At 42.6% G+C, this 144179-nt stretch overlaps 2 protein-coding genes across 7 annotated transcripts; one reads left to right on the top strand and one right to left on the bottom strand.

Annotated features, from left to right (window-relative positions):
* The first annotated feature begins 39899 nt into the window (after positions 1 to 39899).
* Positions 39900 to 55088, top strand: LOC112103186 (histone PARylation factor 1). Its single transcript, XM_024194820.3, has 8 exons — positions 39900 to 39970; positions 40543 to 40702; positions 42586 to 42772; positions 43559 to 43657; positions 48633 to 48783; positions 52331 to 52418; positions 53114 to 53286; positions 54814 to 55088. Exons 1-8 carry the CDS (start codon positions 39929 to 39931, stop codon positions 54943 to 54945), a joined length of 1032 nt encoding a protein of 343 aa, XP_024050588.1. The 5' UTR covers positions 39900 to 39928; the 3' UTR covers positions 54946 to 55088.
* A 6323-nt stretch (positions 55089 to 61411) lies between these two features.
* Positions 61412 to 142151, bottom strand: CLCN3 (chloride voltage-gated channel 3). Of its 6 annotated transcripts, none has more exons than XM_026647885.2 (13): positions 141983 to 142151; positions 96412 to 96569; positions 92536 to 92635; positions 89503 to 89690; positions 88124 to 88246; positions 86519 to 86725; positions 84370 to 84450; positions 81690 to 82232; positions 75628 to 75814; positions 71462 to 71860; positions 67787 to 68003; positions 64030 to 64105; positions 61412 to 62281 (listed from the first exon to the last, which is right to left on the bottom strand). In XM_026647885.2, the coding sequence occupies exons 1-13, from the start codon at positions 142140 to 142142 to the stop codon at positions 62123 to 62125; spliced, it is 2598 nt and encodes an 865-aa protein (XP_026503670.1). In that variant the 5' UTR covers positions 142143 to 142151; the 3' UTR covers positions 61412 to 62122. The 6 variants fall into 6 exon arrangements, with proteins under 6 accessions (XP_026503670.1, XP_024050608.1, XP_024050634.1 ...); XM_024194840.1 differs by lacking the exon at positions 141983 to 142151 and adding an exon at positions 110747 to 110923; XM_024194866.1 differs by lacking the exon at positions 141983 to 142151 and adding an exon at positions 110731 to 110798.
* Positions 142152 to 144179: the final 2028 nt, after the last annotated feature.

The raw sequence follows: 144179 nt of genomic DNA, 5'->3' as shown, positions 1-144179 counted from the left end.
TGACCTCCTTCAATATCACATCCAGAAAAAATGGTCAGAATCCAAGCTAGGGTTTTGTTCCTTGCCCAGGTGCCCAGCAAATGGCATGGCATGGGCCAAAGACAAATTTCTCTATGGTGAGGTCAGGGAACCAGGAGTTGGGTTTGGACCTCCCCTGTTTGGCAGTCTCTCCCTAAATAGTACCACCACTTGCCCTGAATTTCAAAATAGGCGAGTACCTCAGCTTGATGGCTGTCCAGTATCTCTCCATTAATAACAGAGCACAGGCCCAGCTCAAAATCTCATCTTTCTTTTGCTCTTCAATTGGAGAACCTAGCCAGGATTTTCAATTAGGGTACGGGGGTGATCCTCAACAATGGATGGGACTGGGGTTCTAATGGATGGGACTGGGGTTCTAAAGATGCATCTCGCTGCTTAGAACTCCATTCATCCAGCTTGGTGATGTCTCCTAAACCTGAAAGGCTTCCCAAGCAGTCAGCTGAGAGAACCCAGGTGGTGGGGCTTCCTGTTCTAGGAGAATCACAAGAATTCTCTCAGGAGGTCCCCAAAATATTCCTAGTCTCAGACAATGATGAGGCAAGAGATGCAGCCAGGCTGACCATAAGGGGTCTTGTATGTTCCCCCACAGTGAGCTGAATTTGGGTGTGAGGATATGGCTTTACATCCCTATGCCCACACTTTAAGTAGATGGTGCCCCAGGGTGGTCCTGGAGTTGGCACCATGGAGTCTCTTACATGGGTTTGGCTACACCTTAAGTCCACAAGACCCGTTACTTCTATCCCATTTACTTTGACTAGGGTGGTTAGTTTAATTGCTCCAGGCCATCATGCTCAAGCATTGGCAGTCCAGACTTGCCCATAACTGCATTCCACAAATGGGTACATAAAAAGCAAACATCCTACAACTGGTTGTTGGTATCGGACCCTCCCCTCAACCTCTGGATAGACCCTTCTCCATGGGTCCTCCTTGTTCCTGACCCCAGGGCTTCCCCTTTTTGAGACCAGGGTGAGTCAGAGGATTATCAACCAGGGACCCAGCCAGGCTGCTCCAGTTGTTTCGTCCAAGTTATCCATGATCTCCCTGGATCTCGCAAATCCTGATGAGGAAGGACCCAGGTGGGGCTCCTCAGAGCACTGGTTATTCAGGCACTTGTGAATCACTGGGGATGTTAACATAGGGTGGTAAGAGAAGGTGCACGACACTGCATCTTTAGGAATACTGGTCTCTTTGAAAAGATGCAAGCAGGGAAATTTTCCCCAGACCTGCACAGTCATGTAGGTGGGGATGATTCTCAGAGACCTCATCTATCCTCTGCTTCATTGGCTCATGAAGCCATACACTGGGCACCTGGACAGCAACAGGGAAAGATTTAGGTTTAGTCTACACTACAAAGTTTTGCTGGCATAGCTATGAGACGTGTGAAAAAAATCAACCCTCTTAGCTATCATAGCTGTCTCCCAACCCCCCTTTTCCTCTACGTAGCCACCACTATGCTGACTGAAGAGTGCTTCTGTCATCTTGGCTAATAATTTTTGGGGAGGTGCTGTGTTACTATGTTGCCAGAAGAATTCCTTCTGTCAGCATATGCTGTCTCCACTAGGAGGGATTGGCAGTATAGCTACACCAGCAAACCCTTCCTAGTGTAGACAAGGCCCTAGTCTTGTGCAGTGGGGATGTGAAGAAAGGATTTACCACAGGCTGACACAGCCTAAACTTTAATAATATTTGAAGTTTGTGATGCTTTTTGAAAGCTTGGCTTTCTGCTCTAATAGGAACTGCAGATCAGTATGGCAATGATTTTCTCAAGTGAGGACTACCCTGGAAACTTTTGCCAGTATCTATTAGGGGTGTGATTGCTTGCTTGTTTGTAACATTTCGATGCTGGCAAATGCCCTACTGTAGAGTTATAACAGCATAAAAGTGCTTTTGCCAATAGAGTTTATTTCCCTTGGGGAACCAGAATAAACTATCCCGGAAAATGCACTTTGCATCTACACAGGGAGGTTTTTCCAGCGTAGGTATAGCAGGAAAACTTTCAAGTATAACCTAGGCCTCAGATGCAAAGGGAAGATGAACATGGGCAATGGGTGAATCCCCACTTTGGGGAGGCTAGCCCACTGGCTGTGCCCATTCCACCTGAGCCACTGCCCCCCCCCCATGCCGGAGCCCCGACCCTACCCTCCCTGTAACAGGAGGAGCCCTGAGGGCGCCCCCCTCCAGAGTACCAGCCATACAGGGCCAAGCCCCCCCAGCCAGCCACGCCAGGCCAAGCCGCCCCCCGGACGGGCCGAGCTGCCCCCCGGATGGGCTGAGCTGGGCCAAGCTGCTGGCCACGCCAAGCCGAGCCACCTCCCAGACATTTCCAATAAGGCCAGGCCGAGCCGCCGGCCCCCCCCGAGTGCCAGGCCAAGCCACCGGCTACAGTCACAGCCACACTGGACTGGGCCGAGCCACCGGTCAGGTGTACCCAACCAGCCTCCCCCCACACCTGGCCAGCCCCAGCACACGGCCAAGCAAGCCGCCAGGCCTCACTCCCCCACCAGACCCTCCCGCCCACCGCTGGTTCACCACATTCCCTCCTCACTCCCCTGCCCCCGAGGAGGAGGGACACAGCTAGCCGCAGCGGACAACAGCAGATGGTGGGGGCTTCGGGAAAGGGGCAGGGCCACCGCGGCCCAGGTGTCTGGCGGCAGGTCAGCGGCAGCTGCGCCAGGGAAGGCTTAGCCCCTGGCCTATTATACCCACCGCCCATGAAGATGAAGCTTGCATCACCACCAAACAGAGCTTCCAAAGAGATTAAGGATCACTGGTATGATTCCTGGAATGCCTTATGCAGCCTTGCCAGCTGCAAGATATTGCTGTGGTGTGCAGCTGCATATGAGAGGACTAGCAATGTTCCTGCTGGATGGATGCTCATGCATTCTCTTTGGTGCAGCACAAGAAAAAGAAAAATACAATCTGATTAGAAATTTAAGACCCGTCCAGAACAAAGGCTCTGATGACTCAGAGCAGTGTGGGCTCATATCCTGAGTCACTGGCTGTGGGAGATAACAATCTGGTGTCTGGGATCTGGAACTGGGAGTGGAGAAACCAAGACATTTTAATGTAACATATTGCACCATGTATTTGCAATCTAAGAATATAGTTTCTTTAAACAAATCACATACCATGTAGCTGCATTAAACTTCAGCATGGTATTAGAGGGAAGTTTGTTGTTTCTGGCTGAACAAATGAAAGTAATGTTTCTAATCTGAATCCTCTGGGGTACTGTTTATAGCCTTCTGCTGAGAGACTGACTTACTGTTGCATTTACTAATATTAATCCAATTTCAAGTGAAACTAAATCCAAAAATATCCTCCCAAGAGCATCAGTACAGCAGAATGACTATAGCTTACAGCATTGCCCATATAAATTCAGCAACAGAATTTCTCACTTTCTTAGAAATTTAGGGAAATAAGAATACTTAGCAGATGGAAAGGAGATTTTGAAGTATTATAAAAAGAGGGAAGCAAAGAAGTAGATCAACAACCAGAGGAGAAAGATGGGAGATAGAAAATCAGGGAAGAATAGAAGAGAGAGAGAGGTGGTGAAGATTTTTGAGACGAGGAGATTAAGAAAGATAAAGGAAAGCAACAGGATAGAGATTAGTTCATTTACTACCGCATTGAAGGAAAAGCTTTATGGTTGCTTGAGTTGATCAGCTCTTTAGATAATGCTGTGAAATTCTTTCCATAGCATTGCTAACAATAAAGCTCTTTCAAAAATAGATTACCTTTAAAATGTGAACTGAATAACTCATATTTTCCATTCAGGATAAATGGAAAACTGACTTGCATTCTCTTTCACCAGAAATTAATACGATGTCCATTGTTCAAGTACAAAAGAATCTTTCTAGTGTCAGGATGTAGTTCATACATAGGACCCAGACTATTTAACAGAGTGAGGTATGTGTTCAAAGAATGAGTAGGTTGGTCATCTCTGTCCACAGAGCTATATGGGTTCTTGTTCCTGGATGTGAAGACATTTATTTCAGGTGTTGAAACCATGCACATATTCTAGGTTCATGCCCATGTAAGTAGGGTCTGAATGAATGCTTCCCTGACAGCTAGCTGGGGGGGAGAGACTTTGGGTGTGTTTATGTAAATGCAGTTTGCTTTTGCTCTGCTTAGATATTCAGCACATAGAGCGATGTCAAAGTAATCAATTTTGGCTGGTGCTGGATCAAATCCACCACCCAGCATGTGCAGTGGGCCCAGTGGGGCTATTCCACCCTTATTTAGCACATCTGAGAGCGAGTCTGAAGAGGAGGACACTACCATGGAGTATCCTAGAATGGAGGCCAGATTCCAGACTCCATCAGCTGAGCCCAAAGAGAGCTCCACTTCTTCAGCTCTAAACCCAATCGCTGAAGCATTTAGGCCTGTTGCTGGCAAACCCCAGTCAACAATGAGACCAGCCTGGGATAATGAGCTTGTCCCACCAACATTCCCAAACCTCCTGGAAGAAAAACAGGCCTGTGATGACACATCTAGGTTGTTGGACAGAGGGGACATACAAGTGGAAAGTGTCCCTGGCGCCCTGGACATCCCAGTACCAGAGCAAGAGATGCAGGGGCCTGTGCCAGTAGAGGGGGGTACTCTTAAGGGAACCTTCACCACCCCTACCCCCAGAAGAAGTCCCCACTGCCCCTGCCATGCCCACTCTCAATAGGTGTGACAGGGTTATAAGGCCAGTAAACAGGTTAACCGATGATGCACCTAGAGTGGCTAGTAAGGAAATGATATATTTAGCTCACAGGCTTGTAGCAGCCATAGTGGGTTTCCTCAGACCCTTTGAGGAGAACTCATGTAGTTGGTATAATATGGATCATGAGTTGCTGGGACGACAAATTCTCAGTTGGGGGGAGGATGTCAATAGGGTCTGAATGAATGCTTCCCTGACAGCTAGCTAGGAGGGGGAGATACTTTGGGTGTGTTTATGTAAATGTAGTTTGCTCCTGCTCTGCTTAGATATTCAGCACATAGAGCGGCATCAAAGTAATCAATTTTGGCTGGTGTTGGGTACAAATCACTTTAGTACTGAATGCAGAGGTAGTGAAATGCTGTTACCAAAATGTTGTAATTAGACCGTGCTTAACCTGTTCCAAATGAGGGGAGTCACCTTCAGCTGAAAGGACCTCGTTAAGCCAGGGGCTCAAATGCCAGAGCCCTGTGACAGTAAGAGGGATGGGTTCAGGTGTCCCAGCTAGGAGGCCGTACACCCTCACCAAGGGTCCTCCCTGGATTGGTTTAACCTATTCCTCCCCACTGTTTAAAGACAGCTAAATGGGCTTCATTAGGAAGCTCTTTATTTTAAATGCCCCATCAGAACTAAAAATCAGTTGTGTGGGAGACTGTGTCCTGCCCAGAGCAGACAATCACTGAGAGTGAAATCACTTGAGATGGGGCAGTATTTCTGTCCAGTCTGAAAAGACCTGAAAATCACAAAGAGACTGATGTGCAGAGGTTACAGCAGAGAGGCAGGTGGCAGCAGAAGGTGATTGACAGTCAGCTGGCAAACAAGCAGCTGGTGAGGCGGCGAGCAGGATGAGCAGCTGGCAGGGCAACTAGGTGGCACAGCAAACAAGCAGCTGGCAGAGTGAGCGGTCGGCGAGGGGCCGCGGGGCGAGTAAGGTGCCTCCTTGTCTCCACCAAGGGTGGGAGGTAAACTCTGCAGATGCACCTCTAAACTCTGGGTCTGCACTGACCAAGGACAGTGACTGTGAGTGGGGTATAGAGAAGGGACAGGTATGTTAAAGGGACTTTTGGATTGATGCACTTAAGAACCCGAGGGGAAAAGGACACTGCCCAACTTACTTGGGAGTGGGTCTTTTGCTCCTGGTTTGTGTTTATGAATCCTGTTTGCGGTGTTTTCCCAAATTAACACTGAGTTACTTCCCTCCTTTTACTCAGACTCTGTGCTTGCAAGTGGGGAAGTATTGCCTCTCAGAGGCGCCCAAGGGTGGTGTGTAATTTTCCAGGTTACTGGGTGGGAGCTCAAGCCAGTTCTGTGTTGTATTTATGGAAAGGAACCCCTAGATATTGAACCCGGCCCTGGTTGCTGCTGGCTCTGCCTGGCAGAAGGGTTACACACAGAAGTTGCTTAAATAATAAATTAATGGAAAGTGGAGATCTTTTTTAAGAAGTTGTATTGAGGTATACAGAATTATGGCTTGGTGATAGTAGCTTTATACCATATGGTTGCAATTCAGATTCCATTATAAACTCAATTATTCTGCACCCTTTCCTTCCTCTACTTCCCAACATCTCCCTAAAATCCACAATAAAGTTCCATTGGCCTTGAAATTGGTAGGTGAGATCTAGAGATGAGGGAGAATTTTTCCAGCCCTGTAATTTGAAGTAAATCAAATGAAGGAATTAATGAATTGTGCATCATAAAAATAGAGGCGTTCACCAAAGTCACAAAATATCTAGCTTTTTTACCACTTTGTAGCATACAAATGGAAAGGAGAAAGAGAGAGAGACAGTGCGTGGACTTAGTGGACAAACCTACCTGAGTCTAGTATCCAGGATCAAACTTGCATCAATTCAAGTCTCATTTCAAAAATATTAGCCTCTGGAACAGTAATGTTGCTGTCTCATTCATTCTTAAAGGCTATTTGTGTTTACAGGACAGGATAGTCCAGGCCAGGGAGGAGCAGAAGGCTGCAGGGGAGGGGAGGTGTAATAAGGTCCTCTGAGGGCCAGGTGGTCTAATGGGTAGCTACAGTGAGGCAGAGCAGCCTCACTCCAAGCCTGATGGGGAGGAACCACCCCATGGCCCTAGGTGGGTGGAGCCAAGCCTGCTCACCCCCCACACCAGAAGTGGAGGGGTGAGACAGGAAATCTAAGAGGCGGGCCTCCAGATCAACTGAGCTAGAGTCAGACATCTCTGCCTCACTGAGGAACTCTGGACCAGGGACCAAGCTGTGCAGCATCTTGCCTCCGGAGGAGACTGACTGCAGTGAGGAGTTGCTCGGACTGCCATCTGCTGTTTACCCTGACGAGACTGAGGACTCACAAACTACAGAGCCATGCCAAGGAGGGGTGGTGGGAAGTAGCCCAGGGGAACCAGACATTAGTCCGTTTATATTGCTGAGAGATGAGTCACCGTGTTTCGGGTGGATCCCTGCTGACCCAGTGGCGGGACCACCCACCACTGTCAGGGCCCTAGGCTGGGACCCGGTGGAATAGGGTGGGCCCGGGTCACCCTGCCATCAACTCCATCCCTGGGATGGCAGCCTACTCACCATAGACAGGAAGGCCTGCTCCTTACCTGTTGCTTGCCCCAGCCAGAGGGCTGTGGGCCCCAGACTGTATTGTGAGCAGTCTGCCTTAGCCAGGAGGTTTGGGCTAAAAGCTGCTTCTTGCTCTGCCCTGCCCGGAGGGCCAGAGCACCTGACTATATTTGCTATCTGCCCTAGCCAGCAGGCTTTGGACTAAAGACTGCTCCCTGCTCTGCCCTGCCCAGGGGGTTAGAGCACTAGACTGTGGTCTTGTCTACACTACACACCTTTGTCGACAAAAGTCAGCTTTCATCACCAAACAATGGAGGTGTACACACTGCAATGCTCCTCACACCTATTTAACTCTCCTGCTACGCCAACAAAATAAAACCACCTCAATGAAAGGCAGAAAGCTTTTTTGCAACAAAGTAAGAGCAACACAGTGTCGGTGTAAACACTGTGCTTGCTTATGTTGCCCTAAGTGGCCTCCAGCAGGTGTCCCACAATACCCATCATGACCGCTCTAGTCAGCAATTTCAACTCTGCTGCCCTGCAGCCAGATACCCAGGCATGTGCCCCTCCCACTTTAAATCTCCAGGAATTTTTGCAATTGCACATCCTGTTTGCTCAACATGGAGAGTTCCTATGGCATCTTCCCAGCTGACCATGCTGGCTTTCTACAGCAAATTGCTCCTGCCTGGAGTACAGCAGAGTTATTGGATCTGTGGGGAGAGGAGCCTATGCAGTCGCAGCTCCGATCCAGTCATAGGAACCTTGATATCTACGAGCAGATTGCTCGTGGCATGGAGGAGAAGGGGTATGGAAGGGGCACGCAACAGAGCCATGCTAAAATCAAGGAGCTGAAGCAGGCATACTGAAGCCCTGCACTCGAGGGCCGCTGTATGAACTCTGGCCACTGGGCTGGGTGGCCCTGCACTTGAGGGCAGCCACTTTGATTCTGGTCATTGAGCTGCATGGTCTTGAGTCCCAGAACAGTCTGGTAGACTGTAACCACGGTGTCACCACACCCACAATCCACTCCAAAGGGGGATGGGGTGTGCATACACCACCACAAGGACCAAACAGAGATACTAAGGTCCCTGACTGTGCCGCAGTCGGAACACATCCATGCTCGACACTCTCTGCAGTCCATACAGAATTACATTCCATGCCCTCCCCAAATTCCCCACACACATTCCTCTCATGTTCCCAACCCATTGCAGTACCCCTTGCACTCCACCCCAGTGACATGTTCCATAATGACAGATGGACTTACACACAGCTGTAAGAGCCTCATTTGAGAGAGTACTCCTCAGTTTCATGTCCCTTGTAAGAAATGGAAATCTGTATTGCTGATTAATAAAAAATTACTCTTAGAAATACAATTCTTTATTTGTATCCTCCACAGAGCGATTGCTGCAGAAATTCATTCACAGTGGCAATTGGCACATTTGCAGACTACAATTAATGCTCAGGCAGCAATCATTACAAGGGTCATTCAAGATGGCATGTAAACAATGCCTGCCTGAATGCATTACTGGAGCTCATTGTCAAAATGCTGCTTCAAAGCCTCCCTGATTCAACTAGCACCCCCGCTCCGTTGAGCTCCTCCAATAGCCCTGGTATCTGGCTGCTCAAAATCAGCTGCCAGGTGATCCAGCTCAACGCTCCACCCCTGGGGAAACTTTTCCCCCTTAGCTTCACAAATGTTATGCAGAGCACAGCAGGTTGCTATGACCCTGGAAATATTTTCCTCATTGAAGTCTAACCTGCCAAATCAGCAATGGCAGTGACCCTTTAATCTGCCAAACACACATTCAACAGTCATTCTGCACCTGCTGAGCCTGTTGTTGAAGCACTCCTTGCTCCTGTCAAGGTTTCCGGTGTATGGCTGCATGAGCCACGGGAATAAAGGGTAGGCTGGGTCTCCCAGGAACACTATCGGCATTTCCACATCTTCTATTGGAATCTTCTGCTCTGGAAAGAAAGTCCCTGCTTGCAGCTTTCTATACAGGTCAGTATTCCTGAAGATGCTCACGTAATGCACCTTCCCTGACCACCCCACGTTCATGTCAGTGAAACCACCCTGGTGATCCACCAGCACCTAAAATACCATAGAGAAGTAGCCCTTTTTGTTAATGTACTCACAAAATGGTCTGGGACCAAAATTGGAATATGCATGCCATCTAGCTCCCTGCTGCAGTTAGGGAATCCCATTGCTGCAAAGCCATCCACTATTTCCCGCACATTGCCCAGAATCACAGTCCTTTGTACCAGGAGGCGATTGATGACCCTGCACACTTGCATCACTGACACCCTCACGATTGACTTCCCAAATCCAACATGATTTGCGACTGACTGGTAGTAGTCTGGATTTGCCAGCTTCCACGCAGCAATTGCCACTTGCTTTTCCACCGTGAGCGCAGCTCTCATTTTGGTGTCCTTGTGCCACAGAGCAGGAGCGAGCTCCGTGCACAGCTCCAGAAGGTAGTTTTCCACATCCAAAAGCTCTGCAACCACTACTCATCCTCCTGTCCCTGCATCACGATCCAATCCCACCACTCAGTTCTTGTTTTCCAAGCCCAATAGCAACGGTCCACCGTATGCAGCTGCTGTGTGAATGCCAGCATCAATCTTGAATTGTTTCTTTTCATGGCACACTGCAGGGCAGGCACCACAGATTCATTTTCAGATTTGCAGCTCATTAAATACTGCAGGGTCAGCTGTGTAGTGTTCATAATGCTCATCACAAGATTGGAGAGCAGTGCAGGATCAGGCAGAGATGGCGGGCGCACAGTTTATGGGGAAGTTGGAAAACTGTGCAAAATGTAGTTGGAAGCCCATGGAATGATGGGACAGAGAAAACTGCATCATGGAAGGGTGAGCCCACCCCCATGATGCACTATGATCCATTCCCAGAACTCCTAGCTGCAGAAAGTGGCAATTTGCACAGTAGGATAGCTACCCACAGTGCACTGCTCTCTCTGTCAATTCTAGAGCACCAACTGTGGATGTGCTTCGCTGACACAAGGAGCATTGTGTGAACATATACAAGCAATGTAATTACAGCAGTTTATGATAGTCGACATAACTTAAGTCGACTTAATTCTGTAGTGTAGACATGGCCTATGTTTGCTGTCTGCCCTAGTCAGGAAGTTAGGCTAAAGACTGATTGTTGCTTGGGCCCACCCAAAGGTCCAGGGCTACAGACTGGCAATTGTAGCTAGGAGCTGCTAATTCCCCAGCTAACTGACTTTTGATCACTGTACCATAGTGAGACAGAGTTACCTCCCTTCAATTCTGATGGGGAGGGATGACCACCCACCCATTACAGTAGCACACCCAATATCTAGCCTTGCGCCCCAGCAGAATGGCTTTTCAGTCCAATTCCTCACCCATGTATGGGCTTAGCTCCACCTCATGTTTTCAATGTCCTTGCCATCTCCTTTCCACCGGGGGAGTGGGGTGGGAATGAAGCTTATGCCCCTCCTGTAGCAAGGACAGTGGGTAGGGAGCCTGGGCCCTCCCATTCCACTGGGCTCCAGCCCAGGGCCCTATGAGAGCCAGAGTCCTGCACACTGGAATGCCCTTGGTGTTACCCTCCCTTCCTACCAGAGTCACTTCCTACCATCCATCTCTCCAAGTCCAATATAAGCTTCTAAGCTTCCTCTCCAGTTAGAACATGCTCTGTACGTCTGGAAGGGCGGAGCTACCTGGGCCCAATATTGTCCTTTAATCTTTGGGCTCAAATGGTTTAATCTTCTCCCAAATGGTGCAGCAGTCCAGAGGCTGAAGATCACAGTCAGGCTCACAGGTAGTGAGGGTTAGGAGAGCTGAGAAGGAAACCTTCACTTCTTTTTGCTTTATTTTCAGTAAAACATATGCGGCTGTTACATAAATGATTTGTCATTGGGGGTTTTTCAGCATCTGTGCAAATGGTTGTGCAAAGCCACTCCACAAGACCACTCTAGCTATTGTTTGGCCAGCACATCTTTTTCAATCTTTACAAACAGTAACATGTGGCTATATTCAAAGGGAAAAGAGGCTAGAATTACTCAGAGTCAATTTCCTATACAGAGCCATTTGCCAACCTGCTGTAACATTGTTACAAAAGAAGGTCAAACAGATATAACCATTTCAGTTATGTGAGAAAGTGTGTGTGTGGTATGTGTGTGTGTAGTTATGTTACATTCACACACACAGAGCATAATGTTTTTATGGATATGAAACTGGTTTGGTCTAATTACACACGTTATATTGGTGCTATTTTTGGTATATTGCTGCCTTAGTACTATGAGTCCATGTGTCCAGACCTTAGAGGGAGAGAGAAAATCTAAAAAAGACCTAAAATCTCTTTTCCATTCATTATGTTGTAATGTTAAGGTCTTATCTCAGAACATTCCAGGTCTAGAAGCAATTGTTGTGTAATCCCATTGGAAAGCTGGGAATATCCTCATTCCAGTGGTATAAGTCTTTCATTTCTATCCTTTATGGGTCATGAGAGATTGGACCCTAAACCTGTCACCTGTCCAGGATTTAATGTCTATCCTGGACCTTAGACCCACCTAATCTGGGGAGAATTTCCATATCGGAGGGGCAACAAAAGTACTTTTTTGCTTTATTTTAAAGAAAATGACTCCTGGACTGTTACTGTGAAGTATCATTAAAATGGCAACTCTCTCTGAGTGTTACAAGAACCCCATTCACTAATTAGAGAGAGTGCACAGTGACAGGAATTGCTAAAAACTACATTATGTTGCTGATCTAACAAGAAGGAAGTAAATTTAGACAATTTTCTCATTGCTATGTTGGCTCTGCGAGGCTAAAAGCAGTAACAAGGAATGCAAACATTCTTGTCACAGAACTAAACAGACATGATGAAATACACATCGAGAGCAGGTCTGGTGAGAAAGGTGTCACTTTTCAGAGTGGAACTGTGCTTTAAGTAGATACAGTAATAAAGTGAAGGGAAAATAAAGTTGGGAATCTAAATTGAGCACTTGAACTGTATAAACACAGAGGTACTGGACACTAGCCATATCATGCAATAACAATGAGCTACAGCTATATCTTTCCATATTGAGAACAGGAGCATTTATGAAAAATCTATTTGTACCATGGCTGATATTGAAAGGATAAATAGGTGAGCTAGGAATTGAAAGGGAAGTGGAGGACAGAAGAAGAACATGAATCCTAATTCCTATCAAGCTAACAAATCACTCAATCCTACAGCCAGATGCAAATATTGCTTAAGCCAGAAAAGGTGACTTTACCTATTATTGTCATTATAACCATAAAGCTTCCCATCACATTTATTTCCCAGATGAAAAATGCAACAGATTCACAGCAAGAGCAGACAAGCTCCCATTGAGAAGAGGATTTGACTGCTAGAGTATGAGACAGATGTCAGGCAAGACCATTTCATGGGGACAGGAGCTGACCAGTTATTTGTACAATTTGGAATAGTGAAGAATTAATGCAGAGTAGTAGAAAACAGAATAGAGGGATGTATTTACTTCTGTCATTTTACCTTTGGGGAACAATTTAGGTCAACAATTCATGGGCCTTCATTAAGGCTTTTGATCTCAGCTGTTCCCCAGAATATTGATGTCCTGTCTCAGAATAGGATACCTTCACTTGCTAGTTAAAAGTCTGTTAGCATTTCCATTATAAATGTCTATTTCCAGGGCTTACCTTAAAGTTAATAGTGTAACTCATCATTTTAAGATTTTATCAATGCATTGTTCAAGGAGTTGGTGAAGGAATACTGGGCCTTTCACCTGTAGGCCACTGACTCAAATCCAGACCAGTAGCACAAATGCTGATTAGTAACAACTAGCAGAAAGTCATTGCCCTCTCATGGCTGTTCATCAGCCTACCTATGTGAGATGCGTTTGCTATCAATGAAGTTCCTAATGAACAAGTATCCACATCACAAAAATTGCCATCACAGTTGGCCCTAATTAGCATCACTATTTATAAAGAAGCTAAGGACTTAAATGGACATAGAAAGTAAGCTATGCTCTCTCATTCCTTGAGAAGTGGTCTCTCCAGGATGAACTTGCAGAACATTGGCAATGCAGTGCAGGGAAGCCTGAGCTACTGCTGTCTTTGTTGTACTTACCTTTGTGGATCAGCAGGAGACAGCTTTCTCTAGGACTGTCAGTCCAGAAGGAAACACTTTCCAAACCTTAAAAAAAGAATAAAAAATAAAGACATTAACAATTATTTTAAATATAATAATGTATGGATCTATTGAAATACTATTAATACTGTTATGGCACCACTGACGTACATGACACTTTACAAACTGATAAAGCTGAATCCACAGTCAAAAAGAGATTCAATTTTCCTGAATAATGACATAAAGGACATTTGTGGGGGAGGGTTTTAACCCTCCCATCAAGGTGTTCTGATACATAGTTTATTCAGGAATGTCACAAGATTAAAATCTAATAAGTGCTATCAATATGGAGACTTTCTTCTTGTCAGTAACAATGTTTAGAAGTCATTCTAGTCCAGTCTGCTAATTGATGTGAAATTATATCTAGCTCATCTTTTTGTATGGTGGTTATTGAGAGTCAAATTGAAATATTCAACACACCCCTGGTAGTTCTTTGAACAGGTTAACAACAACAAAACTGTAGAACTTGAACAGTCACAGTCCAATTACTAAATGCTGCTGTTGAACAGTCATCCACTAACTGCAACTGTTTACTGAAGATATCTGCCCACCCCCACAGCCCTTAGCACAGTTTATATAACACAGATACATATTTTGTCGCCATTCGAATAGCACTGCAATCTGTTAAATAGTTTTATTAATCTAATTATTTAACAAAAGCATTCATTCTCAAACGCCACTCCTGTGTATTCAAAAGAAAAGCTGAAATCGGTAGAATGATATTTTAGTGACTAGAGGAGCAATAAGCTACTATGTCACAAAGTCTGGCAACTGCTTTGCTTTCTTTTGAGTATGCATTCTTCTTTTGTATGGAAACAACATTTACAAATTAACAGAAAGATCTGGGATCCATTCAAGGGCTTCACGAGAGGCAGAGGACACTTTTGCTATACCTCCTGGAAATGACATATGGGGCATTTGTTCAACATGTGTTCAACCGTTTGGAAGTCTCCACATTCACACTCAGGCAAATTCTTGATTCTCCATTTGTACATCAGGTGCACTCATTTTCCAGATAGTTTCCTAATATGGTTGATGGTCATCCACTGTCTTTGGTGGAGCAAGAAACCATGTAGCATGAGACAGAATAAGAACTTCCTCTTCCTTATAATTTAAGGACAAAAGGGGCAGATGCCCAATCCAGCTCCTGGTGAAGTCAAGGGCTATACTTCCATCAGATTCCATAGCTCTACAGGGATCCTACAGATACATTTACTTTAGGTGGCTCCACCATATATAGGCCAATTATACCCCCGTGGTTTGCACACAGAAGAATTTGTCTACATGGAGATCACACTTTCCTCAAAAGACAGAAGGGACAGCTGACTTTGTGGTAGCATTCCCACCTTTGACCAGCATCCATACAGGGAGCTTCACAGGTCAGTTCCAGCCCCGACCCTACCTCTTGCATGATTCCTTAGGAAGGTTAAAATAGTTCCCTTCTTCACTCTGGTCAAATGCTTATGTTGGGGGATGCTGAGCTCCACCCTTTCACAAAATTTACACCTGCATAAATGAAAGGCAAGTCAGAGTATTTCACCTCCAGTTACTGAATTCCTGCTTCCCACAGATAGTAAGGGGTTCAGGTAGCCTAATATATCCCCCCCCAGTTGAGTAGTAGGCACTTACTTGGCAGATACAAAAGGGAAGCTGTCCATTTGAAAATATGAGTCTAGATAAAGCTACACTTGCATTTTTTCAGTGTAGTGGGGCAGTTACCCCGCTCCTAGGGAAAAAGGTAGGCTGATTGGAAGAGGCAGCCACAGTTGTGGCCACACCCAATCAGGCCACAGCTGGCCCTGACAGAAGGGCTAAAGGAGGAGCTGGGTCAGTCTCACTCTCGCCTTAGAGTGGGAGGGACCTAGCTGCCTGCAGGAGCACAGGGTACCTGAAGCAGAGCAGAGCAGAGCAGAGCAGTGCTGGGGAAGGGCAGGCAGAGCTGGGGAGCTCTGGTCTGGTGAGTCCCCAGGCTGAGGCCTTGCTGAAGGCCAAAGAAGGTACTAGAGCTGCAGGGAGACAGTGGGGCCTAGAAAGGCAGCAGGTCCAACCCCCTTGCCAATGATGACTGGCCATCACAGACTGCAGTTTGCCCCAGAGAAAGGGGGCTATATGACAACTGGAAGTAGCCACTGAGGCAAGGTAGGAATAGGGGGAGGGGGTTCCCCTGGAAAGGAAGACCCAGAGTGGGGGGCACTGCTGTGGGCAGCACCCCAAGGGAAAGGGGCACTGGGGTCCAGGAGGGATATGGGGCCTGAGGCAGGAGAAACACCGGCCATCAGAGAGTGCTCTGAGGCTGGAAAGAGCTAATTCCCAGATGACCGGTAGGAGGTGCTGTGCTGGTGAGTCAGTGCTCTGCTACATTCCTCCAAAAACCTGTGAACTGTGTCATATATGGCAAATAACATGAGAATGGATTGGTTTGAACTTCCAAAGTAACAGCCAGCAATTTTGAAGCTCACCAGGAGATAGGGTAAATTCCCATTTACTAACGATCCAATGATCCAATCTAGTGTCTGATTCATCACTACCTTGCACTTTGTATAGTCATTTACACAATGTGGGTGTAAAACACAACCGGCAGTGTAAATGAGTGGAGAATTCTACATTGTTAGTGATTTACTTTGCACAGGTGTGAAGAACTACACAAGGTGTGAAGCTGTGGCAAATCAGATGCCTAGCGTCCAGTTAGCAAGATCAAAGTTCATTTCTTCTCTACCACCATCTGGTGTCTGCTGGGAGAACAACATGGAAACATGAAGAAATTAGCCAACTGCTCTAAAATTTACATCAAGGAAATTTGTGAGATTCTGGAGTTTTAATGTCTTTGCATAAACAAAATAATCTTTGACTCGGAGGACCATACAAAGTCTCAAGACAACCATCTTGTGACACAGAAAGCATTGATATAACATATTGACATTTTTTAGCCACAGTCAGTTGGTTATTTCAGCACTTTGTACTTTAATTTGAATATTTCACAGTTCAGCAGGGTTACATCATACAACTTGAGGTCTAAATTACTCTGTCAGATAATGGAATGGAAATTATATGATAAGGAGGGAGAATTTATAGCAAGAATACAATATAGAACAAAGCTTTCTCTAACTTCTATAATAGAGCTCCTCTAAAAAGCTTTAGAATGTAGCTTCAATTGTCACAATGGAATAATCCAGTGTATTAAACTGCCAATTGCCTCTGACTGCAAGAGAAAAAAATATATTTATAGCTCATCATAATATCCCCCTACAGCAGCCTTTCTTTAATCAACTGATTCTGCACTTTTTCCACCACAAAGAAAACCAAGTCCTCCTAGGCTAAGCCTAAATGGCTACCTGATTGCACAATCCCCTAGGTATTGTTACTCTGATTGGATGCTAATGATCCAACTGAGGTTTCCATGACAACTTTCTTTGCTCAGGATAGACCCCAAGTAGAGCAGGCCATTTAAAGTGATAGGATACATTACAGCCCAACTTCAAAACTAGGTTTGTGTATCTTTCAGTACACTTTCTACATTCCCTAACTACTCTGACTGTTGATTCCACTGAAGAGAGACTCAAACTTCTTTGCCACATGTGATATCCCCCGGTGAGTTAAGATGTTAACAAACTCTAATTTTCCTTTCACATGTAGAGCAACAAAATGAAAGGCAATTCTATGTTCAAAAAGCTATGGATTAATAAATGGAAGCAGAAAATAAATTTTATATGCAGAAATAAAATTGCATGAATTGACTATCTCTATAACAAGTACCAGATATCAATGTCACACACCACTTATTTATCCAAACAGCACACATCCTCATCAACCAGCTACACTACATCCCATTGGAAACCCATTATTGTTAGTAGTATTGCCATTGTGCCCAGGAGCCCTAGTCCTGGACCAGGACCCCTTTATGCTAGGCATTGTACAGAGAACAGAAAGATGATCCTGCCCCCAAACAATCTATTCTAAGGCACGAAACAACAGATGGATAGAGACAGACAGATGGGGGCTACAAGGAAACAATGAGACAATATTGGTCAGTGTGCTAGGCTCTGTTATTGATCCATACAGCATCAAAAGCCATTTCAGAGAATAATTTCTGAGAAATACATGGCATTAACAATAAGCTAAAAACTGCAAATATTATTACCAAAGAATAAAGCACTTCTATGGAGGAAACCAATTAATCCCAGGGTAATTGACTGACGGAGGAATCACTGTTAGGTATTCATTTACCAAACTTTTCTAGACCAGCTTATTTAATCCAAAACATTGCCAGATAGTGCACTAACAGCCTTGACTGTTCTGCTCCCCCAGAAAACAAGATTAAAATATAAGGGGTTAATACTCAATGTGTTCCACAGAGACTTAGCTGCTATTAACATTAATAGGAGTCATATGGTTAGATCCCTGTGTTCCATGCTGAAAAAAAAATCCACTCTTTAACCACTTCACCTCTGAGTTATTTGATCTCACATGCAAAACTCTCCATTTCATGTTACTTATACACTCATAGAAAGACAAGGTGGATGAGGTAAAAGACAGTTACCTTTTTCCGTAACTGGTGTTCTTTGAGATGTGTTGCTTATGTCCATTCAACTTAGGTGTGTGTGTGCTCGCCACATGCACCGGTGCCAGAAGTTTTTTCCCTCAGCAGTATCCATAGGGGACCAGCTCTGGCACCCCCTGGAGTGGTGCACACATGCCATAGTATGTAGGGTGTCGCTGGCTCCCACCACCCTCAGTTCCTTCTTGCCAGAAATTTGTCTGGAGATTGCCAAGGTGTGCCCCCCCCAGCCGGGGTCCGAGGCGTCCAAAACCAACTCGACTGAGTGAGGAGTGCTGTCGAAGGGGACTCCTTCCAGGACTGTCCCGGGGTCAGTCCACCTTTGCAGTGAGGTAAATATCAACAAGGGGATGGCAATGACCTTTTCCAGATAGTCCCTGGACTGGGAGTAGACAATTGCCACCCATTGTACAGGGGTGACATCTGGAGCCTGGCATGGTGCACCACATATGTGCACGCTGCCATGTGACCTAGTAGGCGCAGGCAAACCCTGGCTGACAGGGGAAACATGGAGACTTCCGCGATGAGCTCCGCCAATGCCCTGAATCTCTCCAGTGGCAGGAACGCCCTGGCGCAGGTCGAGTCAAGCACCACTCCAATGAGCTCTATCCTCCGTACCAAAATTAACATGGATTTTTTGTCATTTACCAACAGGCCAAGGCGACAGCATGTGGCTATCAGCATCACAACATCCCTTTGCACCTGAGACCTAGAGCTGCCTTTGACTAGCCAGTCGTTGAGGTAGGGATAGATCTGGACACCCCGATGTCTGAGGTAAGCAGCCACCACCAACATGTACTTGATAAATACCTGCGGTGCTGTTGCTATGCCAAATGGGAGGACCGCAAACTGATAGTGGTTGGGACCTACCGTAAACTGGAGGAAGCGTCTGTGTCCCTCAAAGATGGCGATGTGAAAGTACGCATCTTTCAGATCGAGGGTGGTGTACCAGTCTCCCAGATTCAGAGAAGGGATGATGGAGTCCAGGGAGACCATTCGGAACTTCAGCTTTGCTAGGAAGCAGTTCAAGTCTTGCAGGTCCAGGATAGGTCGCAGACCGCCCTTGGCCTTAGGGATTAAAAAGTAATGGTAATAGAACCCCTTGTTCCTGTACTCTAAAGGAATGACCTCCACTATACCTAGCTGCAGTAACCCCTCTACCTCCTGCGCGAGGAGACTCTCGTAAGAAGGGTTCCTGAAGGGGGATAGGGAGGGGGAGTAGGAAAGAGGGGTAAAAAGCAACTGAAGGGTGTAACCCCACGCCACCGTACTGAGGACCCATCAGTCCAATGTTATATATGCCCATGCAGGGAGGAAGGCAAAAAGGCGGTTGGCAAAAATAGGGGTGGAAGGATCTTGCGAACAGTCCTCAGGCGTACCCTCAAAATGAATGCTTGCCCACCTGCTTATTACGGGTCAAGCTTGACTGACGAGCCTGAGGAGGCTGGTGGTTAGGACGCCACTTGTAGCCTCTGGATTTCTTATGGGGAGGCTCCCGGCAAGGGTGGCTCCCCTGGCCCTGAGGCTGCTATGATTTGAACCGTCAGGAACGTACAGGCCCAATGTTTTCAGGGTCGTGCAGGAGTCTTTGAGGCCATGGAGCTTGTCTGTCTGTCTGTTCTGTGAACAGAGCTTGCCCGTCAAAGGGGAGGTCTTGCATCGGTTGCTGAGCCTCCATGGACAAACCGGAGAGGAGCAGCCAGGATGCCCAGCGCATAGTGATGGCCGAGGCCATGGTTTGGGCGGCAGTGTCCGCTGCATCCAACACTGCCTGGAGGGTCGCCCTGGCCACAGTCATGCCCTCCTCTATGATCGCCTGGAACTCGTTCCTAGAAGCCTCAGGAAGGGAGACCTCAAACTTGGCCATGGCTTTTCACATGTTAAAGTCACAGCATCCCAGGAGGGCCTGATGGTTGGCCACCCTCAACTGGAGACTAGAGGATGAATAGACTTTATGCTCAAACAAGTCTAGTCTCTTGGAATCTTTATTCTTAGGGGTAGCTCCACGTTGACCCTGTTGCTCCCTGTGGTTAACTGCCTCTACCAACATGGAATTGAGGGCAGGGTGGGTGTACTTAGATGGCACAAAGTACTTGCGCTCAGCCCTCTTGGAGATGGTGGGCAAGGAGGAAGGAGTTTGCCACAGGGCACTGGTGATGTGGAGCGGGACCGGGAATCGGAGCAGGCCCAGTGCCAGGAAGGTGCATCCACACGAGGTGATCCCCTTCTAGGGGATCGGTGATGGTCTGAGGAATGGTAGCATCGATCCCTCGACCGGTCTCTGGAGCAGTACCGGGGTCTTGGAGATACCAGGTGCTGAGACCGGTACTCCTGCCAGGAGACGCGTGCCTCCAGAAGTCTGTACCTGGTCACTGGCGAGCTGCACCTCGAGCCTCTCTGCCCGTGCCCAAGGTCAGGGACCGAATGGGGCTGTGCTGAGTCTGCTTTTCACAGTCAGAGGCATGGTGGCTACGGGAGGGCAAGCGCTTGCAGGACGTCCCCTGCGATGGGGAACAGTGCCACTGAGGCGTGGACCGTGACAGTCCGAATGCAGGTTTACCCTGTGCTGGCTGCAGGGCCTCCAGCATGGATGGTACCCGGAGCTGATGGAGTCCTCTGCTACTATCTGGGGTGGCCAGCAGGGAGCGGGCTGGGCTACAACACTAAACCAGAGCTGGGGCCCGAGTTTCAGACGGGGGTGAAGAGCTGCCCAGCATGGGACCTTGCTTGCCCCCAGTCTTATCCTTTCCCTTGCTAGAGGTTGGAGACCGACCTCATACCGTCTTCTTGGGCTTCTTGGATGGAGCCATGGAAGGGGACCAGTGCTGGCCAGTGGATGGTCCCGGTAGGGCACTGCATACCGAGATCACGGTGCTCGGCGCCGAGTCAGAGCATTGCTCCAATGCCAGGATGAGGTCAGACTCCATAAGGAGTGCCCTTAAGTGAATGTCATGTGCCGCCTTAGTCCTGGGCTTGAAGGACTTGCAAATTTTGCACTTATCATTAATGTGCCCTTCGCCCAAGCAACGTAGACAGCTGCTGTGTGGATCGCTGTGTGCATTGGCCTCTTGCAGCGATCATAGGGCTTAAAGCCTGGGGACTGGGGCATGCCCTGTCCTGAGACAAAGTCCGGTTCGGTACCTCCAAAGTCTCTAACTATTAGCTAAGGGATACTAACACTAACAAGAAAACTATAGACACTATAATACAAAGAATCAATGAGTTCGTACGAATGAGAAAGCAACAGCGCTAGCTGAAACAATAACAGTTCCAGCACCATCACTAGCAGCAAGAAGGAACTGAGGGTGGGGGTGAACCGGTGGCACCTTATATACTGTCGCATGTACGCACCAGTCCAGGGGGGCGCCAGAGCCAGTCCCCTATGGATACTGCTGAGGGGAAAAAAACTTCCGGCACCGGTGCATGTAGCGAGCACACGCACCTAAGTTGAATGGACATGAGCAAGCACTTGAAGAAGAATATCTTTTATTGGACCAACTTCTGTTGAAGAGACAAGCTTTGAAGCTTACACACAACTCTTCTTCAGGTCTGGAAAACTTATTCAGCATGTCACAGCTAAATACAAGGTGGAACAGATTGTTTAGCATAAGAAGTTAACATATATTTCAAGGGACCAGTCATGGTGAAGTGGTCCGTTAACACTCCTCCAGCCATAGCCCTTGTCTACACTACAAACTTATGTCAGTTTGTAGTGTAGACAAGGGCTATGAGTGGCGCAGTTATACTTACCTAACTCCCAGTGTAGACAGTTATGTCAACAGGAGGGATTCTCCTGTCAACATAGCTACTGCCTCTCGGGGAGGTGGAGTACCTACACCGATGGGAGAAGCTCTCCCATCAGCATAGGTGGTGTCTTCAGTAAGCACTACAGTGGCCCAGCTGCACCAGTGCGGCTATGCCACTACTGCACTGTAAGTGTAAACGATCCCATAGACTCATAGTCTATAAGGTCATAAGGACCATTGTGATACTTAGGGGTTATTTCTCTGCACTAAAAGAAACCCTGCAATCTTACAATGTCCTTGATTTTAGCACACAATCCCAGTAAGATGAATGTGAGGTCTGTCACTGATTGAGGGAAACACGTGCCCCTACTATGAACTATACTGAGTATTTTTTTTTAATATGCATCTAAAAGTCTTGATATTAGAGGGTATAATGTCTTGGCCATTTAAAAATGCATCGTGTTGAAATGTGGCTCAGTCAGCTCAGATCATGCACATTTTTAGAAAAATTATGTCACCCAGGACAGCTATTTTATATAGATTAAATATTTACTGAGTCACTGTAAAGTAATGCAATAAAAAGGGAAAGAAAGGAGCAATGGTCAGGCAACAAGGGAAAAACAAGTTAACGGTCAATCCCAGACAGGGAATTTATTATTTAATCAATGGCATAACACAAAAACTAATAGGCTTGTGTACATGCCTCTTATTTCCACAAAGTAAACGCCATACTGACCTGGTTGAGTGAGGGATGTGGGGAGTCTGGCACAATGTGTCACACAAGTGACTCCCCACTTGCTCTGTGGTCTTACAATCAGAGAGTTTAAGGCCAGAAGGGATCACCAGATCATCTAGTCTGACCTCCTGTCTATCACAGGCCACCAATGCCACCCAGCATCCACATGCTAAACCCAACAACCAAAATTGGAGTAAAGTATTGCAGCTCACAGGAGACTAAACTATTATATGCAACAGGGAGAGAATTGATGATCCTAGCACATGACCCATACCCCATGCTGCAGAGCAAGGCAAAAAAACTCCCAAGGTCACTGCCAATCTGACCTGGGGTATATTCTTTCTGGACCCCACATGTGGCAATCAGACATTGAGCATGTGAACAAGAACCAGCCAGCTAAGCACCTGAGAGAGTGAAAGCTGGATACCACTGGCCCACCCCATCCAAGGTCCTGGCTACAGAACTGGTCATCACTGATGCTTTAGAGAAAGGAGACCAAAAAAAACTTGGGGAAGGTGAATCCCTTCCTCAGTGGCTGAAGCCCTGAAGCATGAGATTTTAGGAACATAAGACATAAACTGGAAGGGCCTCCCAGGGCTGCTGAGCCCTGCCCCCTACGATCACAAGCAACCCTATCATACAGTTGCACTCATAAATTTGTCCAGCTCTCTCCTAAAACTAATTGTTTGCCCTCACAACTCCCATTGGGAGGCTGTTCTAGCACCTTCTTCTAATTTCCAGCCTGAATTTGTTCACAGCCAGTTTATCCCCATTTGTTCTTGTGCCAATGTTGTCCCTTAGCTTAAATAACTCTTCCCACTCCCCGGACTGTTTGGCTCTGTGCCCACTTGGTGTTTGTGTCAGAATTTGGGCCCCTATGAAAAGTAAGTATGAGTCAAATACACCAGTGTCAAAAGTCCTTATAACATTAGAACAGGGGTGGGCAAACTATGGCCCGCGGGCCACATCTGGCCCACCAGCCGATTTACTCCGGCCCTCGAGCTCCTGCTGGGGAGCGGGGTCTGGGGCTTGCCACACTCCAGCCAGGACACGGGATCGGGGGATGCGCCGCGTGCACATGCTGTGGCTCTGCGCAGCTCCCGGAAGCAGTGGCGTGTCCCCCCACCTGCTCCTACGCATACGGGCAGCCAGGGGGCCCTGTGCACTGCCCTCGCCCCAAGCGCCATCCCCACAGCTCCTATTGGCCGGGAACTGCGGCCAATGAGAGCTGCAGGGCGGCGCCTGCGTACGGGGCAGCTCGTAGAGCCGCCTGGCCACACCTCCAGGTAGGAGCCAGAGAGCAGACATGCCACTGCTTCCTGGAGCTGCATGAGGTAAGCGCTGCCCGGAGCCTGCACCCCCTCCTGCGCCCCAACCCCCTGCCCCAGCCCTGATCCCCCTCCCAAACTCTGAATCCCTCAGTCCCAGACTTCAACACCCTCCTACACCCCAAACCCCTCATTCCCAGCCCTTACCACCCCCCGCACCCCAACCCCCTGCTCCAGCTCCCTCCTGCACCCTGAACTCCTCATTTCTGGCCCCACCCCAGAGCCCACACCCCCAGCCAGAGCCCTCCCCCTTCCTGGATTCCAACCCCAATTTCGTGAGCATTCATGGCCCACCATACAATTTCCATACCCAGATGTGGCCCTCGGGCAAAAAAGTTTGCCCACCCCTGCATTAGAAGGACTAATCTGTGAGATCTACTAGAAGCAATTCTTTCTGAGGCAGCCAGTACATTCATCCCAACGGCTTATGATTCCATTCAAGGGAATAGGATAGACTTCCAAATGTGCAGGGTGTTTTTTTCTGTATCAAGAACTACACAGATGAGCCATTGCCATTTATTGGTGCCTTTCACTATGTGTTACTCCCATAGAAACACATCATGCAAGAACTGACCCCACCCAAGAAGAGATGACAGTTAAGACTGTTGTAGGCACTTCTACAATAGCCATACAGCTTTGTGCGATATTTGTCAGCCCTCACAGTTAAGTAGGGGCAGGCCAGGGCAGCATTTGTATGGAAGACCTCCCAGGAAGACCTATTATACATCCTGCAGGAAGTGGCAAGTCAGTAGAAGGCACTTTTCTCTTTACTTCATTATGAACCAATGCCTAGAATGGTGCTAGGGAGCACTGTGCTGCTGGATGGGCTATTTTGGGGACGAACAGGAGTGCCGCCAGCTTTTCTGCCGCCCTAGGCGGCGGAAGGTCCCGCCCTGAAATGCCGCCCCCCCCCACAGAGGCGGCGGAAGGTCCCACCGCCGAAATACCACCGCGGTCACGGCCCCCCAAATTGTAGCACCCTAGGCGACTGCCTAGGTCGCCTAATGGGTTGCGCCGGCCCTGGGGACGAATCATAAAACTCAGGGTCTGCCCACACTGCACACCAGGCTCTGACTCAGGTTGAGCCCCAACCACCCTTCCATCCACATGAAAATCAGCCTGACTCAGGTCAGGAAGCACTCAGGACTCAGGTCCTAGGACCCACCAGGGGGGTGGGTCAGAGCCTGAGTCCCACTGTGACTTGGGGCCAAGCCATATTATTTTATAGTGTGAATGCACGTCAAGCTGCAGATCCTAGTCAGAAAGTCTGCGTAGTGCAGTATGGACATGTTAGCACGTCTGTAAGTCCCAGGTCTATTAGGAATTATCTGCCATTTTTGTTCTGTTGTTTGCCATCCTCCATATTGTCTCGCCTTCTTGTTGCTTGGTTTGGCACTCTTTCTTCATTCCTTATTTTTGATTGAGCATGCTTAAAAGAGTTCTGCCTAGTAACAGAAACAAAGGCTGGAAAACTTGAGAAAGGCAGGAAAGGTCATCTGACCATGGGAGAAAATCTGCCTGGCAACAGTAGATTATATATGGGTTCAGCACAATATACTGGTTGCTGTCTGTCCTACAGGCAGCCAGTGCTCATTCGCAGTAACATCAGAAGAAGACGCCTACCTGTTCCTGTCATCAAGAGGTTCCGGAACAATCCCATGGTCACCTGATCCAGTGGTGGCGTGTTCTCCTGAGGCTCCTGGTTCCTGAAAGGTTCCTGGGTTCGCTGATCTTGTCTGGTCTTTGGTTGTCTCCTGCAACAGATTGAGTAATGTAGAAAATTTTATGATATCTGAAACCCATTTATCTTTGGTTGGGACCTGGGCTTAATGCCTATTTGTATGTACCAAACCACCGAGCTATTTTGTTAATAAACCTCAGTTGTTTTATTCCTTAAAATGACTAGTGTAATTCTTAGTATGGCCATAGGTGATGAATACTAATTCAGGATAAACGGGCCTGTCTGGGAGGGGGTCCTTTATAAAGATATCTCACATCCTAAGTTTTCTGGTAACAGGTCCAGTAATTGTAAGGTTTACAGTGTGGATGCTCAAGCACAGGCTTGGAAACACCAGGTCCACAAGTCCAGGTCCCAGAGACCCAGAACAGACAGACCATAATGTGCTCAGTCCTGATCTCATTGAAGGAAATGAGAACTTCCACTGAAGATAGTAAGAGGAGAACCAAGCCCAAGTTTCAGACTATTTGTGGTCCATAGCATTTTTTGCAAGAGGACGAGTGTTCTGGCAAAATTTAACTTCTGTGATAAATTTAACTTTTTACTATATTTGATAAAATAGTAAAAAGATATGAGCATGGGTGAGTATTACACTTTCCAAGTACACACAGTATTTTTGTGTGTATTTTGCTGTGTGCAGAGTGTTTAGTTTTATTTTCAATATACTTCACATACAGTATATTGTTGGTACTATAAAAAAGTGCTGGAGGTCTCGTAAGGGTACCAGTTTGTTCACAAAGAACCTGATCCTGAAAGGTACTGTGTACTGGGAATTCCTCATGAAGTAGTTTGTTTTAAGAGCTCTCCACACCATACAGTATCAGGCTCAAAATGTATTACAAGCTGAAATATATGCATCTTGGAAGAAGTGTTCTGCATTTTGCAGAATTGAGTCCTTAGTGCTTAGGGATTCCAAATAAAAACATAGTAAATTTTAGAATATATTTGAAATATACTGGATTACTTTCATAAGGCATATTATCTATTTAAACACTGAAATCCAGGTATATTAGTTCATAAGCACTTAGCATATGTCATTCAACAACAGAGTTTCTATGATTCCTACATCCTAGCCACATACTATGTTTGTTGTGCTCAATGCTTCCCTCACTTTATTTTCCTTAATTCATTCTTCAGAGCTAGCTGAATCACAGAATCACAGAATCAATAAGAGTTGTGCGTCCAACTTCTGTTAAGCCAGCATTGCCTCTTTTTAGTCATAAAGTAAAGACTCTCTAGCTCTCTGGCCACAACAGATTTTCCATGACTATTATTGTTACACTAGCCCTCTAGTCTGGGAAGGAACCTATCCATAATTGAAGAAATCTCTGTAGAAGCAGTTAAATTCTCTTTCTCTCCTTACTTACAGACAGCATGAAAGAGAACAAGAAAGTGAGAGAGAAAAGGAGAGAGTAAGGGACAGAGATGAAAGTTGGAGAAGGAAAAAAGAGGCCATGGTGGGGTATACTGTCTATCTGGGTACTGGGAAGTCTGTGGGAAGTGGCATCTCAGGTGGATCCAAGTTGCCAAATCTCATTTTTCCCATCACATCTGCTGGGGTTGTGAACCTGACATAAAGGGGTTAAATTACTGGGGAGCAGGTGCAGCTTGGACTCATTAATCTCCCAGCTGCAGCTGACACCCATAACATAGGGAAAACATGAGGCTAAACTGCATTTAGCTCCATCTCTAAGGGGGGAAAGATGTCCTTCTGAGACTGCTGGCCAAGGAGGACTTTTTATGTGGCAGAATGGTGAGATCTTTAAGTTGGAGCTCGTATCCAGGAGATGGGGATGTTTCATTTAGAGTTTATGCCTGGAAAGAGGATGAACCTTCTTGGGCTCTGTTTTGTGGGGGCTACTTGCACAAATGGTGAAATTCAATCCTGTGACAGGAATCAATATAGAGAACATTATTTTCCTCTTTCTGGGAAAGCTGTACCTAAAAAGCCACAAAAGGATATGATGTTTCGGTTATTTTCAGATCAAATGTTGGGGCCTGAATATTTGATTAACTTCCCAGTTATCATTCCTATCTGAGAGAGGGCTAATATTTGGGGGCGAAAGGGAGGTGAGGACCAGGGCAGGCAAAACTAGGAGGAAAGTGGGTCTGGTTTACATAACCAAAACCACAGGCAGTCTGGATCTATGTCTCAGTGTTACCCAACTAGACAAAGCATAAAGGTATCTGATAAATGGGTTCTAGCTTTGGTCCATCTCTAGTAAGAATATCTTGTTTTGAGCTCTGACTCTTCCAATGTGTCCACATTGAAAAATTTTGCCCTCTAATTCTCCATTGGTCTAGTTCAGGTGTTTTTATCCCCACTCAATTAACTACTCTGAGCAAAGATAGGCAAGTGACAAGCTGGTAATAATACCTAAGCGTTGTCTAAACTACTGCTTCCACTGGGTTCTAGTGTAGACAAACCCATAGTGTGCATCTATATTAGCAGATTGTAATCTCTTTGGGGCAAGGTTATGTGTTTGTACAATAACTAGCAAAATAGGGCCCAACCTTGCCTTCAGGTGCTACTGCAATATAAATGTTGATGATTTATCATTATTATTGGTATTTCAGAAACTGCTAGCACTGGTGCAAATGCACAGTTGCTGACACCCACTACTATCTGGAAAAGCTTGCATATTGTTTTACCATCAGGTCACGCAAACCTGCTCAAAATCTGTGCCTCGTCTATGTTAGCATTTACAAAGCTGCTATCCCTGCTGGCAATTGCTGCAAAACAGTTACTGAGCACTTACAAATCCCACTGACTCCAGTAAGAGCTGTGGATTCTCAGCACTTTTGAAAAAACAGGTGATATTGGCACAGACAGTACAGTTTACTTAATAAGACCTTGCTGGTGAACTCTGGATTCCTTCTTCATTGTCTTGAAGAAGTAATACTAGTAAGAGAAGGAAACATTTGTTTTGAAAACTGTAACATTTTTAAAACAAATGTAGAAGAGTGTAAGCAATGTGTGTGTGTTCTAAAACTTCTATTTTTAGATATTTCCATGTAGAAAATTGTGGATTAGGGGAGTTATACCGGGGACAAATTTGGCCTTGGAAGTCTAGCAGACATGTCCTTTCTTCCAGCTTCTAAGGGTGTGCCTTTCAAAAATGTTCACTGACTTCAATGGGACCAGAGTTAAGACAATGTGAGTGTGTTTGTTACTCTGTTAGAAACAATTTAGGGTGGAACTTTGAAAGCATGGTTTCCGTCATCACTTTGCACTTCTGTTCATGTGTAAAGGTAAGATTACACTTTAGTGCTGTGGATGGGAGTTATTTAAAATCCAGCTTAGCATTTCTTTTCCTTGTTACTTTCAATTCACTTTGCACTCCTGGAGGCAGGTAAGAAATGTTGGCAGGAATGTGATTCTTATGGAGGTTACTAAACGTAATTGGATTGCTTACACTAAACTAGATAGTAAATCGGTTGGAATTTAGGGAGCCTTTCAGTCGATAAGTACGTGGACAGTTATTACTGTGAGTGGTTTAACTAAATTGTAGACTTGCTGAATCTTGAAGTTTAGTAAATTCACCTGTGTATTTAAACAAGCTCTTGAATGAGTACAAGGTCACAGAAAATCTCTGGAGCAGTTGATGGCTCAGGGGATTGGTAATGGAGTTCAGACCAATTCCTGCTTCATTTAGTCACTTGACTAGTCCCATGTAGACTGCAGTAGAATTACTTGACTGAATAAAATTAGTGGAATTAGATGCATGTAATCTTTGACCTTTAGGTCACTGGCTCAATCCAGCCCAGGTTGGAAATGACAGCCATGGCCCTTCAATGGATGTTGGGTGATCTCATCTGTGTAAAACAAATCGGCATTTTCAATTCAGTTCCTAGTGGATAGGTGTCTCTCTTGCAATGGGTACTAACTTTCACCCTAACGGGGTGTACCAGGAGAGAGTCCAATGATCTACTGTGCATAGAAACTGAATTATCCCCTCACTCTACAGGTGGTCCCTCCAGAATGTGGTTGAGCCAGGGGCATGACAATGAGAGGAAGCAGGCATTGTTGCTGCCCATGCTACACCTGTTTTATGCAGAGGATTTCAGACTCTAAAGCTGTTAATCCAGCACAAATTGTGCTGGTTTTTGAGGTGAAAGTACTATCAAGTGTCTGAAATATGCTACCTGACAATCCATGAAGTTACGAGAATAGCCCATTAATGGTAAAAATATTCTAGCCAGACGAACTTCTGTGTAAAATGTAGGTTCAATATCTTGGTTTTGTCACTTGCTTTCTTGGCTTGCACCTATGCCTGAGTTATGGTTTATGCATGGAACCACAAAGGCTATATTTCAGTTTGTGCATATATAAAGTGCTTTGTCCAATCTAGTTTTTAAAAGCTGTCATGATGGGGTGCCCACCACTTTGCTTGGAAAACTATTCAACAATCTAAAATCTCACTGATAGGTCACTTTACTACTTGGATTGAAATTACTCTTGTTAATCCATTTGTACCACCCTATATAAGTACTCTTCCTTCTCCAAGTACTTGATCCTCTTGCATGGAGGGAAGAGTGTAAGTTGGGAAGAAGCTAAGGATGAAGAAAGAGGTACAACGCACACAAATGAGCAAAGAACAGTTCATGAATGAAAAATGCATCCTGTGCCAAATTGCCAGGCACAGAGATTTCTAATTATCCCATTAGAAATGAAGATGGGTGAGATTTGCATGTAATTTTTCAAGGGTTACTTTTCTCGGGGGGAGGAGGAGAATGCAGCCTCTGCTTCCATGCCAAAAAACTGGCTACAGAAAAGAAAACTGTCTCAGGAGCAGAATCTTACGCACAGACCTTGATATCCTTCATGTGAGATTTTAGGCCTTGTCTAAACTACTAGAGTAAGTTGACCTAAGTTATGCTACTCCAGCTAGGTGAACATAGCTGAAGTCAACGTATCTTAGGTCAACTTACTGTGCTATCTACACCATGCTGCATCGACAGGTGCTCTCCCGTCGACTTACCTTACTCCTCTCATTCCGATGAAATACCGGAGTTGACCAGAGATCACTGTGCAGTCGATTTAGTGGGTCTTCACTAGATCCGCTAAATGGATCCCCGGGGCATCGATCGCAGCAGCCGATCCCTGGTAAGTGTATACATGGCCCTAGACCAGGGGTCGGCAACGTTTGGCACGCGGCTCGCCAGGGTAAGCACCCTGGCGGGCCGGGCCAGTTTATTTACCTGCTGACGCGGCAGGTTCGGCCGATCGCGGCCCCCACTGGCCGCGGTTCGCCGTCCCGGGCCAATGGGGGCGGCGGGAAGCTGTGGCCAGCACATCCAGCGCCGCTTCTCGCCAACTCCATTGGCCCGGGACGGCGAACCGCGGCCAGTGGGGGCCGCAATCGGCCGAACCTGCCGCGTCAGCAGGTAAATAAACTGGCCCGGCCCGTCAGGGTGCTTACCCTGGCAAGCCACGTGCCAAATGTTGCTGACCCCTGCCCTAGACACATGGCTGAACTGGTCTTGACTAGTGCCTTTAGTGTATTGTATACAGGCCTGCTTTCTAGTAACATTAGTCATATGCATGGTGGTGTGCTGTGTATTAGCATTTGTAACCATCTCCCCCAGCAGCAACTGGTAAATGGCTTCACTTAATGGCAATTCTTCAAAGCCTCAGGAGTCAAAGACCCTTTTAAACAGAGTCATGAATTTAGAAGAACAAAGTAGCTGTAGGAGTAGGCTATTCAGAGACTTATTTTTTTTTGGTGTGATCAAAATGGTATATTTCTCTATTTGGATCAGAGCAGAGGCAAGACTTTGGTTTGGGAGTGGACTTGTACCTTAATATGACTTTCTCCCATCTTAAAATGAGAACCTTCAACATCCTAAAATAATAGGACTTCAGACCACACTTTCCCATATGATTTGGCTTTACTCCAGTACCTTGATTTAAATGACAGCGTAGATCTTTTGGATCAGAATGCTGAACCTATAGGAAATATACAAGTAATTCTGAACTGTGAGTTAACTGCTCTTGAATCATACACTTGGTGCAGACTAGTAATTACAGGAGTTGCCAAAATGTATGCTAAACCTATACCAACTGGTATACATAACTCAGAGCAAAGTATGCAAACCTTCACAATGAAAAATGAACCTATTTCCTCACATCTCCATTTGAGTTCTTCTATTTAAATATTTAAAATAAGGCAATCTGAAATGTCAGCTTGAGTCTTAAATTTTTCCAAGGGCAGATGTCTTGTAGTATCCTGATGAGTCTTCTTTTGGGATGACATCATTTTTATTTTCCTCCCCCTCCTCTGCGCTTGCTTTCTTTATTCAGATGGAATTATACAGTCTGCTGCAGAGGAGGCTGGGCAGAGTTCCAAAATGATAGGTCAGGTCAGTGTGAGAAGCAGTGATGTGGTGACTCAGCAGAAGCCCTGTGCCTTTGCAGTTTCACTGCAGTGCTGTTCACTCACGATCTTCCAGGATACCAGTCTAGTCTCTGACAATGGCTATCTCCAAGTCCCTCCCGTATTCTTATATTGATATCAGACCAGGGCAGTGGAAGGGAGAGGAAGAACTCCATTGAAACTGAAAATATGAAATTGCCCTGCAAAGATAAAAAATATTTTGGTAAATAACAATCCTAGTAGCAGAGTTTGCCTACTTTGTACAGTTTTTGATTACCAGGCAGGTCTTCATTTGAAACAATATTGTATTTCAAGACATCTTATTTCATTTTGCGTGTTTGTAAATATATATTCTGGCAGTACAATGAAAGCTAACTAAACAAATTGTATTTTTAAAAAAAACCTCAATAGCTTTAGTTCTAGTGGCACTTTTTAAAATCTAAGCATATGACTATGAAATGATAGGCAATTTAATCTATTTTGGTTTAAAGGCAATAGGAAACCTACTGAATGCTTCAAATGGAAACCCATCTGTCTGTCTAAACACCTGTCAAAATACATTTTTGTATTCAGGTCTTAAACTTTTTAATTTGCTAATCCCTTACAAGAATTGAAATGGCTCCCTCTTGTGGCAAAAGAAAAGCAGCAAAGGCACTTCATATTTCTTTGAACAGATGTGTTCCTTAGCCATAAAAATCTGATCCAGATTTGAATCGGACACTTCATCCCCGTCCAAGATTCAAGGGTTTGGGGTTTGGCAATGGTAGAGGGACAGGCCACACTCCCTATACCCATGTGCAGAGGGAAGTTCCCTGTTTGGTTCTGTCATTCCCCACATGGAATGTGGGAAGGTTATACCCCTCCATGTTCCTGTCCCCCATGGTCTTCAGTAAGGGTATGTCTACACTACGGGATTAATCCGAATTTACAGAATTCGAATTTTGGAAACAGATTGTATAAAGTCGAATGTATGTGGCCACACTAAGCACATTAATTCGGCAATGTGCGTCCATGTACCGGGACTAGCGTCGATTTCCAGAGCGTTGCACTGTGGGTAGTTATCCCATAGTTCCCGCAGTCTCCCCCACCCATTGGAATTCTGGGTTGAGATCCCAGTGCCTGATGGGGCAAAAAACATTGTCGCAGGTGGTTCTGGGTACAGCCTCACCCCTCCCTCCATGAAAGCAACGGCAGACAACCGTTTCGCGTCTTTTTTCCTGGGTGAATACTGCAGACGCCATACCACGGCAAGCGTGGAGCCCGCTCAGCTCAAGACAGCAGTCATGAACATTGTAAACACCTCGCGCATTCTTGTGCAGTTTATCTGAACCAGGACCAGAAAAACGAGGCGAGGAGGAGGTGGTGATGGCAGCGCAGCGACAAGAGTGATGAAGACATGGACATGGACACAGAATTCTCTCAAACCGCGGGCCCCGGTGCTTTGGAGATCATGTTGTTAATGGAGCAGGTTTTATCCGTGGAATGCCGATTCTGGGCCTGGGAAACACGCACAGACTGGTGGGCCCGCATAGTGTTGCAGGTGTGGGACGATTCCCAGTGGCTGCGAAACTTTCGCATGCGTAAGGGCACTTTCATGGAACTTTGTGACTTGTTGTCCCCTGCCCTGAAGCGCCAGAATACCAAGATGAGAGCAGCCCTCACAGTTGAGAAGCGAGTGGCGATAGCCCTGTGGAAGCTTGCAACGCCAGACAGCTACCGGTCAGTCGGGAATCAATTTGGAGTGGGCAAATCTACTGTGGGGGCTGCTGTGATGCAAGTAGTCAAAGCAATCACTGAGCTGCTGCTACGAAAGGTAGTGACTCTGGGAAATGTGCGGGTCATAGTGGATGGCTTTGCTGCAATGGGATTCCCTAACTGTGGTGGGGTGATAGATGGAACCCATATCCCTATCTTGGCACCGGAGCACCAGGGTACCCAGTACATAAACCACAAGGGGTACTTTTCAATGGTGCTGCAAGCACTGGTGGATCACAAGGGACGTTTCACCAACATCAACGTGGACTGGCCGGGAAGGGTTCATGACGCTCGCGTCTTCAGGAACACTACTCTGTTTAAACGGCTGCAGCAAGGAACTTACTTCCTGGACCAGAAAATAACCGTTGGGGATGTTGAAATGCCAATAGTTATCCTTGGGGACCCAGCCTACCCCTTAATGCCATGGCTCATGAAGCCATACACAGGCAGCCTGGACAGTAGTCAGGAGCTGTTCAACTACAGGTTGAGCAAGTGCAGAATGGTGGTAGAATGTGCATTTGGACGTTTAAAAGGTCACTGGGGATCGTTACTGACTCAGTCAGACCTCAGCCAAACCAATATCCCCATTGTTATTGCTGCTTGCTGTGTGCTCCACAATCTCTGTGAAAGTAAGGGGGAGACCTTTATGGCGGGGTGGGAGGCTGAGGCAAATCGTCTGGCTGCTGATTACGCGCAGCTAGACACTAGGGCGATTAGAAGAGCACACCAGGAAGCGCTGCGCATCAGAGAAGCTTTGAAAACCAGTTTCATGACTGGCCAGGCTACAGTGTGAAATTTCCGTTTGTTTCTCCTTGATGAAAACCCGCCCCCTTTATTGAATCATTCTCTGTAAGGAACCCACCCTCCCCCTTCGATCACAGCTTGCTTTCAAGGGAAATAAAGTCACTATCATTTAAAAATCATTTATTCTTTATTAATTGATTATAAAAAGAGGGAGAGAACCCGGGTGGGGTTTGGGAGGAGGATCGGCGGGAAGGAAAAGGCCACTAAAAAAAAGGTTTAAAAAAATGACAGCCTTTTGCTTGGGCTGTCCACTGGGGTGGAATGGGAGGGTGCACGGAGCCTCCTCCCCCCCCCCCCCGCGTTCTTACACGTCTGGGTGAGGAGGCTATGGAACATGGGGAGGGGGATTATACAGGGGCTGGAGCGCCAGTCTGTGATCCTGCTGCTGTTCCTGAAGCTCCACCAGACGCCGGAGCATGTCTGTTTGCTCATGCAGCAGCCCCAGCGTTGCATCCTGCCGCCTTTGATCTTCCTGCCGCCACCTCTCATCTCGAGCATCTCTCCCCTCCTCACGTTGGTCCCTCCTGTCCTCACGTTCACTGGCATCTTTCCTATACTTTGAAACCGTGTCCTTCCACTCATTCAGATGAGCTCTTTCACTACGGGTGGATTCCATGATTTCTGCGAACATCTCGTCTCGCGTCCTCTTTTTCCGACGCCTTATCTGAGATAGCCTTCGGGACGGAGGAGGGAGGCTTGAAAAATTTGCAGCTGCTGGAGGGAGGGGAAAAAGGAGAGAATTTTGTAAAAAGATACATTTTACAGAACAATGCTTATACTCTTTCACGGTAAAAAACACTATTCACATTACATAGCACATGTGATTTCTGTGCAAGGTTGCATTTTGCCTCTTAATATTGAGTGCCTGTGGCTTTGCTGCTAGAGATCACAGACGCAGGTCCAGGCAACAGAATTTGGCTTGCATGCGGCCATGGTAAGCCACTGTCTTTTGGCTTCTGCACCCTCCTTTCCCACATACCAAGCAAAGCCCGTTGAGTGCTGTGGTTTTCCTGTTAACCTTCAGCAGCAGAAAACAAACTAACCCCCACCCCATCCAATTCTCTGGATGATCGCTTTATCCTGCCCCCCCACCGCATGGCTGGTATCAGGGAAGATCCCTGCTAGCCAAACGCAAAAAGCTCAGGGCCAATTCCCCCTCGCCTCCCCCTCCGCGCTTGGCTAACTGCAGGGAAGGATTTCTTTTCAGCCACAGGCAAACAGCCCAGTAGGAACAGCCACCTCTGTCCCCTTAATTAAATTCCCGTATTTCAACCAGGTTACCATGAGCGATATCACTCTCCTGAGGATTACACAGCGAGATAAAGAACGGATGTTGCTTGAATGCCAGCAAACACCAGGACCATACGCTGCCAGGCTTTGTCATGCAATGATACCAAATTACTTGCTACTAGCATGGCGTGGTCAAGTGTCCTACCATGGAGGACGGAATAAGGCTGCACTGCCCAGAAACCTTGTGGAAAGGCTTTTGGAGTACCTCCAGGAGAGCTTCATGGAGATGTCCCTGGAGGATTTCCGCTCCATCCCCAGACACGTTAACAGACTTTTCCAGTAGCTGTACTGGCTGCGAATGCATCCCAAGTCCTCAGGGCAAAGTAATCATTAAAAAACGCTTGCTTTTAAAACAAGTTTTATATTTTAAAAGGTAAACTCACTTGAGGTCCCTTCCATGGGGTCATGGTCTCGGATACTGGCTTGGGAGGGTACTTCAGTCAGGCTGAGAAAAAGATCCTGCCCGTTGGGGAGAACGGAGTGCTGTGTGCTCTCCGCAAGCTTGTCCTCCTCCTCCTCTTCCCCGTCTGCAGAATCCTCAGGTGTGGCTGATGAGATTACCCCCGCCTCGGAATCCACGGTCAGAGGTGGGGTAGTGGTGGCGGCCCCCCCTAGAATTGCATGCAGCTCGGCGTAGAAGCGGCATGTCTGCGGCTCTGACCCGGAGCGACCGTTTGCCTCCTTTGTTTTTGATAGGCTTGTCTGAGCTCCTTGACTTTCACGCGGCACTGATCTGAGTCCCTATTGTGGCCTCTCTCCATCATGCCCTTGGAGATTTTTTTCAAAAGTTTTGGCACTTCGTCTTTTTGAACGAAGTTCTGATAGCACTGAATCCTCTCCCCATATAGCGATCAGATCCAATACCTCCTGTACGGTCCATGCTGGTGCTCCTTTTCGATTATCGGCCTGCATGGTTACCTGTGCTAATGAGCTCTCTGTGGTCACCTGTGCTCTCCACGCTGGGCAAACAGGAAATGAAATTCAAATGTTCGTGGGGCTTTTTCTGTCTACCTGGCCAGTGCATCCGAGTTCAGATTGCTGTCCAGAGCGATCACAATGGTGCACTGTGGGATAGCTCCCGGAGGCCAATACCATCGAATTGCGGCCACACTAACCCTAATTCGAAATGGCAATATCGATTTAGGCGCTACTCCACTCGTCGGGGAGGAGTACAGAAATCGATTTTAAGAGCCCTTTATTTCGAAATAAATGGCTTCGTTGTGTGGACAGGTGCAGGGTTAATTCGATTTAACACTGCTAAATTCGAATTAAACTCATAGTGTAGACCAGGCCCAAGTCTGGAGGCCTGCATGTTGGGAGGAAGAGGGATAGAGGATACCAAAAGTGTTCGGGTTTCATTATGTGTAAGTCCACCCAAGAGCTAATGAAGCTCTGGTTCTACTACATCTTGTAGAGAGCCCACTCTACATTGGGGAACCTCCTCTTAAATGTGTGTCCCTGGGACAGGCCACAAGTACAGAACTTCCTGGCAGTATAACTACAGTTGAGTTATGATGCCAGGGAGCCATGTGATTTGGTGCTTCTTCCCAACCTACACTCAAACATGGCCGAAGAGTTCAGAGGAAACTTGGTGAAAGAAATCTGAGGTTGTGGATGATCCAAGTCAAAGATAGTAGGCAGATACACAATTCAGACCAGAGTTTGGATTACAACTCCTGCCCCCACTACCCCAGATCTACCAAATTCAGTTAACAGCCATAGGCAAAGGTTTGATTCAGGCCCCTCTCAACTCTTGAAAGGTTTCTCCAGAGAACCTGCTGTAATGATCTTCAGGGAAAGGCAGAATTGTAGCATAGAATTGTGTTAACTCGCATCCAAAGTATCACACCCCAATGCTGTGTACTATGAAAATTCTTTTTTTTTTTCTCAGCACATATCACTGATCTCGGCCAAGATGCTACAATGAAAAGAAACAGATTCCTAGTTAATATTTTTAATAAGAATGACTGTTCAAAATAGCCTTTAGGAAATGTAGTGTTTCTAATAGAAACTCCTCCTTTTTGTTTCAGTATCTTCACATCTCCTGTGAATGTGACTTGACCCTCACTGGAGTCTTAGTGTACTGATACTCCATAGCAAAAGCTCCAGACTGGCCATTCAGAGTAGGATTGAGTACAAAGGTTTTCAATATTGCTATAAGATCAATTATCTTGACAACAATCATTTCTGAATCAGTATAAATAAAAAATGCAAATTTCATTCCCTTAAATCTTGCTACATCATCAGATTATTATGGATGGCATTTTCTTAGATTGTGAATGATCCTTTTTTAACTGTACTTAATCTAAAATGTTTTTGTGACTTATCCTCATGAACAAGATCTAATAATTAGAGTTTACAACAGATTCATCTTTACTAATCTCTCATCAGCCTCAGTGAGTCAAAGCCATAATCTCATTGTTACTCCTCCCCAGATTCTATCCATATAAAATTGGTATTCTTCTTAGAAACTGGGATTCTAAAGATGAGAGCATTTTGATTGATACAGATGGCACTAACACTTCGTGTTGACTTGCTGCCCAAAAAACAAACTGCTTTCCAGAGATCGTGCTGAATGATCATTCAGTACAGCCCATTGATCTATTTTAGATACTTATTACCATAGTCAACTCACAATGTTTTTAATGTATTTATCCTGGCCTCATTCCTGTGAGGTAGGGGAAGTACTACTATCTCTAGTTGACAGATGGGAAGCTGAGGCACAGAGATCCTAGGTGACTCACCTAAAGTGACTGGTCATACAAGAGGCCTTTGGCAATGCATGGAAATGAACCTGGATCTCCCAAGTTCTAGACTAGACTTTAAGAACATAAGAATGGCCATACTGGGTCAGACCAAAGGTCCATCTAGCCCAGTATCTTGTCTGCCAATGCTAGGTGCTTTGTCTCTCACTCTCATCCTGTTGCCATATACTGTTTGGAAAATGTAATGCATAGGAATTGTACTCTTCCACTTTTTTTCTTTTTTTTTCTTTATAAGGAGGCAGTGTGGTACAGTGGACATGGGCCTGGCCTTGGAGCCAGGAGATGGGGGATTCTATTCTTGCTCAGCCACTGACATGCTGTGTATCCTTCATTTCTCCACTTAGATAATGGGGACAATGACTCTATGGAAAGCATTTTAAGACTTGCCACTTGTATGGCATGTTTTGCCTAAGTGTTATCCATATGCAAATAAAAAGCACTTGTGCCTTACATCTTGTGTAACTACTATAACCAAAACAGAGGAAATAGCTAACAGAAGAGGGCTTTAGTGAAGACATCTGTGGAACTAAGATCTCTCAGCTTCTAATATGGTAGGAAAATACATTCTAAAAGGTATAGGACAGATTGTGGGCCATGCCTAAGCTAACCACAGCACAACTTGGGAAGGTGCAAAGATAGTACATTTTCCTAAAACTAGCCATGCAGAATTAGAGGAGGTTCAGAGAAGTGCAGTGAGCACATGCTAATGTAAATAATCCCAATCTTTTCATTTGAAAGTGGAATAAGAGGGGACATGATAAAAGTACTGTAGATAACATGACTGGTACATCTGTCCCTGACCTGTAACATAAGAACGGGGGATGGGGGGGAGGCGGGTGCAGCTGAATTAAATTATAGGTGGAAAATCAAAACTGGTAAAGAAATAATGTTTTCAAACCTGGTCCTAGGCTGTGGAACCAGGGCCGGCTCCAGGCACCAGCTTAACAAGCAGGTGCTTGGGGCGGCCAAGGGAGAGGGGTGGCACATGTGGCAATTCGGGGGCAGCAGGTCCCTCACTCCCTCTAGGAGCGAAGGACCTGCTGCCGAACTGCCGCCGCCGATCGCGGCTTTTTTTTCCCCAATTGCTGCCGCCAATCGTGATTGCAGTTTTTTTTTGCTTGGGGCAGCAGAAATGCTGGAGCCGGCCCTGTGTGGGACTCTTAGACCCTAAAGCTGTAGGGCTGGAAGGGACCGTGAGCGATAATCAAGCCCAGCCTCCGCCCTGAGTCCCCTAGCGCCGCCTGGCGGAGACCAAAGGCAGGGCCGGGCTCTCCCGCACGCCGCAAGGAAGGGGCGGTGCCCTCGCGCTCTGACGCGGTGACGTCATCCGGTCATGCCCTCGGAAGTGCCCGGCGGGGGCGGGGCGGGATGCTGCCGGCAGAAACATGACAGGAGGCGGGAAGCGGCGACCCCGCGCCGGGGAGCAGGTACCGGCCGCGAGCGGCGAGCTGGGGCAGCCCTGCCACGGGACGCGTGGGAGCCGGGCCTGCTCCCGGGCACAGCCCAGGGAGAGCGGCCCGCGGGCGCTGGGAGGAGGCGGCTGCTGTCACTGGCCGGGCCATAGACGGGGCTCCTCGGTCCTCGCCATGGCGCTGTCGCTGCTCGGAGCAGGTCTCGGTGCCGCCGGCGGGGCGGGCTGATCTGCAAGGCCGCTGCTCCAGGCTGTGCCATGCAGCCCCGCGCCTGCTACCTGCTGGCCTCTTCCGCGCCCTGTCAGCGGCTGTTATGAGGTTGCAGAGGTGGGACGAGAATTTCCCGGAGTCCATTAGACCTACTTCTGCAGGTCCTCTGGAGCCTTTACCGTCCGCGTGGCCTTGACCCCCTCTGTGTGCGTCTGGAAACTTGCACCCAACCAAAAACCTGTGAAATCCCTAACCTGTGCGTACAACGCCTTTTTAATCCCCAGAGAACTCACTCGCCTACGCTCCGAATTCGCAGCGTCCTGTTAACTCACTCCCTAGAATTAACGTGTGTGCATTTCGTTGCTGTTTACTTGCAGTGTGAAAAAACTAAAGAAGTCAAGAAGAGACGGTCCAACCAGGCAGATGTTCCTGATCAGCTGCGTCAAGAAGTAGAAAGTTGCTATCGGCTCAGGATGCCTGAAGACTTTTATCAGTTCTGGAAGTTCTGTGAGGAGCTGAAGCCTGACAAGCCAAGTGGTGGGTTCTAAAAAAGAGAACTTCTGCATGCTGTATGGCTTAACTTGAGTTTTCAAAAGCAATCTGAAGGCCGTTTAGTGACAAAGGCAAATGGGAAGCTTTTGGAATGATTTTTCCAGTTTAGAGACAGGCTAGTGTTTCCCCAACTTTGGTATAACTTTAGGCTGGGCAAAAGGTGTATCAGACTACAGAACACATCTCTATTTAAAGCTGTGTGTGCACGTGTTTGTCCGCTTCAATTTGCAGATTGTTATGAAACTGACCTATTTGAGAGTGAAGAAGTTAAGATTAATTCAAGAACGCTCTTAATATCTGACCTTGAAAAGAATGAGTAAACTTATTTTTAATGTTTAGGATTTACTTTTAGCTTTCAGACATGTAGCCTTTTCATAAATATTTTTTCAGGTTGGCTAGGGGCTGTTTGGGTATGGGGGGAAAAATCTGTCTCCTAAAACAGACTGTTTCTAGATGTTTTGGTCTAGAAACAACAACTTAAAATAAATCAGTAGAGATTGCTAGAGGCAAATAAAAACAGGTTATTTTTGCAAAAAAAGTGTTAGGGCAACATATCTTTGTGAAAGGAAAACTGTCTGAATCTGAGTACTAAAAGCTTTAAATGCACAGGTTAGAGCAGGGGTCGGTAACCTTTCAGAAGTGGTGTGCCAAGTTCACTGTAATTTAAAATTCACAAATTACAAGTTCACTGTAATTTAAGGTTTCCCGTGCCAGTAATACATTTTAACATTTGTAGAAGGTCTCTCTCTATGTCTATATTATATAAATAAACTATTGTTGTATTTAAAGTAAATAAGGGTTTTTAAAATATTTAAGAAGCTTCATTTGAAACAAAATTAAAATGCAGATCTGATCAATTTAGTGTGATCCTTGCCTGGGATCCTTGTCTGAGGTTCCAGCCGGCGGCGGGCTGAGCGGGGCTGGAACCCCAGACAAGGATCCCAGCCCCTACTCAGCCCTCTGCCGGTCTGGGCTGAGCGGGGCCGGCGGCGGGCTGAGTGGGGCCGGTGGCAGGGACCCCAGACTGGCAGCGGGCTGAGCTGCTCAGCCCGCTGGCAGTCTGGGGTTCCATCCACCAGCTCCTGCCAGCTGGGATCCCGGCCGCTAGCCCCCTTCAGCCCGCTACCACCCTCGGGTTCTGCTCACCCAGGAGGCTGAGCGGAGCCAGCAGCTGGGACCCCGACCGGCAAGGGGCCGGCAGCCGGAACCCTAGACCGGCAGCAGGCGGAGTGCTGCTGGGCAGTGGACTGAGCCACTCAGCCCCCCACCGGCCCGCTCAGCCCGCTGCTGGCTGAGTGAATGGAACCCCAGGCTGGCTGCTGGCTGAGCGTGGCCAGCGGCTGGGACCCCAGATTGCCAGCGGGCTGAGCGGCTCAGCCCGCCACTGCTCTGGGGTTCCGGCCACCGGCTTCTGCCAGCCGGGGGCTCGGCCGCCGGCCTGCTCAGCCCGCTGCCAGCCTGGGGTTCCTTGGGGGTCCCCAGGCCAGCAGCGGGCGCTGAGTGGGGCCGGTGGCCGGGACCCCGGCTGGCAACGGGGCAGCAGCCGGAACCCCAGAGTGGTGGTATGCTGAGCCGCTCAGCCCGCTGCCGTGTGCCATCAAAAATTGCCTCGCGTGCCATAGGTTGCCAACCCCTGGGTTAGAGTATCTTGTATGAGGGAGAATAAGCATGAGTTTGGGGTCTGATTATTTGGCTTTTAGACTTGCTGTGTGATACCTAAGCAATGTGAATTTGAAATGTGCTATAATAAGCACAGCTTCAGTTTTGTTCATGTCAGCTTTCCATTTGGAAATGGAAATGCCTTATGGCTGAGATCTTGCTTCCTGCATGCACGAGAAAATGTCACAGTTGATGATTTTGTTTTGCAGAAGCACTCCTATCAAGTATTGGACTTCAGCTAGTTGGACCATATGATATTCTTGCTGGAAAACACAAAAAAACAAAATCAGCAGATCTGAACTTCAACCTTCACTGGAGGTTTTTTTATGATCCTCCTGAATTTCAGACTATAATTGCTGGGGATAGCAAAACTCAGTATCACATGGGATATTTCAGGTATTGCATTTTATATATGGTCCTTATCTTTTTCTCCATTTCCACTGATGTATGTAATGTAAGAACTCTGCACCATTGTCAGATGATAGAACCTCTACTTATTACCTCCCTCAGTCAGATAGATGACACTTCAGTTGTCATTTTTAGTAGCTAACATTATAGGGCAAAATATATTGGAAGGACTGGGGATGAGGGTTAAAGACTATCTTACAAACCAAACAAACCCTGTTTTAATCATAATGATGTTTTTAACTACTGCCATGATGTCCTGGAGCAAATGGTTATCTGCTCCTGGGATTGGACAATGGGGAAGAGAACTGTGTGTGTTTTTTGTTTTTCCTTTTCTATACTTGAGTCTACCTGGCAACACTGGAAATATATGCTTCTGCCTTATTTCTTCTGTACAGAGCCACTTCTTGTCAAGATCTCTTTGCTGCTCCAGCTAAAGAAGTGGCTCTGATATAATTATTCTGTATTCAAATACTTAAAGTTGTGCATGTGAATCTAGTGTGATTCAATACTGAATTTAAGCTCTTGGTGGTCTCTGCTGTTTGTAGTGAAGAATTAATCATTCTAGCTGGCATTCTCTGAGAGGCAAAGGATTGGAGACTGAAGTGTGTGTGGGGTGCCTAGAAAGGCCCATGGAAGTAAGGAGAGGTTACATTTATCACTGGGCAGTTAAAATGTAAGACTTCAGGCTCCAGTGCTCCATTCAGCATCTCTTGTGCATGCTAACTTCACTTTAAAGAGAGAAACCCTACTGTTTGTATACATCTTGTTTTATAGGGATGTGCCAGATGAACTTCCAACGTGGGTTGGTGCAAACGAAGCAAAGAAAAGCTGTGTAATTTCTCAGATTGGTGACAATGTATTTGCTGCAGTCAAGTAAGGTTTACAACTTCTGTTTCCTAACTACACCTCTACCCCGATATAACACTGTCCTCGGGAGCCAAAAAATCTTACTGCGTTATAGGTGAAACCGCGTTATATCGAACTTGCTTTGATCCACTGGAGTGCGCAGCCCTGCCCCCCCCTGGAGCGCTGCTTTACTGTGTTCTGTCCGAATTCGTGTTTTATTGGGTCGCGTTATATCAGGATAGAAGTGTAAATGCAATTCGTTTTCCTCTAAGCCACAAAAAAGTACCAATGTGAAATACCTTAACTACTTGTTTAAGTACATTTCTGATTGATTGTTTCAACTCTCTCCTCGTTTCTGCCCCCTTCCAATTTTCGACGATTTGGAAAGGGTCAGAATTCTAATCTTCCTCTGCTTTTGAAGGTTGGTGAGTTGTGGCAGCTGGCACTGTTCTTCTATCTCTCACTCACTCACACACCTGTGTAGGTTTTTTACTTTGAAAATAATACTAGAGAAACCTCTACAAATATGGATACCTTTCATAAGATTACTAGACCCAGAGTAAATTGGCTGACCAGTCTTGAACTTTGTGGTTGTACTAAAATAGCCAGGGTTGCTTTTCTTTATAAAGTCCAGTATGTGTTTCTGTAGGAATAGAGCATTTCAGCAGAAAATGATGATAGAGGCATTAACAGAAGCCATGATTTTAAAAAAAGATTGTAGTTTGTCAGAATGATTGCAGGTTGCATTTTGAAATGAACTTTTGAAGGGGGATGAAACACAATGGTGAAAAGAATTCATATGAAGAATGTTTTACTAAACCAAGAGTGTCCATCTCTACCTTATACAAGTGACTTTTAAATGTTGGCGAGGACATTTGTCATTCTAAAACAGAACTAACAAATAAAAACTGTCACTACTAAGCTGGGACAGGATAGCTTTCTTTTGCAATTAATGGGAGATCCACAAGGTTTTAATTGCTCTAGCATAATATCCACGAGATGGAACAGTAGATATCTTTTGACCTTCCTGAAATAAAAGTTAGGGAAAACTAGGTAAAATTAAAACTTAAAGCTTTATAGGCAGTGGTGCACATCGGCAAGAAGTATAGGTATGTACTGAAAGGACACTGTTCCTCGGACACCTAAACAGAACACTTAGTTTATGCAACAGATGGTTGGGCAGGGACGTATCCAAATGAAGATGTATTTTGTGTTCTGGCCACACTTCCTCCAAAGTCTTGGTAGGTTCCCATTCTTGGGTTAGGAGCTTACTTTGCTTTAGAGCTCTGAGCCTTTGAGGTTGCCTTTAGTTTTTCAAATGTACTATGCTTGGACTATAAACACCTTAGTCATGGTCCTCCCTTTTGATATGTTTCAGACATCCATGTTCTTGTTAGTTATTCTGTTTCTAACTGATTACAGTGTGTTGAGTTCTTTAGCTGTAAACTATTATTGCAGTGTGGGTTTATTTGTGCATTGTTCTATTTTCACTTAATTGAATGATGACTTGTTTACTCATGCTCATTAACTTTAAATACCTTTTTAATGGCAACATTTATTCTAGATGTTAAACACCATGACTTATTAATTAATAATGCTTAAAAATAATAGCCAGTCTTTTTCTAGAGAGCAGATGTGGTGGTAAGAATCCACATATGTAAAGCATCCTGAAAATATATTTTTAATTTAAAAATAGATCTTAAATTTTATACTTCTGTAGATACCTGTCTTTTATATTTTCTTTTCTGTGGGGTTAAAAATGGTATGACATGGCTTGAAGAAAACAGGACACCCTTTCAGCCACCTTTAATTTTTCTCACTAGAAGCCTTTCTTTGCTGATACCTGTGCTCATGGAATGAGTTAGAAATGCTACCAGTATATTGTGTCTCTGAAAAGGAAGAGACTCCTTTAGGTCGCCACATCAGAGATGGCCATAGCTGGAGATGGGACACTGAATGGAGTGTAGCAGTGCTCTGAAGTGGAACCAATCATTCTTTTTTTCTCCAGAATGGCTGGCTGGGTCTTGCTCAGAGTCTGATTTCCCTATGTGGGGTTTAGGAAGGAACCAGATTAGCAGTGGCCTTGGGTTGGTTTTTTTTCCACCTTCCAATGGGGTGTGGGTCACTTGACAGGATTATCTGGGTATATCTCACTTAACCAATTCCCTGCCATTGCAGGGGCCTCAGGCATTGGTGCATCTCAGTTCCTCCTAGTCTCTCCCTGTGACACATGATAGGTTAGTCTCCTGTGAGCTGTAATACTTCAGTTCTTGGGGTTTATTGTGCAGGGGCTAGGTGGTGGTCGCCTGTTTTATATACAGGAGGTCAGACTAGATGATCTGGGGGTTCCTTGAGCTTATATTTTTATATAATAATTTAAATGAAATAATGTACTTGAAGCAACACACGGGGACAATAATGGCTAAAATGTTATAGGGAAAGCCAGCAGTGATCCCTGTGTTTTGTTGCCTAACACTTTCTGTTAATTGGTCTTGTGACCTTTTGCAGCAGGGCTCCTGTCTTTGGCAGGGGACAATGCCATGAATTACTGTTCAGATTTGGCTGACAAACTGTTGAAAAATCTCCATTTCTGTGCTATGTCTTACATTGTTACTGTTTAATTTTAGCAGCATACCAAAACCCCTAAACGTTTTAAGGCTGGGTGGCTACTTTGGCAGCAGCATATGCTGCACTGGGAACTCTCCAGTGCAGAGACTCAGCTAGCTGCTGCCAAAGCAACTGCATCGGTTGGGTGGGGAGAGGTGAGGCTTCTCTGCCCACATCACCTTAGTCTATTGGGTTACCGGATGGAACAGAGGCCCCTTAGCTGCTCAGAGCTAAATGAGACCTCTCGAAGAGAAAGACAAATGTCCTGGTTCTCAGCTAGCATGAATGCTAGACTCATTTCTGTTACTGGTGTTAAGTCTTCACCTGTTGCAACTTTTGTTAATATCAACACCTCATACCTCACAGAGTTACATATTCTGAAACTAGAATCCAGTTCTCTACTATGGCAGACCCAAATTCTATCCATTTAGATGTATTGCCTCTCAATCTCCTGTCTTTTGTCCTTGACTATGATTTATTTTAAATGAGGCTACTTATGCAAAAATAACCCACTGTTTCATTGTCATGCATGTTCTTCCTAATGGCAGGTTCACTGAAAATAGCCTTCTCCTGCTGTCAGCTAATAAAGTCCCATAGCTCAAGTGGTAGAAGTCTGTGCTGAACATCCATGGTTCAAACCTTAGTGGCAATGCATGATGGCAGCATTTTTACAGTTGTGCATGACAGAATTTGCATTTCATTTCCTTTTAAAGGAAGCTACATTCAAAAACTACATTTTAAAAAAAAAAGTTCTTTAGTTTGCACAATCAAGCACTCAGGGGAGATAATGCCAAAATGAAGATTGCATTCACAACCTTCATTTGGCCCCTTTGTGTGCATCATGATACTGTCTCTATATGATCATGTATTACCTGTATTTTTTTTCCCCACGAAAATTCGGCCTTACTCAGTGCACAGGATAGTTGGAGCTCAGGGACTGAATCTCAGTTATGGACTGAATGAGGCTGTCTGAATGTCTCCTGCTTCATTTACTCTAGAAGTTAGAAAATGTACAGAGGATGAGGCAGAGGACTGCAGGAAGAGACAGGATAGTTTTGTTGGCTGAGGAAAATGAGAGCTCAGTGGTTTTTGGCTGTAGTGTGTTAACTTGTGAATGCCACATCCGATCAATTCTGAAATTTCAGGGAATGTTTTATGTATTGATGAGCAGAACTCTATTAAAGTGGGAAGCTGAAAAGGAAAATGGGGGACATCGAGTTAGCAGACCCAGCAGCTTCAACCACCTCTGTGTCTATAGATAAACAAACCCATTGGTGGCATCCATTAACACCTTCCAGCATAAGAATACCCCATCTCAGCTTGCCTTTCCTGCCAATGCCGTTATAAAATGGTGACACCTTGAATGACTTGTCTGTCCGACAAAGAAAAATACCATCCATTCCCCTCCCACCACCATTCTTAGAGTCAGAACCCCTGGCATGGAGGGAGAAAGGGGACACAACCCCCAGCATGTGGCAGAGAAGGGATTGGGGAAAGACCCTGGTATGAGGGGAGGAAGAAAACGAGGGGACAGAGCCGCTGACATGTGGGGAAGGGTGAGGGGGTTACAGAGAGAAGGGAGTTGGAGGAATGGAAGGAGCCTCTGGGGTGTGCAATGTGCTCCGCCTCCAGAAGCAACAAAATATGCCACCCTCTGGTGGCTAAGGCAGGTGAATGCAGCATAAGAAAATTCAGTTCTGGCCTTGCATCTGCCATCAACTTCATATGATGAGCAAGTCACTTACATACAAATTTTGTCAGGTTACACCCCAGTTGTGTGTTCTTCATTTTCTGGATAATCAGCCTGAGACACTTAAGGCCTCATTTTCAGGAGCACTCGCAACTGCAAGGGATGTCAACACCTCTGGGAGAGAAGGAAAAAAAAGTTAATGTTTGTGAAGCACTCTGAGCCAGTGATAAGCATCATAGAAAAGACCAGAAGAAAATGCTTAACTTTGTATTCCAGACAGGGTTTGGATTATATGTAGCAAATAAGGCATGAAGCCACTCATTGAATGATTACAATAAAAAAAAAATCACAGCTGCCTCAGTTGATATGCACTCTTCGGCCCCTGTGCACCTATAGGAACAGGTCCTGTAGAAATAGTATGAGAATATAACTGAAGACTGCATCATAATACATGTGCACAAGACTATACAGGCAACCTTAATTCTAGCATTTCCTAATTTTTGAGTGCTTGAATGTAACCTAATAGCATGTTAAAGCTATCTTTTGTATGAAATGGTCATACATAATCATTGATTAGCAAATTTTTTGGCTAAGAGATTAGGGGACTAGATTTTTTTTTTTTTTTTTTTTTAATTTAAAAAACAAAACTTTCTAGATCCTGAGACAGGTGACCTGCTGTGTAATGAGTCTTCCTTTGTGTTTCAGATTGTTTTTGTCAAAAAAGCTTAAGGAATTGACAGATAAAAAGAAAAGTGGTATTTTGAAAGACATAGATGAAAACCTCACAAGAACAGCAAAAGAATTGGGTTATTCGCTGGAACAGAAAACCATGAAGATGAAACAAAGAGATAAGAAAGTATGGCTTTTTTTTCTTTTTCTGACCAACTAGGTAAAGTTGCTCTAGCTAAACTAATTCACTTTAGCTTTCTTTCCTGTTCAGCTAAGACACAATCTCCAGAGCATTGACTAAGGGGTGATATTGTCTGAAGAGTTGCTCCCCTTGTTCCTTCCTGTGCCTGAAAGGTGGAGGCTGTTGGCTGAAGTTTTCAACAGTACAGGAAATCAACTCCATCCACTTCTAATACTACACATAGTGGCTCACTGCTACCAGATTGCTAAGGCAGCATGTAAATGTCCTCCTGTGGACATCATATGATGTCACCATTATTCTAAAATGGTTGTTTAGTATACACTTATTTTGGAGGAGAGTTCTAGCATTCCTCTATGGCTGCTTTGGTCACTGTGTCCTAACTCAGTGATTTATTTATTCTAGATGGGCTGCATAGATGGCAACCTTTCCTATGAAATGTTATGCCATGTAGTGTTACAGGAACCTCTCTGTATCATGGTGGCTGCTTACTGCCTCCTGAGCACCCTGTCCTGACCAAGAGTGCTACTGCAGCTCCCCACTCCCGTTTTCTCCTTCACAAGGTGCCTTAAACTCTACACAGTCCAAAGATTAAACTGGATCCTAGCTGGGGAATGTTTTATTCAGTCCTCCAGTACACACTGGCCCTTCAGGCCACAACTCCAGTTCAGTGTCTCTCTCCCCTTAGTTAAGGGGGTTCCCAGCCTTGTTTCCTAGAGCTGGCTCACAGTTCAATTTTTCTGCAGGAGCCAGCCTTACTCTTTCAGCTGCTTCTTCAGCCAGCTACAGGCTTTTTCAGGCTTCTGTCTTCTGAGCATTTCCCAGCTCACTATCATGCCTGTTGGCAGTATCAGCTCCTTCTCTCAATCACACACATACTTCCTGCTGCATTTTAAGTTGGAATCATCTGATTCCTCTCAGATAAGCCTCAACTTTAGAGCCCTGCAAATATCGCTTTATCCCTGTGGACCATGTTTGTGGATTAGATGCGGATACAAACTTTGTATTCGTGCAGGGCTCTACTCATCTTGTAATCAGCGCTGGTTTAGCCCCAGGCTCTCCAGCCCAAAGACAAGCCAGCCTGTTACATATTCCAACCTCCATACTACCAAAAAAACAAACCCAAATTCCCTGTGCAATCTACCACTAGCTCAAGGAGGAGTAGTGCAGAGGTCATTCTTCATCTGATGTCTACTGGATGGCAGGATCTGACCCATCTAAGTAAGCCAGCCAACTGCCCACCCTTTTTTTTTTTGTTTGTTTTTTGTTCTTTAAGCGCTATATAAACTTCCAGTGTTGGGGAAACAATGCTAATGTCCCTTTTGAGAGAGTACCTGCTGCTTAAACAGCCACCAGCACCTCCATGTGTAGTTCCTCTGTCAGTGAAAGGAGGATCATATTACAATTTAAACTTGCCATTTTTAAAAGCAGACATTAACTTAACTGGCATTTACTGAAGGTTGCACTAAGAAAATAAAGTATAGAATTACTGAAGTACAACAGCAATTTTTTATATGTATATCTTCAATAGGCCAATGATGAAGAGCTACTAACATGAGTAGAGAAATTCTAACTGGATACCTGCTATCTGTATGGGGGAAGGGATAATCTCAAATTTGATCAATTTTTCCAAGTACTACAGATGAACTAAATAATATAAAATCATGTCTGCTATATGTGTAAACTTGAAATAGAAAGTATATCCACCAGTGTGTTAACTGAAAATAGGTGAACACTATAAAGCCACTGGTCAGCAGTCCCTCAGCTTTTAGACAAAGTCAAATCAACCTCCATTATTTAACAAGGAAATTCTTAGACCTCTCTTTATTTTGAGAGGCAAACTGCCTTAAGGCACATGCTGTGAGAATACTTGGAAAAGTCGGTTTGACTAAGGATGTTTAGGGGCAGAAATTAGGTATAGATTAAAAACTCTTCAAGTTGGAAACAAGCTAAAATTAGCATACCTGATGGGTCAGTTTTTGGATCAAGAGGGTAATAGTAATTTGAGGCTACTGCAAGTGAGATGTCAAGTTTGCAAAAGACACTAGAAGTGGAGGCAGACCAAATGAAGAACAATGCACATGGATTTTGATTATTTAGACTGAGTCAGCATGGTATAGCAATGCAAATGTGGAATGATGTAAAACAGCCTGGTTTCTTGCTTCTAGTCTAATGGAGACAAGAAGTTCTAAATTGAGCTAAAGAGCACACTGAAAAGAAAAGGCGAGGGAGTCAGGATGTTTGTACATGTTGATGGGGTAACTGATATTCACCCACGGCTGTAGAAAAAAGGGTCAAATTGGATACCTGGTAGTTAGGAGAGAACCTACAAAACAAGTGGTGGTATTACCTGAAGAACTTGCTAAGCCTTCTGGAATAGCATGAAGTACCGGTCTCTATTTACCCAGGGTCAGATATTCTTCCCTTAGAGCAGTGGTTCTCAAACTCTTTTTTGTGGACCACTTAAATTGCTGAGGGTCTCCGCGGACCACTTAATGATCTTTCCAAATGTTGTTTGTACTATTAGCTAACTATTGTAAAGCACTTTAGATAAAAGCACTATAGTTAAAAAAAACCCACCTTAATAAACAACGTTTATTTTGGTCTACAAATAAAAGCACACAGCTCATATTTTAATCAGTAGTCTTACCTTTCTAATGCGATAGATGTGCCACCTCCTCCCCGCCGCAGCAGCCCCTGAGCTGGGGCGGGGGGGGGGGGGGGTCTCTTCCCTGCCACGGTAGCTCCTGAGCTGGGGCTGGAAAGGAGGGGGATCTCTCCCCTGCCAAAGAGCTGAGGAGGGGAAGGAGGGATGTCTCTCTCTGGCAACTGCAGCCCTGGAGCTGGGGAAAGTTGCCTCTTTCTCTGGCTGCCCCAGCCCTGCACATCCCAAATTCCCCCCACCCTTTCTTCTCACCCCACTGCCCCCTCCCAATGATAGACTGAGCAGTGCTGACTTTATGAAGCCTTTCTCCTGACACACCCCTCCTCACCTAATAAAGGTTTAAGAGCTAGGGTGCACAATCAAGAAACTGGGGTAACAGTAAATTGAGATACTGGAAAAAACTTAACAAATACATACATAGACCTGGTGGTCATTTTTCTTTTAACAAAACTGAAAATGCCTATAAGGGGATAAGAGCCAGTAGCAATGTGGCTTGTTGTATAGTCTGTCAAAAGGAACAAATTGTTGTAGCATGCATTTAGATTAGCATTGCCTTCCTTCAGTGATTGTAAGAATCCCTCCCTGCTCCCCCCACCCCAGTCCACCAATTAGAATGTTCCATCACTGTAGGGTTTACAGTTGGGTAGATGTAAAATGCTGCAGGGGTTGTAATTATTAGATTTGGAGGCAAGAGTGAACACTATGTGACTTAGTATCTGGAAATTCAGGCTCCAGGACACAAAGTTAGTTTATCTTCTGGTTGATGATTGGGGGTAATGTGGGGGTATAGCAGGAGCAAGGTGGTATCTTATGTAGCTGATGTTACTGTGTTCTTACCATGATGCACCATTTTTTCTTTCCTTTATTCAGGTAGTGACTAAGACATTTCATGGAGCAGGTCTGGTTGTGCCTGTAGATAAAAATGATGTTGGGTACAGAGAGCTCCCTGAAACAAATGGTAAACTGTTTTTTAAATTTTTTTAAAGTAAAAGCATCCTTGTTCAGATCCTTCTTCTGTTTTAGTCAAGTTGCACTCAAACACTTCTGCTGGCTGATGCAAAATCTAGACTGCATTTATACTAGGTAAGAGTATTAACAATATTGTGGGGAACAGAAAACAGCTGATCTTTTATTGTCATAACACTTGAATATGTAATTTTGGTTTGAATCAACATTTTGTTTTAATTGGATGAAAACCATAGTCCAGTGAATACTGAAAACTCTCCTGAAACGAGCAATTGAAGCTGACTGCATCATAAATGTATTACTGAGGAAACCATTTGATTTCATCTGATAATAAACAAGAGCAGGTTTAAGTGCCATAAGACTTCTTTATGACACACAATTTCACTCAACATGTATACTGAATCTTCAAAAGGCAGCACTTTGCAGTATTGCTCTAACTTCTGAGAATAACCTGAAGTACCCCTGTTCCAGAGCGAGTAAGTTCTCAACTGTTTCCACCCACAACTCCAAAACCAGACTCTTTTCCTATAACCCCGTATTTTAGGATTCATTGTGCTGCTTGAGTGAAAAAGATCATTGTGCTTTCTATGGCCGAAGTTGGTACATACCTAATTCAGATGCAATGAATGAGTTCACATTTTAAATAACATCAGTGTGGAATTTACTTTTCTTTATTTATAATTACAGCTAATCTTAAAAGAATTTGTAAGGCCATTGTGGATGCTCCTAGCGATGACCAGAGACTGAAAGCCTTTGCACCCATTCAGGAAATGATCACTTTTGTTCAGTTTGCTAATGATGAATGTGATTACGGAATGGGGTATGAACTGGGAATGGACCTCTTTTGCTATGGGTCACATGTAAGTACTAAAACGTACACTTAAAAGTTGTCTTTTGGGGTAGAGCAGGACTTAATTTGGGGGGCTTTATTCTTGTCAAAAAACCTCAAGTTGACATCATTGGTTGCTATGTTACAGAAGATACAATAGGCCCTCAGTTTGTAGTTGCTTAATGGCTTATTCATATTCAGTGAGGCCGTCTGGTGTTTTTGTTTGAGAGTGTTCTCGCTGTCCAATATCACTAACTTAGCAAATGTAGTACATGTGACTTGGCAATATATACAGTCCATTGTGCAGATAGGCACCTAAAAATGCAGATAGATGGGATTTACAAAAGCACCTACATCTTTAGGCACCTGAATGCCTTTGTAAATCTAGCCCACTATTAACACCAAAATTAGCATTTCTTCTTAATTGACTTTTTTCCCTAGCACTAAGGCAGTGGTGCCCAAATAGAGAGAGAGAGAGTGTGTGTGTATGTGTCACATCCATCCCTTACCAGTAATGGAATCTGTCTGCCTCCTGTCCCCTGCCCCTCCATTACAGCACAGTTGGCTCAGCAAAGGAGCCTGGGTTGAAGGTGGAGCTGGGGGCAGAACTGGGGATGGGGGAGGAGCTGGGGCTAGAGGCAGGTTCCTGGCAGCTGCAGTTCCCAGTATACCCTGAGGGAAGGAGAGGATGGCGTACAGGAAACTCTGTGCAAGCTTGGGACCGAGGATCAGGCTCTCTCCCTCTGGATCCCTGAGCTGTGCCTGTCTGGGAAAGGAGGGGGCCCCATAGCTGGGCTCTGGAGGAGAGGGGGTGCAGGGAGCTGGAGGGGAGGGGTTGTGGGTGTCTGGCCCCCTAGCTGGGCTGGGGGGAGGGGACAAAGAACCAGGAACTGGGTTGTCATAGGCATTTATTTAAGTCTACTTCTAGGGGAATTTGTGTGTCTCTCTACTGTTACAGACATACTTGCTGACAGGTATTCTGGTAACTTATTTCAAAATAATTGAAACTGGCATGATTATGTAGTGTTGTTTTGTATACAGAATTTTTCATTTTTTAGGGCAGAATGCCCACAGGAGTAAACTGTGTTGAATTGTGTTGTCCTTGCCAAAGGGAAACGTCTATTCTTAATATAGATGTGACAAAATAACAAGTGTGCTAAATACAAATTCTGATACCCCCTTTACTAGAGTGAAGTTCCAACTGGATGGACAGAAACAATGCTTGTGAACAATAGTGTGAAGTCATAGTTTGGATTTTGCCACTTTAAATAAGTGTCACTTTGAACAAGGGTGGGGGTAGACAGGAGCAACCTTAACCATAGTTCCTTAGCTTGTATTCAATCCTGCCTGATCTAGAGGAAAGCTACATGGCTCTCATTGGTCTCTAAGGTGCCACAAGTACTCCTGTTCTTTTTATGGCTCTCATTGTATATGACAAGGTTAATAGTTCTTGAAGATGATAGATTAGGGCCTGTGTTCACAGTCAGAAGAGATGATTGTTGCTGTTCTGTCTGCCAAACTCTGCTCACTTACTCACTTTCCCCCCTATAATTTGCAGTATTTTCACAAGGTTGTTGGTCAGCTGTTACCGCTTGCATACAACCTGTTGAGAAGGAACCTCTTTGCTGAGATTGTTGAATCACATTTAGCTAACAGAAGTGAAGAGAATGTGGACCAACTAGCAGCATGATCCAAAGAGAAGAGGGCTTAAGTATAATGTTTCAAGTATTAGTGATGTTAAAATTGTTTTTGGCATTAAACTGATGTAGGGGGTTTTCCAATAGTAATATAAAGTAATGTTTGTGTGGTAAATAAAATGTTTTTTAAAATAAACTAGGCTAGCTTTCTTTATGTATCCCAAGAAAATAACAGCATTTTTAGCTCTGGCAGAGTTAAAACAGCAATTCCTAAACTTCACTCAAGCCTGAGCCATGCTATGGAAAGTAAAAAAAGGTACCCATGTCCAACCTGACTTCTCCATTAGATGGGGGTATAATGCACATCTCATAACAGCAGGGGACTGTTTTCCATCATGTAACAAATGTTTTAACCCTTTCTTTCAAAACAATGTTGAATGTTTTGTGATAGTCTAACAACAGTATCTACATCTTGTAGCAGAAAATTTTGTTCTTAGTATTCACTTACCACCATCAGCAAGGGAGCTGGGTTTGTCCACTCAGTAGAAGTGTCATGCTATCCAAGGAGTTGGTACTGTAAGTTTGTGTACATAGGCAATTTGATTCTTCAGTCTGTACAAGATTCCAGTATAAATGGACAGTTGCCCTAGTTACTGCATAGCCATAGCCCAGAAAACAACATACTCGTCTCCTTCAAAGATCCAGACCCTTTCCCTTTAAGGTCTGAATGTTCCCCCATGCTGTCATTGATTCCCTGGTTTCATCTGCTTCTCTCCTCCTTCATCTGAGGGCAGTTTTAGGAAACAAGACTCATGGGAAAGCTATTAGGGATTTGCTATGGCACTGCGTGCTGGCTGTTGCTGCCTTTTCTGAGCACAGCACCCTGGCCCCTTTAAAGTTAGGAAAACTAACACCATGACTCACTAAAGGCAGGGGTTGGTTAGCTGCCAGTCAATTAGGAAAGCTTTCTTTCTGATAATTTGCCACAACATGGGGGGGGGGGGGGTTGTTTCCCTTTGTAGAGGTGTACGCCTGACCCAAGTTGCGGTGACTCTGCCCTGGTACTGCTTACCAGGGAAGGTACTGAACTCACTCTAACCCCACCTTGTGAAACTCATTGTAGTAGCAAGAGTTTGTGCAGGAGCAGAAAAAGTGTAAAATAAAAGAGCACTAAGTCATTCATCCAGGAATAGTATCTACAGTTAAACCATCCATTTCAACAGAGATTCTGTTAGTGATGGTTTAGAACCGTGTTTCTCAAATATAGCCACCCAGGGGTTTCCCTGCAGCCAGGGCAGTTTCATGGGGGGGGAGGGGGGAGGAGAGAAGAGCATCAGCTCCTCCCCTTCCACTGTTGCTCTTGCATAGGCCACCTCACTGGAGACACAGGTGGGACACACAACCCTTTAAGCAGCAAGGTTAACTGCAAGAAGGAGGGTGAGGTGATGAGCAGTGAGGAGGCAAGAGGATTGGGGCCTGGCAGAGGAGCAAGGAGGCAACTGGTGAGCCAGCTGCAGGAGGGAGGCTGGCTGCAAGCAGGGGGGGACCCCTGGCAGAGGAGTAAGGAGGCAGGCAGGGGGGCGGAGGGGAGGGTCTGGCTAAAAGCAGGGGACTGAGGTGAGCAGTGAGCCACCCGCAAGTGGGAGTTCTCACTGCAGGCAGCAGGGTACCTGTGGCACGGGAGAGAGGAGGCGAGCAGCAGGTGGCAGGCTGTGGAGGGACCCAGAAGATGGGCAGGGAATGAGGTGGTGAGTGGCAGACACATGGGCAGAGCCCCTCTTTGTGGAGGCTAGCCCCCACCTCCACCCCTTCTGCCTGTGTGTTCCCCCCAGCAGCCAGAGCCCCGAGCTCCCCCGTACCTGGAGCCCCCTGCCCAGAGAAGCCCTGAATTCTCTCCCCCCTCTCCTCCCCCCCCCACACCAGCCCAGTGGAGCTCTGGGCTGGCTGAAGCCTAGAGTGCACCCGCACATCCAGAAGAGCTACAGGCCTCCCTTCCCCAGACCCAAGCCACCCAGATGTTTTTCATTATTATTTGGATTTCTATTATGTCAAAGCATTTTTAAATTTACTTCAGAATTGTTGTACAGGCAACCATTTTTACAAAAAAAAAAAAAAGAAGGTGCAAAGCATCTTAGTTGTGTTTCTATGCTGTTAGGTCAAGTCAAGAATAGAGATAACTGTGCATTATTTTTGAGTCTGCAAAAAGAAAAAAAACCCACCAAAACCTTGCATACATAAATAAATTACAATGATTTGGATGTATAGATGTGCATATTACTTTATTAACTTTAGGAAAAATAAATAATTTTAGGAAAAAGTGTCAGTGGAAAAAGCAAGAGTTGGTGGCTGCACTCTGAGGCCACCAAAAAATGTATTGTGAGAACCCCTGGTTTAGAACCAACACTTAACATTTTTACAATTCTAATGTCAGGAACATTTCTTTTCCTTTGCAATATCCAAGTCAAATGTCCAGCCCTTTCTTCTGTGAAATATGTAGTTCCACCCACTCCTTTCTTCCAAAACCCTGTGATCTGCTAAAGGCACATGCACAGTATGGTTACTACAGTACAAATGCGAGGTGGTTGTCTTTTCCCAGTAATTGGACTGGGTAACCCTACAGAGACACAGGTATCAATCCAGCAATCAGAGCCACTTCTGTGGATCCTCACTTCATTGACTATGCAGATGCACAAATGTGATTAGAATTAACTTTTGCCTCATCTGCTAAACCTCATCTGCTTATATGGTAGGGTTCCACTATTGTAAATAAGCTGAAACCTTTTAAAAAGGAACACAAATACAAGAATAATGATGTTTGAATCTACAGTATTTGGCAATGGCAACAGAGAAAGCACAAGTTTACCAGTAAAGTCTATTTCAAATACACTGCTGGGGTTAATGCTAAAGCCACACTACAACTTTAGTTAAGAAGTAGCCCCCGTTTGCCAAAACCTATTATAAAATTCTCTAATTAGTTAAGTTGTGACTAAAATAAGTTTGTACTCTTACCTGTGTCAAACCAATGCAGCTATGAGGGAGTGAGAAGGATCCTAGAGCAGCTTGCACATCATTGATAGAATCTGTAATTAGAAAATTACTTAGTACTATGGTAATGTGCTAGTCAGCAAAAGCAGCTCAACTTTCAGATTGCAAGATGAGTTTTGTGCACTAGGAAATGTAACTGTTTCTTTCCTAAAAGTGAGAATTTTATATGGAAATCACTAAGAGTGAACATGGAACATCAAATTTTTTATGGTCACTTGTCAACATATAAATATACATCTTAAATATTCATGTGTATGCAAGTGTTCATGGGCTTCTGCATGGGGTCAGAATTGTTCATTTTGTGCACACACAGATGATGTAAGACAGGCAGACTTTGGCTGACTTTTCAGAAAGGTACATTTCAGGCTCCAATTCTGAAAAAGATTTACTCAGATGCTTAACTTTACATACTGTTCAGTGGGACTACACAGTGTGTAAAGTTAAACATGTGCTTAAGTCTTTGCGGGAGTGGGCCTTAATATACATTTTCCTATTTTCTTTATGGTAAAGTTAATTAATAGCCCTAAATGTTTGTTGTACAATAAAGTATATTGACAAAAGCTTTGCCCTCAAGAGGAATAAGAAACATCTATAAAGTTGAACCAATAAATTAAAATTGAAAATTGAAGAGAAGTAATAGTTGGTTAGCATGGCTGAATAGCAGATGCCCCAGTTTCTGCCACATGATGAATACTGTAATTAACGTAGTTTAAAAGTGAAGTATTGAAGCTGCAGTTATTTAAATACAGAATGTGGCTTTAAGCCATCAGTTAAAATTAGATGGTTGCATAGTAAAGCAACAATCAGGAACCAAAACATTCTACCACTTAAAAGCAGAAATTACTTTTTAAAAAATGAAAATTTCAAAGAAAATCCATTAGTGTTTAATTGTTTGCTAGCTGAATCATAAGCAATTGCAAAAGTGCAACAAGCTCAGATGAACTGTGCTGCTGAAATCTTATTTTTGTGGCCTTTTTGTTTACAAATTAGTTGATGTTTGTCTATAGGTAAAATTGCTTGCTGCTAATTTTCCTTTGGTGCAGAGGTAGACTCCCTACATAGTCACATAAATTTCAGAGGGGAAAAGCAATGTGAATAATATTTGCTAGCACATGAATTAAAAGTCAAACAAAAAAATGGTCATACAGAAATTTTTAATATGTTTGATTGAATCATCACAGTAATCCGTTTTTACTGTAATGATATGCAACTCTACCACACTATTATAAATAAAAACATTAAGATCAATATTAAATACAGCTCTAAGCAACATCACAGATTAACAAACTATGCATTCTTCATGAACCAGTAACTGAACAGTTTAAAAACAAAAAGATGCTGACACCCTCACCCCATCTACCACATCTGCTCAAATTAGTAACTGTAATAAGGCGCTGGAAATTTTACATTAGAAAACAAACCATTTTGTTGAACAGCACAGGCACACTTAGTCAATATCAGAATTTCTAATGTAGGATGACTAGATAAGTGTCATATCAATGAAGAAAGCATAGCAGGTAAGAACAGTGAACAGAGGTGCATGAGATCAGCACAATACAAATGTTGCACTTGGATCTACAGTTAAAACAAAAAGACAGCAGGGGCATGAATTGTATTGTTTCACTTCATGCAGTGTGAAAGCAGAACTAGGTCTGAATTTATACAATACACACACTGGTGTGTCTTATCGTAAAGTTAGCAGCAGGAGTGGGAGTGGGGTTTCAAAGTGATTAAAAAATTTGGGTTTTTTTTTTTTTTTAAATAAAAGCATGTTATGTTTATATCTTTCAACTACAAGATAGACCAACAAGTTTTAGCTGGATGATGAAAGGCAGCATCACAGGCAACCTCCTGAACTGCCTTCTACAGGCAAGCCAAATCCTGCGCTCAGATCAGTTGAAATCAGGACTAGCCAGAGAAAACTAGTACACTGTTTCAGACTCATGTAATGGTTCAACAGCTGTAATACAGCATAATTTGACCCATTACATATTTGCTTCAATTAGAAAATTAAAGTTAGTTAGTTGCAAAACTGCCGTTTCAATAGTAGCTTGGTTCCCTGCTTTAGTTCCAAACCAACTTTTAAAAAGGGGCTGACCATAGTGAGCACACAATAGGCACTGCAGAAAAGTAGTATGTTTTCTACTGGGACCAGAGGTCAGAGACAGCAGAATTCAAACATTCATTACAGTTTTATAATCAGTCCTGATTCAGAGAAGCACATAAACACATGCATTACTTTTAAGCATGCTACTAGTCCTATAGACTTCAGTGGGATTACTTATGCTAAAATTAAGCACTTATTTAGTGCTTTTCTGAATCAGTGCCCTCAAGACAACAAGTGCTAAAAGTAGCTAAGTTTGATAGACATTTTTTTAACCTGTTATTTCGTAGTTTTAGGGGAATATTAACATTAGGAGGTCATTGTCCCTAATTTCAAGTTATAAATGTAATGAACATACCAAAACATGAATTTAATCTACCCATCAGATTTTAACTGCCCCATCACTACTTTATAGTTTTCCTTTTGGGGACAATACTTTCTTGGGATATTGCCTTTTCTTTGTGTGTGGTATTTTTTTTTAAACCTGATAGATAAACATGTTCAGCTAAGGATTAAGATAGGTTTTCTCAAAAGAAAAAAAAATGTTCTGAATCTGTCAGCCTGCTAAAGTGTGTGTTGCTGCTGGAGTTTAAAACCCACTCAACATTTCAAGTAAGTTTTTGTTTTGTTTTCTAAAAAGCTACATTTCAGCTGATGTTTCAGCCAGTACATTTCTAGATTCTTAAACAAGAGTCAGTCACAACAGCCCTAATAATTAATTCTATTATTGTTAAAACCCTGCAGTGTTTAAAAAGAGTATTTGTAGTTTTATTCTGTTTTGTAATAATAAACAAATGGACACCTCAAGGTTATGGCAGTGAAAGGGAGGCTTGAAAATGCTATTATGCGTGTGTTAGGATCATGAAGAAGTCATTACTTTTTTTAAATCCTTCATCAAGTTGTAAACTTCTTCCCAACCCTCCATTATGTGTAGAGGATTTTGAATTACTCTATAAAAATCAATGGAAAGGTAGAATTAGTTACGTAAGATATTAACTGATTTGTCTTTAATATATTTTAATCCATAAAAATATAAATAAAGAATGGTAAAATTTCAAGAAAAAATATACATTTAGTGCAAGTTATGAATTACATTTCTTTCTTCAGTGTCAGCAGTGGAACATCTTTGTGTGGAAAAAAACCTAAAGATGATTGATTTTAATTTAATGTAAAAAATATGTCCAGTGTTTCCGCATGCAATTACCATCAGATGGTACAGAATTGTTCCTGTTCTTAGTTATCAGAGTAGCAGTACTTTTTCCTTATTCTGCACAACGTTGGTATATGTCAGTATTTTCAATAATACAAAAATTGCATAAGACCAGGTCACATTATTGATATATTCTGCAGCAAAAAAATTTCCTAGAAACTCGAGTTTCATCTATTTTTAATTTTTCTGAAATCGCAGCACCTAAGATTGCAAAATTTACACATGCTTCATACAAGGTATTACCTGTTCATTCTGCTTTTGCTGAAGCAGATCCATACTGCCCCAAGCATTTCATGATGTACAAACTACGTTTAATGGCACAAAACAACTCCCTTCTTGTGATCAAACCTTGGTAAGTCACAGTACATCTCAATATGAGAAACTACTGCTTCCGAAGGGCACACCAATTTTAAAGAGGCTTTGTTACGGCTCAGGAGAGAGAGAGGGAGAGAGAGAGAGAGAAATAAAAGCTCTTCTGGAATGTAGAAAGGTGATGTATAATAACTATATATTTCATGAGTTAACACAACAGTTTTCAATGGTAAAAAGGGCAAGACCTTGCAGTCTTCAAAAGATGGCTCAATTCAAGTGATCCCTCTGGAAACAGGGACTAACAATGCAGCTCTTCAATACTAGGCTAGGGGTTGGAGAATTCGGTCTTCTGATCCAGCTTTCGCACTGCACTATCATGGCAGATCTGTCATCATGGAACGCATCCAGTGCAGGATAGCAGAGGTTCACTCTCCCCGTGTTACAGTGAGGAAATCACTCTTCCTCCTCTCCACACTCCCCCAGACCAACTCTTGAATGCTAACAGCACTGTTATGCAAAAATCCAGCTCTCATTTCCAACCACAGAAGAATCCCTCAGGCTAAAGCGTTGTACTGTTCAACAAATGAACCTCCTCTTCAGTTTCCTCTCTCTCCTCAGCTATGGGGTTCAGTTGAACATTATTGACGCGGGGTCTTGGTTTGCCGTCTGGGCCATATGACGGAGGATATCTTTTTTTGTTATAATGCCAAGGAGGCGCCTGAAAAGGATAAATAGAAAATGGCTATTACTCTAAAAGAGAAAAGAAACAGAACTAAATCTGTAGCCAAGTCCTTTTTGTTGACAGGAATAGAGCAAATAGCCTGATTTTCTTGTTTAAATGAAAACATTTTATGAATAAAAATATCAAGTAACCATCATTTTGTTAAAAGAGAGCAGTGTGGAGGCACCAAATAGGATGGTCACTAAGCTGTAATCCATTTTTCATGATATGCAAGTAATGCAAGCAGAGTCCAAGCCCATTTATATTTAATTTTTGTTTCTACAAAATGAAATTTTGATTAACGTATGCCAACAAAAAAGTAACAAAGAACAAAGAACGAAAGAGGTATGAATAGGAAGTGATATTGATCCCATTTCAAAAAGAAAATATGCTCCAAACTAGCCACCAAAAGTCACAAATTGCTTGATGGCCAAAAACCTTGACACCAAATCAAACTTTTTAAAAAAATTAAATTTAGAGGATCTTTCCAGGCTAACATATTGGCTTAGTCTGGTATCTTCATAAGAGCACAAACAGTTGAGAGCATAATTTAAGCAAAATAATCAACAGATGTTCTGTTTTCAAGTTTAGAACCTTACAAAGTAAACTGATAAAGAAACTACCAATTTTAATAGACACATTTAATAGTTTAAATTACCAAGTTTAATAGTACACATTTTATAATTTAAATGCTGTGCTCTTATGAAAAGGTCTTAATAGTGATTAAGAATATAACTGTGTGTTATATCAAAAAGAGTGAAGCTGCCCTAAAGGATAATATCACAGGAGAAGCAGAAAGCAGAAAGAATGAGCTGCTGATCTTGTTAATCTGTTAGTACTTTTCGTTTTGTTGTTTTAAAGGAGGCATGAAATACTTGTGAAATATTAAAATAAAAGGTGAAAACAATTAACATGTTTTGCACATAAGCAGCTACATTTGGAGGGCAGGTTTAGTACAGATACAACAACTGCGGAGCAACCAACGTCCAAATTAAGATATTTTCTAAGTTATAACTAACGTTAGATCACAACATCTTAGTGTAATACTATATTTAGATTAGGAAGCCACTAGTAAAAATATTAACAAGCCATTCAGCGGCTTAGGACATAACTAGACATCTTATGAAGGGACACTGATTGCTACAGATAACAGCAGCAAGACATACAGTGCATAACAAAAATAAAGGACTGCTCTTTAGAAGCATGCAGACACATGGGGCATAGCAGAGGAAGGTCTAATGCTACACTAAGTACAAATTACATTCTGGTTTGGTTGTCAGAAAACTAAATAGATTTTTTTGGCTTGATCAACTATTTAAAGCTGCCAAGATCTGACAAAGGAATATTTTAAGTTTTAATACAAAAGCATCTTAATATGTATTAACAAAAAAGGAAAAGGAAAGAGTTTCCGAGCTCAGCCTTTTCCCATCTGGCATAATATAATCATTTCCCATCCTTTCAAGAATATCAAATCAAGTTTCTGATATTTGATCTCTCTAACTTTATTTTAATGTTGTGATTAACAGCAAATTTTTAGCTGATGTAGCAGTATGTCTGTATTAACAACTTAGTTTTTACAAATGTTTTACATTAAAATCTCCTTAATACAAATTATTGTATTTGTTGCACAGGAAGATTTTTGTTGTTCAGCTGATGTCATTGTAAGAGAACACTGAACAGTTCACAAGTTTCATGCTTCCTGACTTCTAACATGTCTAATTAGGAGATCTGATATATCTAATCACCAAGGGTTCGACGTGCTGCTTTAGTTGCTCGAGATGCTCTAATATGTTCTTCTTTGTGATGATCCCCAAGACAATCCTGAAACAGATCATGTTATGCTAATAACTGTGTGAATCAAATGAAAAAAAAACTTCCAATCATAATGAGAAAGGTTTAGAGTCGAGTAAAATGAAAAAACATGGACTGCAAGAACGCTAATAATGAAGTAGTTAAATGAAGAGTGATTTGACAATCAGTACCCTTTCACAGAAATTGTTAGTTCATTTTCTACATGGCACAAAAAATGCATCTTTAACCTTAGAGTAATATATTCAAATATGGATGTAAGTTTACCATTATCACATTCACCTGCCTGAATATCCATTCATATATCTCCCAGTTATAAAAAATATTGAAACTGAAATTTACTTTAACTTCCTTCTTTCAGCAGTTACTTCTAAGCTTGTATAAACATTGGGAGCTAAAATTTTAGCCTGTCACAGTAGATGACCAAGACTAAAATCAAACTATGGATTTTAGAAAGTCAAAGAAATAGTGCGTTTGAAGCTACCCTATGCAGTAAAATCATTCTGAGCTGTAGCCCAGGCCATAGTGGGCCTAATTCTCCACTCAAATCAATTTTTAATCAGGAGTGGCTCATTGAATCAATTCATTAGTGTAAATCAACAAGTTAAACCTACTCTCTATGCACTTCCCAATAGTCCTTAATTTACTATCACAACTATCAATTAATGCAAGCTTCCTAGTCCAAACTGTAACATGCAACAAAGAGTCCTGTGGCACCTTATAGACTAACAGACGTATTGGAGCATAAGCTTTCGTGGGTGAACCCACCCAATACATCTGTTAGTCTATAAGGTGCCACAGGACTCTCTGTTGCTTTTTACAGATCCAGACTAACACGGCTACCCCTCTGATACTGTAACATGTTATTGTTGCACAAACTTGTTTTAATAAAATGGGAGGCTGCCTTTTGAGACCATATTTGATTTACAGATTCTGTTACCAGTTTTTCTTTTGCCAAAATTTAGAGTACATTAGCCCTTTCTGTCTACCTGACAGTTTGCTACTCCCATTACCCGAAGCATCACAAACTAGGTTTAAAATTTGACCCGTAGTGAACACTGAGCTCACAAAGTAACAAGTTTACAAGCTGAAGCAAGAGGACAAAAATGGTTATTGTTACAACGCAGCTGATTAGTGAAGCATTCCACATTTTCCACTAATTTATGCTGAAAGCAACCGTTTAAAATTCATACTAGAGTTTGACTTTATTTTTGCGTGGTTAACCTTTCTTTATAATTAACGACTATACCAAAACAATTATTAGGTTCCTGTATTTGAGCTCTAAGCTGCAGTAGAAGCTACTTATAGTACTGGACAGCTCAATATAAATATTTCTCCCAGAAATTTTAGCATTGCAGATTTCTTTCCCCAAATTGGGTTCCAGGAATGTAATTAGACACGTACACTGACTTAAAATTGATAGTGAGAGAGTCCCTTGCCCTGAAGTAGAAAGGCTTTTAGGAAGCTATTTAAGTTTCAGAAAGTTCCCACTATTCTTTCAGTATATGCATGTGTTAAAGAACAAATTTGAAGCAAATGCATTTTAATCATGCTTCCAAGCTGGCATCATCTGAATAATGCAATTTAAAAATAAATAATTCATAGCAGCAGTCCATTTGCCAACAACAAAACAAAAACCCTCCACCCAAATATTTTAGTTCTCTAGTTTATCCTCCCACAGTCATTCATGCTAAACAACATGAAATTAGTAAGGAATACTCCACTTCTTAGGTGTCTACTAAATGTATACTAAAGGGAAAGCATGACAACTGTGTCAGAGATCGCTACATTTAATTATATTTCATATATTTCACACGGAAGGTACGTGAAAGCGAAGTGTAAAGTAAATGAACAGTCCCTCAGAAAGAGGAGCAGTTTATTTTAGAAAGTCGGCAATTATAACAAGCCTTTAAACAGTGCAAAAGGAAAAGTTTATTTATTTTTTTATTTATTTAGCTGGCAGATCACGATGTGATGACAAGCCCCCATAGTCCCACTCATATATACATTCTCATTCTTAAAGTTATATTTTTGAAGTATGTTTTGAAATTCAGAAAACAAAAATGGTTCTGGCTTGAACTTTTAAAACTAAGTAATAGCTACCTGGCTCCTAATATGCCAGAACCAAAGCTCTGAGGATATTTTAAACCACAGGCTTTTAATCTCCACTGTGAAACGTGCAGATATTGATGATAAATGGGCACATTTTCTCTTAAAAGTTTGAGAGCCTTTTTTTCCCCATGCATTTGCAGATCACATATCTACAGCTGAAGCATTCAGTACAATGTGAACACAAAAATACAAACCTGAAAATCTGGGCCTCCTATTGTGCCTCACAGAAGACCCAATTTGTTCTAGACAAATTCTGTCTCTTGCAAGTGCAATTGAATTAACTGTGTGTGCAGAACTGGGGGCACTGATTGAGAGACTATTTAAAAAAATGTGTCTATTAATACCTGGTATGTCAACGCTGCAATTAAAAACCCATGGCTGGCCCATGCCAGATGACTGGGGCTTGGGTTAAGGGCTATCTAATTGCAATGTAGACACTGGGGCTCAGGATGGAGCGCTGGACCCTGTGAGATGGGAAGGTTCCAGAGCTTGTGCTGCAGCCCGAGCCTGAATGTCTATACTGCAATTAAACAGCCCCTTATCCTGAGTCAGCTGGCCTGTCTAATTGCAGCCTAGACATACACTTGGGGCATGGGGAAGAGAAAAACCTATAATGAAAGTGACAGAACTCAGACCCTTGGTGGCTTATGGGTATTGCCCTTATTTGCAGTGCCAGAGGGATCAGTTCTAATCCCATGGAACTCCCTGGTCCTGGGAAATATTCCATGGCCTGTGTTACACAGGAGGTCAGACTAGATTATCATAATGCTTCCTTTTTTGGCCTTAAAATCTGAAAAAATATCCTATAACCATTTTGTATTTTCTTTAAAACAAAGCATAATGGATTTGAATTTATAGTGTTTATGGAACAGAATATAGATATTTTTACATGGATGGCAATGGAGAATTACTTTTTACTTATTGGTTCACAGTAGAAAGAGGAAGATGCTGTAGCTCATTACAAGCTTTCAGTGTAGTAAGTTAGGTATTCCCATCCCCTGCCTCACAAGGAAACCAGTGGGAATAAAAGAAAACATCCCATTATCATGCATTTTATACCTGTTACTTCAAAATAGAAAAATAAGGCCGTATAAAGGTAAAATAAACCAGTTTGATTTTTTTTTTTTACTATGCTTTTGCTCTTCGCAGCCCATTTTTGACTGGTCGCAAATGGACAATGTCAGAACAGGAGTACAGAGAAGAGGGGAGGAAGAGAGATGAAATGAGCTTTTCCCTTGAATTTGCATGCAATTTTAGTTCTTAATGGTTATTTGTCAAACTATTTACTATTTCATTCTGATAGAATTTTTTGTTTCAAAGTCGTTCCTGTTGGAACAATTGTAGTGAGTTGCAGCTTTTTAACTGGCATTTCCAGTCTCTCACCAGCAACTGAAATTGACCAGAAAAGTTCAACTTCTGGCTCAGCTACAGGCTGTCCATTGCTGAGGTCAGACTGCAACGAGGTCATTAAATGTGATAGGCCTGAATCACATAGGAATTAAATTTAAGTTGTCAGCATGTTACACTAGTCACCAGTATTACATCTGACCAAATGAACAGTGTTTCTGCTGCTGTACTCACCCATTGTGTGTTACAAGGCATTGCCTCAGACCCAGCTTGCGGAAAATATCCACCACTATCTCCATTGGTGTGTGATCTGTCACGGTGAACGGGCTCATATCAAGAATGCTTCTAAGTTTCAAAGGCCGAGGACTTTCTGCTGGAAGTGATGGAGTATGCTGGGCAAAACAGACTCTGGAACTGCCAACAATACCTTCCTGCTTCTTTCTAGCACTTTCTATAATAAAAAGAGAAAAAAATCATTCTTGGATTTAAAGGATTTAGTGCAACTTGCAAGTTCAGTGAATGGCATCAGACTCCAACTAGATTTCATCCTGTTTACTATTCTGAAGTTTTGTTTTCACAATCAGCTCTTTTCTCTCCAATACATGCACTTCACAGAGACCAGCAGAAGAGACATCAGACTATATGACTTTCAGTCATACTCTGCCTTTAATGTAATATAGTGAAGATCTCAAATATGCATGTTGGCATGCAGTGGAACAAATCTTTACCACCATTTGGGCAATATACATGCTATTTAATAACGTCTTAGGCAGTAGGCAGCCACTATCTGTGTAGTGCACAGAAACAGATGGGTTTCATAAGAGTGAGAGGACTGTCTCAATAGTGTGCACTCACATTGATGGTCCTATTGTTACCACATCCCTCCGCTGCTGAAGCCAAAGCACATTCCTATGAGGGTGCCAAGGAGACTGAATGGGGTGCTCATATGACACATGAGGAAAGTTCATTTCAGTATTCCAAGGAACAAACTATTTGTATGGAAAGTCATAAAACACCATCAACTGAGCTTCAAATCTGGAGTAGGGAGGGCACATTGAAAGTTTAGAACATTCTCCTTCCCTGTCACTCCGAGAGAACTTTTGGAAGCCTAAGGAGACTTAATATACAGTAAGTGCCATTAAAAAAAGTAAACAAATGACTTATTTCCTATTGCTTGTTTACTACACTGATATATTTGTGCCATACCATGGGAATGGTTTTTTGTTTTGTTTTTAAATAGTGGCTGCTGTATACATTGCGTGGGATTTCCCTCAGTACAATAAATAACTTTCATTTACAATAAAAGGGAGGAGGAGAAGATCTATTGTGGAAGAAGCACATGTCTGACCACTGCACGGAAGAAATTGCACTCACGTGGTAACGCTGCCAAGGTTTGTCATGTAATGTTGGGTATAACAGGGGTTTTAGAGAGCATGTCCCCTTTAAATATTTTTCCGGGGGGGGGGGGGGGGGGAGGGAAGTGCTGATTGTTCCAGAAGGAGGACGTGCTATTGGTGGGAGGGGGAGCAGGAGAGGGGAGAGCAACAGGGTGTGCGTGTCTGGCGCTCCAGACAGAAGGGCTGCAGCAAGCAGGCCCTCACAGAGGGAAGCAGCCAAGAACCTCCCGAAGCCTGGGAGGGACACAGCTGCCGATCAGGGACACCCCATGACAGGAGCAGCACTGTGCCAGGGAGGAATCGCCCGACAAGGACAAATCAGAGCTCTTCCTGTGTATGTATGGTCACTCTGGGGGGTTTGGAACAGGTGCCCGGAGGGTGGAAGGGACTTTCCCTGCATGCGCCTTCTCTTGGCCAGAGCTGCCTGCAGAGCAGACTCTATCTTGACCACGAGGGCGCTAAAGTTACCCACATTAAAACTGATCAAATGTTCTCTATTTGTTCCTATGAATCTGTGTAATTTGCTTATTTGTGCCAAATCGTCCTTCCCTTTTCAGTCTTCCCTCATTTTTGGACATAAGCTTCCCTACTCACATCATTTCCAAGAGCGGTTCTTTTGATATACAAATTTAAGACTGAATAATTTCCACTGTGTAATTTAGATGGTAAAATGAATCTTGCCTGAAAAAAATATTCTTATAAAGATAAATATCTTTGCCTGTAATCTAGTATTAGGTACTCCAAAACGTAAATGAAAGACAACAGTTTGAAATTAAACTTTCATTTACATTTTGAGGTACCTAGTCCTAGATTACCGGCATCTTGATAAGAATCAAATATATATAGAATTTGAATTCTGCCCCTTGCACAGATGAATTTCACTTAAAGTGAACAAATTGAAAAAATTGTTTAAAATAACTTATTTTCCTCTAGTCTTTCAGTTACAGGGAGTATTTGGTGTTGACTATAATAATAATAGGTACAACATTTTCAGGCATAAGTGTTATGTCTCTTTAAATGAATAATTTTGCTATGTTCCAATTTACGGCATGTACATTCAAAAATACTACACATCAAATCACTATATTTAAGCGGGTTCAAGCAGAGTGTGGTGTTCTGACATGAAACTGATTAGAAAAATCAATTACAGTATTAGACATTTACTGACAGTACACCTTGTTACTGTAAAAAAAACCCACCTGTTTGACATGGCTGTAATGCCAAAACTGGTCTAACCTTTCTAACTTTTGAATCAAACTTCATAAAACAGCCCAGGGGTTTATAGTAACGTATAAAATTTTATATTAAGTTTGAGGTCAGATTCAGGTGGCCTTAGAGGGGTGACTCAGGCAATATTTCCCAGAGAACTCTGCAGCATGAAAATGATGATAATGGGGCTGTGAGGAAGCAGAGAAACCACCAGCCAGCACAGCGGGGGTTCAAGAAAGCCTTTGGGCCCAGTTAGCCCCGCCCCACTATACCTGCAGCCAATGCCAGGCCTGGAGGGGATAAAAGAAAGAAGGCTGGCTCAGTTAGGGGCTGACTGATGAAGTGGCAGGAGCTAGCTATCTTTCTGCCTGAAGGGATGGAGGACTGGTTTCCCGGTCAAGGGAGACTGCAGTGGAAATCCCCAGTACGGGAAGTAACTGACTGAGTGAACCCCAGAGACAATTGTGGGACTTGCCCTCACCAGCTTGTGACTGCTCCACCGAAGGAGCCTGGGACCACAGCAAGGTACCATCCGGACCCTAGAGGGAATCCTGGGGGATGCAAGCCGCCCGGTAGACAGACTAGAGGGGCCACACCCCAAACTGAACAGACTGGTAGGAAGTAGCCCAGGGGAGAGGATTCTGACTCCCTGCCAGGAGGGACACCAATCCCCCTGTTCAAGGGTCCTCCCTGGGCTGGGACCTGGGGGAGAAGGTCCCCTGCCTCCCACCCCAGCCTTAAAGGCTGAGGCCATTTAGCCAGCAGGGGCTGACAGCCAGGCGATCTCACCACTAAGCCACCCAGCCACCCAAGCCCCTGTTACAGGGGTACTGAAGACACGTTCTAACAGTTTCATCTCAGGTGAGGACATGTTGGCACAAAGCCACAAAAACTATGGGAGTGGCAATAAATGACATCTTTCTTCCATCCATGGTACTATATTGCACAATTAGGTCCATTGTTTCATAATTTCTTCTGAAGCATCCAGCACTGGCCATTGCTGAAAATAGAGTATTGAACTAGATGGTTTATTGGTCTGTTCCAGTGTGGCAACTGCCATGGTTTTTATGGAAGTGTGCCCTGTTTCAGAACCTATTATTTCAAGACACCACTGTAAAAAGAAGTTCTAAGCATCCTGATCAAGGTGATGGGAGAGGAATAAACAGTCTGTGCTACATATCTGGACTATAAAACACACGAAACATTCAGGTACAAAATTAAGACATACATAATAAATTCTGTTTTAAAGTATTAATGCATTTGAGTGAGAACGTATGATCTTATAGAACTGTAAAATAATTACCTATTGCAATAGTTAAGTCTCTCCTTAAAGCAAATCCCACTAGTCTCTGAGACTCTTTTGACATTATAACAGGAAAACCATTATAGCTGGTTTCATTGATCAGGTTTTCTATATCTTCCACCGTCATGTTATCCTGTGTCAGCACTGCCAAGGGTGGATCACTTCTTCGAGGTCTCATAACGTCAGCAGCCAGTGTTGTGTGAGTGAATTCTTCTTTAGCATCCAAGAAAGGATAGCCATTCAGCCGGATGTGTGCTTCATAGATGCCTTCCCTACCAAAGGCGTCACCCACCCACTTACTGGTCATTACTGCAGCCATGAGAGGTACAATGTACTCCAGCCCACCTGTGAGCTCAAATACAATGACCACTAGGGAGACAGTCATCCTTGTCACACCACCTGCAAGAAAAAAGGAGCCTATCAACATGTTAGTACGAGAGAATATCCCAGCTAAGGAATTTCCAGATCTCCTGTCAACTGCCAAGTACTGACCTGTCAATAAAGACTTCAACAAATGATTAGTCTGTTAATAGCAACAGGTATAGCAATCAATGCATGCTAAATCTCAAGAAATAATTGAGGACATTTGACAGACCCCTGAAAAACTGAACATAGATTGTCTTAAGAAAGAAAACATATGCTTGATTTTGTCATATAAATTAACTAATAATCCAATACCTTGAAATAATCCTTATAATGATGGATTTATTTTTGCCAAGACACTTTACTGAGTTTTTTAAAGAAAATAATGAAGGAGAAGGTTAAGGAAGCCCACAAAGTTCAACATTTGGCAAAAACACTAAAACTGTTTGTAAAAAGGCAACCCATGGTAAGCAATATAAGAGCTGCACATTTAAAGGGATTACTAACTGAATTTTTTTTTTTCCAAGTGAAAACTCTAAAGAGAACCCTGAACTGACTAAAATTACCTCCTCTCTGAACAACCGGTGAAGATGCAGTAAATAGCAATTTTTCCTCTCTTGTAAATCATGAAGGTCCTGCTGGATAACAGCATCAACAGTATATACATTTATGAGAACATCTGAAATATTCCTTTCCACCTAAAAATTAACTGATAAGATTTTTGCTTCCGCAACCCTGTGGTAGTTAATATTTCTTCATTTGATAGAACGCATTCAGGAAGAACTGGAATTATATCAGATTCTTTCTACGCATACAAGTAAAGAGGTTCAAAGTAAATTTTGGATTTTTTAAAATAAGATTACGATGAGGTTGTTGTCAGCCTGTCAGTTTTGTCCCACCCTGCTCATCTGATTATTTACTGGTATGATTTCTTTTTTAAAGAAACTGTATAAATGGCTTTTCAAAATTTTAATTCAAGCCAATCTGTTCAAAGTCTGTACTTATTTTGGGTGCCCAACTCGAGATACTGTACCATCAAAGGGCCTTATTTTCAGAAGGTGGTTGATCAGCATTTTCTGAAAATGAGCTCCTTAATAGCATCTCAAGTTGGACCCTTCAAATCACTAGACCCTCTTGAAACTCTTTGCCTACCTTATTATGTATTCTCAAGAAAACATTTTAGTAACAAATACAGAAACAGCAGCAGGTACAAATCTAATACTTCTAAATAATTCCAACAGCTTTTAATTTACAAACCTGTAACTATGGGGAAAATTACATATCATTCCGAGTAAGGGCTCAGTAACATCTCAATGCCCCAAAGAAAAAGTGGACTGCAGTATTTAAAGTCTTATATTTCACAGCATATAATTAATCTATATATTAAAAGCGACTTAAACTTTGCATTTAAATCCAAATCAGACTGCAAAGAGTTACAAAAGGATCTCACAAAACTGGGTAACAAAATTCAGATGAAATTCCATGTTGATAAATGCAAAGTTATACATATGGGAAAGCATAATCCCAACTATACATACAAAATGATGAGGTCGAAGCTGTTGCCACTCAAGAAAGAGATCTTGGAGTCACTGTGGATAGTTCTCTGAAAACATCCACTCAGTGTGCAGCGGCAGTCAAAAAGAGCTAACAAAATGTTAGGAACCATTAGCAAAGGGATAGATAATAAGATAGAAAATATTATAGTGCCACTATATAAATCCATGGTATGCCCACACCTTTAATATTGCATGCAATTATAGTCACTCTATTTAAAAAAGATATATTAGAACTCAAAAAGGTAAAGACAATGGCAACAAAAATAGGGGTATGCAACAGCTTCCATATGAATAGAGATTAATAAGACTGGCACTGTTCAGCTCAGAAAACAGATGACTAAGGGAGGATATGACAGAGGTCTGTAAAATCATGAATGGTGCGGAGAAAGTGAACAGAAAAGTGTTATTTACCCCTTCAAACAACACATGAACCAGAGGTCACCCAATGAAATTAATAGTCAGCAGCAAATGCTTTTTCACACAATGCACAATCAACAGGGACATGATTCAGGTTCAGGAAGGGCTTTAATCTCGGAGACTTGCCTTGCTGAAGAGAGAGCCACAAGGAAAGCAACTTTCCCCATCAGATGTGAAAGAACAGGAGGCTAGAAGCTCAAAGGGAGGGCCAGGGAGCCTCGAGAGGACTAAGTTGAGGTCCCATTGGGGCACTGGGTCCTGTACCATTGGAAAAAGTCTTTCAAGGCCCTTAAGAAACCTGATTTTGATTTCATGCGAGAATACTGACCTGCCCTGGATGCGGGGATAGAAGGCCGAAATGGCTGCCAGGCACACCTTGATCGAGGAGAAGGCCAGGCCTTGATGTTTTAAGTGAAGCAAGTAGTCCAGAATGCAGAGAAGACTGGGTCAGGGAGTTCGTCCTTGTCCCTGTAGAACCTCCAGGTGCCAGGCACCTCTGCCACTACCCGGGGTGGTTGGTGGGTCCCTAAGATTGCTGGATAGCCTAGGCGGCGATGGAGGTGTCTGGCTGAGCTCTGGAGACATGCTGCCCCACGCGCCTATGCTCCTCTCTGGACTTTCCCTTCCCAGTATAAGATGTCGGGGAGCACCCTCTCCTGGTGTGCTTTCTCTGCTTTTTAGCAGATACTGGAGACAGGACCGGCGTCGGGGGCCAGTGCTAGAGGCGCACTTTGCACCATTGCCATGGTGCTCGGTGCGGAGTCCAATCTCAGCGGCTCAGAGATCGGCGCGAGGGCCGACTCCATGAGGAGAGCTCTGAGTCTTATGTCCCACTCTTTTTTAGTTCTTGGCTTGAAGCTTTTGCAGATGTGACACTTATTGCTAATGTAGGTTTCCCCAAAACACTTCAACAGCTTTGATGAGGGTCGCTGACTGGCATAGGCTTTTTGCAGCAATCACAAGGCTTGAAGCCCAGGGACTGGGGCATGCCCTGTCTCTGGGCTAAATCCCTTAGGGGACTATCTAACTTTTCTACAGTACTGTTAAGCTAACTATTAAGAGAACAATGCAATCTAAGAACTATTTACACAATGAGCGATAGGAAAAAAAAATAAACACTGGGTAGAGAACGCTTGCCGAAACAAGGAGATGTTCCAGCACTGTCACTGGCGGTAAGAAGGAACCGAGGGAGGGGGGAGCCGGCAGCGCCCCGTACACCAGCGCATGCGTGCCACTCCGTAGAGTGCCAGAGCTGGTCACCTACTGAGACCACTGAGACACAGAAGACCACTGAGGGAAAAACTTCCGGCACTGGTGCATGTGGCAAGCACACACACTTAACACGGAATGGACATGAGCAAGCACTCAAAGAAGAACTAGGTAAGTTCATGGAGGATAGGTCTATCCATGGCTATTAGCCAAGATGTTCAGGGATGCAACCCATGCTCTGGGTGTCCCTAAGCTTCTGCCTCCCAGATGCTGGGGCTGCACATAGGATGGATCGCTTGATGATTGCCCTATTCTGTTCATTTCCTTTGAAGCATTTCGCCACTGTTGGAAGACACAATTCTGGGCTAGATGAACCATTGGTCTGACCCTATATGGCTGTTCTTATGTTCTTTTTTAGTATTCAGCTCATAATGATTTCCTGTAAAGATATGCACGTTTTCCTATTAAAACAAAACATATGTATGCTTCTATGTAAGAAGCTCCTCTAATATTGTACTTGGTCTTCAGTAAGTACAACTTTTTTCCTTCACCCCTAAACTTATCTAGTTCAATAACAGAAAAGAAATCAGGCTCTTATTTGTTGTGTTATAATTTAGTTACCTAAGCATGCAGCAGCACCAACCATGGCATATAGGCCCGGCGTGATACAGTCAGCTCCAACTTCACACCACTCCTTGAAGATAAACCAGTCATGGTGATAATAAGCCAACTGCTCCACTGCAATTCCCACAATCCTTCCTGCTATTGCTCCAATTGCCATACTAGGTATGAACAAACCTGATGGAACCTATAACAGAAACAAAAGAACTGCTAGCATGGTAAAGATTTAAAATACATGGGACTTGTTAAAGTCTTATTATTGGAGAGCTACTTCACACAAGACAAGTACATGGAAAAAGAACTTATATATGTTTGGAAAAGTAAAGCTGACCGGAAGTTTGAAAATGAAACAGACAGAAACACTCCAATTGCCACTTACGGGGTAGTCGGTACATGAACTTCCATTGTAAAGCTAGTAGAATTTAACATAAAAAGATACCCAAATACTCATATAATTGAAGGTTCAGTATGTTTATCTTTCCTTTACATTTTATGTATTTTTTATTTAAGGCTCAATCTGTCATTAAGGTAGAACCATGAACTTGGTTCTCCAGGCAAACACCACAGTCCATCCTACAGTCACAAACCTATTGTGATTTTTGTTGCTTCCTTCATTTAAGCGCCGATTTTCCTATTCATTACCAGGACCTAGAGATGCAGGTTTGTCTGGCACTGTGTGATTCATAAAAGAAGCAGAGAAAAACCTTACTTATGCCAGCAGCATTAAGAACTGTGACGATTCAGCAGCGTAACTGCTGCTGTTCATCTTTTCTCCTCTCCGAGGAGCAAATGTTCTCTCTGAAAAGACATACTTGTGTCTAAATGTCTCATTAAACTCTGGAAATGCACTGCTACTGCTCCTTAAGGCTGTCAGCAATGCTGGAAATGTTACACATATTGGCTGAACTACAAATCTTACTATACATATATCCCTCCCCTCTTGGCTAAAATAGGATATATTCATTTAATTGAACCCTCCTAATGCTCTGGGGTCTATCTGACCCCAACACACAAACAAAAGTGTAAATACAAATTTTCGTGCCAAACCTGTGCCTCTTCATACATTAAGTAGTCTCAAAGATAGTTGAGTTGAGTTGAGACTCAAGATAGTTAAGTCTCAGGCAGACTGCGAAGAGCTACAAAAGGATCTCTCAAAACAGGGTGACTGGGCAACAAAATGGCAGATGAAATTCAATGTTGATAAATGCAAAGTAATGCAAACATAATCCCAACTATACATATAAAATGATGGCATCTAAATTAGCTGTTACCACTCAAGAAAGAGAGACCTTGGAGTCATTGTGGATAGTTCTCTGAAAACATCCACTCAATGTGCAGCAGCAGTCAAAAAAGCGAACAGAATATTGGGAATCATTAAGAAAGGGATAGATAATAAGACAGAAAATATCATATTTCATCTATATAAATCCATGGTACGCCCACATCTTGAATACTGTGTGCACGTGTGGTCGCCCCATCTCAGAAAAGATATATTGGAATTGGAAAAGGTTTAGATAAGGGCAACAAAAATGATTAGGGGTAGGGAATGGCTGCCATATGAGGAGAGATTAATAAGACTGGGACTTTTCAGCTTGAAAAGAGATGACTAAGGGGGGATATGATAGAGGTCTATAAAATCATTACTAGTGTGGAGAAAGTAAATAAGGAAGTGTTATTTACTCCTTCTCATAGCACAAGAATTAGGGGTCACCAAATGAAATTAATAGGCAGCAGGTTTAAAACAAAAGTAAGTATTTTTTCACACAATGCACATCAACCTGTGGAACTCCTTGCCAGAGGATGTTGTGAAGGCCAAAACTATAGCAGGTTTCAAAAAAGAACTAGAAAAATTCATGGAAGGTAGGTCCATCAATGGCTATTAGTCAGGATGGGCAGGGATGGTGTTTGTCAGAAGCTGGAAATGAGTGACAAGGAATGGATCACTTGATGATCACTGGATGTTCTGTTCATTCCCCCTGGGGCAGCTGGAATTGGCCACAGTCAGAAGACAGGATCCTGGGCTAGATGGATCTTTGTTCTGACCCCGTATGGCTGTTCTTATGTTCAAACTAGGATGAGGTCAATCTATCCACAGTGGTTTTATCATCCCACTGGTTGTGGTTTTTGTATAGCAGAAGAGTCACTAAAAAGGTAATGGTGTCACAGTTAGACCCCTCAATGTTAGTCACTGGGGAAAATGAAAGGTACTTCTCTTCTAAGGTGGGGTCTCTTGGACCCCAAACACACACAAAAAATTAAATAAAAAAACATGATAGGCAAACCACCACTGCTTCTTTCTTTAAGTATTCTCATACTGATGACAGGACCACCTGATATCGCCTGGCTAAAGGAGAGAAGATATTTCATATAGTTTTAATTAGGCCACAACTTTATTATTAGATGTATGGGACTATCCGACAGACAGAAGTGTACAGCACAGGTAACCCCATGTTCATTCAATATGTACCTGGGTGTTTCCACCAGCCCCCCTCTTTTTCCATCCAGGTCTTCCAGACAACCCATTGCTGGGACCTTACCATCACCCCTCTTGAACGAGGGTTAAGGTGGGCTATACGGAAGGGGGGTTGGCTTGTTGCTATGCCAGTCAAGGAGCCCCAAGCCTCCCCACCCCCGATTCCACTCCTTTAACAAACACCTCCTTTTTAAGTCCTTTACCAAGGAATCATAATACTCAAAAACCAGTGGGAGAACACTTTAACCTGTCTGGTCATTCAATGACAGACCTGCGGATGGCTATTTTACAACAGAAAAACTTCAAAAACAGACTCCAACGAGAGACTGCTGAGCTGGAATTGATATGCAAACTAGATACAATCAACTTAGGATTGAATAAGGACTGGGAATGGCTGAGCCATTACAAACATTGAATCTATCTCCCCTTATAAGCATTCTCACACTTCTTATCAAACTGTCTGTACTGGGCTATCTTGATTATCACTTCAAAAAGTTTTTTTTCTCTTACTTAATTGGCCTCTCAGAGTTGGTAAGACAACCCCCACCTGTTCATGCTCTCTGTATGTGTGTATATATATCTCCTCAATATATGTTCCATTCTATATGCATCCGAAGAAGTGGGCTGTAGCCCACGAAAGCTTATGCTCTAATAAATTTGTTAGTCTCTAAGGTTCCACAAGTACTCCTGTTCTTTTTATCTGGTCACTGTATCCCTTCACTATGGAGTACCTGCACTGGACATCCGCCCCACACTTACATCATGAGTTGTGACATCATAGCTTAACTTCCTTCCCTATTCACCCTAGCAAAGCCCCCTCTGAGGAGAAGGCGGGGGGTGGGGGGGGAGAACAAAAAAAAAAAAAAACTACCTTGGCCAATCTGGTAGGCAGGGAAAAATTCCTTCCCAGCCCCCCTAGAAAGGAATGACTAGTGTGATGCCCACAGCAGGTCCTGTCTAAACCTGGCATTTTGCCACCTCAAGGGGAGGGAGGGTGGGTGCTATTTTGGCTGGTCCAGGGAAAAGAGGCTTCCTTCCACTAGGCTTGCCCCTTTCCAACTCCCCAGCCCTTCTGGTCCCTGGGGATGAGTCAGCATTACCATGCTGACCCACTCCCCCTTTTGCAGCAACCTCTGAGCCTCTTCCCCCGCACTGCCCATAAAGCGCTATTGCCCTTCCCCTGGAAAGCTGGAGAATGCCCCCCTGCCCTGCTGAAGGTGTGGTGTGGTCATTGGCTTTGTATACCTGTTGTAGTGTTAGTGTAGTGAAAAACATCACTCAGAAGGTATTGGAGTCAGTGAGAACCCAAATTAATTGTGCAGGTATTCCTGCATGAGATTATATTATAACTGCTGCCTCAAAATAAAAACAATTATATTAATCTTTCAGCATTATTTCTATCATCGTAGTTTCAATAGTTTTTGTTTTTCATTAAAATGCACTGAAAAGGTCTTGAGAGACTGAGACCCCAGATAACATTGGTCTCATATATCACAGTTGTCCAGGAAATTGAGTTTCTTTGAAGATGACACTGACAAATTGATTTTCTGGGACGCCTACACACTTGCTAGTTGCTAGGAAGAGTTTCTAGGGAAGCCATGATTGTCAGATAAATTTTTTGGCAAGACCAGACTTGGCAGATGCTGTTGCTGGGGCAAAGACTCAGCGTTGCATTACATGTGCACATTGCATGTCTGATTGCAGATATCTGGAGCTTGTTGAATCCCGCATGCCATAATAAATCTTTGAGTAAGAGATGGATGTTTCTCAGTGATCTAGGTACAGAAATGGTGAAACCACTGGTGCAGGAAAGAAACACTGCTGCCTTGCTGTAGGGAAGCAGCGTCTAGCGTGCCGGATACTGATCCGGAGCCTAAGAAAGTAGAACTATGTAATATCTTTCCTCAGAACGAGAAAAACACATAAAAATGTGTGAAGTCTAAACACTTTGTATGTTCAGAACATATATCACCTATTTGCTCCATTTGTTCAAAGCAGTAGGCCATTTACTGCCACTTTGCTGCATTTGTGCCTTTTATATTGTTAATGTTGATCTGTTGCTATCTATTTTCATTATATAAACCTAGGGTCAGTTAGACCCCAACACAAGCACCGTGTAGCATGCTTTTGAATCTAGGAAAATTTTAAATTGTTCATAGTTTTAGAGTTCACGGGTGACAAAGTCAGTTTTAAATGCATCCAATGTGTTTTTTTCCCAATTCTGACATACTCCAAAAACAGGTAGGTGATTTTCGGTCCAATACAAGGTTTAAAAGAAATAAGTAACAAGATTTGTACCTAATAAAACATATCACTTGATTTTTTACCATGGCATCCTGAGAGCTCTGTGTATCATACGATTGCACAGCCACTAACTTCGCTGTGAAATCTAATTCCTGCTACAGAACTCTCTCAGAATTTATTTATTTTAAAGTTACATTGTCAACATTTATAGTTGTAAATATAACTTTTGAAAAAAGTAAACCAAAGGCAAATCAATTCATCAAGCTCTGTCTGAGTCTACAAACGGCCAGAAACCAAAGCTTTTAGAGAGGTGTTTATTGTTCCATTCATCTCAAAGTATTGTCAACTTTGAAACCTACCCCAATGATTTAACTGCTGTTAGCTATTCACTGCTTATCATTTTAGCAGCAACATCCAGTTAAAGTGCTTGTCCCACAGTGCAAACTGTCTCCCATCACCCTCCTGAGTCCCCAGCCTAGCTGTTAAAACCTCTAGCTTCCCCCCGACATAATTCTTTCCAAGACACAGCTATGGATTGTTATTAAAAACTGGCAGCATATTGAAAAAATTGAGAATCAAATATAATAAAGAAAAACCTTTGAAGTTGCCACAGAAATTTCCAGTCTGCTGCACCAGTGTGCTGCAGAAACCCTGGGGTCTTGCCACTGAAGATGGGAAACTGATTTAGAAAAAAAGCTGAAAAACATGTTTTTTGGTGACTGTAGATGGAACATTTTACACACACACATGCACACAGTCCAGTTCCTATTTATGTCTTTCAGTATAGAAAATGCCAGAAAAGCAAACAGCAGTCAGTGATTTTTCAAGCTCTCTATTGATTTAATTTGTCAGCTTCTAGTTGTTACATGTATTTGGTAAATTAATCTAAGATTTCTGATACATTTAGAAGGACTAGGCAGGGAATGTGGGGGGGCGGGGCAGGTGCAGGAGTGCATAAAGGCAGACCGTTAGCATCACATAATGGAGTTGGTGGACATGATTCGTTTCATTTTCCTGAAATGGGCTGAGCTCAGTAGTTTGGGAATACCACCAGTAGTTTGGCACACACCAAAGATCAATCTCTGGTTTCTGCACTGCATAAAACTCAATGTACATTTCAACATATCCCTCAGCTATATGAGCAAAATGGTAGTTTAAAGGTAAAATCAAAGCAGTGTTCTAGGAGGTTTGTTTCAATAATCCTCAATAAAGAGAAATACAGAAAACATTACTTTTGAAATAGTATATTTATAAATAAAAGAACTTGTTTTTTGGGGTGAAAGACAGAGGCAGAAGAGCAGTAATTAAACTATCACAGCTAGAAATCCATTACATTAAAACTTACCTTGATACCAAAGGTGAAGACTGTCATAATTATTTTAAATATAAGTGCTAAACACAGCTGCCATATAGCTGAATAAACTCCAGTGCCTGCTGGACGATCAGGAATATCTACTATTTTACTGGCATTCATGTCATTTCTGTAGTCACAAAGAGAGGAAGATTCTAATGGCCCACAGTCTGTAAAGAGCTCTTTAATAAGCTCACTGGTGTTGAGCCTTGTGTATGGATTAGGAAAGGCAATGACAGCTGTAATTGCTGCAACAATGATGACCTCCAGGACAGGATATTTCCCAAATTTTGTTGATTTGCGTCGGCGACACCAGGCGATGTTTGCACGGATGAAAAATGCTCCCCACAGCCCGCCAAACACCCCCAGAAGAATGAATGGAAACAGTTCAAAAAGGTACCAAGGGGTGTGGTATTCCACATAAAAAAGGACAAGACGGCTGTTACCAAAAGGATTGATGGACCTCAAAACGAATGCAGCCACTAAAGCAGCAAAAAAGGACCTCCATAAAGTTTTCAGTGGGAAATAATAACTGACCTGCAATGGGGACAAGTTAGAATTACTGGCAATTCATTTTAAAAACACTTTAAACTATTCTAAAATGAACCGAAAATACTAGCATATTCCATTGTTGCTCAGGGGGTTTATGCTAAATATGTGCACATTGTGTTATCAATCAATTGTAATAATGGCATTTATGTTCATCTCTTTACATTTTTAAAGTGCTTTAAAACATTTCATACTCCTATTGTGTCACCCTCACTGAACATTGCGAAAGCAAACACTGAAACCGCCAGCATTTTAAGACTGAGTTGGGCAAAATTCCCAGTAACTGTTACATTAAAACAGTTTTAAAGTTGCTGTGTTTTAAAGTATTTTAACAACCAGAACAATGGTCTCTATGCTCTCAGCTTTGGTCTTGGGCATGCACAATACTCGACTATGTGTCCACTAGTCTTTCTTCTCTAAAATTTACTGCTATTGCTAACACTGGGTCAGCCCCACTGGAGGTAGCAAGAGTGGAAACGCTCATGTAGAGAGGTCTTCAGGTAGCTACTGACATTTTGAGCACTATGGCCAAGATTTTCAAAAATGGATACCTAACATTTGACTTGTAAACCCATATTTAGGCATTTAAATAAGTAGCCTGATTTTCAAAAGCGTTCATTACCCAAAACCTGCCACGTTGATCTTTTTTTCTTTTTTAAGACTAGAGAAGTTCTTAGAATCTTTTAGCAACAAGGCAGAAAGATCTCTTGGCTTCTTCTGTCCTTCAGGACAAAGGTTCTCAGAGTTTTCAGTAAAATACTACAGCAGCATTCGGACTCTGGCTATGTCTTCATTTGAAATGCTACAGTGGGACAGCTGCAGTGAACTGAACTACTGTAGCACTTTAGTGTAGACACTCACTACAGTGACGGGGAGGGGGGCTTGCCTGTCAGCATAGTTAATCCACCTCCCTGAGAGGCGGTAGTTAGGTCAATGGAAGAATTTTTTCATCAACCTAGCACTGTCTACACCAGGGGTTAGGTCGGCTTATGTCACTCATGAGAATGGATTTTTCACATGCCTGAGTGACGTAGCTGGGTTGAGCTAATTTTTGAGTGAAGACCTGGCCACAGGTTCTTTAAATTAGATGTAAGGAGATAATCAGAAAGATAATAATGATCTAAATAATGCTCCTGCATCTCCCAAATACATATTTCTAGATTGGTATTCATGGTTTGTATTCTTGAGAGAGAGAGAATTTCATTGGCTTTGCGGTTAGTTTTATAGCATACTTGGTTTGTGATTATAATGTACTCCATTGTATGGAGGGTTTAAAATCAAATTGAACATTTAAAGCTTGTTTTAACTAAATTGGCAAATGAGTTTTTAAATGGTCTGTTGGCCCAAGGTAAGCAAAATAAGTAGTAGGAACCAAACCATTATTCCCCCCTCCCTTTTCTTTTAAATTAAACATGATATGTTCCCAGTGTCAGGAAACAAGAACATTAGAAAGACATTAATAGGAAAGGCATAATTGATGCTAATCTGCACTATCTATAACAGACTAAATCAAAAAGGCTCTCACATCAGCAGTTTTTTTTAAATGTAAACTGTAGGGGGGAAAAAGCAGGAAAGCAATTGCATGAAAAACCTAGTCAATTTCAAGTCCATATAGGTACTTATTTTCTTTTTCTTTCTTCCTTGGGAGGGGGGAAGGAAGAACCTGACTTCTGAATTGTCAACAACAACATTTAATTTAACTCTATTCATTTGTGAGCTATAAAGCTGCAATAAAGGAATCTGCCTTTCTCCAGAAAAAATAAAACAGTAATGAAGAAATCTTGGCCTACAACAGTCACCTGAAACAAAATGCTTTGCGGGGTTTGCCCATGCCAGAACTCATAATACTGAATCGACGCAATACATTTGATGAAGAAAAATTTCCAGAATGACCAATGTAGATTAGTATCCAGACCATAGTGTAAAAAAGTACTTATCAAACTGTGGGCCAAGAAGCTCTCTTTAAGGTGCTGAGAAAGTGGCTTCATGAAGAGCTCACTGCAGGATCAGGCCCACAAGAGGAGCTTCTGTTACAAAAGGCTCCACAGAAGAAAAAGTTTGAGACTACAGCTGTTAAAACATTCATTTTTAAATATATTGCCTTCTGTGCTGTCTCTTTACATACCTCCTCCAAACTAAAAAGGACGCCACCAATTGGGGCACCAAAGGCTACTGATACTCCTGCTGCTGAAGCAGCTGATAACACCTAGAAAAGAAGAATGGCGTAGTTTTATTTTTGTGTTTGTGATGCATTTTTAAAACAAAAATAGAAATTTATTCTTATGATATATCACTAACTACGGTCAACAGATTTATATGACACTAAAGACCAAAGAATCCTAATATATGGACTGATTACTTTCTTCCCATCTTCCTCTCAAGGACCCATATGCTGCTTCTCTCTTCTTCACAGTTGTACTTCCTCCCAACTTTTCATGAGACCACAGCTATCTGTATTGCCTAACTGCCTATCTGCACTGCCTGTGGGAGTGGAACCAGAGATGAAAAAAACCACAGAGAGTTGCAATCATATGAGCAACTGTGAAAGGTAGGTAGGTTCTGAATGCAATAAATGTACACTAGGAAATCTAGCCAGTGTATAGCCATAATTATGGAAGTACAACTATTTTAATTAATAGCTCTTGACCTAATGATTGGCTAACCGAAATTAACAGACACCCAAGATGGAGGAAGTTGACTGCTCAGGTCTCGGAGTCCAGCAGCAAAGTTCAGGAATGGAACAATGAGCAAGTCCTAGTATTAAAATAAATTCAGAATAAAATGTGGGAGGGAGAGAATAGTAGTAACAGAATTCGCTGGTAGTAAATCTAGATGAGATTTTGGAGATGGCAGAGGTTCTCGGATACATTTGAAACATTAATGTAACCTAGAAGGTACCGTCCCCTCTCTTTCAATTTGGTCAGATCAGTTAGACCTTTTCCATCAATCCTGCACTTCTGGATGCCTGAATATTTAGCCCCTTCAATCTGCTAGACAACATGCTGATAAAATACAGTGTATTTCCTTCATTTTTCTTTCTTCTGTCTACTTTTTTTCCTGACTTCTGTTTTCTCTCCTTTTTCTTCTTATGCAGTTTCTCTTCTCTATTTCACTTCACCTATTTTCTTTCCCCTTCCTCTCCAGTCCCACCACAATCTCCTCCAACCTATTTCCACCCTTCCCTTATTGCCCATTCTTTCAACCTAACCCTCTCTGACAAACTGGTCCCTCTCTCCCACACTTCACTGTTCACTCCCTCATTGTGTCCCCCAAAACTAAAGTCAATCAACCCAGCTTGTTAACCCTCCACATCTCTAGCCCTTCCCTACTCCCAATCCTGACTCTACTTCTCCTTTTCCAATTCTTGTACATTACCAGGTCTGCTTTAAAGGTCCTGTAGTACTTACAGTATAATTAGACAAAACAGACAAAGAGTGGGAAAATTATGCCCATTTTTACAGATGAACTGAGCCATGGAGAGATTAAGTGACTTGCCCAGGGTTACAGAGGCACTCTGGGTTAGAGCTGGGAATTGAAGCCAGATCTCCTGAGTTCCAGACCAGTGCCTACTCCACAAGACTAACCTCCTCCAGCGGTATGGGAGCTAAACATACAGAACTACAGCATGGGTGGGCAGAATTTAGAGAATTTTTTCCTGTTAAAATATGGGAGATGCTATTGAAAAGTAGGATTATGCTGAAAAAAAAAAAAAAAAAAAAAAATCGGGATATCTGGCTACCTTGACACTGGACTTGCTTCTGTTAATATGGCATTAACTGCAATGCAAGTTGGTTTCTCTCATTTGTTCCATGGCCAGCAGGGACTGGAAGGGGTGCACAGGACTGTGGTCACCAGAGCAAAGGGGGAACAAGTCTTGAGTAATTTCATCTACTCCTCTGCCTCAGCAGTTTGTTAGCGAGTTCAGAGGTAAATCCAGTGTGCTCCTCATTGTCTAAAAGAACAGTTGTTATAATGTGGGGTCTAGAAGATGGAGTGTAAAGCAACACTAAACGTGGATGAGAGAGAAGGGAAGGATTTTTCAGGGCTCTGACAAAAGTGTAGACAACTTTTGGTGGGGTGTGGTGATCCCTGATCTGAGAATATAATGATTAATAATCCAAACCTATACAACAGCTAAAAGAACACATGACATGTTTTAGGCTTTGTTTTAATCAAAGAATTTTCATGCTTTACCAATCTTTTGATTATGGGAATTTATTGTAAAACTGTACCCTTTTTTATGTAATAGGTAAAAGATTTTAAGAGGAACTTACCTCCCTTTTTTTAGCTTCATTTGTACTGTACTTTGGAAAGAGGTAGGAAAAAATATTCCCACAGCAACAGGCAACATGTACCAGAGGACCCTCCTTTCCTAAACTCAAACCTGATGCTACAGCCAAGACTAAAGTGATGGTTTTTATCATCAAGGTCCATTTGCCCAAGTAACCTCGGATGATGAAGCCACTCAAAATAGTTTTAATCTAGAAGGAAAAAATATTCCATGTTAGACTTCATTTTTCTTAGAATACATGCTACTTTTATGTTGATAAGCTATTATCTATAATTTTAGAATCACAACTTAAAAATTACTTGATTGGAAAGAGGACTTTTACCTGCAGAACTTTAAAACTTTAAAACACTTTAAACTTTTGAGTGCTATTTGCACTCAGTTTGTTTGCCAGAAGCATACCATTCACATTGCATACAGTACAGTTACACTATACTTGAAGGAGATAGATCTATACCTAATTCAGCAAAATATAACAACGCTATTCATTATACTGAACAGAAAATAAACCTGCAGTAAATTACAAGACTGCATTAACTAAAGAGTTTTGTTATGTAACCTGACAAATGCAGACCATAAAATTCCTACAACAGAAACAAACTCACTGTGAGAACTATACTCAGAGATACCAGTTAATTATTTACAGATGTTTTAATTACAATATAATGTCACCCTTACCTATATTCTCCCCTGTTTTATTCTAATTGCACACAATATCTAAGAGCAATGGCTTGATATACTGATAATGAGGAAGACCAGCTGTTTTCACTAGAAAAGAGTTTATATTTTTCTAATATATTACTTTGCCTAATTGCTTTGTCATCATACCTAAAAAAAAAAATCTATATTGTCTATTCATCACCATAAAGAAGACTACATATATGATTGAGCACTGCAAAAAATTCTGGTCAGTTGTGCACATAAAGTAAAGGTTTGTAGAGTAAATTTAGAGACTGATTTGGAATTTGGACCTCAAATCCGTACATATTTGAGGAAATACAGAACACTTAGAAACAAACAAGTACAAATTCTCTTAGAATTACTAGAAGGGTCATGCTACTGACCAATTTTTATAATTCTGAAGTTAGAATGGCAAAGAATAGTTGTAAAAAGAACAAGATTTCACTATTTTTGACCAAACATTTTTACCTTATGAAATGACTTTATGTCAGTTTATGTTACTAAAGAAGATTATGGCCATGCAACAAAAGATGAACTACTGCATCAAAGGACGTCATACTGTGACAATTAATTACTGTTCTATCATTGCTAAACTGACAAATGGAAAAAAAAAAAACCCAATCACTCTTCGGAGGTTTTCAAAAGAAACCAAAGGTTTCCTGTAAGACTAGGCCAACCAGAAACTGATGGCAAAACCTGAGAATTCAAGCAATATTCTGAAACCTTTAATATCTATTTCAGTAGTGCTTAATAATGTCAATATTATTTCAATTTTAATTCTTATATTAGCATAATGCATCATAGATACAGTATTCATTCTTGGCTTCCCCTTTGCCCAGAATGATAAGGCAACAAGACTTTTTATATTAGCCTTAAACTTCCATTATGATACAAAGACTTCAGACCCTACCTCTGGAATCCCAGAGCCGCAGGCATAGGGAGCAAACACTTTCACCAGAGAAACTGCTAGGAAGGCAAAGCTCAAGGCCCAGAAAATGTACATAATGTAGTTCATAATGTATGAACCTGGACCCTAAAAGTAAACAAATAAAAAACACAATATAATTTGATTAACGTATAAACTAAATGTATTAGACATTTCTAAACAAAAGTAATCTGGAAATACTCTTGCTGCAAAAACTCTTACATATATATTCCCACACTAACAAAAGCAAAATGTTGCTATGGCAAGCAAATATTAGTTTTGTTTGAAATTCCCTGAAGTCATTACATTAAGTAAACTGTAGTAAAGCCTGAGCTATACAAGTTTTGGCTGTTATAACAGTCTGTATCAAAATCAAACTATGAGTGCAACAATTAAATCTAGAAGCCACAGCACAGGAGGTTTTTGCAACTCAAATGCTAAAATCTAATGAATACAGTATATAAAAATCTATTTTTGTAAGAGGTATGCTGCTAGAAAAGATTAATAAAACCAACTCAATTTTAACTTTATTAATATAATACAAGTCTTATTTTTGTTTATTTTCAATAAAAAGAAAATACTGCTAAAAATTTAGCATATATATATATATTTAAAAACACAATCAGAAATACAAATTCTCATGATCTCATTTAGAAGATGAGCCTTTTACTTCTTTATTAAGAGACATTTCTATTGTGCTTATCACTATAGTATCCGAGCAGTTCACAAGTATTAATTAAGCATCATAACTCCCCTGTCAGTTGATTAATTATTATCCCAATTTTACTGATAAGGAAAATGAGGCAGAGGGAGGTTGAGACCTTGATCCTGTAAGCTGCTCTGCACAGGAAGACGCCCTACGCCCATGTGCAGCCCCACTGAAGAATACTTGCATAGAGCAGCTTGCAGGATCAGGGCATTTGGCCCTGTTTAGACTAAAGAGATTTTGCTGGTAAAGCTAGATCAGCAAAAATCACTTAGTGCAGATACAGCTATACTGATATAAAAGTGATTTTGCCAATATAACTTATTCTGGTTTGGTGAGTGAAATACCCTGTACCGGCAAAAGCACTTTTATGCCAGTATAACTACACTGGGGCTTTTGTCAGCACTATGCTGAAAAAAAAAAAAAAAAAAATCACAACTTTACCCAACACACCTATGTCAGCAAAACTTCAGTGTAGATCTGCCCTAAATGATTTGCCCAAGTTTACACAGAAAGATTGTGACAGAACCAATAAAAGAACCCAGATCTCCAGATTCTCAGTTTAGTGCCTTACCTTAAGACCACCCACCCTTCCTCCCTGTCTCTTAATCCTCACCAAAACAACTAAACAATGCCTTCACTAAAGGGTTGTACTTACTTCTGCTTGACCAATTATTAGTTCCGCCCATGTTTTCCACTGTGGACATTTGTCTCTCTCTTCAAATGTTGTCTCATTTGATCCCCAACAACACTGTTCATGGTTAAACCACAAAGCACTAAGGCAAATGCCTTCCTTTAAGTCAGTCATCCAATCAGCAGCAATGTCTATCAACCCTGCCAATGCCCCTGTTGAACAAACAGTTATGTATTAGCTTCTGGAAATTTTAAAAATTCAAGAAAAACAGTGACATCCATTGACATACCCTAAAAGAACAGGCAAACAAAGTAACAGAAATGAGGGAAAATAGAAATCTAGACAATTTGCTGTCAAATACAGTTGTTAACTGAGTTTGTGTACAGATCCAGTTTGCAATGAGGATAAGCTAACTTTTGCTCTAGAATCCAGTATCAGATAAATTACAAATACTCAAATTAAACAAATAATTTCCGATGATTTAAGGCACAGTTTTTCAACAGTCCAAAAAATTAAGGATGTAAAGAGACAGATGGGACTGATGTATTTTTCTGATAAAATATTTTATCTTGTGAACTGAACCATTTTGTATCTCAACTGAATCATAACAGCAACCACAAACAGCAGTAACATAATTCATTCTTATCTTACCAAAAATATCATTAAAACACAAATGATACACCAAATAAAGCAAAGTATTTCAAACACACTGCTTGAAATAATCAACATGAAAAAACATAGCCTGATCCTGGGAAGTGCTGAGTACCCACAATTCCCACTGAAGTTAATGAGAGATATAGATAGTCAGCACCTCTCAAGCTCAAGCCTTTAGAGACAGGAATCTCTGTTGCGAATGCAAGCTGAAAACTCCAGCCAAAATAAGCTCTTGAAAAACAGGCATTATTTAGTTTCAGGAAACTGCTTAAAAGAAAGAGTTAAAATGGCAATTTTACAAAAGAAGGATGGCTTCTCACGTTAGCAGTTAGTTAGAAGTTGCAGAAAAACTCAACAGTTCACTGATCACTAATCTCCCATAACAAAACTATTTTATTTTTAAAAATTCATACATTTCACAACTGGAAGTAGTGAATTTTGATCTAAAGTGGAAAAGAGCTTCATCCAGTATCTCTAGAGACAGACAAACAGGCCCACATGGGTAAAGCTGTTTTATTTACTAGCCCTCTGGTCATAATGAAGTCAACTGCAAAACTTTCATTGACTTCAACAGGGCCAGATTTCATCCTATACGAAGATTCAAAACATACCAACATAAAATCATGGTTGGAATTAAAACTGCACACTGGTTGTTCAGGATGAGGATGGAGATTTGTGGGATGTAGGTGGCAGAAGAAGGTAGCTGAGATTGAGAAGAGGAACTGACAAGAAGCACAGACAGAGCGCAGAATGCTTAAACTTTTAATTTGCTTGCTTTTTTAGGATGTGTGTTGGTGAGATATCCAGTTTAGCAATTTTAACCATAGCTTCAAGTTTTTTGTAGAGATAATGACTTCATTTAGACTTTATGTGGCATTTTTCACCCAAAAGATCCCAAATGCTTTATACTAATTATACATACACATTTCATCTATATATACACGTGTACATATATACATGCATCTGCGTATACACACATTATATAGAATGAAGATACACTCATTTACATGTGATTACGCACACACACACACACACAGTGATTATAGCCATTACATATAGCCATTACTCTTTGACCACCTCATCTACACTCTGCACACTAATTCAACCCTCCTGGGATTTATTCTAGTATTTATGTAAAGCTTGTTTAGGATAATTGGGCATGATGATTGTCATGGCTGCACATTCATAAGCACTACAGCTTTTTCAAATTATGCTAATAAAAGCCTAATAAGTCCCATAGCATCTAAAGGTGACCATACATGGTCAGGAGGACCTTAGTTTTGTGTCTTATCCTAAAAATATATGAAAAACAAAAGATGAAATTGAGGCCAAAGGACAACAGAGTTTACTTGTTACAGCTAATATCTTGCATTAGGAACTTAGATTTAATTCATGGACATCAATCAGAAATGTTAGTTAGACTAGTCACAACTGAATGCAGCTCATGGCCTATGAGAGTGTATCTGTCAAAACTGGAAAGTTCTAATGACTTCTCATTGGTCTATGTGAAATGTGCTGACGGACTCAATCACGTTCCTAGTGAGACATGCATCCACAGCAGAAATCCCACCATCATAGGGTACATCTATACAGCAAAAAAAATAATTAAATCCCAGTGGCAGCAAGTCTCAGAGCACAGGTCAATTGACTAGAGTTCACACTGTGGGGCTAAAAATAACAGTGTAGATGTTCAGGCTTGGGCTGGAGACTGAAACCCGGTGAGGGTCTTGGAGCAACCTGAGTAGGAATGGCTACACTGCTATTTTTAGCCATGCAGTGCAAGCCCCATGAGTCCACATCACTTGACTCAGCTATGAGGCTCACTGCCACAGGACTTTTTTATTTATTTTTTGCTGTGTAGGTGAACCCATTGTGAATACTGACACTTTGTTGGGAATCCCAAGGAAGGGAGCTAGAACTGAATGGACAGGAATAATGAACTACCACATCACCCCAAAAAAGTAAGGCTCTTCCAGGCCAGGACTGAGGTACATAGTTCACTGTGAGGGAAGTTTCACCCTGGATGAAATCCTGAACCCACTGAAATCAATGACAAAACCCCCACTGACTTCACTGGGCCCAGAATTTCCTGTTGTGTGGACTAAAAAAGTCTCTAAATCTCTGAAAGCCTATCATTCTGGAACTTTTCACAAGAATTATATTACTCACTTGATTTTTAACCTTGCTCCCCTAAAATGAGATTACACTATTAGCCTGATCCTGTTCTACTGTTATATGAAAATAATTTTCTCCTCATTTATGCATTTACAATAAATGGGGTTTTGGACAGATATCAGAACAATATAATGGTAATTGTTAGTACAGGGATACATGTACTATGGAAACTCAGGAATGATCAGAAAAGATTGGAAAAGTTATGAAATTGTATTCTATTGTCTTTACCTGATGCCAAACCAGTTAGTGTGACTACTAGCCATCCTGACCATGCATCATACAAACTTTTTGTCATCTCCCAGGCGGATTCTTTCTTCTTGCTGTTAATCTGCAAATAGAAATCATCATGTCTGTATCATTTTCTTCCCCTGTTCTTGTGGAATTTTCACATTGCAAAAGGAGTGAGAAAAATGTGTTATAAACAGAAAATATAATTGTAAAGCACAAAAATATAAAAGCCCTAAAATTATTTTGACTATAGTTTTAAACATAGATTTCAAATTACCAAGATTCCTTTAAAATAAAAGAAACAGCATACATTTTGGCACCCTCATAATAGACATTCAAAGTGTCCTATAAACTAGTCTTTTACCGGCTTTTTTTCCCCTTCTAAACACTGTGGTACAAAGGCTTACACAATTTACGGTAGCTATATAAATTCCACAGTTGTTGAGTGACTATAAACTCAGTACCCTCTGCTCTAGCTTCTCAAGTCCCTACCACTGAACCTAAAGAAACAACTTTTAGTTATCAACAATATTAGTTTCAATCCTCTAGACCAGGGGTAAGCAACCTATGGCACGTGTGCCAAAGGCGGCACGTGAGCTGATTTTCAGTGGCACTCACACTGCCCGGGTCCTGGCCACCGGTCCGGGGGGCTCTGCATTTTAAATTTAATTTTAAATGAAGCTTCTTAAACATTTTAAAAACCTTATTTACTTTACTTACAACAATAGTTTAGTTATATATTATAGACTTATAGAAAGAGACCTTCTAAAAATGTTAAAATGTATTACTGGCACGCGAAACCTTAAATTAGAGTGAATAAATGAAGACTCGGCACACCACTTCTGAAAGGTTGCCGACCCCTGCTCTACACCAACTACTACTGTGAGATCAGATCATCTTGCAGTTGAGCAGGTCTGGCACTCCATCGAATGGCACGTACTAGCCAGTACATCTTATTGAGATATCCCTATCTCATAGAGCTGGAAGGGACCTTGAAAGGTCATCGAGTCCAGCCCCCTGCCTTCACTAGCAGGACCAAGTACTGATTTTTGCCCCAGATCTGTAAGTGGCCCCCTCAAGGATTGAACTCACAACCCTGGGTTTAGCAGGCCAATGCTCAAACCACTCTTCAGTAAAAAGATGAAGTTGTGTTAACTATCCACAGAAACAGATAACCCCCATGCAACTCACACAATTAGATTGCACACATGTTCTCAGATCCATTGCGAACACACCTGTTTATCTGAGAGGGGCACTAGATACTACAGTTATGGTTTGGTTGGGTTTTTTTAAAAGCAATGTAGGATTTGCAGAAACAGATCAAATCAGTCTACACAGTCTATCTTGTTTCCAAAACCAACAAATACGTAGTGCTTCAGAGAAAGGACTAGACGACCGTTCAGTGTTGAACATAGAAGGAATTTCTTCCTGACTCCTGAAAGCAGGCAGTTTAGCAGACTGATGTTTAAGATTTAGTTACCCTTAGTTTTTAAACAGTTTCTTTAGATCAGTTAAAAAAAAAAAAAAAAAAAAAGATTTCACATCTTCAAAATGCTTCCTTTTACAGGTACATTAATGGGGGTCTTCCAAAAGCACAGCAATGATCTTTAAAACAGCTTACTTTCTTTTAGAGGATACAATTTTGCCTTATTTAGAATAAAATTATACCTCAGATTAATGGCAGTATCTAATATGTCACTGAGAAATGGGCACTGCGATCCCAATTCATGAAAGCATCTGTAAGCAAAAAACTTATGTCCCAGGGCTTAAGTAAGTGCTTATGTGCTTTCCTGATGAGGCGCCTGAAGGATTAAGATTTTCAGAAGAGCCCAGTACAAAAAGAGAAAAGATAGGTTTGTGGGATGGGGCAGATTTGGAAGAGGGAAGTGGCAGAGACACTTTCCATTTAAACTAAGGCCTGGTCTACGCAATTTTTATATTGATAACTATTTTGGTTAAGTGTGTGATTTTTTTTAATCAAAATAAGTATACCAGTACAACTCCTAGTGTGGATGTAGTTATATCAGTGCCTTAGGGTATGCTTACACTACAAAATTAGGTCGATTTTATAGAAGTCGATTTTATACAGTTGATTACTGTATGTCCACACTAAGCGCATTAAGTCGGCAGAGTGCGTCCTCACTACCGTGGCTAGCATCGACTTACGGAGAGGTGCACTGTGGGTAACTATCCCACAGTTCCCGCAGTCTCCGCCGCCCATTGGAATTCTGGGTTAAGCTCCCAATGCTTGATGGGGCAAAAACATTGTCGCGGATGGTTTTGGGTACATGTCATCAGTCGCTCCTCCCTCCGTGAAAGCAGCGGCAGACAATCGTTTCGCGCCAGACACCAGGGCAATTAGAAGAGCACAGCAAGGCGTGCTGCGCATCAGAGAGGCTTTAAAAACCAGTTTAATGACTGGCCAGGCTTCGGTGTGACAGTTGTGTGTGTTTCTCCTTGATGCAAACCCACCCCCTTTGTTGATTTTAATTTCCTGTAAGCCAACCACCCTCCCCACTTCGAAATAAAGTAACTATTGTTTTGAAACCATGCATTCTTTCTTATTAATTAAAAAAAAAAAGAGAGATAACGGACAAGATAGCCCGGGTGGGGTGGGGGAGGAGGGAAGGACAAGGCCACATTGCTTACTGTAGCCACACTAAAAATCAAACTGTTTGAATGACAGCCTTCTGTTGCTTGGGTCATCCTCTCCAGTGGAGTGGCTGGGTGACCGGAGCCTCCCACCACCCACGTTCTTGGGCATCTGGGTGAGGAGGCTATGGAACACGGGGAGGAGGGTAGGCAATTATACAGTGGATGCAGCGGGGGTCCGTACTCTTGTTGGTTTTCCTGCAGCTCCAACAGATGCTTCATCATGTCCGTTTGCTCCCCCATTAGCCTCAGCATCGCGTCCTGCCTCTGCTCTTTGCGCTCACTTAATTCTTTCCTGGCCTCTGCCACTGAATGCTTCCATGCATTAAGCTGTGCCCTATCAATGTGGGAGGACTACATGAGCTTGGAAAACATGTCATTGCGAGTGCGTTATTTTTGCCTTCTAATCTGCGGTAACCTCAGGGACGGAGATAAGGGGATCGTAGAAACATTCTACGCTCTACAATTCTGGGGGGACTCCATGGTCACCTGTGCTGCAGAGTTCGCAACGCTGACCAAACAGGAAATGAAATTCAAAAGTTCCCGGGGCTTTTCCTGTGTACCTGGCTAGTGGATCGGTGTTCAAAGTGCTGTCCAGAGCGGTCACAATGGAGCACTCTGGGATAGCTCCTGGAGGCCAATACCATCGATTTGCATCCGCACTACCCCAAATTCGACCCAGCAAATTTCATTTTAGCGCTACTCCCCTTGCCGGGGAGGAGTACAGAAGTCGATTTTAAGAGGCCTTTAGGTCGATGGAACGGAGTTGGTTGTGTGTACGCATTCATTTTTAAATCGACCTAACGTGACTAAATTCGACCTAACCCCATAGTGTAGACCAGGCCTTATACAAGTATAGTTTATTTCCCTTAGTGTATGGGAAGGAGCTATACTAGTATAAAAGTGTATACTGGTATAAATGCATCCACGTTTGGAGGCTGAAGGGGGGGTTGTTGTGGACATGGCCTCTGTTTTCACTGCCTTAAATTACTGCTGTTTGCCTTCCGAAGATATAATGCTATCACAGAAATATGATATTTCATTGACTGAGACTCCAATCCAGCAACACACGTAAGCACGTGGATGAGTTTCAAGCATGTGACTGAAGCCAATGGAACTATTCACGTTTAAAGTTATGCACATGGTTATGTGTTGCTGGATCAGACCTTAATCCCAATACACAACATTAAGTAAATTCCAATGAGTGTTATTGATCTCAAGTACCCGTCTGTGCCTTTCTCTGTCTTTGCACTTCTCTCGCACCCAGTCAATGGTGTGGAAGTCATCGTATGTTCCAACTCCAGGAATGGGTTCATCCAAGAGGTCCAGTAAATGTGTTGAACTATTAATGCTTCCTCCATTTGTCATTGTATAATGAGTTCCTGTGGCAGAGAAAGGATGAGAAATTATTACAGTCTGCAATAGAATAATTGTCTGTGTAAACCTTTCCCTGTAAGTGCTTTAATTATCAAAAATTTGTGTATATACAATCTCCATTTGGGAAATTTCTACATATTAAAGTTTTTGATTTGGGGTGGGGGGTATTCCCCCCCCCCCCCAAATCACCACTATCTTTCTAGACACTTTTTCAAATTAGTAGCTTGTTCAAATATGTTAGTGTAAAAGACTAAGGAAACAGAAAATAATCAATATCTCCAGCAAGAATTCAGCTAGTTTATCATTCTAATGTATTTGTACGGCAACAGCACCCAAGGCTCTAGCTCCAAATCAGGCCTCACTGTGCTAGGAACAGTATGAACACGCAGCATGAGACAGGGTCTGTGCCAAAAGCACTATACTTTGCCTTAGCCAAAAGACCACAAAAGTTTATTATTTTAAATGTGCACATTATACATCACTATCTTAAGCAGGTTAAAAAAAAAAAAAAAAAAAAAAGACAGCTGTTTGGAATACCTGTATTCATTGAATTTTCTCCTCCGAAGGGCTTTGCTTAGGCCCATGGCTGTTGCTGTCAGTATTTTATTTCTGGTGTTCAGCTGCAATCTGAATTTCAGCATTGCTGACTTAATATTTCCATTGGTTAAATATTCATCAATACAGTCTGCAAGCTACTTGATTACTCTTTGTGTGGGTTCTTGAGCAAGTTTGGTAGCACACTGTGAAAAATGAGTAGCTCTCACTATTGTTTTACTACATGTAATGGACTAAATTTAGGAAAACTTGGCTGTAAAAAACAAAAAATCACAAAAACTGGTAGAGGTGAAGCGTGTTGTCTAAAACTACTTTTAACTCACTGTTGAAACAACTAGATTTCAAGTTAATAATAATAATAATAATAATAATATATGGAGATACCCCTATATCTCATAGAACTGGAAGGGACCCTGAAAGGTCATTGAGTCCAGCCCCCTGCCTTCACTAGCAGAACCAAGTACCAATTTATGCCCCAGATCCCTAAGAGGTCCCCTCAAGGATTGAACTCACAACCCTGGGTTTAGCAGGCCAATGCTCAAACCACTGAGCTATCCCTCCCCCATTATTGATGATGTCCCTTTAAGATTACCATGATTTCTTGCCTACATTCTTGATTACAAATGTCTCATAGCCGCTGATTATTGTAAAACAAGCATAAGCAGCGATAAAAGTGATTAAAACAGACAGCTGACCTAGCAGCTATATAGCAACACAGGACCCAGAAAGCAGTGTATCCAAGTTTTGCATAATTTGCACAATATTAATGTGGAGATTGAACATAGGATCCATTGTGCCAGTGTATCCTTTGGAAAAGTTGCTCCGTCGTGTCTTTAGAGATCAGCAGATGGAAATTAAGATCCTGGTCTATAATGCAGTAGTCAGCCCCACTCTTCTTTATGTGCGAGACATGGGTGACATACTGAAGACATCTTAAGTGTCTGGAGTGGTACCGACCTCGCTGCCCTAGGAAGATTCTCCGTATCAGGTGGGAAGACCACTGCACCAAAGTCAGTGTTCTCTCTGCAGCTAACATCACCAGTGTTGAGGCAAAGATTATGAAACATCAACTTCACTGGTCTAGTCGTTGAGTGTGGATGGCGGATACTTGGTTTTGCATCATACATCAAGCCTCTGCCTGTTTTGAAGAGAATCGCCTTGCTCAAGAGGCTGAGAAATGGCAGAGGAGGAAGGAAAGGGTACAGCATCCCGGCCAGCAGTTGTGCTTTCTTTAAGCAACCACCTGTCACATATGTGGAAAAAAACGTAAAGCACGACTTGGACGCCTAGGTCATTTTAAGTCTCATCAATGACCACATAGCTTTTGTGAAAGAAAATGCAAGCAAGCCAGAGCCAGCAGAACAGCTGCAGAAAGCAGTTCAAGACTAGCTGAGCCAGGGCCACTCCTCTTTCCTCCCTCTCTAGACCCAAAACTATGTAAGGAAACCCCACCACTGGGGAATCAGAACCTATGTGGAGTTACTCGTCCCCATTGTCACATGACATTTGAGAAACAAGCTGAAGGAGGAGCTGGTCAAAGATCGAAGGCTTCTCTGCACTTGAAAGTTACTTTGGATTGAGGTTTTTTGGGATAAACTGCCTTGCCTCCACACAAGAGATTTTTTCCTCAAATTATCTGTCATTTCATTTCATATTACAGTAAAAGCTGTGTTATCTGGCACATTACCAGCCGGAAAGCTCTAGAAACCAGCATTTCTGATATCTCCAAATACAAATCTTCAATAGGGTTGCCAGGTCCGGTTGTCCCTGCTGCTCCTAAGTGGAGGAACGGCCACGGGAGCTCCGTGTGCTGCCCCTGCCCGAAGCGCTGGCTCTGCAGCTCCCATTGGCCGTGGTTCCTGGCCAATGGGAACTGCGGGGATGGTGCCTGCAGGCGGAGGCAGCACACAGAGCTGCCTGGCCATGCCTCCGCCTAGGAGCCGAGGGACATGTCGCTGCTTGTGGGGAGCTGCCCAAGGTGAGTGCGGCCCAGAGCTGGCACCCCAAAACCCCTCCTGTGCCCCAACCCCCAGCCCTGAGCCCCCTCCCACACCCAAACTCACTCCCTCAATTGGTAATATAACTCTTAGTTAACCGGAATTTTTGACTAACCAGCACCCCCTCCATTCCCCCAACATGCCGGATAACAAAGCTTTTACTGTAGTTAATCCACTTTAAAAGTAGATTTACTCTAATATGGAATGAGTTACCCCCACAATAAGTTTTATGTGACCACATCCCCATTTTGAACTAATTGTTTTGCTTCTGGCAGTCCTCCCACTGCTATCCCACACTGCACTGCTGCACTCCTGGGCTGCAGTGCCTGTTTACTTATGTGCCCTTGTGCTCTAATTCTCTAGGGTAATCTTGACTGGATGTCATCTCCCTGATTAAACGCTGGTGTATAGCCAGATGTATCACCTTGCAATTCCAGCTCATGGTGAGTTCACAAACCCAGAGTCACATCCTGATTATAGAAACCATGCTCTGTGTACAGATATGCACTTCCTTAGCCTTTGGGAAGAGGAGCAGGTTCAGTCCCATCTAAGAGCAGTCACCAGAATGCCAAGAGGTATGAGAGGATATCAAATCAAAGGCAGGAATGAGGGCACTCCCGGGTGCAAGTACAGTACCACAACAAATGAAAGCCATTCTGGCAGTTATAAAAATTCCAAGCACAGTAACAAGATCTTGGGAGATATGCACCTATGAGGAGCTAGACTGAATTCTTGCAAGGGAGGCCAGCACTGAATCCTGGCATGTTCTGCACAGCACTGAATAAACCCAAGTAGCTGAATAGCACTGTGAATATGTGGGGATTGCCATGGATAGCCAGGATCTCATCAACTTGAAAAGCTCAGAGGCAGGCCCAGCACTGGAGACCAGGGAGAGCCCCAAACCCAGACAAAAAAAAAGTCTGACAATGCTGGGGAGGGGACCTCTTCCTTTAAGTATTGTGTGTTTTATAGGGGGATTTAAACACCGTGTTCTCGGTACTATCATGGTGCCACCAAGTTGGGCAAATATGAGCTAGGAGCTTCTCTCCACCTGCTTGGCTTTTATTTGCCCAACCTCCCCCAGCGTGCAAAAAATAACATCCATGCCAGAGAATTTAAGCTCCAAAGTGTTTATTTCTCTGAAACATTAAATCCCCCAAACATGTGCCCCACTACCACCACCTTACTGTGCTGCTTAATGTTCCCTCTCGCTCCTGGTCAACTGTCCTGTCCCTGCTCAAGATGGCCACACAGTGGGGGGGGGGGGGGGGGGATTTAAAAAGAATCAAACATATTGCATGGCAGGCATGTTTACTGTAGTATCAGATACAGAATAAGAAAAAACAGTAAGAAAAGTACTTTAATTCACAATTTGTGAGCTTTTAGCTACCTTTACATTTTATGAGGTAAATTGGGCAACAGACACATTTCAAAATATATAGGACTGTAAGACATTCATGGTTATTTTTAATCACAATCTCAGCATTGTTAATCCCTTGAGTTCAGGACCATTATCAGTGCCTGAATGCCTGACAAATCTTTTGGGGATGAGAAAGAGGACACAAGAGGGCACGTTTAGTGGCCTTGTGGCTGCATTCCAGAGAAGAGAGAAGAATACAGAAGAGTGGAAGGGTGGTTTGCTTCAACATGATACCAAGAAGAGAGAGAAGATGCTCTCACAGATTCTGGTGATGATGGACAGGCAGACAGCTCTGCTGGAGAAAATGGTGACACTATGTTCACAGCCATCATGCTAACCTAACCATGTCCTGCAGCCCCTTGAAAACACTGTATATGCTGGAAGTACTTTATCCCTTCCCAAACTACAAGGAACTGACCTTTCCTCACTGCAGATCCCAAGACAAAGAGAATAGTGGAAATTCCTACAATTATATTGCTTGCCATGCCACATCCCAAGATATGGAGAACTGTTTCTACCCCACCTACATGTTTGTGACATCATCAGCACAAACATGTGTGCACTCAGCACTTGCGTGTCTTGCCACAATTCCATTGGTTTTAAATTTGACCTGTGCAGAGATCAGTAAAAGTCTTTATTATTTACAACTCAGTTGAAAAATGTAATAAAATCCTTGCACAAAGCATAATTAAAGGGACAATAAAATCAACCTAGCCTTAAAGTAGGAACACAATGCATCCTTGAGCTTGTGTCCCTGACCAATTTTAACCTTTAGCAGAGGCAGTCAATTTGGCTGTTCGGAAAGTCTCACAACCTTTGCCTCCCACCCACCTATGAGGCTCTTTCCCTTTCTCTCATAAACGTGCAATACGCTGCAAGCGCCTATCACACGAGGCAGCTATTCCTCAGCAGCCTCCAGTCATGAGGTACCCCCACCTTCCCTACAGTCTTCCAAATGTACACACCACTGTCATTCTGCAGCTAGTTAAATAGGTCCTTTCTCCTAACCAAGTGTCAGTAAAAGGCTTCATAGGTCAGAGAAGCAGAGGATAAGACGAGTCTCCAGAATGACAATAGAAATCACAACACAATTAATGTCCACAGTGGTCCTGGGAGCAAAAGTTAAAATAAATAAATAAATTAATTAATGGAGATATCCCATCTCCTAGAACTGGAAGGGATCTTGAAAGCTCATCGAGTCCAGCCCCCTGCCTTCACTAGCAGGACCAATTTTTGATTTTGCCCCAGATCCCTAAGTGGCCCCCTCAAGGATTGAACTCACAACCCTGGGTTTAGCAGGCCAATGCCTAAACCACTGAGCTATCCCTCTCCCCCGAAGTTCTATTTCTCATTGCAGAAAACAGGCTTGAGTGTCTAAAGATACTGGTACCACAGTCCTTTCCAAACCATCCCACATTAATATTAATGAACCTGCCATGGTGACCAGCCAGGCCTTGCAGCACCATGGAGAAATACCCCTTTCTGTTGATGAACACTGAGGCCTGGTATAGGGGGCAAAGATAGGCACATGGGTCCCACCAATGGCGCCAATACAATTTGGGAACCCCAACAATACAAACCCCTCAATAACCTCATGTCCATTACCAAGCTTTATGATCAGGAGCAGCGGCACCCTCTTGATAGAAGCACAAACCTCCATGACAAAAGCCCTGACAACTGATCTACCAAAACTGGTAGCAATCAGGTGTGTTAACCTCCTAGGCAGTGATTGCCATGTGCTTCACCCTGTTGAGGGGAGCTCTTATGTAGGTTTTCTGCCCTTGCAGCTCCACGATGAGCTCTGCACAGCAGGCTGTTTTATAATCCTTCTCATGTTGTATTTCCATTACACATTTTTAATGCTTATTTTCTCACTTCTCCATGAATATCTCCCACAGGGTTGTTTCATTCCCTCCTCAGGAGCTCAACCATCATCCTCTGTTGTCCTTTCACAGCTCAGTACAGTTAAAAATTGCCATCATGAGGTTTGGAAAGCATCCGTGGACCATTTCTAGATTATGGAAATAGGTTATTTTTTAAAAAAAATATCAGCGCTAGTAAGTTTTAACTTATGGGATAAGCCCTCAGTGGAGGAAACTTGTGGGCTCCTGCCCATGAATGCCAGGGTGTGAAGGCTTCAAGGGAACTGCTGTCCAGTGTTTTTTTTTGGGGGGGGGGGGGGAAGAGGAGTACATGGCAGGTTCCTGCCCCCACATTCCATGACATGAAATCCCACAGAAGGCACCAATGCATTCTGTTTAAATTGATTTACAAGTCTGAGCCGGGGGGAAAAGGTTTGCACACATTTCAGTAAATATTATTTTAAGCAGAAGAAAGTATTTTTATAACATACTCGCCACTCCCAATCGCCACACCACAAGCATTGCAACACTCCTTCCTTGCTTGCCATACTCTTTCTTGGCTCAGATAACAATGATGAGCAGAGGGAGGCTAACACCTAGGACACATGCAGTATTCTCTTTATAATCAATCAATGGAAACTATCAATTTATCTAGGTGTTTGTAACATTACCCATCACTGTTGTGTCTGAGCAGCTACCCAAAAATATCACTTATGTGCATCACTTACAGGTACTGAAAGATACCCCTCTTATTACCCAGTGAGGTTCAGTAAAAAACTACAGACAAAACTTAAGGCTGGTGGTCTACACAGGAAAGTTAGGTGGACCCAGCAACATCGCTCATGGGTGTGAAAAATTCATAGTCCTGGGAGACATAACCCAACCTAAGCTCCAGCATAGACAGCACTAGGTCGACTAAAGAATTCTTCTGTTGACCAAGCTACTGCCTCTTGGAAAGCTGGATTTACTACAGTGACAGATTTACCACACAGTGGAAGAAGCCACTATACTAAGTGTCTATGCTACAGCAGCACAGCTGCAGCTGTGCCACTGCAGCATTTCTAGCGTAGACATAACCTCAGGCAAGTGTGGCCTGTGGAGTAAACAAGGTCCAGGGAATTCAATAATGAAACCCAAGGTCACCTCATTTTTAAAACTGATGTATAACCTCTGATGACCACACATACCAGAATGACTCGGTCCATCTCAGTCTTAATGTATGCAAACTGGATATATCACTCAAACTGTCAATGCATCTCTCAGCTGGACAAAGTTTGGACACACCTATACCGGTCACAGGCACAGTCAGACAGGAATGATAATAATAATAATGTTTAGCACTTATATATTCACAGATCTCCAAACTTTCAAGAAGTGGATGTGTTATATCCATTTAGAGATGGGGAAACTAAAGAATGGACAACGTCACACAGTGAGTCAATGGTAGAGCAAGGAAAAGACCCCAGGTCTCCTAAGCAAAAGTCCAGTTACTGGACACACTCTCTCTTATAGTAAGGACATGCTTTAAGAGTCTACCATGCTACAGTTATCACTGCTCAGACATCCCTATTTTCCGGGGACAATCTCTAATGGGAGTACTCTGTCCTGCAAAATGGCTAGTTACTACTGTTCCAGCTGTTAGCATTGGGTGGCCAACAATGCTAGCCCTCTCCTAGTGAAAAAGGAAAATATTTTGACTGCGTGACTCGCTGGCCATTCAAAATCAAGCTAATAAGTCTATACTGGAAGCAGGGATTAGCCCTCCCTAACATCATCATCAAAACCTGCTGAGTGCTAAAATCAGAAGGAAGAGGGGCTTTTCAGAGGCAGTATACTAACCCCAGGCCTTGCTTCATCTTTGTGTCCCTTGTCAGCAAGTGACAGAGGGGGGTCTCCTGAAGTACAGTGCAAATGGTTCCAGGTCATTTAAAATAGAAAAAAAGTCCACAAAAAATAGCTATACATTTGTGCCCTTACATATGTGTATTTCTATATCAATCCAACAAGATAGCGTTAAGCTTCTGATTAAAGCAGACAAAAGTTTATTTAAATTTAAGAAATAGCAGTAATGAAGCACTTAAAAACAAAATCTTTGTGGTATGTACACAGGTTGTCATTCTACTTGAGAAAGAGTACTTAGTAAGCCTGATTCACTGGGACAAGGCGTGGAGAATAGGAAAAGCCAGAAGTAAACATGTGACAAACACCCACACACACCAGAACAAAACAAAACCAAAAAACCTAGAGTAAAAAAAAAAAATTCAAGGGCAGTAGGACTAAAAAGAGGGGTGAATGTCAGCGTAACAAACCAAAAGCCTTTTGGAGAATCACATCCTCTGTCTGTAAGACTGCAACTACATACCCAGAGGCTGTGCCCTCCATTTACCTCCAGTGAGTCCATACAACCTACTACTACGGGGTGCCTGGAGGTGAACATAAGGAGATGAGGAAAGAAGGGGTCAATACTGGAAAGGTTAGTCAAAAAAACCCCTGCTGTACATGGTAGAGCACAAAAATGTAAAGCAGGATTATTCAATGTTTGATATTTAGGTGAGGGAAAACACTCACTTATACTGTCATTTTGATGCACTAGAAAATAATTGTTTGTTTGTTTTATTTTTCAAACATGGGGGGAAATGTTTATCTGAAGGGTAAATACATGATTAGGAAGGAAATAACTATTCATCTAGTTCTCACACTGTGCTCAGCGCCTCATATGCATATATGAGAAGCCATACATGGGTCACCACTCTGAAGAGTTATAGTCTAAATAGACAAAATGCAGACTATGGATTGGGGGAAACAAAGGAAGATGTAAATAGTATGGAAAAGATTTCACAGATTCATATATTCCAAGGCCAGAAAGGACCATTGTGATCATCTACTCTTCCCTCCAATATAACACCATCCGTAGAACTTCCCCAGAATAATTCCTACAGCATATCTTTTAAAAACACATAAAATAAATTTAAAAAATGTCAGCGATGGGGAACCCACCATGACCAGGTTTCAAAGCGTCACATGCCACATACATATAGCCTACTACACAGTACATATTTATTTACTGTCTTGCAGGGCCAAAGGCAGGACCCAACGGAGGAGAGATCTATAAATGAGCTTATGGCAGTCATGACATTTGACTACATGTCCAGGCCAGATATACCTTCTGAGTATGGGGATACCTATTATAAATGCTAAACATAAAACATTACCAATCACATAGGCAAAGCATCCAGATAAACTATAACTAAATACTAAAAGAATTCTGGCTAATAGATTCTGTCAATTGGCAAAGTCAAATTTGATGAACTTATAGCATAAGAGCTTCACCCGCATTTTGTATCCTGGCAAAGGAGGGGGCATGTTGGGGCTGAGGGCAAGGCCATAGCACACAGTGCTTGGGTCCAGAGGGCAGCCCAAGCAAACTGACCATTCAAAATCTAAGCCAGACCAGTCCCCCAAGATCTGTAAGTTACACTGGAGACCTCTTCAGTCACAGCCTCTCACCACTCATCCTGGCTCTGAATTTGTCATTTCATCCATGGTCAGCCTAAACAACTCTTTTTATGACTCTTCTTCCATTATAGATAAAATCATCCAGGGACAAATTCTAGCTTTGGATGGGTGTGTGAACATATCTCCTACACACATGAATATGGAAAGTCACAATGTGGCCTTAAAGCTCTGTGGTAGCTAGCTTCCAGCCCACCCACTCCGCACCAGACATTAGATGTGCCTATAATCAAGAGCCCCATGCAGGGGTAGAGCCTAGCACACACAAGTAGATCTTATTCTGTTCTGATGTTTTGTACATATGTATGAAGAATGTGACTCAAGTTCTTCTTAGATAATAATATCCTCTATCTGATATCTACAGGCAATAGAGCAGAGGTTCTCAAACTGGGGGACGGGACCCCTCAGGGGGTCGCGAGGTTATTACATGGGGGGTTGCAAATTGTCAGCCTCCACTCCAAGCCCCGCTTTGTCTCCAGCATTTATAATGGTGTTAAATAGCTACAAAAGTGTTTTTAATTTATAAGGGGGGGGGGTCGCACTCAGAGGCTTGCTATGTGAAAGGGATCACCAGTACAAAAGTTTGAGAACCATTGCAATAGGGTAATTTGTTGGTTTTGCTCCCTTTATGTGAATGCTGACCATACAATTAAAGCCATGTAAAATATACTTAGGTACCATGGTGATGGGTGCCTCAAATATACATAGCATTATTATTTACTACCAGTTACTGTGCTGTCTTTCATTGGAAAAACGTTTCCCTAGATTTATAAAAACACTGACGTCATAGGTCAAATTTGAGACCTTACAGTAAGACAGACACTTTTAACATACACAGTATTCAAGTAGGTACCATAGCTAGTAAATAAGTCACACAAGTCAAATGCTAGATCTCTTAAACAGTTTTGTTTGAGAACTTCAAACACATTTTAAATAAGTTGCTGCACATGTGTTCTGTGCACACAGAGCCTGATCCAATGCTTACTTAAGTCAATCTGAGTTTTTCACTGATTTCAGTGATCAGGCCCATTATGTGCATTGCCTTTGTTTTTTAAAATTAGGAATCTGAGTAAATGGTAAAGATGCACACTCCCCTTCAGAACCACTTGGAAACATCAAACTCGGTGAGCACATCTGCGACAAGCTGGCAGGCAAGAGAACTCCTGAGACTTTGGAAATATCGAAAGAGTCTGACTGCCAAAAATGGTGCAAAACTGAGCTCAAGAGAAAAAAGTGATGTAAATTACCAATAAAAATCTTCACGTTGGATAGACTCAGTATCATCTTATAATTCAGTACTGTAGTACTTCATGTAAAGCTCCTTCCATTATTAATTGCATATGACAGCTAGGGGGGAAATTAACAGTAGTCAAGTACTTAAAGGGATAGCTTTCCTAAGAAATAAACCAAACACAAATTTTTTTAAAAACATTACAGATGAAAGTAACACCTAAGATTATTAAAACTGAAAGATTAGATAAAAGAAAGATTTTTACTTGTGCACTTGACAGTACTTTGCATAGTCAGTTGGCCATGATCCATCAAACACATATGCACTTTACTTCACACACAAGAGCGGTCCCATTTCAGCATCTAAAACCCATTTTTCCGACTGCAGTATTTTTAACCCTTTTTTTTTTAAAATTGGCTGGATTTCAAATTGACAATGTCTCTTTAATGTTAGATTAGCACAACAGGGAGCACAAGAAGAATTGCGGATGAGTCAGGCATAGTGTATGAAGAGTACAGCCTAAAGCCAAGTTAAAGGAAGTTCAGACCACATATTCACTTTAACATTTATATTTACTATAAAGCACATTTGTTCTGAATGAAGAAGGTTGTGGACCACAATCAGCAATTGAAAGATAAATCATCATAAATGTTTTTTTTTTTATTTGATATATGTCACATGGTATATTTGGATTGAAATAACCAAAGCTGATAGGCTCTTTTACAATAGCAAGGACTAAGGAAAATTATTGGGTCTGATTATACTAATAATGATATAATACTTGATATCTCATTTCATCAGGAAATGTCAGTAAAGACCTTTGTTGAACTAACTAAGCCTCACAAGACCCCACTAAATTAAATCATCACTTTATAATTGCTCAAGTGCAGCCACTTTTGGGGTGAGCCAATGAAGCTGGTTTAACAGTACACAGCAACACTACAAAGCAATTTTGCAATGTGGATATTAATTTCATCTCCATATGCACATATAGGCAGTCTTTTTGTCTTGTCACTAAATCGTTTTTTATCTTGTGTGTTAGTTATGAAAAAGTCCTCCCCCGCAACACATCATTTAAGAAACTTGCTCTCCGTATCAATAAGTACTTTTTATTAATTTGTTAAGAGTTTATACCATTAAAAACCATGCAGGGTAAGTTTCCTGGTACTTTCCCCAGAGATACAGTTAATATAAAAATGTAAGAGTTTGGTGTATGTTTCCATTTTTGCTGTTAGCATTTCATGCCTCATTTTTATCTCAAGATGACAAAAACATGAAATATATCTTTTGTACTGAATCTCAAGAGAAAGGAAGCATATTTTTGCCAACTGTGTGTGGCATAAACTTTACATTTGAGGCAAGAATTTTCTACTGACTGTTTTTAGGTAGCATGAATTAACCAAATGAAGATTTGCAAGAAGTATGATCTATTATTCAATGGTAAGCCGATCTTTCAATCTAAAGTCACTCCAACAAACTGAAGTATCATGCATATTGTTCAAGATAATTTGATCAAAAGTTATAAAATGACTTGAATCACACTTGGAGCTTTCTGGTTGGCTGCAAGTGATGTCACCATCTTGTCAATACTCAGTACAGCCCCGGATGGTTTTCTTTAGAGGGTGTGCAAATTGTGTTTTGTAAGAGCAATAACGACATACGAGACAGAGCATTTTACAGGATTACTGCCCTCAGTGGGTGCTGCAAGTTCCTCTGCCTTTGGCTTTATGCCCTATATCATCATCCTAAATGTGTAAATTACCTAGAAAACTACAGCCTATTCTGTTAAAATGCTTAATTAAAATGCACAAAGGTAAAACAAATTATACTGAGTGTCCTGAAGCTTTCATCTTTATTTCCTCTTTACAGAATTATTGCAAAACTACATTCTGTGATATCAGGCAACCAAAAAAGCCAAACAATCTGCAGCGGAACAACAAAATATTGTCAGCAAATTTTCACAATTGACTTCTATAAACCAGCCTGCAAAATTATCCAGCACAAAGGCAATTTGGTCAGAGAACACTTGTGTTCAAAAAGTAATAGTTAAGACAAGCACATTTTAATTTCTCCAGACACACACTGTACAAGAGGAAAGGCAACTAGTTCTAATGTAGCTTATTGCACATTATCTAAGGAATCACAAAAGCTGCTCATAACAAGCACTGAAATACAAGCTGCAAATGCTGAATAAGCAAATGCACGGCCTAATTACTTCTCTGTAGAAATAAAAGCTTGAGTGGAAAGATTAAAGAACTTAGAATTTCCATACCATCCAGAAAAACAATTCATTTTATGTAAATCAAGCTATTATTCTCAAGCTATCTGTTCTCAAATTCCATCACAAAACATGGTTTTCTAAAGCAACAAATATTGATAACATTTCAATGTTACGTTAACCAACTTCAAAAGGAAACTAAATTGAGAAAGGCTTACAGTACTTAATTAGCAGAGATACCTTTTTGAGCAGAAAAGTTCAACCTGACAGACCTAAGAGAGAACCAATCAAAGGAGCCTTTTTTCCTGACTTGGAAAGTATGATTTTATTCTATTTCCACTGTATTAGAATCTACTTCTCTCCTCAATACTACACCAAATCTTTCACACATTTTGCTTTAACACCTACAATGTATTCTAAGAAATAAAAGGCTGTGCCCAGGCACATAAAAAGATATTTTTATCAATGTTGGGAATGACATTACATTCATTTTAAAATCCTGATATCCTGTGAGCAAGAGAATCATAGAAATGTAGGACTAGAAGGGACCTCGATAGATTTAGTCTAGTCCCCTGCACTGAGGCAGGACTAAGAATTATCTAGACCTTCCCCAACAGGTGCATGTCTAACCTAGTCTTAAAAACCCCCAATGACAAATATTCTACAACCTCCATAGGTAAGTTGTTCCAGTGTTTAACTACTCTTACAGTCAGGAATTTTTTCCTAGTGTCTAACCTAAATCTCCCTTCTACAAATTAAGACCATTACTTCTTATCCTGTCCTCAGTGGATATGGGTAACAATTCACCACCATCCTCTTTATAACAACCTTTTACGTACTTGAAGTGCAAATACTTAAAGTATCAACTGCACAACCATGTATTTCTTTAAAAAAACCACTGACGTTGATTTAATTAATATATTGCATTTTGATACTGTTTCTTTTAAATCTCAAACATGCCAGGAAGGAGTTAATTCTGAAAGCATGTACAGAAACTTCCAAGCCCAAGGTAATCAGTATTCCCTTTAAGTTATCTAAAAGGATGAAATTGCTTCCTTTACAAATTTCTACCAGTTTGATCATGGTAAGCTACAAAAAAAATTGATACATTTATTTTCTTGGTGAAATGGAAGAGAAGTTTAGAAAGGCTATCGCATACCGAAAATGGAGTCACTAGCTGATGTGATGTGAAGCAGGACTAATCTGCCCACAGAGAAAACAATCAAGGACAGTACAAGGATCAGTAAGGGCTGGATTCTTTTCCTACAAAAACAAGCTAAACAAAGTAATGCAGCAATTAAAAGCTCTGCTTCAAATTTGAAAACAACCTACCACGCAGACATGCAAACACACAAGAAATTGAATCATACCATAAATTCATTATACCTCTTTTATGCAATTCTCTTAATGGAATGTTGTCTCCTCCCCCATCGTATGGTAAATAAGGATCAGAAGATACATCCATGAGCGTAACAAACAAAAAGAGTGTTTGTTAGTTCAGAACAACCGAACCATTTCTTACACAACAGCAGCAGGCTGCAAAGCTGCCATATTTGATCAGGATTTGGACTGTGTGCTGGCTTGTTGCAGCAACTGGGTTCTTCCACAGTCGATGATGTCATCAAAGGGAAATTATTGCAGCCCGGTTGCTAGTGGCTACAATCTAGCAGTGCTTAAAGGCGGAACAGCAGACTTAATCAACGCAGCCTGCTATGCCTGAAGGTGACTAAGCTTAAAGTAAAACAGAATGAACTGGTTTAAGAATATAAAATGCACCAGGCCACACAAGTTAACACTGAAGATACACTGCAACATTACAGAAAAGGCAGCCATTTTTGCCCTGGGGCTTGCTTTCTACAGTAAAATCCAAACAATACCCCCTAATTGCTTAGAATAAAGAAATGCTTACAGTTCATTTAAGTTATAAGAAAGATGTACACAGTGACAGAGAAATCCAACTTCACTCCTAGTTCATCAAATGTGCCTTTTGAATACTAGGATTTAAATATAAACACCAATATGAACTGTAATAATGGCACAAATGTCTGAATGACAGCTCAAAGGCACTTCCAAATTTTAAGACTCAAAAAATATGAGCTTTTCTCACAAAGACAAGTTTACATTTCAAAGTATAAAACACAGGACAAAACAGATACCATCTTGCAGCTTTTGTACTTGTTTCATCCACATTTCTACTGACATCCCAGCGAAGGTGTTTAAACAATCAGACATTTAGATACAAACCAAGGAGGTGCCTAAAAACCCTTGAAGATCTGGGCCTAAATCAATAAATTGTAGCAGAAAACAGAAACTGAGGTCCTGCCCTCCACTATTTTATTATTGTTATTATTTTGTGGTATCCAAATTTAGTTCTTTGGCCAAGTTGTTTCAGGAAGAACAATGTAGCTTGGTAGAAATTGGAGAAACAGTTCTGTCCCACGATCCAATGGATCATCTTTTCAGTCTTAATCCACATTTGCCCCCTTAGAGCTTGTTTACACAAAAAAGTTGCACCAGTGTAATTTAAATTGTTAAACTCGTGCAAAACATGATGTAAACACCATTATTATGGTTTTATTTAAACAGATAATGACTTAAGTTAAACTTAAGCTAAAGTCAGTGTCTGTCATTTAGACCTGGCCCATGCAAAGTTTTCTAGGAATAACTACAGTGGTCAGAGGTGTGAAAAACCCATACCCCTACCCGACACAGCTATGCCAGTAAAACCCTGAACAGCTCTTCCTAAGTGGCTGCTCCTAGATTGGTTGCCAAATAGAGTCCTTTCTTTGAATAGCCTTAGAAACCCGTATGCTCATTTTTCTTCTCAATTATGAGTGATTTTTGCATTCCCATTGTTCATAATTGCCCTGTACATTCCCTTCCCTGCCCTGCAACACGATGAAAGTGTTTTTTAAAAGAGCAAGATACAATGCATGCCAACCTGACATAAATATGGAAAGGCACATTACTTTTCTTTTCTCATAAGGGTACTGTATATGTGCATAGGATGGGGTATTGATCATCATAACAATGGACATAAGTCTATAGATTATGCATCTGTTGTTATTGCAGAGTCTGGTGCCACTTTGATTTGGTGGGTGCTGGTCTGTGGGTAGCTTGTTTCTGATGATGAGCTTGGTGAAGTGGAGGGGATGTTGTTCAAAGGTCAGAAGAGGGGGTGCAGGAAAGATTTCTTTCAGGATGTGGTTCTCATCAATTTTCAGTTGTAATTGTTTAATGTACCTAAGGATATCATTTAGTCATGGGTATTTTTAATAAAAGTCATGGACAGGTCATGGGCAATAAACAAAAATTCATGGCCCATGACCTATCCATGAATTATACTATAAATACCCCTGACTAAATCTCGGGGGGGGGGGGGAAGAGGGAGGCACACTGCTGGGAGGAGATGGGAGGCAGGGAGTGTCAGGGGGGCGCTGCTGCTGGGAGGGGGCGCCCGGGGCCGGCCGCTCAGGGCCCGCTGCCAGGGGCCGCCCGAGCAGCGGCTGGTGTGGCAGTCCCCGGGGTCTCTCCAGCAGCAGTTGGCGTGGCTGTACCTGGAACCACCTGAGCAGCTGACCTTGGAGCCAGCTGCTTGGGCAGCCCTGGGGTCAGCCACACTGGCTGCTGCTGAAGTCACGGAGCCCTAACGATACCCCATATGGGTTCCAGTGTGGGTGGTAGGTGACAACCGTGGGTGTGTGCTCAGAAGAGGGTTTTTCCCAGACTGAAGCAGGTTCTCTCAGGGTATTTTGGTGGCCCATTCCAAGAAGGGTATTTACATTATTTCTATGGTATTTATGCAATTTTGGGGTAAATTCAGAATTAGGAATCTGTATTGTTAATTTCCTAGATCAGTGGTTCTCAAAGCTGGTCCGCCGCTTGTTCAGGGAAAGCCCCTGGCGGGCTGGGCCGGTTTGTTTACCTGCCCCGTCCGCAGGTTCGGCCGATCGCAGCTCCCACTGGCCATGGTTCGCTGCTCCAGGCCAATGGGGGCTGCATCTACCGTGGGGTTAGGTTGACCTAACTACATCTCACAGCATGTGAAATTTTTCACAGTCCTGAGAAACGTAACTAGGTTAACATAGGTGTTGACCAGGTTTCAGGTGAATAAATCTGCAGGTTTTGGAACTGTCACTACATACACCATTTAATCTTATGCATAGGTTACATTTGAAAAATTATTTCTAAAGGCTCAGTCATTTTCCTCCCTGTTGTTCTTCAAAAATGAAAAGTTTCTCCTCCTTGTTCTACAGAGAATTCCGCAAAGAACAGCAGACTTTCAAAATGACTGCCAGCTCAGTTGTTCTCATTGGGACTGAAGCCACATATGGCGGTCATTTCAAGAATGAGAATGGACATGAGTATATTCACTTCCAGATAGTATAGGGGGCAGCCACCATCCTGCGAACAGCTTGGCTTCCCTGTCATTGACAACAATGAAAGACAGTGACCATTTTGAAAGAATTCAAACCTTGTGAGTTTCTCTGAAGATTTACTATACCAGTATGACCAAAAGCACCCCTGTATACACACCCTATACACTATTGTAATAATCTTTGTATAAAATATGCTTGTGAGCTGTGATGTTATTGACATGAACTGACCATATAGATCATCGTTGCAACCAAGGTCCTATAGTTGCACCAAATCTTATACAAAGGAGGTCAAGTAAGGTGTCTATGAAAAGGTTGTAATTTGCTGGTTATGATTATGCTGGCTGTATGTGTGTATCATTTTTGTATTTGAAGTTATGAATATTGGCTGTGTACTTGTATCTCAAAGTGTTTGATTCTAAGTAGCACCAGTGAAGCATTTGGCCAGCTTTTTGAAAAGGAACTCTTCAGATTAAGTGCCCAATCAAGAAACACTTAACTGACAATGGACCTTGGGAGACTCCAATCCACATGAGAAGGCTTCCTGAGAACGTTCAAGGTAGCATGTGAGCAATGGCTGCTCTACCTGTAAAGAAATGAGTCACGCATGGACATGTGACTTGCCCATGTGACTCCAAACTTCATCTTGCTGCTGTGATTTTTCCACAGTAAGAACAAAGGGGTGTCCTTCCACATGGCAGAGTATATAAAAGGCCCTGGAAACCCCTCCATTTTGTCTTCAATCCTGCTTCTTACCTCTGGTAGAACTTTGCTACACTGAAGCTCTGAACAAAGGACTGAATGACATCTGTGGATGTACTCCAGAGACTTTATTTGAACATGCAGTTTATACCATCACTGCTACAAGCCTGAACAAAGAACTTTGCCATTACTGTATGTACTTGATTCGATTTAACCAATTTTAACTCTCATCTATATTTTTCTTTTTATGAATAAACCTTTAGATTTTAGAGTCTAAAGGATTCGCAACAGTGTGGTTTGTGGGTAATCTGACTTGTATATTGACCTGGGTCTGGGGCTTGCTCCTTTGGGATAGGGAGAATCTTTTTTCTTTTACTAGGACGGAACCTCTTTCACCAGACTCTTTGTCTCCATCCCCACAGCGGGAATGAACTTTATATAGGGGCAAACCTCAGGAAAAATGTATTTTTAAAGGGTGGCTGAACTATAAAAATGAAGGGCAAACACACTCCAATTTCTCTCTCCCTAGCCATCTCTCTCTCTTTCACCTAAGACGACAAAAGAAACAGCCTTTGGGAGCAGATCCTGGTCTGAGAATTTGGTCAGCAGTGTTACTGGGAACATGCGGTGAGAGATTTCACCTTGATCCACATCTAGTTTGTTAAGTTTTAGCACTAGGAAGCATTTTATCTTTATTTCTCTTGTAACCATTTCTGATTTTAATGCCTTATACTTGTACTGACTTAAGATCGCCCTCTCTCTCTCTGTAGTTAAATAAACTTGTTTTTTTCTTTAGTTTAATCCAGTGTTGTCTTTAAACTGAACTGAGCAGGTAACTCCATTTAAAAGCAGCAGTACACTGACCCCTTACAGGGACAATGGACCTCCAATATCTGAACTGTTCAGGAAAGTGGGCAGTGCAGAACACATTTTTGGGGAGAAACCCAGAACTGGGAGTGAGGTGGGGTCATTCTGCAAGTGGTAACCAAGGCAGATGGAAGCCAGAGTGTGAATGGAGCATACTGACAGGCTGCTGGGGTCGGCATTGCTGAACCAAAGCTGTGACTATACACAGACATTCAGGGTGTGACCTGCATGCTGGCAGGCTGATTGCAAGTGAGCCACGTTGGAAGCTACAACAGTAAAGCACAGTGAGGTACCCAAAGTTGCAGTGTTGGGGTGACAGCCACTCAGTGGTCTGGATTGCACCACAGAATGTTATAAACAGCCTCTTTTGGCTACGAAAAAGTATAACAAGAAATGACTCGATTCTATATTTTTCAGAGGGGTAGCCGTATTAGTCTGTATCAGGAAAAACGAGGAGTCCTTGTGGCACCTTAGAGACTAAAATTTATTTGGGCATAAGCTTTCGTGGGCTATAACCCACTTCATCAGATGCATGGAGTGGAAAATACAGTAGGCAGGTATAAATACACAGCACATGAAAAGATGGGAGTTGCGTAACCAAGTGAGGGATCAGTGCTAACGAAGCCAATTCAATTAGGGTGGATGTGGCCCATTTCCAACAGTTGACAAGAAGGGGTGAGTATCAACAGAGGGAAAATTACTTTTTGTAGTGACCCAGTCACTCCCAGTCTTTATTCAGGCCTAATTTGATGGTGTCAAGTTTGCAAATTAATTCCAGTTCTGTAGTTCCTCATTGAAGTCTGTTTTTGAAGTATTTTTGTTATTTCTTTTGAAAACTGCCCTTTTTCACCAGAACTACTCAATGAGGGCAGAAAGGAGAGGAAAACTAGACTGTGTGTAAGAGAACATAGAAGGTGCAGGAGTGAGGAGAAAACTGGATATGAAAGGGGTATGGAAGACAGGAGGAAGTGGCAATTTGCGATGTATATGTAGGAGAATGTGTAAAGATGCAAGAAGCAGGAGGAACTTGGAAAATAGGAAGTAGGGGGAAATGAGAGGATAGTACAAGGATGTTGCAATTACCCCACAACTAGGTTTTTAAAAAATAAAAACACCAAGAAATCCAGAGTTAAAGGTTAAATTTAACATATTAAGTTACGGAAACACAGTTAAAGAACCTCTCTCTGTTGTGTAATGATACCACAGCGGGTTGGGGAAATCTAATGTGTCTTTAAAAATCAGTTTAATCTAATCTGGGAACAAATACTAAAATGCCTTAAATCAAAATCACATGTTTTTTGCCTCATGTTACTATAGGGTAGAGTTACGGTTGTTTGAGTGTCCTAACTATGCATTTATATCCCTTAAAAACACTTCGATTTCTTTTAAGTTTAACTATCATTCTAAATTCCCAAATTTACAGTGCTTGGTTTTGGAATAGTGATAACATCTCTAATATTTTTTCATATGTACTGTCAATCTTAACTTTTTTTTTTCTGGGAATAGTATCGCAGAAGCTAGTAGTGACTAACACTTCCCATGCTAAAAAGATTCTTCCCACCTTTTCTCTGAGATGCTCTCACACCTCCATAGGTTACAGCAAACCTCTGGTACTTGGCAGGGGGACAGCTCTCAGGTACAGAAGTGCATTTTCTTTGCCCAGTGAAACTTTACTTAGATTTTGCTGAAGATATAAATGATTAAAAATCATCATTCCCTTCCCTTGTTTGCATGCCTTAGGAATGTTTTGGCAGATGCCTAAACAACAGCTTAACATATGAACATTTCTAGGCTGACCACCCACTGAAACCAAAGCAGCAGCACCCCCACTTCCTACTGGGAACATCTGAGAGAGGCTGGAGCAGTCTCCCCCTCCCCCAACACCCAGTTTCCCACCTCTTCTTTCCCACCCCATAAAGAACAGGAGTACTTGTGGCACCTTAGAGACTAACAAATTTATTTGCGCATAAGCTTTCGTGGGCCCACGAAAGCTTATGCTCAAGTAAATTTGTAACTAAGTACTCCTGTTCTTTTTGCTGATACAGACTAACACGGCTGCTACTCTGAAACCTTTCCCACCCCATGTTTCAGTATCAGTCTCCATCCCACCCAGGCTCCTGATCTCAATTTACTCCCCCTTCTTTCATACCTCCAGCTCTTAGCTCCTCAGCATTCCAATCAGCTTCTTCCGCTACCCTGGAAGAAGGGTTACTGAAAGCACCGGAAAAAAGATTCCTGGCTCTCCATTCCAGACCTAGCACAGCCTAGAGCTGTCAGAAGCTGCAGTCGAAGAAAAAGGCCTGTTTAGCCTCCTGCAACCGCAGGGGAGACAATCATGGTCAGGGCCAGCCCACAACATTTTGGCACCAGAGGCGGGGAGTTCAAATGACGCCCCCATGCTCCCTCGCTTGGGCCAAAACATTGAAAGGTCTCAATTCTGCCTTCTTCCTGCTCTACTCCGATGGTACTGCTGTGCTACCTACCCCAATATAGGAGAACTAACAACTTAAAATGCCTTGTTCAAAAAATTTAAGTAACACTTAACTTTCAAACACCTGAACAACAAATGTCACTTTTCTTGTCTGCATAGTAAACACTGGCATTTTTAACTGTTTGAACAATCAAAGTGGTGCTTTCCCTGCCTTCTTGGTTGCAAAGATTTGAACTGCGTCCACAGTCTGGGCCAGCTCATGCTCTAGGGAGATGGTTGCAAGGCCGACCAGCCTCTCCTGTATCATTGTGGAGCGTAGATGTGTTTTTATTAACTTCAGTTTGGAGAAGGTGCATTCTCCTCTGGCAACTGTTACAGGAAGTGTTAGAAGTATGTGCAGAGCAACAAAAGCATTTGGAAAGAGGGTGGGCATCTTATTTGTGCACATATATTCCAGAACAGCCTTTGGAGTTGATCCTGCTGAAATGTATCTTGAAAGGGCTTTCAGTTCATCACCTAAATCACTCGGATCAATATCGTGCATGTCATCATGTGTCAACACTGTCTCTAGTGCCCTGCATTGCCGGTGTAGGTCTTCTTCAGGTACAGTGAGGAGTTTTGGAATATCATACAACATCCCAAATATACTGCTGTGTTCCTTGAGCTGCATGAAACGTTCAACTGACTGTATTGCACAATCTAGCACCTGGTTAAAGAATTCAACTTTGAATTGTTGATTGGGGTCTCTTATGGGATTATCCCATGCCTCGTAATCAAAATGTCATCTTCTTCGGTGACTCTTGTATTCTTGAATGGGTGGGAAAATAGCTTCAGTGTGAAGTTCCTCTGCCAACTTCTGTGCACTCTTCAGAACATTTTAAAATCCCTCATCTGACCGGTAAGACTGTAGGTATGACTTTGCTTTGTCCAGTTGTTCCATTGCTCCAGATATATCAAGGTCAACACCTTACAGTCTCTTGCTTACAACATTTATTTCAAACAATATGTCATGCCACAACACTAAGCCACACAGAAATTTGAAGTTATGTATGTTTCTGGTGATTCCATTTCCCTCTGCCACTGTTCTCCCACAAACAGTTCCTGTCATAGCATTATCCTCCATAATGGCAACTATGGCATCATCTATCTTCCGAACTTGGTGTTTGATAGGCTTTATCACCTCCACTCGACTTTCCCATCATGTGGCACTCTGTGGTTTCAGTGTCAGAGAGGATGTTCCCAGATGTTGCTTCAAAATTTGCCATCAATGAGTTGATGCAGAGAAAAATACATAGATACTTTGAATTACATTATAAAATTCAGCAGCCTCACTAGAAGCTGATGCTGCATCACTGACCACCAAGTTCAATGAATGAGAACTGTATGGGACAAAAAAAGCTTGAGGGTTTAACTCTCGGATCTGTGTCTGCACTCTGTTCTTTCCTCTCATGTTGGCACCATTATTGTAGTCCTGACCTCTCATGTCAGCTATCGCAATTCCCGTATCTACCAGCTTTTTAAGAAGCACATTTGTCATACCAGCTCCTGTAGTATCATTAATGTCAATAAATTCTAGAAAATGCTCTCTGACAGTCACCATTGCAGGGACATTTTGACTAGGTTCTGTTGTTGTTACAAAATGCACCATTAAAATCATTTATTCCATATGGTTGATGTCAAGTGTGCAATCCAGAACAACAGAGTAATATCTTGCTGACTTCAGATCTGCCACAATCTTGTTTGACTTTTGTTGCCAGTAATTGTATAATCTCATTTTGAATTGTTTTTCCAAGGTAGTGGTGTGTGTACATTTCTTGGGTGGTGACTCTTCGTAGATGCTCCTGGAGTACAGCATCAAACTCAGCCATCAGCTCCACAATTTTAAGGAAGTTTCCATTGTTTGGCACATACAGCTGATCTGAAGTGCCACGCAGTGCTAGGTTTTGGGTAGCAAGCAATGAGCCTTTTCAGAACATTTTACCAGTAAAGAGACTCTGATGAAATCTTCTCTTGATGCTGATCATTTATGGTGGTCTTTAACCTTAGTCTCATCTCAAGCTCTTTCCACCTATGGAATGCTCTCTGGTGATTTGCTGCCTTCTCATGGTATGCCAGATTTCTAACCAGATTTTTCCAGTCCTTTGTTCCTGTAGAACCCAATGTGGCTGGAACATTAGACTGGAAGAGATTGCAACAAAAACAGTATGCAGCATTCTGGGTTTTTGAGTACATAAGCCATGGCTTCTTCACTTTGTCACCATTGGGGATTTCACGCCAGTAATGTGTTGGATGGAAACTTCTATTTTCATTGTCTTTGGGGAACATGAAGTTTTTCATTTGCTGTGGCCCATGCAATACAAGGAAGTCCCTCAGGCTACTGCTCAAGTGGGTCCACAGTCCTGGATCATCTAGACTTAAGGAACTAAACTCAGCAGCAGTTGTTTCTTGCGCCTCCACCACACTCTTCTCTGATCTACACTTTTCTTCAGGAACGTGCATGATTACATCCATTTGAGATGGAGATATGGATGCTGCAATAGCTGCCAGGTCACCTGCACTCTGACTAACTGGAAGATCAGGCATCTCCTCACCACTCACATCCTCACTGGGGCCAGAAGGCTCACTGTGAACATTTGTGTCTATGTATCTCAGGAGAGCTCCTTCCTGCTTAAATAGAAAAGCTTCCTTTGGTTTCTTTCTTTTTCTGAATGCTGCCCCAGAGGGGCATTTTCTTCTTTCACTCATGACTGCTGTTCTGTGCCAGCTATAGTAGCTCTCAACACTCAATTGAAAGGGACAAATAAGCAGGCTGGTAGCAGGGCCTGAGTGAGGGAAGATATCAGCGTCTTAAGGGCCTAACTGGCTCCTACTACTTCAGTTGACTGCCTCTTCTCCTCAAGTGGGTTCAGGGAAGCAGTAGGAAACATGAAGCTCCCTGAGAAGCTGGTGTTAATCAGTCCAGGCTCCTGGGGGTGCTAGAGAGGTACATTAGAGGCTCCTCCTCCTCTCTCCCTGCAGCTCCTGCTCTCTGTTATTCCCTCTCTTTTCTCCTGCTGCCTGTTATGTCTCTTATGCCCTCCTTCCTCCAGCACAGCACTCCACCATCTCTGGGCATCTAGAGCAGAGAGAATACATACGCACCAGCAGCAGACAATTTTCTACACTCTGGGTCCTAGTGGTACCCCCCCCACAGTCCGGCATCTGAGGCAGCCACCTCAGTTCGCCTCATGGTAAGGCCAGCCCTGATCATGGTCAGGGGAGACAATCTTCAGAAACTTTAAATGGTTAACTAACAAGCCTCTACTGAGTATACGCCAACTGTGATTTTTCAAAGGCTTCTAAATTAGCCAAATTTGGGTGGGTTTTTACAGGAAAGGCAAAGGCACATCCTTGACACAAAGGCAGCCCCTTGCTAAATGTTAAGTCCCTGCTGCAAAACCAAAGTGTTAAAGCTTCTCAAAGAGAAAGTCACCAGAATTTTTAACATGGGCAAAACAATGCATGTTTCTGTAACCTCCTTGTCAAAAACAGCTGAACCATTCTAACTGAAATAGTTTTAAAAAGCCTGACCCAGACACCTGGTATGGAAATTTTCAGCACAAATGGTTAAAAGTTTGGCAAAGTTATAAGCAACTGAGAGCAGGGTCTTATAGCGGGAACAAAACACAGTAGCACTAAAAACACAACTTAAAGTGGAAAATCTGTGTTTGACATTAAAGTATGTCACACTGCCAAAAGTTGTGTTCTGATATTTATTATACAAACTATAGAAGCTGATGCAAATTTGTGGTTGGGGGGGGGGAGGAGGGGTGTCAGGTGGAGGCATAGTAAAATTTTTGTTACAGTACTTTGTTTGTATTTCTTATGTTGATTTAGTCCCCATCAACCAATCACACGGCCATTGTGCACAATCAGTGTGGCATAACCAAGAACTTTGTTTTAGGCCCAGCCTGACCAGGGTGCCCTGACCCAGGAGCCACTCAATAGGCAGCTTCTCCTCTGCCCCAACAGTTCCTCCTTGTTTATAGGAGCCTGAATAGTAGTGACAATATAAGACTCCTCAGCAACTGTTTCTTTTGCTCCCACTGATCAGCTGTGGAAGAAAAATGAAGTCAGATCTTAACTAGCAAGGGAGTGGGGCAGAAGAGTGTATGAAATTCCAACATACAATTAATATTTAGACCCCAACAAGGTAGTTGCATCTTCCCTGTATTTCTCTGGGCTATGGGGAAGAGGCATGTTTCTCTACTTCCTATCAGAACCCTGAATACAGGGGGAGAGAAATAAGAGACAAACAAACTAACAAGGGAGAAACAAGGTGGAACAGAAGAGGTAGAGGAAAGGAGGACCATTAGGCTTCTGGGGGGCTTACTTTTACAGCTTGGCCCAGACCTTATAACTAAGGTTGCGTATCTGTCACAGAGGTCACAGATTCTGTGGCTTTCCATGTCCTCCATTACTTCTGCAGTGGCCGGTGCGGCTGCCCGAGCAGCTCAGGTAGTCTCCGGGACAGCCGCATCAGCTGCTGCTGGGGCAGTCTCAGGCCACCGCGGCTCCCCCACCCCTACAGCTGTAGTTCGGGGCAGGGCAGGGGTTGAGTGCGGGGTAGCATGGGGCGAGTTTCCCCAGAAGCAGCCAGCATGTCCCTGCAGCTCCAAGGCGGAGGAGCCAGGAGTCTCTGTGCGCTGCCCCTGCAGCTCCCATTGGCTGTGGTTCCTGGTCAACGGGAGCTGTGGAGCCGGAACTTGTAGTGGGGGCAGCGCGCGGAACCCCCCTGGCCTTCCCTCCTGCTAAGAACTGCAGGGACATGCCGGCCACTTGCGGGGAGATGCGCAGAGCCGGGTAGGGAGACTGCGGGGTTTACGGGCCGCGCACCACTGCCCACTCCCCTAGCACCTGTGGCGCCCCGGACTGCCCCCCACACAGAGCATCTGCAGCCCTCCAGCCCAAGTTTTAGTTAGGGGTATATAGTACAAGTCATGCACTGGTCACAGGCCATGAATTTTTGTTTACTGCCCGTGGCCTGTCCATGACTTCTACTAAAAATACCCATGACTAAAACGTAGCCTTACTTATAACTCCTGGCTGCAGCCCTGCTTGCAATTAAATAATCAATTTTCTCTTCATTGCTGCTCTCAGGAGTTGTCCAAGTTTTTCTTCATGTCTAGCCTGGAAGAAAGAAAACCCCTGAGATTAGCTGGATGCCCAGACCTATACGGCAAGTTTATATTTTTCAATTACAGAGGGTCCCCTGTATACTTTGGGGTTGCGTTCTTGAAAAGGGCAATGGATACTGAAACAACATATACAGGGGAATTTTTCCCCATAAGAAATAATGGAATAAGAGGTGAGGGGGGATGCGTTCACAACTTCACCACATTCGCCTATGACAATGCTCTTTTCGCCTAAACAGTGTACCTTTTTACAATGACAGGTTATACAGTACACATTTTACACATAAAACATTATTTTATTCAATGTAGAACCCTACTAACACTGTTCAAATACAGATCATTTTAATACAGTAAAAACAGTACAGTAATACAGGATAAAACAATGTCAATTATGTTAAACTTAGAGAGGGGTGGTGGCTGGGTTTTCTGTGGCTGGCTTTTTGACTGAAGAAGACTTAAAGGATTTTACCAACATCTGTTCTCCTTCATGAATCTTTGAACGATAGATCTCCCTGTAGCAAGCCACTGCATCGAGAGTCCTGGAGACTTTGGCAGACTGTTCACAAAAAGGATCACTGTTCTCTATGATTTCCATCATCTCATCCAGCAATCCAAAGAAACAAGAGAGATTCTTTGTCATCAGACTCCTGGCTTCCTGCCCTATGTCATCAGCATCATCGTCCTTCCTTTCTTCAGATATCCGTTGTTGGTGCAGCTCAATCAGTCCCTCATTTGTCAGTTGCTCAGCATGAGACTCCAACAACTCCTGTACATCCTCCTCCTCGAAGCCGACATCCTTCACCAGCTTGACAATTTCTTGCTCGAGAGCAGGAACGGCATCAAACTCCACGAAGCTGTGGACCGCATCTGGCCATGCATGGCACCAAATGCCATTCATAAATTGCACAGTGACCTCTTCCTACAACGCGTCAATGTTTTCCACGCCGTTCAAGATGCCGTAAGACTACCAAAACTCTTTACACTGGGCTTTCCTTCACCTCCCGTCTCCTTAATCAGCATGGAGAATGTCCTCTGTAGGTAATAAGCCTTGAACGTGGCCAGCGGACGCCAGTACTGTACAATAGGAGAACATGTTCCAATTAACATTGGTCCCAATCCGTGTAAACGATGGATATGTGGATCAGGACCAACATAAATTGGAACAAGTTCCCTTACTGATGAGCGACGGATATCCGAAACAACGGATAAGGGGGAGATGTATACGGGGACTTCCTATAATAAAATTAAGTGAGGTTAGCTTTTACGCTATTAAAATCACTTATTTTCTCAATTTTAATTGGGTGGAGAGAATGTTCCTTTCATTTGAACCATTAAGAAAAAGTAGATGTTCTGTTAATACTCTTGTCTCTACATACAATATACTGAGCTTGGGAGTCTCACTGGGCCATTTAGGGTATGTCTACACTGCAATAAAAAACCCAAGGCTGGCTCTGTCAGCTGACTTGCTCTTACAGAGCTTGGGCTGAAGGGTTATAAAATGACAATGTGGATGTCTGGAACTGGGCTGAAGGCTGAGCTCTGAGACCCTTCTCCATCTTGTGAGGTCCCTCCCAGAGCCCGGACACCTACACTGCAATTATATAGACCTGCCCCAACTCAGCTGACGGGGCCCGTCGCGGGTATTTTATTGCAGTGTAGATATACCCTTAGTATCTTTTTTGCTGCAACCTCCTATTCCCTGGACTTCTTACCTTTCATTTCTTCCTTCTCTTGGTCTATCCAAAATTCTGCTATCAATATAATCTTCCTCTTTTGCTGTTCCGATTATATCCCGATCCTTCTCTGGCTTCTACATACTTTCTGCATCAAGTGCAACCTCACTTCAAAAAACTATACACAAATCTTCTTTCCTCCTATATCTTGCCTTCATCGTCCACTATACCTCTTCCCATTTCTGCCCAGGCTTCTGTCAAATGATCCCAATTGTCTCCTTTGCCTATATATAACTTTGTGCATTCTTTCAGTGCCTCTTCTTGCATCTAAAACAGCTTCCCTAATAATGTATTTGTTCGCCAAATGTCTTCAGTCAGTTTTTGGGCAACAAGGTTTAGATTTTTGGCCAGATAACTTTCGGAAGGAATGGGTATAAATCATCACCCATTTTGTTCTATATTGCATTTCACTCACTTGTGACTTTAAAATATAAGCTCTTTTTCTTATTGTCTTCCTGGTATTTACATTAACAATGCACTAGGATTACAAGTTTTTTTGCACACCTTTGGTCTGTGTATTTTATGCTGATAGCTCTGGGAGCCTGCTGAGCATATGTCAAAGAAGTACCATATATACTCGTTCATAAGCCAATTTTTTTTTAGTAAAAAAGGGATGCACCAGAGAAGGGGGTCGGCTTATGAATGGGTATAGAGAGGGAGAGGTGGACACAGCCCCTCCCCCCAACAGAGGGAGCAAGGAGAGGAAGCACAATCAGAAGAGACAGAAGGGAAGAGACGGGGCCAGAGTCTCTCCACTTCTGGCCATGCTGCTCTCTTCCCAGCCTCCAAAGCAGCTGCAGCTTCGGGGCTGGCAGGCTGTAGCTGTGCCTCTCAGCCCCAACCCCCAGAGCAGACTGTGGCTGCGCCACCCGGCCCACCAGAGCATGCTGTGGCCGTGCCACCTGGCTCAGCTCACTGGAACATGCTGCGGCCGTGCCACCCAGTCTGGCCCGCCGGAACATGCTGCGGCCGCGCTGCCCAGACTGCCGGAGCAGCTCCAGCCAGGCCAGAGACATCCTCCCCGGCCCTCCCCAGATAAGGAGGGAAAGGATGGGATGGGGAGAGTGTGGGGGTCCCAGGCTAGGGGTGGAAGTTACAGGGGTTACTCCCGACTCCCAGATTCTGCCCCCCCAAAAATTTCCCCACCAGTTGCTGTCCCGGCCCGTCAGGGTAAGCAGCTGGCGCGCCGGGACACTTTGTTTACTTAGGTTTACCTCTGTGCCTGCGGATGCTGGAGGTTAACAAACCATCTCGGCTCACCAGAGGCTTATACTGATGGCCTGGGAGCCAAAGTTTGCTGACCCCAGAATTATAGGGACGGCTTATGACTGGGTTATAAAAAATTTCCATTTTTACTTATCCATCTTGGGGAGTCGGCTTATAAGTGAACCGGCTTATGACTGAGTATATTCGGTAGTTTATTGTGTGTTTGTAGATAATTCATAGTGCACTTGTAACTATTCTGGAACATATTTTGTTAAAAAAAAGGCTTAGCAATATAAGATCTCAACTGCAGTACTTTGTGTATTTACTAAGAAGTTGGCCTTTTGTGCATGTGAATTATAGGATATATGGGTTAGTGATGTGTGATTAGCAAAGTTTTGCTGGAAAATAAATACCCAGAGGCTTCACTGTAGCATTCTGTGCTGCCACCTTGGAGGGAAGTCATGCTTTCTCAATGACTGGGATTATTTATCCTCCAACTCAGCAGTAAAATCAGCTTTTGGAATGCTGTCACATCACCTATGGAATGATAGGGGGCATCAAAATGAGCACTCTAATCTGAATGTCTATCAGGCAGTTGTGCTTACAATCCTTCACTATATAGTTGTGATACAGACAACATGGCCGCCACATTAGAAAACTGGACCAGTTCCCTATGCACGGTCTTCAATCTGTTTGCAGGGTCAATTGGTGGGACAAGATTCACACTATCAAAAATCCTTTATCATTGCCTGATGTCTGGCATTCAAAGCATACTTGTGAAAGCTCAGCTGCATTGGTCTGGGAATCTTGTTGAGATGGCCAACTCAAGAATACTCAAGGCCATATTTTATAGTCTGCTACAGAAAGGTGTTATAATGTATCAATGTGGGGGGAGAAATTAAGGATGTTATGGACCCCCTGCTAAGAAGTCACAGGTATGGCTGTCCCCGAATTAGGATCTATCACCTAATTGATCTCAGTGCAAATAAGGATAAGAGACAAAAAAAAGTAAACTAAAAAGGTGATTTAACATAAGGTAAATATATGGACAAATATGTCAGTTGCTTGCATGGGCATGAAGCCCAGAACCTTCCCTCTCTACAAATGAGGGACAAAGGTACTTATACTTTACAGATCAAAGTTCACCTAATCGTCTGCCTCGGCCTCTAGATGTTGGATCCGGACCTACCACTGTGCTTGGGAATGACAGGCGGCGCAGGAGGGTCTCGGACCTTTGATAACTGCTGGACCAGGACTAGGATCAGGATCACTTCTCAGGTAAGTGGCTGTGGTGGTATCTCTCAGACATCTTCCGGCTGTTCTTGATCCAATGACTCGAACGTGGGCTGCCGCTAGGGAGAACAGCACCCTAAAGCCTGCGTGTGTGGCTTTTATATCCTCTAGGCCAGAGGTTCTCAAACTGTGGTGGTCCGCAAGCTCTATTCAGGTGGTCCGCGGATAGTTCCTTCTAAAGTGAGCACCTGTGCAGCCGCCCACGAGAGAATGAAGGGCCACCCACCTAATTAGTGGAGCCACACAAGCATGGCTCCACTAATTAGGTGCCTGGACCCTGGAGAAGATGCACATGTAAAGGTGAGGTGGTGGCCTTGGGGGGGGTGGGGGGAGAAATAGAGGGTAGGTGGGAGGGGGCAGTGGGGTGAGGTGGGGGAAATAGGAGGTAGGTGGGAGGGCAGTAGGATGACAAGAGGAGGTAGGGGGAATTTGGGACATGCAGGGCTGCGGCAGCCAGAGAAAAAGGCAACTTTCTCCAGCTCCAGGGCTGCGGTTGCCAGGGAGAGAACCCCCATCCTTCCCAGCCCAGTTCAGTGGCTGCCACAGCAGAGGCAGAGAGACTACTGATATTAAAATATGAGTTGTGTGCTTTTATTTGTAGAACAAAAACACATTTATTATTATTTAGGTTTTTTATATAGCACTTTTATCCGAAGCACTTTACAATAGCTAGCTAACGGTACAAACAACATTTGGAAAGATCATTAAGTGGTCCAAGACCCTCAGCAACTTTCAAGTGGTTCACGGAAAAAAAAGTTTGAGAATCACTGCTCTAGTCTCTATGCAGATTAATGACCACCTGACCAGTCCTTTTCCCGCCTTTCCACAAAAGAGTGCCAAACTCAAACTAAAGGGTACCAAAGTTCCAAAGAGAAGGGCAGCCAACATGGCTGCCAAACAACAACTACTAGACACCATTCAAGATGGTGATTTTAACAAATTTTTGACATTACCATTTCCCAGGTAAATAATACAAGATACCACATAGACATGAATCAGAGCATGCATATTAAATCAAATACATGAATAATACTGTAAAAAAAAAAAAAAAAAAAAAAAAAAAAAAAAAAAAAAAAAAAAAAAAGGCACCTGTTCTCATGGTGGCCAGTGCACAAACTATAAAGACACAATGAAGTCAAACTTGGACGCATATCAGGTTGACCCCAACGATAGGGAAGCAAAGCGGTGGCAGATCACAGCATTCTTCAAAGCGGTTAATGGTGTATTAACATCGGATGTGAAAAAAGCGAAAAGAGCAAAGCAAGGATACAACAGCATGCAATGGTCACGGACAATCTTGCCTATCCCACTTGGAACTGTGCTTGTGGTTCTTGCATTGGTCTGACCTTGCATACGTGTGTTCACCAACAGCATTGCTAAATCCTCATATGTCAACATCAGCGTGAGACTCAATCATCAAAAGCACAAAAAATAGAGATGCTGATGGCAGAACATGTGATGTAAGCCCTGTCAGCAGAGTAACATGCCAGTGAAAGGAAATGGAGTCACACAATCTATTAAGAATTACCTGTACAACAAGAAACACAGCTTAGCTTCCATTATCCAAACTTTAAACTCCCTATTAAAACAAAACAAAATCATGTTTCGTGACATCTCTTACATTGAAAATTCCCTGTTACCTGCAAATCTGATTATATGAAACTATTCTGTAGCTACTCTGCCCCACCTGATGACATGTAGGTAAACTCGGCTGAATTGCACATAGTTTCACAATCCTGTTGCAACACGGATCTATTAGCCAAATCCATGCCAACCACTTCCAGTTGAACCAGTTATCTTCTCATTTATCTTAATCACATTCTTCCAGAGAAAAAGCATTTATATATACACACCTCCACCCCGATACAACGCGGTCCTCGGGAGCCAAAAAAATTCTTACTGTGTTATAGGTGAGACTGCCTTATATCGGGGTAGGGAGAGGAACTGCTCCCCGCCCCAGCTCACCTCCGCTCCCTCCCCTGAGCGCGCCGCCACCGCTCCGCTTCTCCCCCCATCGCTCCACTTCTCCCCCCGTCGCTCCCTTCCAGGCTGCCACGCCAAACAGCTGATTGGCGCGGCAAGCCTGGGAGGGGGGAGAAGCGGAGCTGCGGCGCGCTCGTGGGAGGAGGCGGAGGTGGAGCGGTGAGCTGGGGCAGGGGGGCCGCAGCAAGTAAGGGGGGAGCACAGAGGAACGGTTTGCGGTAACACGAATTCGGATATAATGAGGTAAAGCAGCCCCGCCCCCCGGGAGCACTGCTTTACCGTGTTATATCCGAATTCACGTTATATCGGGGTAGAGGTGTATAATTTCTTCATTAGTTGCCATGGGTCTGCATTCAGTTGTACAATTGGTGCCAGTTGGATGTAAGGTGGGACAAACGAAAGGGAAACAGATCAAGGAAAAATTGTTAAATCTTTGGTGAAAAATCCATTTAGTCACCATTGCCTTGATCTGCTTTATTCACTGTTTTAAACTCGTATCTGTTTTTATATATCTATGTGCAAACCATTAATTTTCTCTGCTTTCATTCTCTCATCTGAAACTATTACTTTAAACAACATGCCCCCTTAAAATGCTTATGACTTGTGAATCCACTACATAGTATTACCTGTCAATAAGAAGTGCCTCCACCACATTGCATGATCTGTTATCTATGGAGACACTTTAGATAACAGACAGGAGCTGAAGCAGCAGACTGACATTTACATTGAACCAGTTGCCGGGAGAAAACTGACTAGCACTGCATGATACTGTGAAGAGAAGAAAAGTAAAACACTGGACTTACTAAAGCTGTAATTTTTTCCCCTGGACTTTTGTCTGTGGTTCTAGCTTCAAAGATGCAAGTTTGCCACAACCAAACAGATGCCACACTACTAGTCTCTGCAAAATTAGAGATCATGTATGACAAGGTAGTATATTCGGAGAGAGGAGGGAAACCGTCACTAGTAAACATTCAATTTCCAGGAAAAATTTGTGAGGCATTCTACTGGCAAATGGAAGATTTACTTTTGAAAACACTATAACCAAAACAAACAGTGACCGGTGTGTACTATATTCTTTATGCAGTTTAAAAATGAACAAGTCTTCAAAAGGTCACTACCTCCTCCTCATGGAATTTTCTTTTGGAGACCTATATTCAGAACTGTTTCAACTTTCAATAAGATCTGCACTACTATCCAGCTAGCTCAGGAACAGTTGGGTGTGTTTTCGTCACATGTACTGGTTTAGTTGAAACTCTGGAAAAGGCCACCTGCTGAAAAAGCAAAAAATATAGATCCAAAAGAGTGCTAGGCCTAACTAGGTAGTGGACTCTGGAGGCAGATATATCTTATTTACAGAACAAGAAGTTTTTGATTCTGGACAATGTGTGCCTTTTTATGTTTGAGAAATAAATGTTTTTGAAATGAACCACATAGTATACTGTACTTTTTTGTTTCATATCATAAAAGCTTATGGGTTATCTGGGGATGGGAGGTTCATGTTGAGGAACAATCTTAGAAACCATGAACAGAAGAGGAAGACAAGCAATTTCTATTTAAAACACCTGCAATTCACAGCTGCCCAATTGATTTAATCAAAGCATGTATTTTCCAACTAATTTTCTGTTCATAACAAAATTACATGTTCTGATGGGACTTTTAAGTCCAGAATAGAGAAAAAGAGGCCTTCCAACTTTGCTCAGCCAGCAGCACAGCCCAGTAACTTTATTAATGTACATTTGATACACAGTAGCTCATGCTCTAGACAGAAACCCCATTACCTGACTACTAATAAAACAATCACAAGGGGACAAACTTTCCTGTACTGTCACCTTGCAGAAAATCCTGTGCTCATATACATATACTGTTCACATACAGCGTGTGTAGCGCAAACTGTAGTATGTGATACTAGAAAAGAAATGTGGATGACAGTCAGTTACTGACAACTTTAGTATCCAAATATAGACTAGGAGTTCTAGTTCTAGTCCCAGATGTAAATTCTGTGACTCACTTTGGGTTTTTTTTTTACTTCACAATAGGGATGAGAGACTTAGTACATTAATGTTTGTAAAAGTCTGAGATCTTCAGAAGATGATACAGAAATGAAAGGTGTATTATACACACAAAATAACCTATTTACAGAATACAGGTAGCCTTAAAGTTATTTTATTGTTTGTATTCCAATAGTGTCTAGAAGACAGAATCAGATCCCCATTCTGCTACGCAATGTTATATACACAGACCCCTGCAAAAAGATGTCACAAACAGCTTATATAATTTAGTAAGAACTTGCAATCAGCAAATTGCTAAGTAAGGAAGCATACTGGAGATAAATACTAATCTTGGTTTCAAATTTTTCCAATATTTCATCTCATGTAATGTTTATTAACTTCTCTACTTCCTGGAAGCAGGACCCACAGCCCTCCTCCCCCCAACCCCCGCCCGCCACCTTTTTTTTGGGTCCTATGATCACAGGGGTGTTAACAAGCCACTGCACCTTGAATAAAAGAACAGGAGTACTTGTGGCACCTTAGAGGCTAACAAATTTATTTGAGCATAAGCTTTCGTGGTCTTGAATGGTCTCTTAGGCCTTGGCTACACTGGCGCTGTACAGCGCTGCAACTTGCTGCGCTCAGGGGTGTGAAAAAACACACCCCTGAGCGCAGCGAGTACAGCGCTGTAAAGCGCCAGTGTAATCAGTGCCTGCAGCGCTGCACGCTCGCTTGCAGCGCTGCAAGCTACTCCCCTCGGAGAGGTGGAGTACATACAGCGGCAGCGCTGTGAAGTCCCGAGTGTAGCCAATACCTTAGAATATGTGCTAACTACTTATGTTAAACTGTTGGATTGACTTTGTATTTAGTTGCGACATTCTGAGTACCTTTCCCAGACCTGAGGAAGAGCTCTGTGTAGCTCGAAAGCTTGTCTCTCTCATCAACAGAAGTAGGTCCAATAGAAGATACTACCTCACCTACCTTGTCTCTCTAATATCCTGGGATTGACATGGCTACATACAACAATACTGCATACTGTTTATTAATACACATGTGCAAAATGTAATGTAGAATTGAGAATTTTGAAGCTCTAGTTACACTTCAGTTGAGACTGTGTAGGGTTGCAGAGTTCATATCCAATGCAGTCAATTCAGGAACATACACAGTCTGATTTAGTTGGGGTTTGTCCTGCTTTGAGCAGGGGGTTGGACTAGACCTCCCGAAGTCTCTTTCAACCCTAATCTTGTATGATTCTATGTTTAGAGGGCAGAAAAAAAGGCAATTTATGACTGTACTAGCAAACTGATTGCTTGACCTTCCGCTTTCATTTAAGTTTAACCTACAAACCTAAACAATCTACAATCTCTTTTGTATGCAGTGTTCTAGTATTACCTCACCCACCTTCTCTCTCTACAATCTTTTTTAGAATTTATTAACTGTTGATGTAACCCATACCTGCTTGGTGTGGTGCTCTATTCCCCTCTAGTGGCACCTAGACCATCTAGAGATTGATGCGTCTGCTATAGCCTTTGCTAAGAGCCACATAGCTTTTAACTCATGCAGTAGAGGCTCATGCATTTAGCTCCAGAGATCACAGGTTCAATCCTGCCCACTGATGACCAGAGTCTGTTGGTGTTACATTTTGTGTTGGTGTCAATGTAACTGAGGCTATGTCTACACAACAGCTATGTCAGCCAAGGGTGTGATCCCTGACAGACATAGCTGTCCCATCGGTAGCCCCTAGTGTAAACACAGTTATACCAGTAAAAGTGTACTTTTACCAGTACAGCTTTCTTCATTTAAAGATGGTTGAATGAGCTATATTGGTAAAAGCACAGCTTTGTTGTTATAAACTATATTCACACCAGGAGGGCTTTGCTTGTATGGAATATGTATATTAGTAAAGCACTCCTAACATAGACATGACTTTAGTGTCCACGAGAGAATGCATCCACATCTGTGGCAGAGAAAAACCTAACAAACACAGTCTGAGTCTTGTATAATCAGTTATCCTAAGTTGTATGTGATTTTCTTAGTTACATAACAGCTGTGGTTGAAGAATTATTTTATTATTTGGAGGAGTAGAATGATCATATTTAAAAGTCACAAACTATTTTATCTATGTTACTATCACCCCATAGACACTGTGCCAATATAGCGCTGTAGTGCAGACTTGCCCTATGATTCAGATTCAGTCAGCTGCTGTGCCAGAGACTTTGCTACAGAATTTAGGTCCAGCTGGCTGCAGAATAAACTGAGCCTTTATCATAGGTTTTGAGAGCGCTTGTCTTCACAAAAACTATATTTGGGGCAAAGGCTGAGAATACTATGCATTCTATCTTCTAATTTATATTTCCCTTACTTGAGTGTTTAACAGAATAATCTTCACATTGCAACAAGTTATCAATTCTGGAGACTCCATCTTATATTCAGAAAATTCTAATTCTTCTAGTGAAAAAAACCTAGATTTTACAAACTCTTGCAATGTAATAACGTATTTTAGTAACATGGATACATATATTTTGCAATACAAATTAAATATGGTTTTTAAGTGGCATTGTCCCTTTAACAAATAGGAGAATGGATTTCCTCCTGCATGCTTTGAAATGCTGACGCAGGTGGTATAATATTTTGTAGCGGCAAATGATACAGATGGTCCCCAACAGCAAATATGCCAAATTCAGAGTACATATATATTAATTCAATTTAAGCAATAACTAACTAACTAGCTAACTAACTGGGGAAAATCCCTAATGCGTCAGCATAAAGCTGATATCTGCAGAAGTACTTCTATAGAAAAACGTGCATTTATAAATTTTTTCCATTCCTAAAGATGCAGGTACTTTTGATATTCTAGCCTATCAGCTTATAACATATCCTCTTACTTCTCAGCAGATATTAACTCAAACAGAAAAAAATATAGTAAATGTAATTTCTACAAACAGATAAGCTTTAACAGGCAACAAAAACAGTTATTTTTTAATCACAGTTGACAAGCCAGTGTTGCTCCAAGGCAGATATCTGATTCAAGGCATCCAAAGCCTACACACATACAGCAACCTAACTCCTTACCCTGTTATAACAGGATTTCTGAGAGAGTTTACCAAGAACTGCCAGTGGTTTTCCTCCACTACCAGTCTCCAGGCACTCAGAAAGGATTCACAGGTTAGTGACGCTTACTGGCCCTCCCTAACACCACAATCTTGCAGACCTCACTTGTACCACTGAAGTCAATGAGATTTGTGTGAACAAAATGGCCACAGCATCAGAGTGTAAAATAAATTTACACGTGTAAGAGTTAAGATTAGTGAAAATGCCACCATATCTGGCCAGATAGTTTATATTTCACCCATCACCATGGTATCTGAACTCCTGTGATAGATGCTTTCCAGTTGTTAATTATAGAGACAGCAAAGAGTGACAGAATTACCTAAACAAAACTATCCCACAGTATTAGGTATAGAAAAAAGGAGAAATCCATGAGAAGCTGCAGGAATCAATTCAAACCATAAACTGAAAATCAAAAACATGAATCTCTAACACAAAGCTCACTTATACATATAGTTAATCTAAATATTAAGAAAATACCCAGGACTTCACGAAAACGATTTGTAGACAAATCCTAGCCTATGAATTCAAAATGCTTAATAGACATAGGGGTCAAATCCTACATGCCTTACTCACCTGAGCTAGAGAAGACAATATGGGTGTGGTTGGGTAAGGCAAGCAGGATGAGTCCCTTAGTGTTCCCTGTATCGTCTCTATTTTAGCATGCATTCAGTACCCAATACAAAGAATTATCAAATAATGAATGTATATCACCTATCTTATTCTTAAGTACTTAGCTGACTCAGGGACTGAGTATTGATTTCAGTGGTACTACTCATGTGACTAAGGAGAAGCATATGCTTAAAGGTTCTGCTGACTCAGGGGCCTAGTGGTTAAGGCGGCTGAGCCAGAGCTACTGAAGTCAACAGAAAAGTTTCCATTGGCTTCACTGGGGTTTGGAGCAGGCCCCTGAATAAAGAGAGCACTTTCCCCCCCCTGCAATGTGTTTTATTTTGTAAAATGGAGGAAAAGTTAAATTCACAAATACAAGCAAACTAAACATTTCAGGCACAATTTAATTTTTTTAAACTCTTACAGAAAAGGACTGGCTACAAGATTAAAATTGTCCTCATTTTATTTTTTCTTCCTTGTTTTCATTAATTCAGAATAATCACTTGGAAAGATACAGGGTAGCTTTAGGATGATTAGCTATGAACTATTTAATTCTGTATGGTGGATTCATCTTGCATGCCTGGATTCAATGAACACAAAAACATTTTTAAAAATTATAATGGAGGGAAGGTAAAGGAAAATCCAATTTAAATACCAGAAGCCATTCTATAAAGGCAGCAGTAGCCCAAAAAAACAAAAGAAAAAAGAAAAAGATCAACGAACAAGCCACAATAATGAAGCCATGAAATCCAGCAGGAAGGCACCTGGCTTGATTTTGGCCCTGTCAGAAACAAGATTAGCATGAAGATTTAAATTCACACACCAAGGATATAGAAAGAATAGTAAATAAATACATATTTAGTTTCCCAAAATATTCTGCTGCATACTTAAAGTTTTTGCAACTCTGATCAAAAATCCTCCAGGACTGCCAACGACAGCAATTTACAGTAAATAACCATAAGGTATCTATACTTTAACTTTTTGGTAGTGTGACAGGGTCAGGCCAGATGGCTACAGGAGAGTGATAGAAGGCAGATATATTAGCCCCAGGTTAAGTAGGTCCCTTTTCCCTGGGTAAGGTAACAGGGAAGGTTCCAGAACAATCAGGAACTTTCTGAAAACAATTAAGGCAGACAGGCTGATTAGAACACCTGCAGCCAATCAAGAAGCTGCTAGAATCAATTAAGGCAGGCTAATCAAGGCACCTGGGTTTAAAAAGAGCTCACTTCAGTTTGTGGTGCGTGTGTGAGGAGCTAGGAGCAAGAGGCACAAGGAGCTGAGAGTGAGAGGGTGAGGGTGTGCTGCTGGAGGACTGAGGAGTACAAGCATTATTAAACACCAGGCGGAAGGACCTGTGGTGAGGATAAAGAAGGGGTTTGGAGGAGGCCATGGGGAAGTAGCCCAGGGAGTTGTAACTGTCATGCAGCTGTTACAGGAGGCACTATAGACAGCTGCAATCCACAGGGCCCTGGGCTGGAACCCGGAGTAGAGGGCGGGCCCGGGTTCCCTCCAAACTCCTGATCAGACACAGGAGGAGCTGACCCGGACTGTGGGTTCCACCAGAGGGGAAGATCACTGAGGCGAGCAAATCCGCCAATAAGCGCAGGACCCACCAAGGTAGAGGAGGAACTTTGTCACAGTAGTTTATACAAAATATTTTTTTAGTTATAAGTGTAAATATCCCAAGAAAGTACTAATTCTAATCAAACATGATTATGATAGAAATTCTTGTTCTATTATACTGATGACCAGGATTTTGGCAGTTAAGGTTTGGGTATGTCATTGATAAAATAAACTCATTGCCAGGAAGAAGAATATCAGATACACTCGAGTGTATAAACCCGCAGATCCATTCTGGGTAATTCTTGTGAAGCACTTAGTGAAATTAGATGCTTATCTGCTCTTTAGCCCAATTTATAGTCAAATTCTGCTATACTAATGATTGATCATGCCTGTTTCATAGATTCATAGATTCATAGATTCTAGGACTGGAAGGGACCTCGAGAGGTCATCGAGTCCAGTCCCCTGCCCGCATGGCAGGACCAAATACTGTCTAGACCATCCCTGATAGACATTTATCTAACCTACTCTTAAATATCTCCAGAGATGGAGATTCCACAACCTCCCTAGGCAATTTATTCCAGTGTTTAACCACCCTGACAGTTAGGAACTTTTTCCTAATGTCCAACCTAGACCTCCCTTGCTGCAGTTTAAGCCCATTGCTTCTTGTTCTATCCTCAGAGGCTAAGGTGAACAAGTTTTCTCCCTCCTCCTTATGACACCCTTTTAGATACCTGAAAACTGCTATCATGTCCCCTCTCAGTCTTCTCTTTTCCAAACTAAACAAACCCAATTCTTTCAGCCTTGCTTCATAGGTCATGTTCTCAAGACCTTTAATCATTCTTGTTGCTCTTCTCTGGACCCTTTCCAATTTCTCCACATCTTTCTTGAAATGCGGTGCCCAGAACTGGACACAATACTCCAGCTGAGGCCTAACCAGAGCAGAGTAGAGCGGAAGAATGACTTCTCGTGTCTTGCTCACAACACACCTGTTAATACATCCCAGAATCACGTTTGCTTTTTTTGCAACAGCATCACACTGTTGACTCATATTTAGCTTGTGGTCCACTATAACCCCTAGATCCCTTTCTGCCGTACTCCTTCCTAGACAGTCTCTTCCCATTCTGTATGTGTGAAACTGATTTTTTCTTCCTAAGTGGAGCACTTTGCATTTGTCTTTGTTAAACTTCATCCTGTTTAACTCAGACCATTTCTCCAATTTGTCCAGATCATTTTGAATTATGACACTGTCCTCCAAAGCAGTTGCAATCCCTCCCAGTTTGGTATCATCCGCAAACTTAATAATCGTACTTTCTATACCAATATCTAAGTCGTTAATGAAGATATTGAACAGAGCCAGTCCCAAAACAGACCCCTGCGGAACCCCACTCGTTATGCCTTTCCAGCAGGATTGGGAACCATTAATAACAACTCTCTGAGTACGGTTATCCAGCCAGTTATGCACCCACCTTATAGTAGCCCCATCTAAATTGTATTTGCCTAGTTTGTCGATAAGAATATCATGCGAGACCGTATCAAATGCCTTACTAAAGTCTAGGTACACCACATCCACAGCTTCTCCCTTATCCACAAGACTCGTTATCCTATCGAAGAAAGCTATCAGATTGGTTTGACATGATTTGTTCTTTACAAATCCATGCTGGCTGTTCCCTATCACCTTACCACCTTCCAAGTGTTTGCAGATGATTTCCTTAATTACTTGCTCCATTATCTTCCCTGGCACAGAAGTTAAACTAACTGGTCTGTAGTTTCCTGGGTTGTTTTTATTTCCCTTTTTATAGATGGGCACTATATTTGCCCTTTTCCAGTCTTCTGGAATCTCTCCCGTCTCCCATGATTTTCCAAAGATAATAGCTAGAGGCTCAGATACCTCCTCTATTAGCTCCTTGAGTATTCTAGGATGCATTTCATCAGGCCCTGGTGACTTGCAGGCATCTAACTTTTCTAAGTGATTTTTAACTTGTTCTTTTTTTATTTTATCTGCTAAACCTACCCCCTTCCCATTAGCATTCACTAGGATAGGCATTCCTTCAGACTTCTCGGTGAAGACCGAAACAAAGAAGTCATTAAGCATCTCTGCCATTTCCAAGTTTCCTGTTACTGTTTCTCCCTCTTCACTAAGCAGTGGGCCTACCCTGTCTTTGGTCTTCCTCTTGCTTCTAATGTATTGATAAAAAGTCTTCTTGTTCCCCTTTATTCCCTTAGATAGTTTGAGCTCATTTTGTGCCTTTGCCTTTCTAATCTTGCCCCTGCATTCCTGTGTTGTTTGCCTATATTCATCCTTTGTAATCTGTCCTAGTTTCCATTTTTTATATGACTCCTTTTTATTTTTTAGATCATGCAAGATCTCGTGGTTAAGCCAAGGTGGTCTTTTGCCACATTTTCTATCTTTCCTAACCAGCGGAATAGCTTGCTTTTGGGCCCTTAATAGTGTCCCTTTGAAAAACTGCCAGCTCTCCTCAGTTGTTTTTCCCCTCAGTCTTGATTCCCATGGGACCTTACCTATCAGCTCTCTGAGCTTACCAAAATCCGCCTTCCTGAAATCCATTGTCTCTATTTTGCTGTTCTCCCTTCTACCCTTCCTTAGAATTGCAAACTCTATGATTTCATGATCACTTTCACCCAAGCTGCCTTCTACTTTCAAATTCTCAACGAGTTCCTCCCTATTTGTTAAAATCAAGTCTAGAACAGCTTCACCCCTAGTAGCTTTTTCAACCTTCTGAAATAAAAAGTTGTCTGCAATGCAGTCCAAGAATTTGTTGGATAGTCTGTGCCCCGCTGTGTTATTTTCCCAACGTATATCCGGATAGTTGAAGTCCCCCATCACCACCAAATCTTGGGCTTTGGATGATTTTGTTAGTTGTTTAAAAAAAGCCTCATCCACCTCTTCCACCTGGTTAGGTGGCCTGTAGTAGACTCCTAGCATGACATCACCCTTGTTTTTTACCCCTTTTAGCCTAACCCAGAGACTCTCAACACTTCCGTCTCCTATGTCCATCTCTACCTCAGTCCAAGTGTGTACATTTTTAATATATAAGGCAACACCTCCTCCCTTTTTCCCCTGTCTATCCTTCCTGAGCAAGCTGTATCCATCCACACCAACATTCCAATCATGTGTATTATCCCACCAAGTTTCAGTGATGCCAACAATGTCATAGTTGTATTTATTTATTAGCACTTCCAGTTCTTCCTGCTTATTACCCATACTTCTCGCATTTGTATATAGGCATCTAAGATACTGGTTTGATCTTTCCTCCCGGTTTTGTCCTGACCCTCCTTTCTCTCTGCCAATATAGCCCACACTCCCTCTCGTCTCCGACCCATCTCCCAGGTCTCCATGTTCCCCACTTACCTGCGGGCTTTGCTCACCTGTCCCCGTCGAACCTGTTCCAGCGTGCCTTAAGTGAAAACCCTCCTAATCAGACCAAACCGTGGAGAAAAAATAAAATCCTTCTCTGTCTTAAACAAATGAATAAGACCAACAAATTACATTTAAGTATGTGATTAGGATCCCATTTAAACTATAATCCTCACACACAAACCCTGCAAATAAAGTGCAACCTCCAACACAAGTAAGTGCTCCACACTAAGATGCAGTAATCATAAAAAATGAGTAGACCCATTTCAATCTATAGACAAATCTTTTAATAAGATAGGCAACCTTATAAAAATACCTCTAGATGATCTAACATTTTCCATTATAAGCCCTTTGTTTTCAGTTGTTTAGGTCTTTTCCAAACTAACTATCTGGGCAGAAATTTCCACGATGGGTGTCTGCATCAGGCTAAATTTCTTTCAAGAACTTCCGGTAAAACAGTTAAACCATTTTGAAGAATGATGTTAGGGAAAAAACACACTAAAAAATTCTTACAACCATTTCACTGAGAAACTATTGCCTCTCCATGGACTGGAGCGAGAACTTCAAATTTGACTAGGGGCTGCCTTTCTGTCGCATGAAATTCTGCCCCAACGTGACCAACTTATGAGCCTCTGGAAAAAAAAAAAATCACTGTTGGTGATCAGTAAAGACATTTTTAAAAGAGTTTGACACCAAAACTCTCAAAAGGTTTTTCTGTACTGAGCAAACTCCATCCTAAGGATGCAGAGGCTGAGCAGCACTTGGCCTGCTAGTGATCCTCTGGCTGCCAAGGGCCACTGTGGTGCCATGAATTGGAATGGATAACCGTGCTCTCAATGCTCTGCCTGCTAGTGCCCAGGAAGTGTGGTGGTGAAGGAAACTACCATACTAGAATACAGCGGAGGGCTGGGCACAAAACAAAAGAACGACGGGGACAAAGCCAGGGTGAAGGGGAAAAGGGAAGCAATATGGGTTGGAGAATACGAATCTGTAAAATGAGGACAATAATACTTCCCTACCCCACATAAGTGTTGTGAAGATGAATTCATTAATGTTTCTGAAGACCTCACATCTAGAGTGATAAGTGGGATCACTTCAGTGCCCTTTTACTTGTGCTCATAGCTTTCTTGAGTAGCAGCTGATGGAAGATGGAAAATCTCATCTGTTCCAAAGTAGTCTGAACAGAAATTGCAAAGTTCACATTTACAGTTCACTCTGCTGTTGCTGATGGGACTCTTAGAAGCAACAAAGATATTACTGTCCCCATTTTACAGATTAAAACCTGAGGCAAGCAAAGAGAGCTGCTGACATTGCTGGAGATACTCGGGTAGGTACAGACACAAAAGAGATTCCTCATTTCTGCCCACAAGGAAAGGTAGAAGCACAATAAAAAACTTAGAAGACACTGGTGAGTTTCACAGCTGCTGCTCAAATGGGTCAGGCAACAGTAGAACTGACCCGAATCATGGTTTTTACACTCTGTTGCTGATGGATCTCTTCTCCTTGCCGGTGTTTGCTATTCACCACCATAGAGTGCATATTTGCTCTAAATTGAGTAAGAGCTCTGTGTAGCTTGAAAGCTTGTCTATTTCACTAACAGACGTTGGTTCAATAAAAGATATTACCTCACCCACCTTGTCGCTCTTACTCATTTAGTGACAATGTACTTTTCCTGGGATTCTTGGTAGTACGGTCACCAACTACAGAAGAATCATCATTCTATTCTGATATGGAAGGGAATAGTGCTAAGAAGCAGATTACAGTAAACAGTAGGAAAAATAGTTACACCCAGTCTAATTCTACTATATAGGATAATAAGCTAACTATTCTCATGAGTTGCTGTTCAGATATGAGAGCTAACTTTGCAGCCTTCTCACTCAAACAGCCAGATAAGAAAAGAGGAGGTGGCTTTTATGACTCTCTTCCCAAAGAGAAAAGAAACTTGACAAAAGATTTTTTTCAGCTTTGTAAGCAATGATAGAAGGCATAAGATTATCAGAAAAGTTAGCATTTGTCAGGCTCCACTGTAAGTCTAATATAACTGCTTAGCAAGAGAAACCTTAGTGGACACTAATATACATTTTTCAGTAACAGATTTGCTGACAAGATCTAGAAAATTTTAATTACTGCTTCAGAAACTGTTCCTTTCTAGACTCAAATGAAAGAAAGATTATAAACCAAAAAGCCAAAAATAAGAATTACTAACTTACCAATTGATGCATCACCATCTAACAAATTGTCATCTTCAGAAGTTTGAAAGTCCATAATGACACCTGCTCCATCTAAAAGTTCCTCATCGCTGCTTGCACTGGTTATACTGTTGTAACTATTTCGATAGTAGCCCCTATGGAACAGCTGCTCAGACTCCATTTAGCTGCTTTATAACCTAAGAGAAGGAAGAACACTGTGTTAGGAAGCAGCTTTTAAGATACACAATATAGAACAGATAATTCATATTAAATAAAGCAAATACGCTTGAGCTTCATTTGATAACTCAGATCATACTATGTAGAACAATGTCTAAGTACTATATTTTAATACTTTTTATTAGTTACATATTGGTATAACAATACTTACAATGTAGGACCTCTTAAGCAAGGAAAAATTTCTTTATGGTTAATTCTCCCTCATCCCCCTTCCCAGGACCTTCCTACTTCAATTTCAATTCTCCTGTAACTATTCCACTCTGAAGAAATATAATAGTAATCCAAATAGGCTCCCTTTGGACAGATGCCTAGCCAATATTCATCTCTAATCAAGCACAAGGAAGGTCAATGGCATAAACAACACTCAATGTTAATATACTCAGGGTTGGGAGGTAAATGAAAAAGTAAGCTTCCTTAGCCACTAAGGCAGATCAGTGGGTCCAACTATGTTATATAGTCTACTGTAATACCCACCTGTGTCAGAGTTCAGAGTATAAAGCAAGTTTTAAAACAGATTTTAAAACAATCACCTTAACTGTAGTGCATAAAAGAGTTAAGTCTGAATTTACTTAAATGGGGCTAAGTTGTAAATTACTGAAAGACTTTTATTAAGAAGTTGGAAACCAAAAATAGACATTAAGAACTGGTTCCAGTGTAATATAAGTCAATCAACATGAACTTCATTTTTTAACCACACATTCATAATCAAATAGGGTAGCAAAGTTTATCCCTTTGCTAACACGGAGGAGTCTGCAAGTTGCAGTGGATCACCTTTTTGCACACTATATAATATGGCAACATTGGTTATGAAAAAGAGGGATGGACACAAAATTTGCTTGTGTTTACTTCATATTCACACAGGGAGAGGCTAATTAATCCGTACTTTCGATATTGCCAAGTTGTGAGCCAGTCATTTCTATAGGCCTATCTGGAGGGAAAATGCTACTGAACCTTGATGACTATCTTCCCTGCTTCTACTCAGAAATAAACACACACACACACACACACACACACACACGGTTACTAACTTTTCTGTAACTGTTGTTCTTTGAGCTGTGTTGCACATGTTCATTCCAATGTAGGTGTGTATGAACCCCGAGCACAGTTGCCAGAATTCTTTCCCCTAGTGGTATCCATCGGGTTGGCTCCAGTGCCCTCTGGTGCCATGTACTCATGCTGCCGGTACAAAGGGTCCTGTTGACCCCTCTCCCTTTCAGTTTCTTCTTACTGACCGCCTCTGATAAGAGGGGGCAGATGGTGGGTTTTGAAATGGCAACACATCTTGAAGAACAAGTTACGGAAACATTAGTAACCGTTTTTTTTCTTCAAGTGCTTGCACATGTCCATTCCAATGTAGGGGACTCTCAAGCAGTTGTACAGGAGGTAGATTCAGAGTTCAAGGACAAGGTGACTGCAAGACTGTGCGGCCGAAGCTGGCATTGTCTCTAGCTTGCTAGGTGATGGCATAGTGCGTTGAGAACATGTGCACTGATGACCAGGTTGCTGCTCTGCAGATGTCCTGGGTAGGGACTTGTGCTGGGAAGGCGGCAGAGGAGGCCAGAGTGGTTTAGCGCAGAATACCGGCAGGAAGTTTGCTTGACTGTAGTGGAATTATGAAACCACCTTTGGGAAGAACGATAAGTATGGGCACAGCTGGATTTTATTCCTGACGATGACCATATATGGGGGCTCTGATGTGAAGGCCCAGATCTATGAGACTCTTCTGGCCAAAGCGATGGCCACTAAGCCCTGGTCTACACTGTGGGGGAGCAGGAGATCAAGTCTGGGTGTAGCAGAAGCTGTATTGGGGCTGCCACTGAAAGCCCTAAGAGAGTAGTGAACCAATGTTGCCTGGGGGTTATGAGAATGACTCATGCTTGGTCCCGCTTGATTTTCATCAGAACCTTCTGAATCAGCGGGGTAGGAGAAAATGCATAATACAGGTACTTTGTCCATGACAACAGGAACGCGTCTGTGACCT

Source organism: Terrapene carolina, unplaced genomic scaffold (genome assembly GCF_002925995.2).
Source record: "Terrapene carolina triunguis isolate 2854851 unplaced genomic scaffold, T_m_triunguis-2.0 Scaffold66, whole genome shotgun sequence".
In the NCBI taxonomy this organism is placed as follows: Eukaryota; Metazoa; Chordata; order Testudines; family Emydidae; genus Terrapene; species Terrapene triunguis.
The sequence above is the reverse complement of the archived record's forward strand: the minus strand, read 5'-3'. Positions and strand labels throughout refer to the sequence as shown.

Bases quoted from the DNA above. Each gene is read 5' to 3' on its own strand.
- LOC112103186 (XM_024194820.3), top strand. From the start codon at position 39,929: ATGACAGGAGGCGGGAAGCGGCGACCCCGCGCCGGGGAGCAG. The intron at 42,773-43,558 runs GTATTGCATTTT...CTTGTTTTATAG, and splicing joins TATCACATGGGATATTTCAG to GGATGTGCCAGATGAACTTC. The intron at 48,784-52,330 runs GTATGGCTTTTT...TCCTTTATTCAG, and splicing joins TGAAACAAAGAGATAAGAAA to GTAGTGACTAAGACATTTCA.
- CLCN3 (XM_026647885.2), bottom strand. From the start codon at position 142,142: ATGGAGTCTGAGCAGCTGTTCCATAGGGGCTACTATCGAAATAGTTAC. The intron at 92,636-96,411 runs GTACTTGAGATC...TTCTATTTGCAG, and splicing joins ACAGAGAAAGGCACAGACGG to ATTAACAGCAAGAAGAAAGA. The intron at 68,004-71,461 runs GTAATTATTTTA...TTTTTATTATAG, and splicing joins AGACTTAACTATTGCAATAG to AAAGTGCTAGAAAGAAGCAG.